General features: G+C 43.3%; 1 protein-coding gene and 1 pseudogene across 2 annotated transcripts; one reads left to right on the top strand and one right to left on the bottom strand.

Annotated features, from left to right (window-relative positions):
* Positions 1–73465: 73465 nt before the first annotated feature.
* Positions 73466–136802, bottom strand: SOCS5 (suppressor of cytokine signaling 5). 2 transcript variants are annotated; one of them, XM_036263230.1, is made up of 3 exons: positions 136680–136802; positions 114905–114985; positions 73466–77570 (listed from the first exon to the last, which is right to left on the bottom strand). In XM_036263230.1, the coding sequence occupies exon 3, from the start codon at positions 77556–77558 to the stop codon at positions 75948–75950; it is 1611 nt and encodes a 536-aa protein (XP_036119123.1). In that variant the 5' UTR covers positions 77559–77570; positions 114905–114985; positions 136680–136802; the 3' UTR covers positions 73466–75947. The 2 variants fall into 2 exon arrangements, with proteins under 2 accessions (XP_036119123.1, XP_036119124.1); XM_036263231.1 differs by lacking the exons at positions 114905–114985; positions 136680–136802 and adding exons at positions 110305–110342; positions 114194–114612.
* Positions 134131–134517, top strand: LOC118630958 (annotated as a pseudogene).
* Positions 136803–144179: the final 7377 nt, after the last annotated feature.

Raw genomic sequence — 144179 nt, 5'->3', positions numbered from 1 at the left:
GACCATTCCAGGAAGGGGCAGCAGAGAAGGGCAGAAGTGAAGCTGGGGTGCCAATCAGACATGGCCAGAGTTTTGTCTGTTCTTAAAGATGACAACCCTCTGGAGTATATGGTTGAGACCTCAAGGCCCACCCCTTGACTGCAGGTACTGCGCTGAGCCATCCCAGGTGGGTGTTGGGTGCGGAGTGTCTGTTGACAGAGATCGTCCAACCTTTACCAACACTGATGCCTTCCAGGCAGCCCAGACCCAGACGATGGGGGTGGGGTCCACGGGGCAGCGTCTCAGAATACGGAGGGAGGGGCTCTCTAGTGCTCATGCTCAGGACTCGGCGAGGAGCTGGGAGGCAGTGCTGCTCCTCGCAAAGGATATCTGCTGGCACACGGACCGCGTGAAGGCGAGCTTGTAATTGCAGCCATAAATCAAGTTAAGAGGAAAAACTGTCAGACTTTTTGGAGTTGTTTTGTACGCAGAGGTGGGAAAATGCAGCTGTGAGGTGATAGCAGGCTGGCTGGATGTTGGCAGAGGTGGGTCACCATGGAGTGGAGGGGTCCCCTGCTCCAGAACACTATTGCTGTGGCCCCCACTTGCATGACGACAGAATAGGCAGTTCCCCAGAGAAGGAGGTGCCTCCATCGTGGGGGCTGTCCTTGGGGACCACTGTGAAAAGCCCAGTTTATCTTTGTACTTTTGTTCTCCTTTGGATTTGAGTTCTGGCTCTGCCACTTAGAGCCGTGTGCGCTTTGGCAAACCACGTTAGGGGAAAACGACTATGTATGCCATGCCTGCTGAATACCAGCTCTTGGGGTTGGCCTCAGCTGGAGGGCAGGTCCTTTCTCACCAAGAAAACCGATTTAAGTCAAGCATCCACTTTCCCCCAGTCAGCCTTGTGCTTCAGCCCAGGCTGGGCCCATTCTTAGCTCCAGAAGGTGGGTCCTGATTAGTTCAAGCCAATCATGGTGACTCCATTCCTCTTACCTGTGATAGGCTTAGGCGTGGACATGTCACCCAGTTGTGGCCAATGAGATGTAAGGAGAAGTTTATCTTCTCATTCTCATAGGAGGAGATCATCTCTTGAACCACTGCAAGCATCTATCTACCAGCCTAAGACTGTCGATAGCACTGAGGATAGCAGAGCAGAAGGGTGGAAAGAACCTGGGTCCTTGGTGATGTCATCAAGCTGCTAAATTAACCATTGCTGGAGCCAGCCTACCTTTGGTCCATGGGCTGACGCTCTAACCGCTGAGCAAGCTGGCCAGGGTACCAGCCTACCTTATGGTTTCCTGTTTTATGGGTGCCTTGCTTCAGTATGTGATATTAATTGGTATTATGAGATATTTTGCATGTAAACTTGTGCTGGACAATATTGGTGAGTTATTAAGCACCTATTGCCTAGTTTTGCCTTGGAACGTTCTGTGCTTCCTGAATGTATACAATATGAGAACTGAAAACTGAATGGGTGCCTTTGGAGATCTCTGGCTTTCTAATAAGAAAAAAAACACACCCAGAAATGAGGAACTGCCCCATCTGGAGCCTTCCAGCTCAGCTCTTTGCCTGAGGGAGGAACTGATTCATACACTGTTGATTCTTTCTGGTGTCAAGAAGAGGAAGATTAAAGGCCTACACCTCCCCTCCCCAAATACTCCCAAGCCAGTAGCTGGGGTCGCTGAGATGCCTGTTCCTTATCCATTTCTGAGATGCTGGGGAGCCAGGCAGTGGTTGGGGAGGAGTCCATTTCTTCGGGTGAGGACTCCCAGCTCGCGTCCCATATTTGACTAATGTGTTTAAACCAAGTAGGCCTCTGCTTAATATCCTGGAGGTCAAGTGCTCAAGTCAAACAACCCCAGGGAGGAGGAGGGAGACCAGAAATGGCTTGTCCCTCTGTTGTGTGGTTAATCCCTCCTGCAGAGCTCTGTAAGGCCCAGGTTGAGCAGATGCTCTGGGGGCAGGGCTGCAGGAGCTCTGAGCACAGGTGAACCCCGATGAGGTAAGACCCATCTGGTCTCTCAGGGACAGCCTCATAGATTGAGGACAGAGGTGGCCTCAGCCGAGGAGGCCAGAGGCTCCTTTGGACTCCATGAGGGTTTCTTCTTGCTCTAGAATAGAACTTGTTCTCTGGGAGGCAGTGAGTACCTTGCCCACTACCTGCAGCGAGGAGGAAACTCAGACCAGCATCTCAGCAACTCTGAATCGACCTCACTTCAAATACTGGCTGCGCCATTACTGTTTGTGCGACTGACTGTGTGCTCATCATGTGACCGCTCTGTGTCCTGCTTTCCTCATTTGCACAAGGGGAGAATCACAGCCGCCCTCCTGTGGAACGATCAGGTGTGACCTAGAGGTGGCCCATGGACGGGAGCTATGATCATGAACTCCAGTTGTCCGGTGAGGCGTCCAGATGGCTTGTCTCCCAGAGGCCTTGTGATCTCGTTGTAACTTCCCCATTTGTAAGACTTGTCTGTACGCCTCGTGTTCCGAGCCCCACTTCTGACTCTTGCACAGCCTCACATTAGCCTCATGAGGTGGGTGGTCCTCTATGGTCGATTTCATTTGATCAATTCCTGTAAGTTGAGGCTTGGGGAGCAGCTGAGTGTGTGTCAGCTTTGTGTAAGGAAGACAGGTATGTTCTCAGAGCCCCTCCGTGTGGTCAGCCTGAGCTCCCCGTGCGGAGAACCTCCTGATCTGGAGAACCAAGGGTTGTGGGGCTGGGCCTGAGCCAGGGAGGGGCTGGCAGGGAGGGCAGGGGGCCAGGCAGTCCTGGGGCACTGACACGAGACTTCGATGTGGAGAGAGAAGTGCTGGCGGGCAGCTGATGGCCTGCCTGTCTCACCCGGTGGGGAGGACATCCATGCTGCTCAGGGACCTAAGGTGAGAACACTGGGCAGAGTTGAAAGTGGCAGTTCCCCACGAACTCTGGGGCAGCATTGAGGGCTGAGGGGCATTAGGGCAGCCCCCCAAGCTTTTGCTCCCCCCTGAACTGTGCCCTGAGTTCGCATGCCTCCTGTTGAGATGGGGTCCAGAGCTGGGGGAATCACCTGTCATACCCAAGAAGAGGGCTGGCATACACAGGAGACCTGGACACCTCTTCTCCAACGGTGCTTAAAATATTTCAAGGGAGCTGCTTGCCCTCATCCCCCACACTTCTACCCCTGCAGCCCCCCCCACACCCCCAGCAGCTGTCCCCCAAGCTAGATTAAGCTGTTTCTTCTGCAATGTCTGCCTCTGGATTGTCTCTTTTTAGTCTAAAAACAACCTAACCATATTGGTAAAGAGAAGTTTGATTTAAAACATCAGCCACAGTCCTGCCAAACATTGTTATTTTCCATGTATTTTTCTAATCTTGGCCCAGCAGTAGCCAGCTTTCAGCACACCGTCCCGTGTCCTACCTGCAACCTGGGCCAGAGGCCTGGTCATCAGCACCCCTCCAGGTGTGCAGGTGCCCTCTGTCTGCCCCTCCAGGTCCACTCCACTTCACCCTGCCCTGGCCCTGCGGGCTGACTGCATGGAACACCACTTACTCACACGCCCTGTGGCTTTGGTGGGTTTGGCCAGTGTGGGGCACCGGCAGAGCTTGTAAAGAGGGAGGACGGTGAAGTTGGAGTATTCATCTATATCCCTTTGCTAGGGCTGCCAGGCTGGGGAGCTTGTACGACAGTTTATTTCTCACAGTTCCAGAGGCTGGACGTCCGAGGTCAAGGCATCAGCAGGTGTGGTTTCTCTCCTTGGCTTGCAGATGTGTTCTCACATGGCCTCCCCTCTCTGTGTGCATGCTCCTGGTGGCTCTCTGTCCCAATCTCCTCTTCTGACGAGGGTACCCACCAGCCTGGATTAGGGCACACCTAATCTTAACTTAGTCACTCTGTAAAGGCCCCATCTCCAAATACAGTCCCAGTCTGAAGTCCTGGGTGTTAGGGCTTCAACATGAATTTCTGGGGGACATAATTTAGCCCATAACATTATTTCCCTCATTCCCTTTCTGTAAGGTCATCGAGGCCTTGCTGTGCCCCTCAGTAGAAGGTCACAACTGTCATCAGGTAGCCACCTGGCCTAGTGGGGTTAATGGTGCTGGGCTGTTCCAGCCCTGGGGTGTCCACACTCACACCCCACCCACATCTTTGTAAATAGTCCCTGTATTCAGCGCTCACATGAGCCGCTTTGAGCATGCCATCTGTTTCCTGCTGGCCCCGCAGGTGTGGCGGCAGACCCCACAGACCCCACAGCGCTCTCAGCAGCTCCGAGGGCTCTCCTGGTGGGGCGGAGCCCTTCCTGTCGACCATCTTTCCTCGGTGTTGGGATTCTCTGTCCTGGTCACTTCTGCGGCAACACAGCAAATGCCTTGAAACGTGGCAAACTCTGAGAGTCTCTGGCCTGGTCCGTTCCTTCACACAGCTGTCAACTGAGTGCCTGAGTGTCCGACTGGGCGGCTCCTCACTTCCCTCCGGCTGGCAGCCCCAACCCTCAGATCCCTGCTATTTCTTCTGTATCATGCAGTCCAGTGGGCCTCGCGCCACACTTTCAGCCCATTCCCTGGGGGCTTCCCATTTCACACCCCAAAAGGCCTCCTGGTCCTGGGCCCAACAGGCTTCTCTGGGAGACTCTGCCACCAACTGTAAGCTCTTTCCATGTGTCATAGACATTCCAAAGAGCTAACGTGCCTTGATTTACCCAACCATTCCCTTGTTGTTGGATATTTATGGATTTATACTTTGTTAGACAACTTTTTAGACCCAATTCCTTCCATCTTCATTTCCCAGGCCTCAGGGATGCGGAAGAGGTCTATGTACAGTGTTCTCATTCACCATTCTGTGCAGAAAGCACTGATTCCCCTGAGCTATTTTTTAAAATACGTTTTTATTGATTTTTTTAGAGAGAGAGAAGAAGGGAGAAAGAGATAGAAACATCGATGTGAGAGAGATGTATCAATCGGCTGCCTCCTGCACACCCCCCACCAGGGGTTGAGCCCTCAACCCAAGCATGTGCCCTGACTGGGACTTGAACCGGGACCTCTCAGTCCATGGGACATCGCTCAGTCCACTGAGCCACATCAGCCGGGCCCGTTGAGCTATTTGGAGCAGATAGGAGTGGGTGGTGCCTGCCCAGGCCCAAGGCTCTCAGGACCATCATTGAGAGGGACTCACTAAGACCTGAATGCCTCCTGTCGACCTTGGACTCATCTGAGAGGGAACCTGCCAGGTCTGTCAAATGTGGAGCCTGTGCTAAAAGGATCACGCAGGAGGAGCTCTGCCATCAAGCATTCTAATAGCTGCCACTTCACAGACCTTCCGTCTAAAATCCTGCGCCTGTGGACAGGCCATGAGAACAGTGCTTTTAATGTTGAACCTAACAAGTGCAGAATTCCCAAAGTCGGGGCCATGGAGCACCAGTCACATGGTCTCCAGAAAGAGTATTGAGTGGTCAACAAAGTGGAAAACACTCTGCTCACCTCTAACGCATTTAGTAAAGTCTTAGAATCAGGCCATAAAGAAACATATTAATTTTTAAAATCTATTATTTTCAAACTGACTAGACTCTTTTTTTTTAATAGTACCAGTTAACATCTTATGAAACTTGAGGTTCATGGAATAGACTTTAGAAAGCATTGCCCAAAGAGCACCAGTCTTTTTATTTTATTTATTTATTTTTGTTAATCCTCACCTGAGGATATCTTTGCATTGATTTCTAGAGAGAGGGGAAGCAAGGGTGGGGGAGAGAGAGAGAGAAACATCGATGTGAGAGAGACACATCAACTGGTTGCCTGCTGTACAACCCTAACTGGGGCCGGGGATCAAACCAGCAACCCAGGTATATTTCCTTGAGCAGAATCAAACCTGAGACCCTTCAGTCCACGAGCGGACACTAACCACTGAGCAACACTGGCCAGAGTGCCCCAAAGTCTTTTCTGAATAAATATAAAAGGGAGAATGATCACAGATGGTCATTGCTCTATAAGCCTTTGATAATCGCTGATACAAACATGAAGGTTAACTAGAGTGACGGGTTGATGAGGTCACCCCATCCTTTGACCAGGCTAACCAGTGGCAGTCCTGGGTACAGAGCAACATAGGAAATAAATATAAACTGGGTCCTGGTCGGTTTGGCTCAGTGGTTAGAGAGTCAGTCCATGGACCAAAAGGTCTCAGGTTTGATTTCCTGTCAAGGGCACATACCTGGGTTGCAGGTTTGATCCCAGCCCCAGTCAGGGTCATGCAGGAGGCAACCAATCGATATGTCTCTCTTGCATCCATGTTTCTCTCTCTCCCCCTCCCTTCCTTCCACTCTATCTGGAAATTAGCAGAAGAATATTCTCAGGTGAGGATTAACAAAATAAAACAAAAAAATATATCTATACAAATTGGGTCAAAGAAGTTTGAGGTAAGGTCTGGAGTGACAGGTTGCATTTTCGCAGCTACAGACACAAAGAAGTCAGGGATATTTGGGGCGCGTTGTGAATCTTTGGCAGAAAGATCAACATAGAAAAAATCCTGGTCTTCCCCTAGACTGGTTCATACTACTTCTTTTCACACTGGATCCTGAGCCGGGGGTGGGGTCTATGTCTCAGATTTCCCACTGAACCAGCAAGCTGACACCGTCATGGTTAGGCAGAGCAGGGACAGCTGGATGGAGTACAGATAGTTGGGCTCAGGCCCACCGTCCTTGTCCTTTTTAGAACAAAGACCTGTGAAGTGGGTGGTGCTAAATATGTGCCATTTTAGTGCCTGTGTTGCCTGGGATGGTTTTCCCTGGTGCCAAACAGGACACCACTGCAGGGTCGCGCGTAACCATCAACTATGACTTTCCTCCCCCCTGTCTCCTAGCCCAGTCCCAGCCTTCCCCAAGGTCAGGCCAGATCCCAGAGAGAGAGACTGGTAGGAGCAATCAAGCTGAGCTGCACGGAGCAGGCCCAGGAGCCACTGACTTCTCAACACACCCTGGTCGGAGCTGCAGCAAGGACGGTGTTGTCTGCCTGCTGGGAGGGGCAGCTGCCCCGGAGAGATGGAGGGAAAGGGGAGGGAGTGGGTGAGATCTGAAGTGGGGGAAGAAAGGTTGTGTGGCTGGTCTGGGCGTCCACTTCTGCATTTCCAGCGAGGTCCAGCTGAGCAAAACACAAAGCTGGTCCTTCTCAGCTTCAGCTTCCCCCTGCAGGGACAGTCGGCCCCGGGGCGGAAGCGCTGCCTGGCAGTGGCTGCTTGGGACAGGCCTTTGAGTCCCCTAGTGGGACTCGTCACCCATGAGACTGACAATGTACGTGAGGGTCCTTGTGAAGCTGTCCACCTGAGTGCAGGGAGTCGCAGGGCTGTGCCGCTGTCCCCGGTTCATGCTTCCCAGTGAGAGACAGCACAGCAGTGTCCCCAAGGAGGACGGCTGCAGAGAAATCAGAGGGGGAAGAAGGTGCTCACAGCCAGCTAGGACCATGCAGAGGGCAGGACCATGTGGCTTATGGAGGGAGCCAGGGCCAGGGGACAATATCCGCAGATCTGGTGGTGTTATTGAAACAACACAATAATAATAATATCAACAACAATGATTAGAACAGCAACAATTATAATGAGAACAGTAACAACAACAAAATAATAGCTCATGCCTTATTCATTCAACTACTACTCACCGAGCCCCTCCTGGGTGCCAGGCACATGCTAGACACCCAGCACGTAAGTCAACAAGATCTTTGTTTTCATGGCATTTACAGTCCAAGGCAGAATCAAATGAGTTTGCAAATGCATCGTCACACCCCATGAGCATGGCAACAGTTTCGGGGAGAGCTTGCCAGGTACTAAGCGTTGTGCTCTTCACGAGTGTTGCCTCATGAAATCCCCACAGCAAATCTATGTGCTAGTGCTTTTATTATCTCATTTCACAGATGAAGAAACGGAGGCTCAGAAAGATGAAATCCCGCACGCCATCAGACATAAAGACAGCGTGCAACTGCACACGAGAGGGAGGGACCCAGACTCATCCACCGCCTCTCTTCAGCTCTTGGGGGGAGGCTCGATTCAGACACAGAGGTGCAGAGGGCAGAGTGTGCCTGTGGAGGTGCGTGGGGAGGCGATGGTATGGGCAGTGCCACGTGCCGAGCGGTCTCATGCAGCATGCCAGGCCCAGGCTCTAAGAATCTGTGCACAAGGTTGGTGGGAGTGATTGTGTTCGGGTGCTTTCTGCCCTGTTGCCCCACCTTGAGGCCAAGGACCTGTTGTTCTCTGTACTTGCAAGAGTGTATGTAGGTCAGCGGACCCCCACTGAGCAGTGGGCTGACAAGGCGGGTTTCCTGTCAGGGGCCTTTGCTTTCCATGGGAGATGCCTGGAGACCTTGTACATCTTGCAGGCCTAGGGACGTTTGGCTGGGAGCTGAAGTCTGGATGTAAGAGTGGGCAGGGCATTTGGGGCAGGAGGGGACAGCTGGCGGGGCGGGTGCATGTGCATCAGGGAGAGGGACCTGGGGGAAGGCTGGGTGGGCTTTAAGTGTGAGCCTGTGGGTTTGTCCTGTGTTGAAGGGAGCTGTTGGTGGTGTGGGTGGGGCTGACCTGCAGGGAGAGCTGGTGCAGGCAGCCTGCAGGCCTTGGACCCCAGGCCTGTGACAGGGTATGAGAGGTGACTTGTGGCGGGGGACATCTGGGCTTGCCCAGGGGCTGTCTGTAGCAGAGTCTGATGGTCTTGTCCTCTGAGAGGCCTGCTAGCTCCCAGAGACTGGCTCACCTGCCCCCATCTGCCCCCTGGTCAGCTCTTTGGGACCACCGATCTTCCCTGCAGGGAAGTGATTTGTTTGTTTTTGACTGAGAAGGGGGAACTCTCAAGTGCTCTGGAGAACCGCATCTGGTTGTATCTGGGACTCCAGGGAGTGGCTAACGACCCTCTGAGAGTCAGGGAGGTATCAGCAACCGGGGAGGAATTACCCACCCGGTGTGAAACGGCCCCAGACCCGCCAACCAGCAGAACCTCCTCGTGGGCCGCACACTGTAGTCACCGGGAAACCTGAACCCGCTCTCCAGGGGCAGGGTTTAGCTGGGCTGGTGTGACCTAGCCATCAGGATTTAAAAAGCTTCTTAGAGGATTCTCGTGTGTGACCGGAGCTGGCGACTGATGCCCAGCAGCTTTCTGCAGCTTTTTAGTCAGCAGTGACCTGGAGTTGCTTAAATCTCCTCCAATCAAAGTATTTCCTGGAGACAAGAGGCAGATTCTTGACATGATTATCACACCGAGTTTCTTGAAACGCCCTGAGGTCCGGAGGAGCGTTCCCAATCTCTGATGTGAGAGGGCCTTGTCCCACCGGTCCCCCTCCCGTCCATCGCACTAGCCTCTCCGCCCCGAGGCAGGATGCGCACCCCAATCTGCTTCCCAAGCCAATTATTTTCTTTTTGACAACTATTAAAGATAAATTTTTAAAAATCATCTAATAAGACATGTATAACTCATTGGAAATTTCAAAGCAATGAGTCATCGCACTTCTGGGCCCCCTCAGATTCTTATGTAAGGTTGAGTCACTTTTTGTGAGATCTACGCATAGCAGAAAAAATTGGAAGGCTCTCAAGATGTGTGTGTGTGTGTGTGTGTGTGTGTGTGTGTGTGTGAGTGTGGCAGGGGAGGTATAGAGGAGGGGGGGAGGGGAGAGAGGTCATTTGCAGCTTTGAGACTGGTGGTAACTGAATTAACTTCAGAGATTCCTATCCACTGTGCTTGCTCTCCATTTCTCCATGCTTCATTTCCATCCGCAGGACTTCCTGCTCCAGAGGGCAGGCAGGAGGACCCTGCCACCCTCTGCTTGGCCTCAGGCACTGCTGTCCCCGTCCCCAGTGCAGGCAGGATGGTGCGGGTGGCACATAACTGCTCTGCTCCCCACCAGGCCTGTTCTGGATCGGGGCATTGTTCCGTAAAGCAGGCCCCAGAGCCCAAGGGGGAGATGGATAAGAGACGTCTGGGCCTAGCTTCCAGGTCTGGATCCTGTTTCTGGTTTTCTCAGGAAAACAGAGGCTGTGGAGCAGGGTCTGGGAGAATGAAGAACTGCAGGCATTTCAAGGGAGCACAGTGAGGGAACCCGTTTGCTGGGGAATGCAATTGCTCTTTGCGAGTTTGACCATAAAATGGACACACAGATATCCAAGCAGATGAGGCAAAGTCATCCTAAAAAGAGAGAATGGGCCCGGCCAGTGTGGCTCAGTGGTTGAGTGTCCACCCATGCACCAAGATGTTGCCAGTTCAATTCCTGGTCAGGGCACATGCCCAGGTTGTGGGCCAAATTCCCACTGGGGGGCATGCAGGAGGTAGCCAATTGATTTTCTCTCTCATCAATGTTTCTATCTCTCTCTCTCCCTCTCCCTTCCTCTCTCTCTGAAGTCAATAAAGAAAGGAAAAGAGAGAGAGAATGGGCCCCCGGCTGGCAAGACCGGTGTTGGTCTAGAGGAAAAAGATGTCTGTGGCTGTGCACAGGCCAGGTCTGCCATGGAGGTGCAGAAGAGAGTCAGGTCCCTGCACACGGCCACACCCAGCTCAGACTGCCCTGAAAGGGAGAGGGAACCTGGCTGTGACCTCCCGGCCATGGTGGGTCTGCTGGGGAGGGGGGTGCTTCACACTGTTGCTGCCTGAGATTTTCAATCATCCACACTTCGTAAAAACTGTCCCTGGTTCTGAGTCCAGGCTCCCCAGGCACTGAGCCCCGGGGAAGGATGGATGCCGGGACAGACGGAAGAGCAGCCAAGTGCTGATCATGTTCCCTGTGGCTGAACAAACCGACCCCCTGGTCTGGTACAGCAGTGCTGTGAGCTGGCCTCACGGACTCCCTCCCCCACCACTGAGAGGCAGAGGAAAGAGATCAGGAGAGACCCCGCAGGTGGTGAAGCCATCAGTAACCGCCAGCCCCTGGAACCCACAGACATCCCTAGAGGAGTCCCCAGCATCGCCACAGGCCTCGGCCCTCTCCCTCCTCGAACTGTGCTGTCCGGTAAGGTGGCCACCAGCCACCTAGAAGTGTGGCTGGTCTGACGTGATATGTGCTGTAAGGGTCAGATGCATATGGGATTTCCAAGACTTAGTATGAAAAAGAGAATGGATAATTTTCTATATTGATTATATGTTAAAATGACAATATTTTAGATATTAAAATCAATCTCATGTTGTTTCTTTTTACCTTGGGTCCTTCCCCAAAAACCACCAAAATGAAAAAAAAAGGGCCCTGGCCTGTTTGGCTCAGTGGTTGGAGTGTCGGCCTGCAGACCAGAGAGTCCCGGGTTCGGTTCCCACTAGGGGCACATACCAAAAATAAAATAAAATAAATAGAAAAAGAAAACGAAAAGGGACAAGGTCAACAGAACAGACAGTAGCAACAGACTCTTGAGAGCCAAAAATCAGATGGGTGAGTGGTCACGGAACTTACCGCTCAGATAAAGTTGAATCTGACTTTGTACTGGGTTGAATGGTGTCCCCCTAAAATTCATGCCAACATGGAACTTCAGAATGTGGCCTTGTTTGGAAATAAGTCTTTGCAGATACAATTGGTTAAGTTAAAATGAGACTTACCAGAGTAAGATGGGTCCTAAATCCAGTGACCAGTAGCTTTGTAAGAAGGCCGTGCGAAGCCGCAGGACGCAGAAAGAAGGCAGTGGCAGAGGACAGACTGGAGGGCGGGCCAAGGACTGTGGGCAGCCAACAGAAGCTGGAACAGGCAGGGGGGTTGTTCCCTGGAGCCTTGGGAGGGAGACAGCCCTGCTGACACCTTGATTTTGGACTTCTACCTCCAGAACTGTGAGTGGATACATTTCTATTACCTGAAGCCACCGGGTTGTGGTCATTTGTTATGGCAGCCCTAGGAAACCCATGCACTTAGCGTGGAAAAAAGATTGTAAACTATCTCACCAGTAATTTTTATGTTAATTAAAGTCTGCAATAATAATAGTCACTTGGGTTACTATAAACATATTGGGTTTAATAAAACATGTCGGTGAAGTAGATTTCACGTTTCTTTTTTAAAGGCGGTTATTAGAAAATATTAAATTGCATACACAACTCTCACTGATGGCTGGCATGCTGCTTCCATTGCACAACACCGTCCTGGCGTGAACAAAACACTGCTCAAGACGCTGGGTTTCTTCGTCTGGAGAAGAGAAGGCGGTGAAACTTTTGAGCCAGAAGCCACAAATGTAGGAGAGGTTTTTCGCAAAGCCCAGCAGACAGGACATGTCAACATGTCAGCAAGAGGTTAGGCCTGAAGGAGACCGGAAGGTTCTGGATGGAATGGCAAGAGAGGTCAGGAAATGTCTTCCCTTCCCTTCAGAATGGGAACTCTGTGCTGCTCCCGGCAGGGGCCGGAGCCAGGCGCCCAGGGCCAGGGGCTAGGGGTGAGCTCCTCCTCTGAGGACGGTCACCTCTCCAGGGAGAGCAGAAGCAGATGGTCAAGGTGTGCTGGATCCCAGAAGCCAGAGCCCCCCATTTCTCACACTTTCCAAGGCAGTGACCGATAGCCAAGGGTCTGGAATCCTGCTGGGATGCCCAGGCTGGCTGCAGGCCGGATGGGAGTGGGGTCTTGGGCTTACCCGAACAGCTCACTAGCTCCAGAGGATGAGGGTGGGGGAACGGAAGGTGGGGAGAAAGAAGCCACCTGGCTCAGCCAGACCGAACTCATGTTTTCCTTGGCCGGGGCTGGGATTCCTCGCAAGGCTCCGGCCCGCAGATAGAAGCAGAGCGGAGCGCGGCCAGATGCCGTATGTCACTGTCCAGGCGAAGGGGAGCCGGAGAGCATCCCTGGAATGTGAGCATGCGATCCCGGTGGGAGCTGTTTGGTTGTCTGTGGAGGTGGGAGTTCAAGGAGGTAAGGATTCAGTGAGGGTCCGACTAGAACCCCGAACAGCTCCCACTTTCCAGGGGTCTTGGTTTGCAGGGAAGAAGGCTGGCTGCTCTGGTTACTTTTCAGGTCCCAAGGAAGCCCAGAGGTGACCTTGAAATGACTCTCTGAAGCCTCTGTCAGAAGAGCCTCTCATCCTCTGCACACTGCAGCACCATTATTATTACTGTTGTTGTTATTGTTGGATGACTTTCCTAAAAACACTGCAGACGTATAAGAGCTCAGATCATCCAGATTCCCCCAAGCAGGCCACCTGCACCTAACCAAGCCTCTCTGCGTTTGCTTCCAAGGACCCCAGGTTGTCCTCTCTGCCTCTGAATCTCATCCCTGAGGAAACTGTCCCAGCCGAAATACCAGCTCACTCCAGGAAGAGTAGTACAGCAAGTGATTCTTTTTTTTTATCATCCTCACCCGAGGATAGAGCGGATAGAGCGGGAGGGAGAGAGAGGAAGAGAGAGAGAGAGAAACATCGATGTGAAAGGGACACATCGAGTGGTCGCCACCCATACAACCAACCAGAGCCGGGGACAAACTGCAACCGAGGTACGTGCCCTTAGCGGGAACCGAACCCGGGTCCCTCCGGACCGCAGGCCGACGCTCTAACCGCTGAGCCAAACCGGCCAGGGCCAGCAAGTGATTCTTTACACAGGTATGTGCCGAGTGCCACAGGCCGCGTGCCAGGCCTGGTCGGGGCACTGGGACCCAGAGCGAACAATGCCTCACTGAGCCCAGTCACTGGACTGGCTCTCCCGTCCCCCTTTCTTCAAAGCCTGCAGGGGTTCTGGGCATGGTCAGGGGAGCACAGGTTCTGACCAGTGAATAACTAACCGGTCCAGCCAAGGCTCATGCTCTAGTGGTGTCTGACCAAACTTGGTGCAGTGTCAAAGGTGAGGGCCAGCATCCCCGCCGGTCATATCCAGCCTCCAGAGGGATCTGGGTGCCTCTGCCTCTCTCAACAGGAAGCCTGCTCTCCTCCCCGGGCCCATCTCCAGCTCCTAGGCCTCTCTCGTCTGCTTCTTATCTCTATCTCCAGTGTTTAGAAAATGTCATCTTGAGTGGCCAGGGCTGTGAGCGGCTATGGGAACAAGGAGAGGTTTGCTATGCGTGAGGGGGGTCCCCCAGGGCCTGAAGTCAGTGCTCAGAGTCTGTCAGAGCTGGAGAGGCACCCAGAGACCAGCCACCACTGCCAGAGGCCCACTCCCGGGCCCACCAGCTCACCTCTGCCTCACCTGCTGGAGCTGAGATTTGTAGTTTTGATAGAGGGGGAGAGAATGAGGTGTTTTCCTTTTCCCCCAACTTCCCCCACCAGCACTTTTTAAAACAGGAAACTGAGGGTCACCCACTCTGATTTTTTGATCAGAGCTAGAGCAGGAGACTGCCTGTCTGCTTAGAGAGGTGACCTCCCACCACTGCAGCTCAGGGGACACTCCTGCAGGACCCGGGGCAGCCAGGCCTGGGCAGCCCTGGCTCAGGCGCTTGCTGTTTTCTGGGACAGTGAAGTTTTAAGGATTGAGTATCCTGGGGTGACAGGGACTCCAGTTGCTTTCCTTCAGATTCTAGAAGGACCCAAATCGCTATCTCTTCTAGTCTCTTGGTCATTTTCCAGTTCCCACGAGGAACCAAAAAGAATAAAAGAATTAACTCAAGCAATGGGGATGCGAATAGACTGTGGGTGGGGGTGCATTGAGACTGGAGGCCCCCGGCTGCTGATGGAGCCCCCCTCAGTTATTCACAGACCAGCCCCTCCTCGTGGGCTTCGGTGCATACCTAGTGGAGACGGAAGTTTTCTCCATATGGTTCCAGCCTCATAATTGTTCCAATTAGACCTGGAAAAACATCTTTTCCTTTCTTCATCTCTTTGAAAAGGGACCATTTGGGCCTTTTGAAAGCAGAAAAAAGAAAATATGACCTTTTGAGAATAATGTATCCCCATTCCACCCCCCTACCTTAGTTACAAAAATGCCCCGCCCAGGCTTTGACTGGAGAAGAGGGGAGACCGGATAAAACACCCCAGTGTTTTAAAGGCATTTTCCCCAAGGACCCAACTGCTTGCAAAGCCTCTGAGGAAACCTTGGCCAATCTCCTGGCCCAGCTGCTGGCCTCGGAACCAGGCTGCTGGGCCCGTCCAGGAAGCCCATAAATCCGAGTCGGCAAAAAGCTGCGCTCTGGAGCTTACCCCTGCGCTCTGAGGCCTGGCTACAGGCCCTGGGCCATCCTCAGTCCGTCTCGAAGTCGGTCTGCTGCAGACCTCATTTTCTAAGGAGCTGTGTTCCCTCAGGGGCGTCTGAAATCAGTCCATTGTTCCCTGCCCACCTGCTGGGCCACAGCTCTTCCTCACCTGACAGCTGGTATTTAATTGGTGGCTGCTGTCCTCCATAGGGTTTTGAACCACATCACCAGTAGATGTTAGTCAAGTTCCAGCAACATGTTAACTCCTTTGCCCCCCAAGGCAGAGAGTGGTGCTTCTTCTAAGATCTATTTAACCTCCAAGAAGCCCCTCAAAGGGTAGATGCACATATTTCAGGCCAAAAGTTCAAATGTCCTGCCCTGTGTGAGGCCAGAACCAAACCCAGCTTGCAGATGGGAGCTCCTGGGAGGGCTGGGCTCCTCAGGGTTGCTTCAGCTCCGGGAGAAGGAAAAGAAACCGTCATCTCCGGGGTGGAAGAACTGGGGTGCATTGGTCTCGAAGCCTCGAGGATGTGAGATGTCACTGTTAGAGAGGCACAAGCGAGCAGCCAGGGTGGAATCTGGGACCCACCAGGGCCACGCAGCAGGTGTGGGGCAGGTGGAGTCAGACAGCTCAGGAAATACATCTTCAGACCCTGGGCGGGGCAGTGGGCAGGAGAATCCTAGACACAGTCCAGGCTGCCCTGTGCAGCGCAGCAGCTTCACGAGTGGGGCTGTCAGCCCGACTGGCTGCCCTGAGCCTGTGTTGTCGCCCACCCTGGCTCCTCAAGGGCTACCTGGCTTTTGACCAGTCCCTTCATCTCTGTGCCTCTGTTTTCCTCTCTGTGGCAGGGGTGGGGTGCTGAAGGAGAGGATGAAAATACAAAGGGTGTTAAGGATGCTTAGATCAAGGAAGGAGCCAGCTCAGGAGGGTGACGGCCATGGGGACCACCGGCCAAGTCTTGCCTGCTGAGTTCCATCGTGGGCCCGGGAGACAGCAGTGTTTACAACGGCAAATAATCCTGAGGTGGCTTAGAACCGTGGTGCCCAACAGTGAGGCAGCCCTGGCCCCCGGCAGGCCCGGAGCCTGTCCTCTGTTGGCTGGGGCATTCTGTCCCCTGGGCAGGGGAGCTCTTGGTGGGCTGATGTCGCTCGCCTGAGAGATCCTGGCCGGCCCCTCCCTCCCACCCCACTCCCTGCTCGTGTGTTTGGGATTAACATGTATCCCTTGAATCTTTTCATTTTTCTACTGAGATGGAAACTTGGCCAGCAACCAGGCCTGGACGTGCTCGCGGTGTGGCTGGGCCCCGGCCAAGCCCACGGTAATTGTAATCACATGTGAGGCGCTCGCTGGCTCGCGGGGCACTGGGGTGGGGGAGGCATGGCTGCCAGAGGCGAGGCTGCTGGGCCGGCGTCTGGGCTGTGGGTGAGCGTGCAGACGGCGTGACCTTGAGCTCCTGCCCTCACTTCTCTGGACCTCAGAGTCCTTGTTGATAAATGAAGTCTTATTTTTAAATGACTGGCTTATAGGACCTCTGACGGCCCTGCCTCTACTCTGGAACTCGTGACGCCATGAGATAGGGACCAGCTTCCATGTGCCCCTTTGGTCTTCCCAACCTTGGCCTGGCCTTACATATTTACAGAGAGGGACCACGGCCAGGGTGTGGCAGGAGGGCCCAGGAAGGCCTGCCTCTGTCCTCCCTTATCTCCCTAGAAGCTTTCTCACAGGTCGCAGCACGGAGCGGCTCTCTGAGCCAGGGGGGCTGACACTGTCGTCATCCCACGAAGGTAAGCCCAGGGGCAGCTGGGGGCCTCAGATACCAGGTGGGATTGAGGTTGCTTAGAGAAGGGTCTGGAAGGAGAGACGAGAGTATTCAGGGCAATCCTCACTAGCTACCGGGTACAAGGGCAACCCTGATTCCCAGCCCTCGTTAGCCCAGGGGCGGGGCTGCCCCTCTGCTTGATTTATCTGCGCGGGAGTGTGACATCACTCTGAGCACGGGGGGCAGCCCGAGGAGCTCTTTTCCCGGGGGCTTGCTGGGACTTACTTCTGTTCACACTGGAGTCGCAGAAAGCCTGCGGAGACGCCGCGGTTGAAGAGCTGTGGACGGTGGCGACCGGGCTGAGGGCACTGCCCAGAGCAGAGCCCACCGTCTAAAGCAAGCCCTCGGAGCGCGGCCGACGGGGAGAGCGTCTCCGACTTCGCACGGCCCTGGGTTTCTCTCCCCTCTCGCCCCTTTGACGTGCACACGGTCTCCCCGCTCCTCTTCCTTCGCCCGTCTCTCTTATGTCCTCCGGCTGCTTTCCTCCTTCCCTCTCGTTCTTCCGCCCCCCTCTCTAGCAGGGGAAGCAGAATGTCACGGTGGAAAGAGAACGGCTTGGGGGAGGCAGCTTGGGTCAGAGAAACCCCAGTGTGCAGGGTTTTAACACAGGGGATCGGAGGCTCTCAGAACTGTCAGGAGGGCTGGATGGAGGCCGGTCAGGCAAGCCACCCTCAGACCACAACGTCGGGAGGTGCCGGAAGCGCAGAGAAGAGGCTGGGGCCAGCCCCTTCATGAAGATGGAAGGCCCAGCCCTCCCAAAGCTGACGCCGCAGCAAAGGGGTGAAGGCAAGGAATCAGCCCTGAGAGGCGTCCACAGCCGCAAAGAAAAGACGATCTGCACCTCACCCACCTTCCAACGTCACCCCCAGACACTGCGCTCCCAGGGCAGCCCAGATATCCTCAGAAGAGCACCCCGGGAGAAACAAGCTTGACCACTGCGCCTTCATCAAGCCCCCCGCCCCCCTCCGGGTCAGCCATGGAGAAGACAGACGACAACAGCACGCTTGTGTTCGCCGGGCATGTCAGGCCAACAAGCACCAGATCAAACGGGCGACGTAGCAGCTCCGTGACATGGACACGGCCAAGGTCAACACCCGCATCGGGCTTGCCGGAGAGAAGAAGGCAGATGTTTGACTGGCTCCCAACTACCATGCTTTGGATGTTGCCGACAAAACTGGGCTCATCTAGACTGAGTCCAGCTGGCTAATTCTAAATACAAACATGTTCCACCGTTTTTTAAAAAAAGAGGCTCAGTTCATCCATCCTCTAGTGCCACCAAAGTGGGCACCTTAAAATGCTCACCTGAAGGCTGTGGTGAGGTTCACCCCACCCCCACCAGCAACTCAGAGAGGGCTTCTCTTGTCTTTGGCCTCCTAAATCTCGTGACTCTGTTTCCAGAATATGACCAAAAACCACCCTGGCGTGGAATGCGGGAGCCGAAGGTCCCCAGGGCTCCCTGGGGGCAGAGGAGCGAGCGGGTTCGGGGGGGTGCTGCAGTCCTGGCCAGCCCAGAGGACAGCACGGCCTCCGGGGTGCCCTTTCCCGTGGGCTCAGCTGAGCAGCCACCCCATTCCCTTGGCTGCACTTGTCAGGAATAAGCACTTCATACCGCTGCGTCTGGGTAAGCAGGGAGAGGACCCAGGAATCGAGGAGGAGGAGAGGCATGTTACATGCGTACAGACCCGAATGAAGGCAGTTAAAAAAACAGTCGTCTTTGCCAAGGGCACGCTGTGCCATCCTGGACACATGGAAGGAGGAGGGTTTAGTCCTGGCTGGTCTGGCTCGGCGGTTAGAGCGCTGGCCCATGGACCAATGAGTGGCAGGTTCGATTCCGGTCAAAGGCATGTACCTGGTGGGGGTTGTGTGGGAGGCAACCAGTTGATGTGTCTCTCTCACATCGATGTTTCTTTCTCTCTCCCACTCTCTCTCTCTCTCCCTCCACCCCACTGTATTTGAAGAAAAATATCCTCCGGTGAGGATTAAAAACAAAAGAAAGAGGAGGGTTTGGATGTTGGGAGCGAAGAGCTGAGGGGGGCCTGGGGCAGCCACTCCTCTGGCCCCACTCTGCTTCTTCACCCATGAAGCGAAGGACAAAACACCAAGGTCCTTTCAGCCCCAACCTCCATCTCTGACTGGTGCGAACAGAAGTGTAGTGTGCCTGGCATCAAGGGTGCGACTCTTCCCATCTCCCCTTGCTTCCGTTGATCCTCCCCTCAGCCTGTAACAGGATGCTCAGCTCTGCGCCCTTCAGAGCCAAACGGCCAAACCAAACACTCCCCGTGACCTCTTTTAGACTACGTACCCATCCTGCTCCTTCCTTCTACCCTGAGCTCTCTCGACGCCTCGTGTGTGCTGATGCTGAGGAGTAAGGAGCAGGCCACCGGGACACGAGTCCTCTCAGACTGCAGGTCTCAGGCCCAAGAAGGAAGGAGCAGAAGGGTCCACCCCTGGCAGGGCTGCAGGGTCTGTGCTTATGTGGCTGGTGTGGCTGCACAGCCTTCTCAGGGAAACCCCTCGCCCGGGCTGCTGCCCAGGAGGCTCTATGCTGAGCAATGTGCTTGTATGCGTTTCCTAGGGCTGCTGTGACAAATGGCCACAAACCTGGGGGCTTACGATGACGTAAATTTCTTCTCTCGTAGTTCTGGAGGCCAGAGCTCTGAAATTAAGGTGTTATCAGGGCCAACTCCCCCCACCCGCTCTAGGGAAGACTCCTTCCTTGCGTCTCCTAGCTTCTGGTGGCTCCAGGTGCTCCTCGGCTTCTGTCTGCGTCGCTCCAGTCTCCGCCTCCACCCTCCCACGGCCTCCCCTCTGGTCTGTCTGCTCCTCTGTGTCTCTACAACACTTGTTACTGGACCTTGGGCCCACCCGAACAAACCAGGATGATTTCACCTCAAGACCCCTAATCACGTCTGCAAGGACGTGATTCCAAAATAAGGTCTTATTCACTGGCTCTGAGGATTAGGACATGGACGTAGCTTTGGGGGGACCACCACTAACCCAAGACAGTGTTCCCCCTACCCTGCATCTCCCCAGGTAACTGAATGAGATGGAGGGTCTCAGCCTTAAGATCGCCCGCTGCTGGATGAGTGAGTGAGGACGCCTGAGGCATCCACCCCTCATCAAAATACCAGAGGACTACAGCTGCGTGACTGACCCCCGGCAAGACCAGCAACAGGCCACCAACAGAGCCTGGCCAAGTTGCTGAGCTACAAAATCATGAGCCAAGAAAACAATGTTGTTTTAAGCCACTAAGTTTTGGGTGGTTTATACAGAGTGGCAGATACCTGATATAGTCCCCACTGGGCAAGCCTCCAGCACCCCTAAGAATAGAGTCAGGTCCAGGAGGCAGGCTCCTGGTGGCTCTCAAGAGTGTCTGAAAGGAGCTGTGATGTCCCATGAGCCACCCTCTCCTTTGCCTTTTTAGCAATGAAACTTTTTAGTAACAGCAGAAGTCTACCCAATGAGAGACTATATGTTCCAGTGTTCATTGCAGTTAAGTGTGAAGTGGTTTTTCCAGTGGAATGGAACGAAAGGGTGTGTGCAACTTCTGTGTTACTTCTTTCAAAAGAGCTCGCTTGTCCTACCTCCTCTGTTTCCCCCTTCCTGCAGGCTGGAATGCAGAGAGGGGGCCACCAAGGGTTGACAACAGCATCTAGGGCAGGTGGGGGCGGGAAGATGGTGAGGCTGGAGGTCACATCCTGAGGGGTTGGTCCGTGGGGCGTCCCCAGCTGGCTGTACCTGAACTAGAAGACTGGCCGCTGTATGGAGGATGGAAAGGGGACACGGTCAGAGGCAGGGAGGCCAGTGAGGAGGCTGTCGGAGCCATCCAAGCAACACTGATGGTGGCCTGCGGAGTAAGGTGGCGAGAGGAACAAGACAAGCACGTTCAACAAACATTTAGGAGGAAAAATGGAGCGGATTTTGGATGAGTTTGTTGTAGGGGATCTGGGAGAGGGGTGACTCATGGGGTTGCTGATGCCATTCACTGGGACAGGGACAAAGGCCGAGAAGTGGCGTGAGGAGGGCAACGCTGGAAGAAGCCAGTGCACGCATGATGGGAGGGCTGCAAACAGTCCCACCCATTCTGGAAGGAACCTGCGAAGTCAAGAAAATGATGACAGGAGGATTCTGGGAAAATGGCAGTGATATCAGTGACAGTAGCATACACTGTCGTTTTGTTTTTATACCTTTATTGGGCTACACAATTCACATACCATACAATTCACCCATTTAAGGTGTACAATTAAATAGTTTTTAGTATGCTCACAGAATTCTGCCACAATCACCACAATTTTAGAACATTTTTGTCACCCTCCCCCCCAAAAGAAACACTTCACCCATTTTCCTCCACTCCACCCACCCCCAGCCCAGGCCACTACTATGAGAGTTTCTAGCTCTGTAGATTTGCCTAATCAATATTTGGTCCTTTGTGGCTGGCTACTTGAATGTAGCATACTATTTTCAAGGTTCATCCATGTTGTAACATGTATCGGTACTTCATTCCTTTTTATTGATAAATACTAGTTCATTTTATGGGTGTACCACATTTTGTTTATCCATTCACCACTTGATGGGCATTGGGCTTGTTTTCAGGTTTGGGCTGTGTTGAATACTGCACCTATAAACTTCACGTACAAGTTTTTGTGGGGACATGTGTTTCCATTTCTCTTGAGTACATACCGAAGTGGTAATTGCTGGGTTGTATGGGAACTGTATGTTTAACTTTGAGGAACTTCCAAACTGTTCTAAAGTGACTACACCATTTTACATTCCCTCCAGCTATGTAAGAGGACTGAAGATTCCATACACTTGCTAACACTTATTTATCCATCTTTTTTGTTGTACCCATTCTAGGGAGTATGAAGTGGTGTCTCATGAGGTTTTGTGGTTTAGATTTGCATTTCCCTAATGCTTTGTATATGATATTGAGCATCTTTGCACATGCTCATTGTCCATCTGCCTATCTTCTTGGGAGAAATGTCTGTGTTGATCCTTTGCCCATTTTTATATGGAGTTATTGATGTTTTTATTTTTGAATTGTAAGAGTTCTTTATATATTCTGGATACGAGTCTCTCATCAAATACAGTCAGCCCTCGTTTATCACAGTTAATCAGTTCCAGACTCCACCGTGATAAATGAGTTTCCGCCAAGTAGGATTCTTTACTTCTATACAGTAAGCCCTCGCCACTTCGCGCTTCAACTTTTGCGGCTTCACTCTAGCGTGGGTTTTTCAAATACAGTACAGTCTACGAAAAAACCGCGGCAGAGTGAAGCCGTGAAAGTCGAAGTGCGAAGTGGCGAGGGACGACTGTATATGATTTGCGAATATTTCCTTCCATTCTGTAGGTTATCTTCACTTTCTTGATGGTGTCGCTTGCAGTACAATTTAAAAAGTTTGGCATATTAAAAAAACAGCTTTATTGAGGTATAATTCATTGGTATAAAATTCACCCCATTTTAAATATGCAGTTCAATCAATGATTTTTTAGTAAGTTTGCAGAGTACATCATCATTACCCTCATCTGTCTTTCTCATATTTGTGTGCATGTATTTTTTCACATAGCTGCATTCATACCACAAGTTATATAGTACTCATACTATATATTATACACCCTGCTTTTTAAACTTAATATTTTGTTATGGGCATTTTTATTTGTCATAGGTCTTTATGAATGAACTTCTTAGCTGCACTGTAATTCATTGAGTGGATAGGGCAAACTTCAGTTTACCATTTCTTTGCTTTTGGACATTTTCAATTTTCAGCTTTTTGCTTGTTTTTTAATGCTGCAAGGAGCATCTTTGTGCACCAAACTCTCTTTACATTTTTGAATCTTTGGCACAAATCCCCAGTAGTAAGATTACTCTGTCAAAGAGAATCAATATTTTTCTAGTTCTCAGGATCTTATCGCCAAATTATTTTCCTCAAGAATTGCAAGGTGAAATTGTTATCCTACCTGCATGAACACCGGCAGTCAATTGAAACCTTTTTTTTTCTATTAACTTTGAATTTCCTTGGTGATTAGTTGGTTGGACATTTTTGTGAAAATTCGTTTACTAGTTATAATTTGTTTTATGTAAATTACTTCTTTCTTATGTAAAATACCCCTTGCCTACGTGTGTGTGTGTGTGTGTGTGTGTGTGTGTGTATGGCTTTTTGTTTTTCAACTGTCAGTTTGCATGAGCTCTTAATGTAATATCCTCTCCTCAAAACTTCTTAGGGAGGAGGCAGAATATAAATAAATAAAAACAGATAATAATCCTTTATCTTCCCTTATTTGCTATGAATATTTCTCCCCACTTGCCCCTTTTCAGTCATTTTTTAATGCAGAAAATTTTGTATTAAATTTTCTTTTTTGTAGTCAAACCTGCTAATCTTTCCTTTGTGATTTCATTGATGATTTCCAAGTTTAATAAAAGACATTCTTCCTCTAGAGGTTTGATGAATGTTTAAGTCTCTCTTCTAGTTTTTTTAGGTTTTTAAAAAGTATGTAACTCTTTAATCTCTGTAAAATTTCTCTGAAAATACTCCCTGTGGTCTGAGGAAGGGGATGATTTCAAAGCATACGTTTCGCCCTGGCCAGTTTGGCTCAGCGATTAGAGCGTCGGCCTGCGGACCAGAGAGGCCCGGGTTCAGTTCCCGCTAAGGGCACGTACCTCGGTTGCAGTTTGTCCCCGGCCCCGGTTGGGGTCGTGTGGGTGGCAACCCCTTGATGTATCTCTCTCACATCCATGTTCCTCTCTCTCTCTTCCTCCCTCTCTCCCTGAAGATGAATGCAAAAATGTCCTCAGGTGAGGATAAAAATAAATAAATAAAAATTTTAAAAGAGCATATGTTTCTCAAATCCAGCATGTCCTTCCCTGGTTTTCCTGGTTGTGTTGGAACCTGGGTTCCCAGCCCGACCACCTCCTGCAGCCCAACTGTCCAAGCGAGGGAGGGAGGGGATAGCGCGGACTCAGAACTCGCCCCTCCAGCCAAACCCACCTCCGAGGGGGCAGCACAAGGTGGCGAAAGAAAGTAACTTGGAACCTGAGCTTGCCCTCTGGCTGTGTGGACTCTCAGCCTCCCAGTCTCACTCTGCAAAATGAGACAAGATATCCTGGACTGAACGGGCTTCTGTGAGGACGCCAGCAGATGAAGTACAGAAAGTTCTAGAATACAGCCTGGCCCACCATGGATCTCTCAGGGCCCTGCCTTTGCATTGACTTGGCTCTGGGGTCTCACCTCCTGCCCAAAGGTGCCCCTGAGCCGTCCTCACCATGGAGCGTGGACAGACTACCAGCACAGTCAAGAGGTTACCTTCCCGAGTGAGAAAATGGAGCCCTAGGTTACGCGGCAGAGTGGCCGACACTCTTGACTGCTCTGATACACGGCGTCCTCCAGCATCACTTGGCCTCACTGCACCTCAGCTCCTCTGCTTCCGCAGATGTGAAATGGAGCTGAGTGTCCTTACCCCGCCCTGCTGCTGAGGGGTTATTTGATGATCAAATGAAAGGCTCTCAAAAAGGCCACGGAAAAATCCAGAGGCAAAGTAGAGTCCCCAAGGGCCACTCTGTCCACTCCTCCCTCCCTTGGACACAGATGAAGCCTTGTTTAGCTTTGTGAGGCCCTGCTCCCCAGGAAAACCACTCGAAGCTTCTGTGAAGGCCCCTTGTGCCCATGGCTCACCAGGCAGGACGCCCAGGTCTTGGCGGAGGCCCCAGGAAGCAGAGTCTGGAGGTGAGCCGCACGCAGGCCCAGCTGTGCTCAGCTTGGAGCAGCTTCTGAAGACTCAGAGGGCCAGTGTGAGGAGAAATCTTGCGGGTCACCCAGGCCACCCCCATTTCACAGTGGTGCAAGTTCAGGTTCAGAAAGGGGAGACGGTTAGTGGCAGTGGCAGAACCTGGGCCGGGGATCCTGGCTCCCAAGTCCAGCGCACTTTCCCCTTGGCCTCTGCTGCTGCAGTGGCCTCCCAGGGAAGGGCTCCTGACCCTTCTGGAAAACTCTTTGCAATCTGATGACATTAGAGCAGCAGTTCACGACCCCTTTGGGGGTTGAACGACCCTTTCATAGGGGTCGTCTAAGACCATCGGAAACGCATATTTCCGATGGCGATTCATAACAGTAGCAAAATTACAGTTATGAAGTAGCAACAAAACTAATTTTATGGTTGGGGGTCACCACAACATGAGGAACTGTATTAAAGGGTCATGGCATTAGGAAGGTTGAGAACCACTGCTTTAGAGCAATTCTGCTTGGTGTTAGAGCATCACAGCGCTTTCACGAGCATGGCAAAGCCCTAAGAACAAGATGCCCCCAGCCCGAGCGAATTTCCTGGGAATAGAAAGGAATTTCCTGGAAGGAAAAGAGGTGTTTGAGCAGGAGCTTCTGGGAGAACGTGGGGCAGTGGCTGGAGGCAGGCAAAGCTGGTACCGAAATTTGGCACCATCACCCCACCCCGGCAGTTGGCACTTAAAAATAAATTAAAGTTGCTTTCTCTTTTAGCACTTCTTAGGTTTCAGAGGCGAGCAGTGGTTCTCAAATCTGGCTGCGCACTCCAATCCTCTGGGATGTTTTTAAAATCCCAATGCCCAGACCAAACCCCCAACCAATTATATGGAGGTCTCTGGGCATATGACCTGGGCATCAGCGGTTCTTAAAGGGCCCCAGGTGATTGTAGTGAGCAGGCAAGGCTGAGAACCACCACTGCCTGCATTGCTTTGCCAACTGGTTTGTGAGTCTGAAATACACAAGCACATGGGCAGATGTGGGGTCCTGTTCACCACGAAGCCTTCTTCACAGGGAGAGCCTAGGGAGAGAGTTCACTCCTCTTCCCCCATCCCCGACTCCGACCCAATTCTACTTCCTGTCAAGGCCTGCCAGGGCCTACCCTCTCCAAATCAGGAGTACTGATTTCCTCCAAACCCCTGTGAAGTCATACAGGGCCACTGACTTGACTAGGGTCACAGGACCAGCCTGTGAATCTTCCCTGTGGCTGTTACATGACACGGGTCATTATTTCTGTTTTTAATAATGTGCATATGCTCTACCCAACTACATGGTAAGCTCTCTGAGGGCAGGAACCCCCATGCTTGGACTTGTCCAGGAACTGGATGAATTTATTGGATCCACTTGGGTCACTCTCAACACATGTAATTCTGACAAGGATTTTGGGAAGTTGGGGTGACACTATTATTTTTTTTATCTCCGATTTTTTTTTTTTAAATTATGTGAGGGTTTATTTATTGATTTATTTTTGGTGGTACGTGCCCCTAGCGGGAACCGAACCTGGGACTCTCGGGTCCTCAGGCTGACGCTCAATCGCTGAGCCAAATTGGCCAGGGCGGTTATCTCCATTTTTGATGTGGAAAATGAAGCTCAGCAAGATACATTGTTTTTATAAGGTTATAGATCAAAGAAGTGGCAATCCACCAGGTCTGTGGGCTTCCCTCCCTACCGCACGGGTTCTGCTAACAGTAGGGATGTCCCCGGAACAGGCAGGACCTGGCGGGGCCTAAGCCGGAAGCCTGGGCTCTCCTGGAGCCTGACAGGCCTGTCAGGAAGCCATCTGTACAGGGCTATTTGGTCTCTTAAGAGGATAGCTAGTAGCTCCAAAGTCACTGGAGGAAAATGCAACTTTTCTAGAGAAACATATTAAAACTTGTTTTATAAATCTAACAGCTCTTCTCCTGGTGGAGGGTCAGGTTTTTGGAGATTAATGAGAGAGTTTGGGGAAAGGGTTATTTATTGAATTCCATACTCCTCCTCTTTCAAGGAAGAGGAGTGGAAGGTGCCTGCCATTCACATGAGGCACCTGAGGGGCTTTGTCGGAGCTTCTCGGGGAGTTGAGTGTAGGATCCCTGCACAAAGGGCCGGCAGACGGTGCTGGACTCCCACTTGACAGGTCCAAAGGGCTGGTGATGGTTGGCCAGCTGCTCAGCGGGTGAGCCAAAGAGGCTGTGTGTTGAGATCAGCCTGAATTTCCTGAGTCTTCTGGGAGAAAGATGCATGGATGTAGCCCATGGAATAGAACAGAGAGGATTCACTGTGGGTTGAATTGTGTTCCTACCCCCCCAAAAAGATAAATTTGAGTCTTAAACCCAGTACCTGTGAATGTGACCTTAGTTAGAATCAGGGTCGTTACAGATGTGTTCAAGTCAAGACAAAGTCATATTGGATTAGGATGGGCCCTATATCTAATGGCTGGAGTCCACATAAAAAGAATGAGACTTGGAGACACAGATATACAAGAACTAAGAGGGAAAGGCCATGTGCTGATGGAGGCAGAGATCACAGTGACACCCTCACATGCTGATGATGCCAAGGACTGCCGGTGACCAACAGAAGCTGGGGAGAGGTGAGGAAGGATTCTTCCCAAGAGCCTTCAGAGGGAGCTGCTGATACCTGATCCCAGACTTCTAGCCTCCAGAACTGTGCGAGAATAAATTCTGTTGTAAGCCACACTGTTTGTGGGAATTTGCTATGCAGCCCTAGTTCACTAATGCAGGGTCCATGCAGTATCCTGTGACATGCTGTTCAGTGGCAGTCCAGAGGGCTGACGGAACCTCAGCAGACGGGAACTGGAGAGGCCCACCAGATTCCCTGAGGCCTTCGAAGGAGGAAAGTGACCTTCAATGCATGCACCCAGGCCAAGAGAATTGTAGGTAAGACTCCCAGTGATGGAATATCCCTAAAGAAACCCACGAAAATGCCCTCATGAGAAAAAGTCACTTTGAACCATGTGCAGAACCAAAAAAGCATGAAACCAGCGCATACTAGTATCAGTGAATTGAGGGTAATCCTGTTTCCTTCTCCTCTCCATGCTCTTTCTCCACCCCACCCCCAGTGGAGTCAGAAACAACAGCCAAAGAGATAGAGGAAGTAAAGGAGAAAGAGGAAGCCAATTGCCTTCTCCCAGGTGGCTGGCAGGTAGGTGGGGGAGAGAGAGGGGCTGTAATTAATTACTTTATATTTATTTATTTTTAAAATATGTTTTTATTGATTTTTAGATAGAGAGGAAGGGAGAGGGAGAGAGAGATAGAAACATCGATGAGAGAGAAACATTGATTGGCTGCCCCCTGCACGCCCCCTACCGGAGATTGAACCCACAACCCGTGCATGTGCCCTGACTGGGAATCAAACAGGCAACCTCTCCATGCAGGGGATGATGCTCAACCCACCGAACCACATCCACTGAGCGAGGGTCTGTAATTTTGAATTAAGCTCATGGGCTATTTCATGGGACTGGTTATTCTAAGTACCTTAATTAAAACAGTGTTTTATCAGGCTGAGTTATCTAAAAGTGAATGGAAAGGTCACAAGCAGAAAAAGTCCCACTGAATAAAGGCAAAAATAAAGTTGCTTTATAATTTCCCCCATGAGTCGTGTCTGCTCGGTGGACCTGTGCCATCTGAAGCAGGAGTGGAGAGGAGGCAGCCCGCTATCAGCAAAGCAGTGGTTCCCAGGGAGCCCATGTAGCACACAGATGCTCCTAGGACCAAGACTGACTGGGAGAGTGGGGGGAGGTGGCCCTGGACTGTCCCGAGTGCTGATTTCCCCTCCTCCACCCAAGGAGCACAGTGGGTCAGTGTCCTCTGCTAGCCAGGGACTGTCCTGGGACCTCTGAACCAACTAAGGTCAAGTCAGTGAGGTTCCCAGGCTCCTGGGCGGGGGGCCAGCCCTTAGGCAGGCCCAGCCCTGGGGTGAGTCCCTGTGACAGAAACCAGAGGTTACAGAAGCGGAGGGTGAGGGTGTAGAGCGCAGGGTGTGGTAGGCCTTGGTGCGGGTCAGGCCTAGAGGTCTGGCCAGGCTGCTTCTTCCCACAGAAGGGCCAACCAGGATGAAACAGTGTCTTAGTCAGCTCGGGCTGCTATGACAAAATACAGTAGACTGGTTGGCTTAAACAACAGATACTTATTTCTCACTGTTCTGGAGGCTGGAAAGTTTAGATCTAGGTGCTGGTCAATTGTATTCCTGGTGAGGGTTCTCTTCCTGACTCACAGCTGAATTCTTGCTGTGTTCTCACGTGGCAGGAAAAAAGAGCTCAGGTCTCTTTGTCTTTTTATAAGGACACTAATGCCATTGTGGGGCCCCGCCCTCATGACACCTCATCTAAACCTAACTACCTCCCAAAGGCCCCACCTCCAAATACAGTGGCACTGGAGGTTGGGTGTTAATATATGAATTTTGGGGGACCACATTCAGTCCATAATAAACACCCAATTCCCTTTGGAAACATGGCCTGGGCCCTGTGGGATCCTGCTCTGTCCCCATGCATGACGTGTTCTGGAGGATGTCCTCAGATCTGGCGGGGCCCAAGCCTGGAGGCTGCGGCAGGGAGGTGGGCAGGCCCTGAAGTCACATCGCAAGGCCACCAGGGCTTCATTACCCTGATGAAAACCAAATGGTTCTTTCTTTTCCTTTTCTTATTCTCTTCATGAGATTGCTGCCACGTGGGGTACAAAGCCCACTGTGATGAGTGGAGAGAGGAGAGGAAGAAGAGTCAGAGAAATGGTCGGCGAGAGACAGAGTGGGAGAGAGAGCAGAGATGGGGACAGACAGGGACACGAGGAGAAAGCAGAGATAAAAACCAGAAGACAAAGTGACCAAGATCCAGAGAAAGATCATGCGGAGATGGGGTCGGTGAGAAGATGCCAAGTACATTCTAAGTAAGGTGTGTGGGTGGGGACAAGGAGGAAGGACAAAGGGGGAGGCAGACAGAGCACATGAGGCCTCAGTTATTCTCAGGGGATCCCTTCCCCACCCCAAATCAACCCAGGAGAGCTGGAAATGGCAGGAACCAGAGGAACTAAACCCTCCAGCACTGCGCAGCTCAGGGTCACCTCCTGTCTCGCCTGGCTGCCCTCTCTCCTCTGGTCCAAACCCTCACCTACTAATGACATCAGGGCCTGGAGGGGAAGGGTTTAGGACCCGAGGTCCTAGCTGATGGGTGGCTGGTCTAATGGGTTCAGTATGGCCAGGCCTAGAGACAGGGGTGGGATGGTGACCCCTGGAAGCTCCTCGTAGCTCCAGGGTCAACGGGACAGCAGTGGGGAGTCACCCAACACTACGTGTCCTTTCACAGAAACTGTTGTTGGGCGGGACTGGAAATCAAAACCAGGGGCTGAAGGGGAGAGATGAAGACAAAGAAAACCACACACTGAGAACATCAACTCCGAGCTGCCTCCCTCGGAGAGTGTGGTCTTCCTGAACCAGATGGTGGTGAATCACGTCCAACCTCAACGCAGGGCCATCCACGGCCAGACCTTCCCTGAGGAAATCCCATCTGACCTTGGCAGTGGGCAAGGAGAGAGCTTTCCTAGGACCCACGGTCTTCTCTTGGCATCCACTGGGGAGACTCAAATGGTAGGAGTTTGGTTCAGGCAAGCGACCAGCTGGGAACAGCTTATGTGTGTGGAGGGGAGGGCTGGCTGTCGGGGACCACAGTCTGGGGCAGGAAACCCACCTCGAGGGCCAGAGGGTGTGGCAGGAGGGGAGCAGCAGCCCCCTCTCAGGACCCTCCTCCCTCCTTCTGCTCTGGGCTTCCCCAGCCCATCACATCCTCAGAAAGGCCGTGTCCAGAGCGGGGTCCTTGGCAGCGGCTCTGAGTTGTCATGAAGAACAATGTAGAAACTGCTGTCAGCCTCTCCTCAGAAAGGATGCCCTAGGAGACTGAAGATGACAGTGCTGTTCTTCGTAAATGAAGATGGCAGTAAGAGAGGAGGAGCTGCATTTGAAATCGGCCGGTCATCCCTCTCAGTGCACAGAAAGGGGTAGCAACTTTCCCAAGGCCACACAGCCAGCCTCCTTCCACCGCCTCCCAATGTCCTACGTCTAACTCCCCTGTATCTTTCCAGTCTTTCATCTCAGTGGGGGTCACAACAGCCCTGAGATGTAGGTAGGATTATTCCCATTTGCCTTTGGGGAAACTGAGGCCCTGTGGGTGACTTGCTCAAGGTCACAGGACTCCTCGGAGGTGGTGCTGGGGTAGGAACTGAGAGGGACTGGACGCCCAGCTCAGGGCTCTTCCCACCTCTGCTGTGACGAGGAGGCTCATTTTCTGCAGCGGGGGTGGCCTGCGCCCGCGGACTCTCCGGCTTCCCTCCCCACCCTGCTGCCCTGAGCCAGCCCTTCCTGTTTCAGGGAGAAGGTGACCCCCTCTGAGTGGAGCTGCCACTCTGCATGCCGACTGCATGGTCCATCTCGTCTAAGGGGTTCGTTTCTTTGGGGGAGCGTGGTCTTCTAGGTGATACTCTTTCATGGCTCCCCTTTCCTCACCCTCTGCCTCCAGCCTCTTCATTCCTCGGCGTGGGGGTGTGCCAGCCACCGTCCTCCGGGCAGGCGGCGCCGGTGGGCACAGCGCAGGGACACGTGGTCTGATGTGAGATGAGAATATTTTGAATCTAATTATCCTTCAGAGGCTGGAACATGTGGTCTCCAGAAGCACGAGGACACTGGATCCCTGAGGAGGGGGAGGGGGAGTGAGGAGAAAGTGTTGAAAGGGTGGGCAAAGTGGGTGGGGCTGGGGCAGGACCCGCCTAGCATGTCCTGACTCCGCAGGGCGGGCCTGGGAAGGGCACTGCCACCCACAAGGTGGGCAATCCCTCCCGGCCCCAGAGCCCCTGCCCTCGGAGACCCTGCTCCCAGCACATTTCCTGTGGCATCAGCAACACATTTCTATTCCCGCCCAGTCTCCCTGGCACAGTCCTCTCCACCCACCAGCGTGAGCCTGTGTGCCAAGCGCTTCGCCTCTGTCAGGAGATTCTGTGTGAGGGGAGTGCGGTCACATCCTCCTCGTCCCCCACGGCCCAGGCAGGGGGCGCGGGCAGACAGGACAGCAGGCCCTGAACTCATCAACCAGTTGCAGACGTGCCCCTCAGGACCTGGGCCAGTGTGCATGCAGGCCATACCCTGAGTGCGGCCAGCTGGGCCGGGCTCCTGGCACAGAGAGCGACCCCCAACCCTGCCTGACTTCAGAAGGAGGGGCCAGTAAGCAGAGAGAGAGAGACAGAGAGAGAGGGAGAGAGAGGGAGGGAGGGAGAGAGAGGGAGAGAGAGGGAGGGAGAGGGAGAGAGAGGGAGAGAAAGGGAGGGAGAGGGAGAGAGAGGGAGGGAGGGAGAGGGAGGGAGAGAGAGGGGGACAGGCTTTATAGTTTGCACAGAAGAGACACATGGAAACACCGTCAGTCTGGGGTGTGGGAGGTGGAAGGGGCTCCCAGACTGGCTGGAGAGCCTAAATGAAACTCAGTGGCCTGCAGGATGATGCTTCTGTGCCTTTGACCGTCTTCTCACGAAGCTATCTGATTGGCCAGCTAGCCGCCATTCTCGCATAGAGTCACCGTACTGGGCAATCTTTCTGGGAAGCCATCAGAAGGGACCAGCCTCTCTCCCTCCAGTTGGGTCCTAATCCCTGGTCTCATCTGCTGGAGCAGGTGGACAAGGTACCAGTCATAACAGCTTGTGTGGAAATGACTCTTTGGGGCCACTTTCCTTTAAGGGGCTCTGGGAGAGGCAGGTACCCAGAGCAGGCTGAGGGACCCCCAGTCCCCAGGGCATCGAGGCCGGGTTCCTTCCTTTACTCAGGGAACATTTACTGAGTGCCCCTGTCTGTGCCTGGCTGGGGGTACAGAGCCCTGACTTTCATGGAGCATCAAGGCCCGGGGCAGCACCGGAGTCCACCATGCAGCCCAGCGAGACGCACCCGTGAGCAGGGGAAGCCGGTGTTCTGGGCACTCACGGTGTCACACTCAGTAGTGGGGATCAGGGAGCTCCTCAGAAAACTAGGGAACCTAAGATGAGGACTGATGATGTTAGCTAAGTGAACAGGGGATAAGAAAGAGCTTCCAGGGACATCGTGGGGGGCGGGTGCTCCAGGCGAGAGTAATGAGAGTACTTTCCAGAAATGAGGCCCAGAGCAGGCGGTGGACAGAGGGCCACAGAGAAGCAGGAGCCAGGCACCAAGGGCCTTGCCGGCCGTGTCCAACGCCTGTCTGCAGTCTTCAGCCAGACTTTCTCTGGCCTCCACTCCCGCAGGAAACCCGGTGGGAAATAGTTACTTCCTGCCCTCAGAGAGGAGGAAACAAAACCCCAGCAGTGTCTGCCTCTCCCCAGACTGTCAAGTTGACTCATGCTGGGTCAGGGTGGGACTTTCTCTTAAAAACAGTGTGTATTGCTTTTCGGTGTATCAAGGTAATCCTTGCTCTGTGTAGAAAACGATGGAAAGGAAATAAAATCACATATAATCCCTTCACATGGAGGTCATCGACGTCAACATTTTGTTTTTCCCTCCAATATATGTTTTGTTACACAGCTGACATGAAACGATACATACAATGTTAGCGTCAGTGTGCTCCCATGTCATTAAAACGTCGTCCCTTTGAAAGGCGGCATCCGTGGGCTGGCGGGCTCCCCAGGGCCTGCTGGCACCAGGCCTGTGCAGCGGTGAGGGCAGGAGTGCCCCCCGCCAGGGGGTCGGGAGGATCGCCTGGGGACCCCGGGACCGCCCAGGGCTCAGCAGCAGACGTGGGGCTGGAGAATCTGCATTTTTAAAAGCCCCCAGGAAGCCCTGAAGCCATTCAGGCCCGGCGCTGGGGGAGGGGCTGCGTAGCACCTGCACCCCTCCTTCTAGGAACTCAGAGTTGAGATGTCTCATCTTAAATCTGACAAAGTAATATCTACCTTGCAGAATGGTCGGGAAAGACAGATCTTGCTTATGGATTTCGGTCTGGCATATTCTAGGAGCTCAAAAAAATAGTAACTGCTCCCCTGGCCAATGTGGCTCGGTTGGTTGGAGGGTCGTCCTGTGCATGAAAAGGTAGGTGGCAGGTTCGATTCCTGGTCAGGGCACATACCCAGGTTTCCAGTTCAGTCCCCAGGCGGAGTGTGTATGGGGGGCCACTGAGTGGATACTTCTCTCTTGCATGGATGTTTCTCTCTCCCCTCCTCTCTCCAAAATAAACAAACAAAAAACCTGCTGTAGTTCAGTTCCTTTGCATTATTTCCCACTAGACAGGCACCATTCCCACACCTCTCCCGGGAGGGGGGGGGGGTGCTGCCTCAGCAGGCAACTCTCCTTGGCATCCAATGCAGAATGTATTGTCCTTCCTTTCAGGATCACATCTATCGTGTGACAGTCCTTAAAAAAGTCAGAACACACCTCCGTGAGAAAACATGTATGATCAGGACTGTCCCAGCAACACGGGGGCACGTAGCCACAGACGTCCAAGGAAGACCTGGGGGTTCTAAACACATGGTGAGGGGCGATCAGGACCCCTCTTCCCACTCGGGCAGGGAGGCCAGACGGCAGGGCGAGGCCGCTGGCCTCCACTGTCTGCTAGCAACCGTTCGCCACCGGTGCGGAGGAGACAAGCCCAGAAGTCATAAATGAACACACATTTCTAGAGCCATTTGATGTTGCCACAGTATCCAACTGTATGATCATTTTTTTCTAGTAATTCATTTTTGTTGTCTTTTACAAAAGCATCGGTCGGTGCCTGGTGGGATATTTTAAAATCGGTCCTTCCCAGAGAGGTTCAGAGGCACTGGTCTAGAGACTGAGGTATGGTGTTATAGTCTTCACCCAGCTTCAGAGGGTCTTGAAGGAGGGGTCCTTTCTCCTCCCCTTAAACCCCCAGGAAGGCAGAACCCACCCCGATGTTGATAAGCTGCAGCCAGAGGAAGGCAGCTCAGCTCCTAGTCCCGGGTTGTACCCCAACTATGAGGCAGGGCCCAGACTCCCCAGGAAGACCCCAGAGGGAGTCTGGGGCTCCCAATTTCCCCAGGAGATGGGGGCACGAGACCCTCAGGGTGGACTGACATGGGGACGGCCATTCCCAAGGCCCCACCGGAAGGAAATTCCCCAGAAAGCCTCTGCCCTTCTGAACCACCGGCCGGCCAGGAAGCCTTCCCTCCTGCCCCAGGCCGCTGGAGCTGCTGTCCGAGCGTGCGGTCAAGTGAAGGCCCAGCCCCCGCTGTGTCCTGAGGCTGTGAGCTGCTCTGGGGCACAGCAAATGAGGATATTTTTGGTAAGCACTTACTCTGATTAACTTATTTAATTTTCGTGATGACCTCATGAGATAGGTCCTATTTTTACCTTCACTGCACAAGAGAATCTCAAAGAGGTTAAGGGACAGGCTTAAAATCACACAGCTGGTGGCGGGGCTGGTGGTCCCCTCAAGCCTTCCCGACGGCAGGCCCCGAGCTCTCCACCACAGTTCGGTGTCGAGGTGGACCTGCCCTCAAGGGGACTGCAGTCTAGTTGGGTCTGTGGGACCTTTGGAGAATCCTAGAAGAGTCCAACAGTCCTGGCTGCGGGACCAGGAACGTCCAGGAGGGAGGATCCCGGGCGGAGGCCGGGGGTGCAGGGAGGAGGCAGCTCTCCAGGCCCTGCTCCTTGGCCCTTCTGGGCTCCCCTGGGAGCACACTCACACCCTAGTCCCTGCCCCCTCTCCCCAGACATGATCTCACTCCTCCTCACCCCAAGGCCCCAGAGAAGAGTCTATTGTTTCCTCCCACACTCGAAGATTGAGAGACTCCCAAGACCCTTTCCCGAAGTCAGGGCAGCTCGGGCTCCCCAGCGACAGGGGTGGGTGGCTGTCATTCCCGCACCTCAGCCGCTGGCTCGGCACCCACCTCCCAGTTTATCCCATAACCTCAGCCTCCAAAGTGCGTCTCCTGTGCCTTTTCCTCCTTGGAGAAGAATACTCACTAGGAGTCCTAGAGGGAAGACCCCGCTGCGGGTCCTCCGTTCTCCCCTTTCCCCACTCCCGCCTCTCATACTCTCGGCCCTGCGGAGGGGCGGTGCGGGCCGGGCGCCTGGCACCGGGAGCTCCATGCAGTCTCCAGCTGCCTGAGTGTCTCAGGGCCAGTCATTTCGACTGTCAGCCTCCTCATCCTAGGATATGTGGGTGGCTCGAGGATCAAATGGAAAACGGCTGTGGGAGCCCTTCGCCTGTTCTCAGCGGCTCTGTCGAATTTCGTTCCCTCCTGCTCTTGGCTTAGTCGAGTCTTGCCCAGCCGAAGCCCACTGCTTCCGTGATGACCTACTTGACGACACCAGTATGGCCTGAGTCCTCAGCCTGGAGGGGTCACCATCCGCATCTGGTGACCAGTTTGCCGTGTGTTCCCGCAGCCTGGGGAGCCCTGGGTGCTCCGGACATCGCTCCCGGGACCCTGTGTGGCAACCGCCCTGCTGCCTCCACAGCCCCAGGCCCCGCAGCAGCTCCAGCTGGATCTACTCAGAACCCCCACGTGCTAGGCCCCCTCCTTTTCTAAGGGATGGCCGGCTTGGAGGGCTCTCTTAACAACACAGGGACAGCCCTGGCCGGTTTGGCTCAGCGGTTAGAGCGTCAGCCTGCGGTCCAGAGAGACCCGGGTTCGCTTCCCGCTAAGGGCATGTACCCCGGTTGCAGTTTGTCCTCGGCCCTAGTTGGGTTGTGCGGGTGGCAGCCACTCGATGTGTCTCTTTCATGTCGATGTTTCTCTCTCTCCCTCTCACTCTAACTGAACAAAACAAAACAAAACAAAACAAAAAAACAACAACACAGGGACATGGTTTGGGGAGAGACTTTTGTTATTCCCACCATACTGGTGAGGACAGTGGGCTGAGGAAGCCCAAGAGAGCTGGGCACCATCACAGCACTGGGCAGTCGATGGCAGAATCAGGATTCAAACCCAAGTTCTGATGCTTTTAACCGTCCTCAGGTGGCCACGTCTGCTCAGCGCCCGAAGAAAGCCAAAACAGCACCCAAGGTGTGTTTATTTGGGCTCATGTGACCTCCTAAGGGGGCTCTGCCTTTTCTGCTTCCCCCTGCTCCCCCCACCTGGCATCCCTGACCGCTCCCCCTCCTCCCACCCAGAAGACATTCGGCTCCTGGCAGAGATGCCTCGACCCAGGGCGGGGCACTAGTCAGGCTGTAGATACCCAGTGGGTCTGGATCCCGGACGCAGCAGGCGGGGCCCTTGGTAGGACAAACAGTCCTGGTTCCCAAGGGCCCGGGAGGCCAGGATAGGGTTTTAAATAGCCAGTGACAGGCCAATTGTGAGGCGTGGTTTAAATTAGTTGTCAGTGCTTGATTGAATCAGGTTTAATTGTTAGTTGGTGCTGAAATGATGAATGAGGTAGGGCTTTAAATAGAAACCATAAGTGTTCCAACCTCCCCTGGGCAGGAGCTGCAAGTGCAGATCGGGTCTCCTATTCAAAGGGTTCCCTGGAGGGGGTGTCAGCGCGGGTGGACTGAGCTGGGCTGGCTGGGCTGCTTCACCTGTTCCCTGGCGGTTTATTATTTCAGGAGAGTGATCCAAGGAGAGCCTGAAGGGTGCTCAGGAAGGTGAGGGCTCGGTCACTCAAGCGACCCATCAGTCACTTTCCCTCTGCCCTTTGACTCAGCTGGCGTTTTCCCATCTGTGCCTTTGAGCTGTGCCCAGACAATTTTCCCAGAGTGGACCGAGGAAGGGGGGGCGCGACAGAGCGGGAAAGAAAATTCATTGTGCTGGGGAGCTAGAGGTCCTGCATTGGGCCTCACTCTGGCCCTCAGTAACTGTGTGGCCTTGGGAAGTCCTATGAGCTCTCTGAGCCTCCGTTTCCACATCCGTAAACTAAGCTGAAGCTTGTCTACCTACCTCCTTCAGCACGTTGTTGAGGGAGCAAGAGGGCTCCTGTGGAGAAGGAGCTCGGAGGGCCGTCATCCATGCCATTGCTGCTGGCGGGCCAGTGTGTCCCCTGGCTGGCCCTGGGCAAGCTGGGTGTGGGGTGTGCAGGTGGGGAGAGGGAACCCCAGTATGACATCTAGAGCCCAGGGGCTCTCCCCACCCACAGGCTACTGCCCTCGCGGCGGTGCTTTGGCACCCTCCTTGGTGTTGCTGGAAATTTCTGGTTCTCTGGGCCAGGGCAGGAGTTCCTATTCGTCCCTCTCACTGGGGCCTGCTTGGTAGGCTCAGCCGGCTGTACCTTTCACCTCTGTCTTCCCCTAACTCACACCCAGAGCCAAGCGGGCGGTCAGAAGGGAGGGCCAGGGAGTCCCACGGAACCAGTCTCCTTGAGAGGCCACCCGCACCTATATCCACACCAGTTCTGGGCCGGGACCAGGGGCGGTCAAGGGTCATCAGAGTCATCTTCCCATGTCTGAAGGACAGGTGTGGACAGAGTAGAGATTTACATGTCCTCGTTTTGCCTGGAGTTAGATTTAGGACAGCTGGGACCTGTCGGGGAGTGACTGGGAGGCAGGTTCAGCTCAATCTTGACACACCTTTCAGGTGAGGCTTTCTCAGGGTACACCAGAGGAGCCAGACAAAGCCGGGGGGCCTTCTACTGGGAGTGGTGCAGAGGGGCGCCTTCTGGGCTGGACAGACATCGCTGGTGTCAGAGCTGGAGACTACGTCCTGGTTCCACCGCCGACCTATTGCTCCGTGACCTTGAGCCAATGCTTCACCACCCCGAGTCACAGGCTCTGCCTTTGTGAAAACGGGAAAATAAGGTCTTTCTGAAATAAGGGTGGTGTGAGGATTCCCAAATATGAACCAACAGATGCAAAAGCACTTCTTGCTTGGCCCAGGGTTGGCATTCGATGAGTGCTGGTTGATTGGTAATCTAAGCCAGGTGTGGGCTTGGACCAGGGGCGGTGACAATCCCCTGCAACGCAGTCTCTGACTGCAATCAGCACACTGGCCACAGGTGGCCGAACACCCAGGTGCAGACGCCGCCAGGAGACGTGCCCACAGGTTGGGAGGGGATCTGCTAAGAGCAGGTGGCTCACTGAACCACGTGTCCTCAGCCTGACTTCTTTGGGAGGGGGAGTATGGAGGGGCGGGCAGATCGTACGCTTTGTCTGAAGTGGAAAGAGCTCTTATCGCATTTCCTTCTCCCAGCTACATGGGATGGAGATGGCTGTGGCATGGCCGTGCTGGGGGAATAATGGGAACTGACAGGCCTGGGCCACATTCTCCAGGTCCTCTTCCCACAGAGGCGTCCAGAGGGGGAAAATCAGGCCCTCTCTGCGGTGCCAAAATAAACTTACATTGTTTTCAGCAACACAGAGTTCTCGGGTGAGGCCAGCTTTTGCCAAACCCTATAAGGAAGGAAGGCCGGGGAGGAAAGAAAGGTCTGGAGTGGGAGGTGCACCCCCCCCCCAAGCTTTCTCCTGACTTCCAGAAAACTCCATGTAGAAAACCCCTAAAGCAAATCCCTGAGGGCACTGTGGAAATCTGGGCTTTTAGGGAAATAAGAAGGGACTGGAACTCCCATTTGTTGGGTGTCTATGTGGTTGGGACTTTGTTTATAAGGAGAGTTGTGTAAGTGGGCTGGGGCTGCACACAGGCCTGGGTTCAAATCCTGACCCTGTCATTTGTGAACTCTGCGGTCTGGGCAAACAGAGAATATCTCTGAGCTCCCACGCCCTCATTGTTTCAGGTACAATGGAGCTTATTGAAGGTTAGCTCGGGTAATGTAATTAAGTGCTTGGCACATAAAATGCACTCAACACATGTGAGTTGTTATTACTATTAAATAGCTGCTATTAGCATTAATAGTAACATCTTTCATGACAATGCTGAGAAGTAGGTATTGTTCTGTAATTATTGCAGGTGTGGAAACTGAGGCTCAGGAGGGCTCGAGGCAATCTTTCAGAGCCTGATGGTTCATGAGTGGCAGGCCCAGGATTCACACTCAGGTCCTACTGGCTCCAAGGCCCACACTTGTAGCACATGCATCTGAGATGGAATCCCAGTTGGGTTTCCCGATACAGATGCCAACTTGCTCCGAAGCTGGGGAGCTTGCCGGGCATCATTTTCATGGTCCAATTGTTCCCTAGGCTTCATCAGCTCGGCCACTGTCCAGCTGGGCCTGGCTGACCACCAATGCCCAGGGTTCCTCTTGCCAGGCCCTGGGCTCCTCTGTCCCTGGAGCGTCCAGCTGGAGTGTGTGTCTGCACAACTGGACCCCAGGCTCTACACAGCTGGCCTCTCACTCCTGCGCGGACAGCTCACTGAAGCTGAGCCAAAGCAGCCTGGGGTTTAAATTCAGGCTCTGTCACTTGCTAGCTGGGTGACTTTGGGCTTGTTACTCGCTCTCTCTGAAACTCCGTATTCTCATCTCCAACACTGGAGTAATAATAGCTAGCTTTCTGTGTCCTTGTGAAAATTACATGAGTTAATGAACATGACAGTAAGTGTCTGGAAGGTGTTACCCTGCCCCCCATCCCTGTCTAGAGACAAGTGCTCCTTGGGACCAAGGGGCCCCAGGCCAGGACCTATTTTTCATCCTTAGATATGGACTCTCTGCATGTCATCCTTAATGAAAAATGAGTAACTCATGTGTTCATTTCATTAAGTGCTGCCCCCACAAAAGTGTGGGCTTATGCAATTCTCCAAAGACTGTCAACTGGAAGATATCTCGGAATTCCTCATAAATCAAAGGTTTCATTTTGCTGCCAAGACAGTCAGCTTTCTCTGCCTTGAGTCAGGCGGAGAGTGGTGCTGGGCTGGGCCTGGAGTCAGGAGACCTGCCTGCTGGTCTGAACTCTGCCAGTTATCAAGGCAAGCAAGGAGCAAACTGCTTCTCGTTTCTGGGGCCTTGGTTTCTCTCTGAAAGACGGGTGGTGTGTGTGTGGGGGGAGGTGCAGGCAGTGCTACTGGATATCTATCTCCTCCTGTTCTAAAATTCAGGAACTCCATCTTTCCTTCTCTCGGATTCTCTCTATGCTCCCAGGCTCAACTGCTCCAGACCCTTCCCACCCTCCCCTCCCTCTTTTCTTGTAATCTCTCTCTCTCCTGTCAATCAGACCAGATCAGCCCGGGATAGAGACCGCGGAGAAAAACATCTATGCATTCCTGGCAGACAACGATCTTCTAATGCCCCTTATTACAAAAGCCGCCCTTCTTCGGGGTGAAGAGAAGGGCAGCCAAAATCTGTGTTTCTATTACGGGGTCCAGAAAGGAAGGGTATTTGCTCACGGAGCTAAGGATGAATACATTTAGAAATAACAAATGGTCCCGTTTCTGGCTGTGGGCTTCGTGGTCGCCTGGTGGTGCAGGTCTGAGGCCACACAGAGAGGTCTGTGACTGCGGGGTGGAGGGGGGCGCATGGGGTGAAGGGTCCTGAGAGAATCCAGTCCTCTAAAAACCACAGTCACAGCTGGTCTCCTGGGGAGGGGAGGGGTGGGGAGGGGAGGGGAGGGGAGGGGAGGGGAGGGGAGGGGAGGGGAGGATAACCAAACGTTTGGGTTTCTTTACCGCTGAGCACATCTGACTGACAGGAGGAGATATAAATAGGGGACTGGAAAGATTGCCAAGTGCAGGGGTTGGAAGAGGGGAAGGAGCTAGAGAGGAACAAGGACAGAGAGGGAGGCAGGCAGAGGGGACGGAGAGAAGAAAAGAGAGGGAGAGGAGGAGAGGAGGGAAGAGAGAGAGAGAAGCAGGCAAAGGAAGGAAAAAAGGAAACAGGGTGAGGAAAGACAGTGTGTCCCCAAACCGTGTCATCTGAGTGCCCACCCTCCATGACTGAGGGGTGGGGCGGTCACATCAGGAAGCAACCTGAACTTGGGGTGACTTTCTGACATTGCCTTCCTGGTCATCACTGTGTCCCAACAAACGTGGGTTCTGAACCTCCTCGTCGCACAACCCTGGGAGCACTATTTACCTAAAACACAAAGTGAACAAGTGCCCTGGAGCTGTGCAAGGAGGTAGCAGGCCCTGAGTGGCTGGCAAAGCCAGAAGTAAGTCCTGGTAGCATAATTAGATGGAGACATAGCTGAATATTCAAAACATAGCATGTATTGTTCCATTCATTAAAATCATTAAATATGCTTAAAAAATCTCTTCACCAGCTCTGAAAATAAAAGCACCTATTAACTAAAGACCTGCAGCCATTATGGTTACTATCCATCCGTCTGTCCTTCATTCATACATCTGGAGTCTGTCCTTTCTGGTGACTTGTAGTTGAGTACCCCCAGTGTGCCAGGCTCCTGCTTGGCTGGGTCAGCCACGGTAACGTCTCAGGCCTTGCCTCAGCGGGCCCACCCTCTATAGGGGAAACACACAAAAATAATTTATCATGTCATTATAAGTGGAATAATAAAAGTGTTATTCATTGTTATATGGGGAAAACTAAACAAGACAGTCGGCCGTGGCAGGCACTGCTCCGGGGCATCTGCCAGGTGGCCTCCCTGGCTTTCAGCAGGAGGCGCCCTGCTCTCTCAGCCACTCAGCCGTAGAGACAACTTGTCTGGCCAGACTGACCTGAGTTCAGAATTGGCATCTATATTTTTCTTCCTTCCTTTTTAAAAGAAAATTATTTTTAAAATGCATAAAACTGATTCCTATTTAAAAAGAACGATAGCCCTGGCCGGTTTGGCTTAGCGGTTGGAGCATCGGCCTGCGGTACAGAGAGACCCGGGTTCGGTTCCCGCTAAGGGCACGTACCTCAGTTGCAGTTTGGCCCTGGCCCTGGTCGGTCGTGTGGGTGGCAGCCACTCAATGTGTCCCTTCACATCGATGTTTCTCTCTCTCTCTGTTCCTCTCTCTCCCTCCCACTCTACCTGAACAAAAAAAATGGGAAAATATCCTCGGGTGAGGATAAAAGAATAAAAAATAAAAAAAATAAAAAGAACTATAAAGCAAATATCTTTGTAACCATTAATGAGGTCAAGAAATAGATAAGAGCATAGCTCTTTTTTCTGGCATCATTAAAAAAAATTCTATTTTTCCCCACTGCTTTGAAATCATACATGTAACAAGTATCTGCCTACATGTGGATCTGTTCATGGTCTTTCTATTCTGTTTTATTTACCCATTTCTCTGTGCCTGTGCCTGTGTCAGACTTTCTTAATTACTATGGCTTTATAAAAGTCATGATACCTGATAGGATAATTCCTTCACCTTGTTTTTCTTCGTACTTTCATATAAAATTACCAAATTCTACATACAAAACTTTGTTGGGATTTCAATTGGGATGCATTGAATCTCTATACAAATTTGGGGAAAATGACCTCTTTAAAATGCTGAATCTTCATCCATGAATATAGTATACCTATATATTTCTTAGAGCATCCTTTAATGACTCTCAATAAAGTTTAATAATTTTTTTAAAGTCTAACATAAATTTTGTTAGACTCATTCATAAATACTTCATTTTGGTTGCAAATGTAAATAGTCACTTTTAAAATATTACATTTTCAGAATGCTTATTGTTCATGTATTAAAATAAACTCATTTTTTGTACATTAATCTTTTAAAAAAAATTTTTTTGTTAATCCTCACCCAAAGATATCTTTTTCCATTTATTTTTAGAGAGAGTGGAAGGAATGGAGGGAGGGGAAGAGAGAGAGAGAGAGAAACAGATGTGAGAGATACATTGATTGGTTGCTTCCTGCACACACACCAACCAGGGCTGTGGATCAAACGTGCAACCCAGGTATGTGCCTTTGACTGGGAATCAAACCTGATGCTCTAACCACTTGCCAGGGCTTGTACTTTAATCTTATACCAAGCAATCTTGCCAAACTTTCTTGCCAGGTCTAATAATATTTAATATTACCTGTACATTTTAAAAGTTTTGTTTCTTTTTTCTCAATATTAACCCTTACATGTTTTTCTTTATTTATTGAAATGGGTAGGACTTCCAGTACAATGTTTTTTTTTTTTTAATTAATTTTTTTAGAGAGATGGAGAGAGATAGAAATATCTATGAGAGAGAATATCAATAGGCTGCCTCCTGTTTGCCCCCCACTGGGTATTTGGCCCACAACCTGGGCATGTGTCCTGACTAGGAATCAAATCAGTGACCTCTTGGTGCATGGATCGATGGTCAACTACTGAGCCACATGGGCTGGGCCAGTACAATGTTGATAGAAGTAGTAATAGTGACCATTCTTGTCTTGTTCTCTATCTCAAAGGCAGTGGTTGGACAAGGTAATCTCTTGCAATGTAAAGATCTTTGTTTTATTAATTAATTTATTTTTGTTACAGATATTTCTTTCCCCCCCCCCAGACACCCTCCTCCCTATCTAAAGATCTTGATTTTTCTCATAATCATATTCTTACTCGAAGCTTTCTAGTTTTTCTCCTGGTCCAGAGAGAGTCATACTTTGTATTAAAACCTGTGAGAGTTGCATACCTCTGGCCTAAATCTAGAAGATCTTAAGTCTGATCTCTTATTCTCCAACAATTCATACTTGTTGAGGCATTTCCTCTGAAATGCAGTTCCTCCCCAAACTTCCAAACCATTTCTGATTCATATTTTTTTAAAAAATCTTCCCCCGAGGATATTTTTTCACTTATCTTCAGATAGAGTGGGGGAGGGGCATCGATATGAGAGAGAGACACTGATTGGCTGCCTCCTGCACGACCCCAACCAGGGCCAGGCACCAAACCACAACCAAGGTACGTGCCCTGGACCGGAATCAAACCCGCCACTCTGGCCCGTGGGCTAGTGCTCTAACCTTTGGGCCAAACCAGCCAGGGCTCTAGTTCACATTTTGAATCACAACTAATCTTCAGAGAAACTGTGATGGTTGAGAGGTTGGCTGGGTCCATCTTCCTTCTTTGAAATTCTCCCTGCCCTTCTTTAGGGTGGGAGAGATGGAAAGTGTCTTTGCTCCCTCATCTAAACTCTGCCTTGAAGAACTGAGGTGTGCTGTGCTGTGCTATTTTCTCTGGGTGTCTAAGAACATCAGGAACAGCACAACTGACCAGTCCCCTTTCACCAAAGAAATGCCTGATGTTCTAATCAACCGTTGTTGAGGACTGATATAACAAACAGCTGTTGGAAGAAGGTTTGCCAAATAAGTATTGATGATAGTGTTCGCCACGTTGGTCAGCGTTCCTGGTATAAGGACCCACAGAACACATTTCTTTTGGAATTTAATAACAGCATGGAGTGCCCTTATGTAGGCAGGTGAGGGACGAAAGTCCAGGGAAACATGCAGGCCATGGCATGGACAGTGCAGGCAGGGTAGGCAGGGGAGCCCAGGATAGCATCTGCGCAGGTGCTGAGAGAGCCAGCAGAATGACAGGGGACAGGCCTGGCAACAGGACCAAGTGTCTACCCGGTCCTGGCGTAGCACCCCAGAAAGCAAGACGGGGCCCGCCCTCCAGGCCCCTGGTTCAACCCCTGGCAGAGAGGAGCAGCGAGGATCCAGGTCGTGCCACAGAAATCCAAGAACCTGCTCCTGGGCTGCCAGGGGGTCTGGTCGAAATCATTCACCGCGTTGGGTTCCACAGGCGGGAAAGCAGTTTTCCAAAGGTGGAGACTCACCTGGACCATACAAGTTACCTAGAAAGACTGAATCAGATTGGAAGTTTACCAAATTAGACAAAATTCTGGTCCCCCCCCCCCCTCCTGATCCCTAGTGGAACTGATAAGAAAAAGTAGATCAGTTATAAAGTAAATAGGAAAATTGCGTTTTTTCCACATTCACTTTATAAAGGGAGTGCATGTGCCCTACTACACGTTTATTGACACCGAGAATTACTGATCTCATCATAGTCTCCTTTTGGTGTCAGAACCGACGCGTGTGACTGTACTCAGTGACGGCGAATGTTCTTGCCCAGGCGTGGAGGCGGCTCTGTGCAGTCGGGCAGAGGGAGTCTGTGGCCCGGGCCTTGCGTCCTCCGGGGTGCCAGGCACTTTGACATTCGTGAGCCCCTTTCTCCGTTACAAAACAGTAAACATTGTATTTTATGATTATGTTGGTAGAGAGAAGAATGTATTGATATTATATGTTAAAACATTTTCTCCAACCTAAATGCCCTTGTTCATTCTTTTGATTTTACAAGGAACTGTAAAACATCTTCCTGGCCTCCTGCAAGTCCTGTGAATCCGGGCCTCGTGCCCGCAGTGCCTAACGGAGGAGCACTTGTCCCGGGCACGCCTCGTTGCTCTCGTCTTTCTCATCTGTAAAATGGGGCCATCGGATCAAATGACGGAATGCACTCAAGAACCTGGCGCACGGTGATAATAAATGCCGGCTGCTTTTCTTCAGTTCCACGGGCTTGATTTTCTATTTCTGTGATCTTGCTGCCTATGTGGTTTTCATTGTGAGTCACCTTCAAAATCTCTTTGGGAGTAGGTGGGTATAACTTATAAATACAAATTCCTTTTTACTTCCTCAGCCCTTAACACAATGCCTTGCTTTATATTCTCAATCTTTGTTTATTGATGGTGCCAGTAAACAGCTCCCTCCCTTCCCAGTTCCCACCCACAACCCTGTCCCACCCTGGGCCTGACAGACTCTAGAAAAATCCTTCCTTCCTTCCTTTTCCCTCTACCATCTGCCTCAAAATTCTTCTTTCCTTAGTGGCCTGTGCTCCGTGGGCTGTTAGAGTGAGGAAGTCACCCACGGAATGTCAGACACTGAACTGGGTGATTTCCCCACAGCCTTGTTCCATCAATGAGGAGACTACAAGGAATTTGTTCCATAAATCATGGGACGAGGATTTGCACCCGGGCCTGTCTGGCCGTGACGTGCTGCGGTGTGTTAGGTCTCCATGATGAGTCGTGTACAGAGGGCTACTTGAGAGGTGACCCAGAGGAATGCCTTTCCGGTGTCAAGGGAGATGTTGTTAGATGCTTCGGGGAAATTTCTGGGCACTCAAATCAATCCCTGTGGGAAAACATCAAGTCTCTCTAAGTGTGTCTTCAGCTTTGTCATTGGCACCTGGGCCTTGCCGTTCACCAAGGGGTTTGTGCTGAAACCCCTTCCTAAATGCTAGGGGGAGTGACACCGGAAGTTAGAGGGGAACAGGAAGGAGCCACAACGAGCAAGTTGGGGATTTGAAATGACGTGTCCATTAAGAGGGTAGAAACGGAACACATTTCCTTGGTTAGCTAGGCATTTGAGTGCTCATCATCTGCCAGGCATGGGAACTTGAAGAGGGCACGAGAGCGTCAAAGAGTTAGCGCGGGTAAGCTGCTGCGAACGGCACAGCCTAAACGCGAGCTCGAACAGAACCCACTGCACCGCACGACGGAGCGCCTACTGTCTGCGTGCTGGGGAGGTGCAGCGAAATGAAACATCTTCCTTCTGATTCGAGAGAAGACAGAGCAAAAATTGCCCTGTGGTGGGATAAAATCTGAACTTGAACAACAGACGCATGTGCAAGTCTATTTATGTCCTATTATTCAAGCTCCTCCCTCCTTCACCTCCAGCCCCACTGCCTTGATCTGTCACTTTCAGGGATACGAGCATGAAAATGAATGAACCGGATTCAGTGACACGTCAGGTTTGGAAGGAAGAAGTGAAAGAATGAGATAAAGGAATAAATTAAAAAGAGACCAGATATTAGAAGTTAATACACGAATCTCCTGGAGAAGAGATTGGGGTCAGACAGAGACCTGGCATGTGCCAGTTGGAACAATCCTGTCCTTAATGATAAAAGTTCATGTTATTGAGTGTTTTCCAGTGCCGGTCACTGTTCTGAGCCTGTTACACGTGTTAGCACATCGAAGCCTCCAATACCTTGCGAGTTGTCGTCTACCACACTCCCGGCATTACTGGTGAGAAGCCAGGGGCTCAGAGAGCACCGAGAGGCAGCACCTCTGTGGCTCCTGCTCGAGTGCCTGTGACACGGTGGGACAGGTGAGGTCAGAGCGGGCTGTGTGGTACCGTTACGGCCGAGTGGGGTTCAGAGCAGGAAGTGTGGACTGCCAGGGCTGTTCCTGGCTCACCTTTCTTAGTGCTGTGGCCTTGGACAAATTTCCCCCTTTTTTGTGTCTCAGGCTCTTTATGAGGATTGCTGCAGCCGATGGCAACCTCGCTGCCTCACAGAGCAGTTGCAGGGATTCAACACCGTCTGCCTGGAGACAGCACAGTGGTCTGGCCCAGCAAGTGCTTGCCGAATGGCAGGCTTTCCTGAGCGAGGAATTTGCTTCCTGGGAGAGCGCCCACCATCCCACCATGGGCTTCACGGACCCCTGTGGACCAGTGATGACTCAGCACCAGTGTCCAGCCTTCAGCCCTCACACATACAGGGCCTGGAGGCCTGAGGAGGAGGCCAGCACGCAACACAGAGGGAGCCACAGAGAGGCAGAAGGCCGATGAGAAGGGGCCCCACCCATGGAGCCTGGCCCCAGACTGATGGCCAGGTTGGGAAATGATGGCTCTGCCAGGCCCATGGGAACAGCACAAACAGGCGGCCTGTGATTGGCCACAGGGATGCTGGAGGACATGGACTGGTTTCTACCTCCAAAGGGGGGCGAAAGACTCTCCCTACACAAACCAGTTAGTGGACCAGGCAGGATCTTCCCAAGGGCCTGGCAGTCCTGGGCATCAGAGAGCAGGTGCGGGTGGGGTAGCAGGAAGAAGGCCAAGGGGTGGAGTAGGCAGCTTAGGGAGAAGGGATGCAACTCGGCCACCCCAAGGTCTTTCCTCCCCACCTCCCATCAGATCTCCATGCTTTTGACCAGGTTTGTATTATTGTTTCTCTCCTTTCCTTCCTTTAGGGAGGCACAGCCAAGGCCAAGGTCCTCCTTTCCAGAGCTGCTGAGGTGACTGTGCAGGTTGAACGTGCAGGGCTCATTCTGCAGTATGCCAACAAACGTGCCAGTGAAAGAGAAGACCTTCGGAGCCATGGTCGTGCAAAGGAGTCTGTCCCCCCTGTCGCAGAGAGAGGCACGCCAACTCTGTTAGATTCTTTATTCCCGCCCCTCCCCATTCATTTTTAACCACAGATTTTCACAGTTTGCATTATTTATTTAAATCTGTTATATAAAAAGACATGTGTATTGCTAAGTAAGAAGATGGCAACTTTTGCCCATTGAAGTCTGTTCTTTCCATTCTTCATAGCTGGCTGCGGCCCCATGGGAGACCCTGTGTGCATTCCTGGGTGTCCCTTGACCAGTTGGGAGGAGGGGGTTGCAAAGTCAGAATCCCAGCCTTGGGGCTTCATTGTTGACTCTCCTTGTCACTTACTGTGAAACTTAATGTGACATGTCTTTAAGATGAACTGGGACCCCCGTTTCTTGATCTCTACTACGGAGGATGTTGAGTCCTACTTTAACCGAGGGACAGTGTGTATGTTTAAACCCAATGCTCTTCAAGTCATGCTTTGTGGCCAGACAATTGATTCAGGTCTTCAGAACCTGCTGTGTGCTAGGGGCTGTGCCAGGCACCAGCGATACCTCGGGGCCGAGGGACAAAGTCCCCACCCCCATGGAACTGACACCTTAGTGGAGAGAGACAGATAAGAAACATCAAGGACAAGTTGTGCTAAGGGCTGTGAAACGAACAGATAGAGAACCATGACAGAGAAAGGAGAAGGTTGGGAGGACCTGCTGGTGAGGAGGGCCCCTGGGGAGTGATGGGGAAGCTGGGATCTAGAGGATTCAAGGCATTAACCACACTCCACACAGAGGGAAAGTACGTGCAGAGACGAGGAGAGTTTTACATGCTGAGCAGGACTCTAATCTGGCCCTGGTTCTTCTCGTCCCCCTCCTGCAAGACCGGGTCCCCTCCTGGCCTTCTGTCTTTGGAGCGTCTCAAGAATGGAAAGGACCAGACCCTGTGATTCTGCCCGTCCCCAGCAGAGCTCCCTGGAGGGCCTGGTGTTCCTGCTCACTGGGTAGTTCCAGGCGTTGCCTGTGCCCGCACCTGGCCAGAAAGCCAGAGGAGTGCCAAAGCCTCTTCCCCATCACACACTGGCATCCACCCCCCCACCCCCACCCCACAGCGCAGAGCTCAGCAGCCCTGCTACCATCTGCGGTGTCTCTGATCACCTCCGCGGCAGCCTGTTTGCCTGCTTTTTCTGCCATAGCCACAAGGCACCATTCACTGCTCCGTCCACACCCTCAGCCCTCAGCCTGTTATCGGGAATGGCTACTGCCTATCTGCCTTCCTTCCTGCTGATATCTGACATCTTCAAAGTCTCAAGTGCCACTTCCTTCCACACCCCAGACACTTTCCGCCCTCTCCCTCTGCTCCTGGCACTTCGCAGCAACACTTATCCCACTGTTAGCATTGGAGTCTCTCTTTCCAGTTTCCCAGGGACAGGCTCTGAAGGGCTTTCATATTTGCATAGTGAGTACCTGACGCAGAGCAGATGATCAATAAAGGTTTGTTGAATGAATCCCTCATGAGCCCCTTAGAGAAATAATCTCCTTTATTCAGCATTTATCCAAACGGTCCCATTTTATGCTCACAACACTGTAAGAGCAGGTGATGACTCACCGCACAGGGAGGGCAGTGGAGAAAGGTTATGTGCCTCACTCTGGGTCACGCGCAGACTGGAGGCAGGGCTGGGACACAGCCCTGATGCCCTCCTAGCCCGGTGCTCTCACCAGCCTCAGAGTACTCACAGCCTGGAGCGCAGAAGCCCGATTTCTCAGTAACAAATGCGAAGGCATAAATTGAGTGCACACACCTTTTATGACACAAACTTTTAAAAAGTGCCTCTTAAGATATGAGGTAATAGAGCCTTTTCACCATTCACTCAGGGAGCATGTATACTGAGCTGTGTACTCCCAGAGACACCAGAGAATTAATTACAAGTCCCTCTTTTGTATCATTCACAGTTGTGCAGGGGATAGAACCCAGAATACAAAATAAATGAGGAGCCGGAGTCAGCATGAGCAGCATATGGTCAGGTGAGTGCACATACCCTAACTGGTGCAGAAAGGTCCTCGGGAAGGCTCCAGAAGTCATTCCCAAGGGGGAGGCGGAGAGGAGAGAGGAAGTGTGGGAACCAAAGCAGGGACAGAAAGGCCCAGTGGCATGGAGGCAGCGGGGACTGTCTGCAGGGAGGAGCTTCATGGGGGCACCCGTGGGAGTGTTGCTTTGGGGGACCAGAGAGAACCTCTAGAGGATCTTCCTGGATGTCTTCTCCACAAGTAAAGTATTTCTGCTCCTTAGTTGCCAGAACCAGTGTTGAGGAAAATAAACTCAGTCTCAGCACAGGAGGAGTGCCTCATTCCAGGGGATTCTAAGAGGGTCGGATCTGTCTTTTCAGCTCAGCTTGGCTCAGCTCAGCTCAGCTCAACTCATTTCAACTCAGCTCAGCTGAATTCATGTCAGTTCAGCTCAGCTGAGAGCCAGACATCAGGGCTGTTGGGCACTAGGTAGGGTCTACTTCTTTTCACTGTGTCATTGGACAGGGTACTTCATTTCAACAGCTCTTTAACCTTAAGGACCTGTGCGTCGCAGTGGAGCAGATCACATTCAGATCATCTCTGGCTGAGCCCGCAGGCTAGTCACAATGTCCTTGAGCTGTTCGTGGCCTGCAGACGCTATCAAGTAAAAGGTCATATCGCTCTCATGAGTCAACACAGGATGAAAACATCTATTGTATTCCAACAGATTTTCTGGGAAAAGGTTCCCCATCTCTTTTCTTAACTTCTCTCAATGTTTGACATTTCTTGTTCAGCTTTAACCTGAATCGAATCGCCCAGTATAATACAAGCCAGTTCTTTTGGTCTGGTTCTCAGAGACAGCCCATCGAGCAAGGGACTCCAGACTCTGTACCATTATTCCAGGGGTGGCAGGGGGTGGAGAGACAGAAGAGGAGAAATTCCTGCAGTCATTTTGTTTTTGTTGTTAATCCTCACCTGCGGATATTTTTTCCATTGATTTTTGGAGATAGTGGAAGGGAGGGAGGGAGAAGGAGAGAGAGAGAGAGAAACATCGATGTGAGAGAGACACATCAATGGGTTGCCTCCTGCATGCGCACAACCAAGGCTGGGGATTGAACCTGCAACCCAGATATGTGCCCTTGACTGAGAGTTGAACTCGTGACCATTCAGTGCGCAGGCCAATGCTCTAACCACTGAGCTTCCACGCTGGCCAGGGACCTATGACCATTTTATTTTAATTTATCTTTGTTGTTGAAAGTATTACAAAGGTCCCTCCCCCCCCCTGTTTTTTTGTTTGTTTGTTTGTTTTTTGCCTACAGCCACTTTTAAACTGACAAGCAGAATTGTGGTAGTTGCAGCAACAACCATGACAGCTCCTGTTTAGTGAGCACCCCTCTATCTGAGGCAGCTTTTATGAACTTCACAAACATCTCATTTGATCATCACGTATAGCCTCATTATCTAGTCTACCAATGAGGAAACTGGAGCTCAGAGGCGAAGTCACTTGCCAGATGTCATAGCAGTCAAGGGCAAAGCTCACATCTAAGCAGTCTTAGGATTTCAACCTTATAATATTTATCCATTCAAAAAACATTTGTGGAGGATCTACTGCATGTGAGGCACTGTTTGCGGCATTGAGAACATGGACGAATCCAAACGCATAGACAAATATCCCTCTCTCACTCATTCCCCAGACACTCGCAGAATCAAAGCTGCAGTGGAGAGGCAAGCTGTTACGCACAGATGAGTAAGAGAGGCCGAAAGACGCCGAGTGGCATGCTCTTGGTCGCTCAGAAAATCTAAAGGCCAAACCAGATGTCCTGACTCTTGGCTCTTCCTCCCTTCGTTGGAAGTGAACCTTTACTAGGCAGTCAAAAGAACCTTTTATTTTCAGGATTCCCTAGTCAAGGAGCTCTCCTCACTGCTTTGGAGGGTTTTCCTAGCTGAAGACCACCAGGCTCAAGTCGTGAGGACCCTGACACATCAGCCTTTGGGGAGCCTACTGCTGACAGAGGCTAGTTCCTTGTTCTAGACCTTCATCTTTTGGAAGTATATGAATGAACAGCATTGCTGTATTTTTCTAATGCTGGCATTTATGACCCCCCCCCCCCCAATCCACCGGGGGTTACCATGTTCTGAAATGTGAACATGGCAAGCAGGATGGATACATTTTTAGATCAGTAAGTACAACCAGATGTGTGGATGGGGCTGAAGAAACACAAAAAGCTTTTGTGAGGGATGCAGAGCCGCTAGATGCAGCCTGTTTCTCTCCTCTCTGGGGAAATGAGTTCACGACTGGCAAAATCCTCAGGTCTAGGTGTTGTCTGAACAGGAGTCCAGCTCCATGTACCCCCTGCCTGGCTGAGGGCCTGGTCCTGCATTCACTCACCCAGCTCTCAAGGACAGCAGACACTAGCCAGGCCCTTGGCACAGTTCTCTCTCATCTCACTCCAACATCACACCCATGGAACTGATGAGGAAACAGGTTGAGTTTGGCTAAGTAACTTGGCCAGAGTCACACGGGTAGGCAGTGAGCAGGGTTGAGATTCAGAACAGGATGACTGGGCTCTGAAGTCCATTATCCTTCAGAGCGCCCCATCCTTTCTCTAGCCCAGTCTCTCTCACTCCCCCACCCCCAGGAGCTCACTGACCAGGCAAGGAGACCGATGGGGCTTCATTCCAGATAACAGACAATGAGAAACACCTCCTGGGAGTGTTGGAGCAGGCAATGACAAGGCTATAGAAGGAAGAAGTAGTATTCACCTTAAGGAATTCAAAACCAAAGATGAGGCAAGTCACCTATGCACTCATAAACCGTGAATGACACACAACCCATGCCTGATCGGGGGGAGCGAGTGGTGAGTCCTTTAAGAGTTTCCAAGTGTGACCTGAAGGAACCTGGAAGACATTCAGGGTGGAGGCCTTGAAGCTGGATCTTGAGGAGGAGATGAATTTCGAGAGGTGGAAGGGTGTGAGAAACATAAGAGGCTGAGAGTATGTAAAAAGAGGGAAACGGAAGAGGTGGGTTGGGGAGATGAGAAATAATATTTGTTAAGCACCTGTTGTGTATCATGAATGGTGCTGGGAGCTTGCATATTTCATTTATTTAAATCAATTCTATTTAGTTTTCATTTACACATAAGAAAATGTACACATTTTAAGTGCACATCATAGCCTCAGGGACCTGTGTGACAAATATCAAGCAGTCTAGTGTTTGTGAAATTGGACTTCCAGAAAGAGAGATGAGAGGAAGAAACAGAAAAAAAAATGTTTAAAGAAATTATGACCATTTTTTTTTTTTCCAAATTGGATGAGAACTATAAATCTATAGATCCAAATGTCTTAGGCGATGCCACAATATAAGCAGGTTTTGAAAAACAGTGATAAAGCAACATCTTTAAAGCATCCAGAGAAAAAAAAAAGGCACATTTTATATAAAGGAACAAAGATAAAACTTACCACAGACTTATTATTAGAAACAATGCAATCCAGAAGGCAGTGGAATACATCTTAAAGTATTGAAAGAAAAAAAAAAAAGTCAACCCAGAATTCCAAATCTAGCAAAATGAAGGTGAAATGACTTTTACAGACAAAAGATGAGAGCGTTTGTTGCCAGTCAGCCTGAACTTAAAAAACATTCAAGCTCTTCGGGCAGTGGGAAATGATGCCGGATGGAAACTTGGATTGACACAAAGGGCTAGAGAGATCAGGATATGGTAAATCTGTGGGTAAAAGTAAAAGCTCTTTGTTTATCATTTAAAAATTTAAAAAACAATAATTTCATGCAAAAGAATGTATTGTGGTGTTATAACATGCAGCTGTAAAATGTATAACAACAGCACCACGCAGGAGGGGAATGAAAGTCTACTCTTAGGAGGTTTCTCTCTCTCTCTCTCGCTCTCCACACACACACACACACACACACACACACACACACACACATATCTACACACACACACACACACACATATCTACACACACACACACACACACACACACACATATCTACACACACACACACACACACACACATATATATATATTTTTTTTTTCCTTTATTGATTTTAGAGAGGGAGGAAGGGAGAGGGAGAGAGAAATAGAAACATCGACAAGAGAGAACATCAGTTGGCCTCCTCCTGCATGCCCCACACTGGGGACCTAGCCCACAACCTGGGCATGTGCCCTAACCAGGAATCAAACCGGTGACCTCTTGGCTCATGGGTTGATGCTCAACCACTGAGCCAAGCAGGAGGTTTTTATATTATATGCGAAGTAGTATAATATGACATGAAGATGGACTGTGATACATCAATTATGTATATTTTAAACCCCAGACCAACTACTAAAAAAATAAAACAAGGTGATATAATTAACAAATCAATAGTAGAGATAAAATAGAGTACTAAAAAATACACAATTCATGCAAAAAAAGGAAAAAGGAATGGAAAAGAAACAAAGAACAGATGGGACAAATAGAAAATAAGTAGCAAGATGGTAGATATAAACCTGATTATATCAATAATTATATTAAATGTAAATGGCTTAAACACCTTCCCTTGATGAGTAGGTGTGTTTCAGTAACAGAGGTCCCCCCCTTCCCTCTTGAGGGGTTCAGGGAAGGGGGTGTGTAGTGAAGGATCGATGTGGAAAGAATGGTGACTTCTAGAACAAGGGCCTTGGCTCAGTTGGCTCTCATAAGAGCTGGGACTGAGACAGGAAAGCCATTCAAAGGTAAAGCCACACTCCCCACCTTTCCAGGAACCACGGCCTCTAGTTGTTGCTATTGTCTAAGTGTCTGCTCCATTCTCCTATCTCTACTTCCGGTCCTTGGTGTCCTCTGCCCACATGTGACCATCGTGGTGATCACCTACACCTTCCCCTTGCTGGACCATAACCTTCTGCTTTGGCTTCCATTTCCAAACGTCAACAGGCTCTCGGTTACCCACACTTACGTCCCGAAGGAAGACCTTTGTGACCCAGATTATCTTTTTCACCAGGTCACAGCTCAGTAGCCTTGGGAGAAGTATCCTTAGGTCAAAGGCCCACCTGGTCCAGTTAGTTGTACCTGAGATAGGAGGAGGGACAAGTTCTCATGGGAGTGGGTACGGCAGGGTAAAACAAGTTTGGCCTCCCATCTGACATCTTTGTCCTTAATGGAAACAGAGGCGACAAAGCCATTCTTTTGAGGATTTGGTAATGGTTTTCTCACAATACTTTCCAAGAGGAGACAAAGGTCATCTATAAGGTCCAGGATAATTCTGTGACAAATGGAATGTTTGAGAATTCACTGAGAAAAAGTTTGTGTGGCAACAGTTAGACTTAGTGAAGGTTTGAAAAGGAGCTAAGAGAACATTAGTTCATCATTGCCCTTTTGGAGAACTTTTATAATGGACTCTCTTATTGAAGGTCCTCCTTATTGTCTGGTTCCAGAAGAGGAGTTTCCTAATTTGCTTTGTTAAATCCTCACTTTCCTGGAAGGAAACTGAGGGGGTTAGAGTGAAATGCTGGTAGAGACAGGCTGTAATTTCCTGAAGGTGCTGGACATGTCAAACAGGCAGGGTTCCAGTAGAAGGCGTTGATCAACACGTGCCCCCGGGGCCCCCCACCAAGCGGGAGATCTAAGCCACCTCCGGGATTCTGAGCGCTCCTGTGCAGCAGGCAGGCCTCGCCGCACGTGGATCTGTGGTCAGTGGAGAGGTGGAGGGCCCTGACTTCCAGCTCCACAGCCAACCCTGCCAGGAAGGGTTGGAGCTGCTCCCTGGCCTGGGACCACCCCTGGGAAGCAACAGGCTAAAAGCTCTGAGCCAGGGCATGAACATTGCTGGAAGGGTCACAGGATTCTGCCAGAGCCAAAGCTGACATGGTCACAGAGCAGCCCACCTCACCCGAGGTCCCCAGAGCAGGAAGCCCAGCCCTGCTCACACAGCTTCTGAGAGACCACACTTTATTATTATTGCTCTCCTCGTATTAACACAAGGAATAACAAGCACTTTCGACATCTCAAATCACATATTTGGAAGCCACACTAGGTTATAAAAATACAAAACCTACAAAGAGTTGGCCACTTGTCTGGGCTTTAGATGTTCAGATGGACTTGAGACCTGTCGCACTTGATCCTGAGCTCCACCCCATGTCACCGGGTTGCCCTGCCTCAGCAAGGCCAGACAGACGCTGGCCAAGTTCCAATGTTCTATCTAAATGTCATCCTCTCTAGAACTGCTTGCAAGAAGTAGGACTTGGAAATGTGCTTGGTAAGCGAGCGTTCTGTCCGAAAGGCCAGCTGCAGTGGGCTGAGAGGGCACGCGCCGTGGAACCAGGGTGAGCAGGACAGGCCCGGCCTCACACGTCTGCATCCAAGAAATGTTTTTTGTCCCCAGGGGTCAGCCCTGCCCACTACTGCTGGGGTGCTGACTAGCCCCAGATGGGGGCTCAGTGGGAGGGTCATCATACACCAGGCTCTGGGAGGCCCCGCCCACTCCTGTAGGGTGCTGCCACTTACACCTGGGGATGATTCCCAGAAGCATGGAGAGGGAGCGAGGGAAAGGGGGAAGGGAGGAGAGCCACTGAGGGTCACGCCAGTGAGCTCTGGGCAACTGAGAGACCGTGATGCTAAGGACCCACCGAGCGTCAGTACAGAACATACCTGAGAGTCACCACATTGAGGCTGGAGCAAAGAGGAAGCTGGGATATTTCAACCCACTCTGTCCCTTGTAGTTTTAGGGGTGCCTCTGCTAGCCATTAACTCCCCCAAACTTTTAGTCCGACCTGCCAGAGGACAGAACATGCTCCTGGGGCCAGAGAAGGCTCTCAGGTGGATTCTCAGGGGACTGGGGTGGGAAGTCACCTGCATGCCTCTACAGGAACAGTCCTCTGAGCCTGCAGGTGACCTCCAGTGGGCTGAGGGTATGTACATGGGACGCAGACCATGCCACATTGACCAAGGGCCCTAGGCTCTGTCTACAGGTGCTGATGTCATCCATGGTGACCTAGGAAGCTGGCTGCAGCCAGAGCTAACCCTGAGCAGCTGTCTTCACCTCGAAGCTCATTTTCCTCTTCAGGCGAAATGCGGGTACACATACTTGCTCCTACAGGAATGCTGTCAGCCCTGAAGGAGAAAGTGGATGTGACTACAGGAATGGGCTCTAGAAACATAAATGGTCGTGGAGAATAAGCAAGCCCAGCACCCGAAGTAAACAGCAGGGTGTCTGCCACCCTTCCAGGCCGCACTGTCCCCAGCTCTGAATGTCACTTCCCAAACCAGAAAGCGATATTCTGAAATGGCACTGCTGTGTGGTTTTTGAGATAAATGATGCATGCCAAATTTTACATTATTCAGCTCATTGACCACATGCTGCATGAAGTTACTGTTATACTCTCGACCAACCCTGTGGAAGTTTCAACATTACTAAGAACTGCGTGGCTCTCCAGGTGCGTTCCTGCTGCTTAGCTACTTGCCTACATCTCCCTTGCCTGATTCCAAACGTTCTCCGGCTCCCACTCTCTTCTCTTTTCCCCCTTTCCTACCACACATCCTGCATCCCCCCAACGAAAAGTGAAGGGCTTTCTTCTTTCTCCTCTTGTACTGCACACCAAGTGAGACATTCAAGTAAGCAAACAGAACAAGATAAAGCAGTCCTTTTAGTAGGGTTGGGAGGGGAGCAGGGAGGCCATTGGTTCACCTTTCAACAGGCAAGCTTCCTGAGGCTGGGTACGATCCAGCCCGTGACAGTGCTGGCGATGTGGAGATGGACAAGATGCTGTTCTCACTCAGGCATCACAACCAAGTGATGTGTCCAGTGTGAAAAACAAGTCCCGCCCCAGACCCAGTTATGATGGAGGTGTGGACAGAGTATTCAGAATCCGGAGGAGGCGGGAGGTGTCAGAAAAGAACAGAGAGGGGATAGCAGGGCCTGGGGTTGAGAGTGCTTGGCCAGGCCTATGGGGGAGGGTGGACAGAAGGAAGGACGGGCAGTCTAAGGAGAAAGGACAGTAGGCACAAAGGCAGCCATCTGAGAGAGGGGTGAGGTGGTCATGGCGAGAATTCCAGAGCGGCTAGAGCACAGCGCCCGGGTGGGGCGTGGCTGCAGGGAGGTTGGGAAGGTGGTCAGTGGTCAGACCACTGAGGCCCTTGTGTGGGATCAGTCTAAGGGGTCTGGGTTGCATCTGTGGCCCTGAGGAGGCCACGGAGCAGTGATCTGTAGAAGTGGTGTTCGGGAGCTGTGGTGAGAGGGACAGGCCTGAGTAACCAGGGCCAGGCGAGGCCAGGGGAGGTGGGGAGAACACTGGAGATGGCCCCTGCTCGCCTTCCAGCCAAGGGCAGAGATGGCCCCCAGCCGGGGTTTCAAGCAAGGAGTGCTTGTTTCCATGATGAATTTTAGGTATGTCACATTTGCTTGATTTATTTAAAAAGCCCTGCCTAAAATGAAATGCAAAAGTCACCATTGAATCTACTTCTCAGGACCCCAAATAACTATGTGACAACACAGCATAGACTTGGTACCTGGGAAGTTAGAATACAAAGGGATCTTAGGGATCCTCTAGTCCAACTCCTTGTTTGATGGCAGGTCTTCAGAAAAGGCTTGGACCTGCCCGGGTTTCCCGCAAACAGGCCGGTGCAGCCAGACCGTGCTCCTCTGCGTCGCCCCCCGGGGCTGAGGGCCGAGTACCCGGAGGGTGCAACGCTACGAGTTACACCCGGTACTGCTGAGAAAGCGGCTTTTGACTGTCCAGATGTAGTTTTGAAATTACAAATTTTCCATTCTTACCAAGAACTTATAATTATGATTAACATCACTGAGGACAAAACAATGATGCTGGGAGCAGGGATCTGAGCTGAGTATCAGCATTGGCAGCCCGGTTCCAAGTAAGCAGCATCCTACTTCCTGTCAGCTGTTGAAGACCTGCTACCAGTATTCCCCGTGGTGTCGAGGTGTCGTATGTAAGTTGTAGCAAATGCCCACAGTGATCAGTAACTTAGTTGATTGTATCTGTTTGTCTCACACTACAGTTCCGAATACATGATATGTATTTAGGATCTTAATGTCTCAAAAATGGGCAAAATTTACATTGGGATTAGTGGAAAAAATACGTTATTTTGCCATTATAAAATATTTCTGGCAAAAAAAATTTCATTAGAGGAACATAATAACTATATTTAGAATAAATAAGCTGACAGGTTGAAAATGCAGCTTGCTGATAATTGGCAGAGTGTGCTATTGAATAGAGGAAAGTAATTAATAAATATTATATGTATACATAAACATATAAACATATAGATACATATTATGCATGTATGCATTTATATATATAATATATATGTATGTATTCAGCTCTGGATGAGAGAATATGGTCACAGGTTAGATTTTCCGGAATCAGATACTAAGGCAGAATTTGGGGTACAAGATATTCTTAGGGGTCAACACCCGTGAAGAGAAGAGGGAGAAAGTTGGGTGGGACAGAAGAGAGCCTGAATTGCAGTGGGCCTGGGTCAGCCCAGCAGGGACCTCTGCAGTTTGAAATGGCTGTCCTTTGCATCCCTGCCTCTCTGTTCTTGGTTGCAAACTGCCTGGGGAAGGGCATGACCTTGAGCAAGGCAGTTCTTTGGAGTGAGGTGGCTTTTTGCAGCTGAGGTCAAAACTGAAGGAGCTGACAGCTGGCTGACTGACTACTGCCCATGTTTCCCACAGACAGGGAGCAGGGATGGGGATCTGGGCAGTGCATCTCCACGTCCACCACAAACGATGGTGCCCTGGTCCTCTTGGTCATTTTATTCCGACAACCTCTTCGGCTGACTATATTCACCCTGGAACTTCCCTCCAGGTCCTTCTGCTGCCTCCTCCATTTCTCTTGGTTACCTTTTATCCCCCTTGAACAAGCTAAAGGCAATTTGAGGCCAGGAGAGTGAAGAGAAAAGTTTGTGAAGGACACCAGTGCCCCTTCCCAGAGACACAACTTGTCAGATTACAGATTTCACTGCAAACATGCCGACTAAGTCAGCATCTCATCTATAGAGTTGCACTTGTGCCTTAAAAATGCATAGGTCGCCCTGGCCGGTTTGGTTCAGCGGTTAGAGCATCGGCCCTCAAACCAAAGAGTCACAGGTTTGATTCCAGTCAAGGTCACTTACCTGGGTTGTGGTTGGTCCCTGGCCCTGGTTCTGCGGGAGGCAACGAGTCGATGTCGATGTTTCTCTCTTCCTCCATCCCTCCCCAAAATGTGCAGATCTGGAGATGTGGCTGGATTTGCTGTTTTGTCCATATTAGCCCTGAGGAGTCACTAAAGATATTTTATTTTATGTATGCTTGGAAACAAATATATACTGAAATAGTCAAAGTTGTTGAATCTCAGGGTTTATCTTACACAACTGTGTCAAAATTTACACTGATGGTGCAAAAGCAATGGTGGGTGAAAATGTGCCTTCATCTCAACCTAGGCCCACTCTGTAGTAGGATCTATTGAATCCTTTCCCACCATGCGCTGGCAAAACAAAAAAAAGCCAGCTTTAGCTAAGAATGTCCTTAGTGAAACAACACAAATGAATAGTTTTATTAAATTTCAATTCCTTGAGTACATGTCTTTTAGTATTGTGTGACAAAGTTGGGAGCACACCAAAGCTTTCTGCTGTATCCTGAAGTAAATGGTCATTGCCAAGAAAAGCACTTGAGGGATTGTTTTGAGTTTCAAGCTGAACTAGCCACTTTTCTATGGAACACCATTTTTTTTTTTTTTTAATTCTCACCCGAGGACATTTTTCCATTTTTTATTCAGATAAAGTGGGAAGGAGAGAGAGGAAGAGAGAGAGAGAGAGAGAGAGAAACATCGACATGAAAGGGACATATCGAGTGGCTGCCTCCCACACGAAGCAACCAGGGCTGGGGACAAACTGCAACCGAAGTACGTGCCCTTAGCGGGAACTGAACTCGGGTCTCTCTGGACCGCAGGCCGACGCTGTAACCACTGAGCCAAACTGGCCAGGGCTGGAACACCATTTTTATTTGACTGACAAAGTCTGGTTATTCAGACTTGAGTATGTGGCAGTAAAGCTTGAGCTCTCAAGCAAAAATTAGAATTTTGGAATACCTTTATACAATATTATGAGTTGGCCAATATTTAAAGATGAGATCAGGGTGCTATTACCAAATGTGATTTTTTCAATATTGTATATTGAAATGAGTAAACATTTAGAAGAACTGCATAACTTGCTGAACTAATATTTTCCAAACAACCAATGCATGATGCTACAAAATCCACTCACAGTGCAAGATGAACCACTGATTTTAATGTAATGATTTTTAAAGTTCATCGATTGAGTTTCAGATTCTACTTTGCAACGAGCCTTTAAGAAACTACCATTTTGCTCTAATATCATTGAAGAGTATCCACAATTATTTGAAAAGTTTACTGAAATACTTCTCTACTTTTATAACTACATATCTATGTGAGGCCAGATTTTCTTCATATTCTTTAATCAAAGCTACATATTGTCACAGGTGAATCCAGAGGCAGATAAGAACATCCAGATGTCTTCTATTATGCCAGATATTAAAGAGACTTTCAGAAATTAAAACAATGCTGCTCTTCTCACTAAATTTTGTTTCCTAAGATATAGCATTTTCAAAATATGTTATTTATGTTAATGTATAATGGGCTTATCATTATTTTCTAAAAAAATATACATTTGAGTTTAATTTCTAATATGGTAAATATTGATAAATAAGGTAATAAATAAAAGTTTTGGGGAGGTCATCAATAATTTTATAGGCTGTAATAGAGTCTTGAGACCAAAAACTCTGTGTCCTAAACTGATGAAAACCTAGGATATGTTGGGAATTAGACTCAAGTGGCCTAAGGTAACTGATTCCAGAAAGAGACAAGAGAATGTAGGCACAGATAAAAGTCCACACACCTGCCATGCTTGAATGTCTGGTGGGACTAGAGCACAGCTTTTGTAGGGTTGGGCCATGTCCTTTCTTGGAGGAGTCATTTATTAGACACAGAGATTTCCTGGTATAAGAATATTCTTTTTCCAAGATGTGGGGTTGGGACATCCAGATGGTTATTGTTATTTTTAACCACTTAACATATTTAACAACAAAATCAAATTCAATATACTTTAGGTCACTCAATTTTGTTCTTCATTCAGTAACAGAATAAAATAATCATAGGATCAAGTAAGTCTTTAAACCTAAAAGAACTACAATCACCCAAAGAACAGATCAGTAGTAAACTAGAATCAGGATTACGCTCTCCTCAAACTTTTTCTGGTTTATGTAAAAACAAACAAACAACAACAACAAAAAACCAAAACACACAAACGAAAAACATGGTATTAGCTTTCTTGAACTTAAAGAAGAATCAAATAGCCCAGCTGGTGTGGCTCAGTGGTTGAGCACTGACCCATGCACCAAGAGGTTGCTAGTTGGATTCCCGGTCAGGGCACATGCCCAGGTTGTGGGTCTAATCCCCAGTGGGGGGCGTGCAGGAGGCGGCCAATCAGTGTTCTCTCTCATAGATGTTTCTATCTCTCTCTTTCCCTCTCCTTCTCCCTTCCTCTCTCTCTCTCTCTCTCTCTCTCTCTCTCTCTCTCTCTCTCTCTCTCATCAATAAAGAAAGAAAAAGAAGAATCACATAATTTAAAGTGGAATCGAGCTTCAGTTCCAAGGCTATGGCCAGAATAGTTTGTTTTGGAATTCCCTCCTTTCACCTTGACCTTCCTTGGCACACGGCCAGACTCGGGAGAAACAGGGCCTCTGCACTGAATAGCACACACACTGTCACTTAAACCGAATGAAAGCCCCACTCTGGTATCCATTGGCATAGATGACTACATTCAGGAGCGACAGCTATGTGGCCCTTTACCTACGTCCCACGGTCTGTTGTCTCTTTTTTCAGGAAAAACTTTATGTTAATTAGGTAGAAGCGATTTCCTCCTTTTTCTGGTGCACTACAGGTCTTCTGAGCCTCACCTCCCAACAAATGGTTCGCACTCGACCTTCAAAGCAAGACTGACATCTTCTAAGCCTCCAGCAGTTCCGGAATCATTTTTTGGTTTCAAGTTTAAGGTATATAATAGCAGCATGATGCAATAATGCTCAAAATGGTTGAGCCTCGATTTCAAAATTAACAAAGTGAGAAACTTCTAACTATAAGGCAGTCAGCTAATTGAGTCACAAGGTTAGAATAAAACACGATTTCTTTTTATTAAAGTTTTTGACATAAGGCAAGGAAAAACTAGCAATGCTCTCTTCTTAGATTCTTTCAAATCGAAGAGATTTGGGTTTTAGGCCAAAAGACCACGTTTTATGCTTTTAAAATATATACTCAATAGATATTTAATTACTTTATTTTTGATAATCAATTCATTCTTTCAACCAATGTTTACTGAGTGCCTGCCGTGAGCTAAGCACTGGGCTGGACACTCGTCATACAGCTGGGAACTACGTGGGTCCCTACCCCCAGGAGGCCCACAGTAACAACTTACCAATGATTTTGTGTATAAAATGGTGAGTGGCAAACAAATATGATGAAAAGGGATACAGGGTTGTTGTTTTTTCCCAGAAATCTCAGTCCATGAAAGGAACCTCATTGGTTTTCAAAGTCTCAGCCAGTAATTGATAACAATGTGCATTTCCCACAGATTGACACAGCTGCAATAATTTGTATTAGTGTACAAGACAGCTATAAACAGGTCTTGTGGCTTTCTGTATCCATGCCGTGTGTGTGTGTGTGTGTGTGTGTGTGTGTGTTAGCGTGCGCGCCAGTTCTATGGTCATGGTGAAGGTTATAAAATAGAAAAGTTCATTTACAGAAAAATAATTAAACTTCAATAACACTTTCCTATGTGGATTGCCACATTTCTACCAGGATGTAAAAAAACACGAACTAAATTTATAATACTATACTTCTATTCATTCCAGAGTTAAATTCTTTCACTTTATGGAAAAAACTAGAACATTTTATGAGCCTTGAAATAAAAATTTGAATAGAGTTATGGTTGGCTTTATCCTGCTTCCAAGTAATTTTCTGAGAAAGTTTTATAGATTTATTCCTCATGAAGATTTAGAGATAGTGTCTCCACATTTTGACTATGTCCTTCAATAAAACTCCATCTTAAACCCATAGTACAGAGAAGTACTGGCTGAATTGACATTTTAGTCCAGTCTTCAGCAGAAAAAAGAAACACAAATGTGATCAGCAGCTCTAGGTGTCAGTTCTGTGTTTCTACTAATGGAATGACATGCATGATGGATGTAAGGATAAAGAAAACCATAACAGCACGTACTGAGCACTTACTATGTGCCAGGCACTGTGCTACTCACTTCTCAAGGATTAGTCAATATGGCATTTGCACACCAGTGAGGTAGGTCAACGAGGTAGATGAGAAGAGTTAAGAAACTTACCGGGTAGCCCTGGCCGGTTTGGCTCAGCGGTTAGAGCGTCGGCCTGCGGTACAGAGAGACCCGGGTTCGGTTCCCGCTAAGGGCACGTACCTCGGTTGCAGTTTGTCCCCGGCCCTGGTCGGTTGTGCGGGTGGCAACCACTCGATGTGTCCCTTCACATCGATGTTTCTCTCTCTCTCTCTTCCTCTCTCTCCCTCCTGCTCTATCTGAACAAAAAATGCAAAAATGTCCTCGGGTGAGGATTAAAAAAAAAAAAAAAGAAAAGAAATTTACCGGGTAGTAGGCAGCTGAGCTGCGGCACAACCCAGACAGTCTGATATTAGCTATGCAGCTATGAAATCTGAGTTTATCAGAAGGAAAATGTTACTTAAAGAACAACTTTCTAAGCTTAAAAATTATTTTAAGTAAATCTCTGTCTTATATCAACTCATATACACAAATGACAAAATGTTCATTTTTCCAAATGCCACAGAGCTCTGAAAATGATGGGTGCTACATCTGCCATTTCTTATCTGAGATGATTTTCAAAATATGGCTCTGTGAGATAGGTCGATATTTTCTTTTTGACATGAAGAAAAAAGGTCAAGAGATGCTGTGATTTCACCAAGATGACCTGAGTAGGAGACACATCGTCTAGCCTGAACTCCAGTCTGCTACTTCCCCCACATCCAACTCCCCAAACATTCATAAAATCTCATCCAGTGTTTCTTCAAGGTCATTGTTTTCCACTAAAAAAATTACTTTCAGCCCTGGCTGGTTTGGCTCAGCGGTTAGAGCATCAGCCTGCGGTCCAGAGAGACCCAGGTTCGGTTCCCACTAGGGGCGCGTACCTCGGTTGCAGTTTGTCTCCAGCCCTGGTTGGTTGTGCAGGTGGCAACCACTCGATGTGTCCCTTTCACGTCGATGTTTCTCTCTCTCTTCCTCCCACTCTATCTGAACAAAAAATAGAAAAATGTCCTCGGGTGAGGATTAAAAAAAAAAAAAATGACTTTCAGTACCATACAACTTCAGACTTGTAGTTTCGCAGATGTAGTTGCCTCTAATGATATGAGACTATTATTGCCCTAGTGTTTCCTAAGGCATTTATTTGTCCTGTGAATTATCCATGGGTTTCTCCATTCACCACAGGAAGGCCACCATATTAGTTATGTCTTAGTCTTTTTTTTTTTTAAGCTACTTGGATGGATAACTTTGTGCCCATACCACCAGAGAGAACACAGTTTCCATTTCATCCATTCAAACATGATCACGAGTCCTCCTGGGTCTCTTCCCTCATTTAACAAGAATTGAAGGAACAGTAATCCTACCCTCATCCACTAGAAGTTCAGTGCAGCGCAGTGAACTCAGACTGTAGGCACGATCCATTTGAAAACACAATATCATACTTTGAGGATCTCTCCATTTCAAATGCACACTCTTCCGTGGCTTTACTGAAAGTTCTAAATAGCTTTAAGGTGCTAGTATAAAAACAACTACTATGATTGTCTATCTAGCTATCTAATCTAGTCCATCTATCTATCCTTTTATCTTCTTTGTATTGGAACTCACTAGAAGCTACTCGAAGAACTTTGAAAAATATATGCATGCTTAAAAAAATACCAACATGTAAAGAAGGAGGATGAATTGAACCCTAAGTATGAAAACAAAATTGGGGAAACAAATGAAGTGGGGAGGGGAAGTAGAGATGGGTTCATTTGATTTCATCACTCCAGGGCCGTGCATTCTGGATATTCAGGCAAAAAAGCCAATTTCTATTTTTTGTAGGAAGTCTATCTGAAACAACTTTCAAACATCTCACATATGGCATATTACCAATTGTCTGCTTTTGATAAAAGATTTAGCTCTGTATTCTTTCAAATACAGGTATTTTCAAAAGTTCACATTATTCCACTCTGCTTTTATGAGAGACCTACATTATTACCTGTTTTTTTGCTAACTGAAATAAATCCAAAGATTTTCACTTTTGCAATAAAAGACAAAAAATAAGGAGCATTCAGCGTTTATTTTGCAGTGAGCCATCCTGGAGGCCACGCCCACCCTGAGCAGCGAGATGGTGCCCCCAGCTCCTTCCAGGAACGACCTTGGACACCTCAGCATCAAGCTGCCATAGGATTTGATCTGTGTCTGTGAGCATCTGTGCTTCATCTTGATTTATTTTGTGCATCCGTTAGCAAGACGTGTGTTAAGATAATTGCTTCTTTGCTTTCTACCATTTTGGTTTATGAAAGGTTTCATAGGAATGCTGTACTTCTCGATCGTGGGGGGACCTGTATCTAGGTGTATTTTTAACATCTACAACAGTGTATTTCATTTAAAGTGCAAGTTTTTTAAAGAGGAACTACTTTAATTACCTGTTTTTGCTACACAGCTATGGTATGTTTAAAGATGCTGATCCAAATTAGTTGACAAAGAGATCTAATCTTACCACTAGGGAAAGTACTTTGATTTAAACACAAATACAGTTTGTTATATTTGAGGTAAGTAGATGATGGATAAAGAAACTGTCAATGGCATGTTAATGATGGGAAAACTCAGCTACACAATTCCTATTACATTTCTACCTCTTCTGAAAAAGGCGGGACAAGTGCTGGCAAGAAGGAATCAATGGTCCAAATGGGCGAAGAGAGTCTAGAAAAAAGATAGCTGCTATAAATATGCTCAAATATCCTGACCTAGATTAGTCTAGGTTTTCTTAGATTGGTCTCTAGTTTTCCAGAGAACTAGGAGTTTGCAGTGAAGGTCTCTGAAGGCTGAGTCTTCAGAGGTGTGGAGGAAAAGGGAAGGCATGCTGGAAGACTAGAATCCTACCCTTAAGAAAGGGAAGGCAGGGTGTTTCACAAACTGCGGACCAATGAACTTGGCATAATCTTGGGCAACACTCTGGGATGGATCACTAAAGGTAGAGCTTGTGAGAATTTAGCAAAGAAAGTGGTAATCTCCAGGAACTACCATGGCTCACCAACAATTCATGTTAAATCAACCTTATCTTTTTGCATAGGACAAAACAAGTAAGTCAACAGGAGATTATGAAAATAGGTAGAGCAATCTAATTTTTGGAAGAACATGCAATAAAGTTGTCATATTTTTGTCAATAAAATGGAGAAATAAATACAAGTAAGTGGATTATTAATTCATTAATTTATAACAAATATTAAATATCTACTGTGTTAAGCACCCTACTAGGCACTGAGGATAAAATAGCAAACAAAGTAGACATAATCTCTGTTTTAAGTTACGAGGGAGAGTCAAAACCATAAACCCAAATAAATATTTGCAAGTTTTTGTAATAAAACCTATGAAAAAAACCATAGGGGGCAAAGATAGAGAATAATAAGGGAAAGTCTCCTTTAAATGCCATGACCAGGGCTCTCTGAGATGAGATTTAGGTTTAGGGATAAAGAATAAGAAGACTCTATCTTGCTATGTGAAAGAGTGGGAAGATGAGAATTTCGGGAGGGAGCAACATGTGCAGACGTCCCGGGGTGGGAACGACCTTGAAGTGTTGGGGCCCTTAGAGAAGGCCAGGGGACAGGAGAGCAGTGAGTGAGGGCGGAGGGGTGCTAGGTCAAGTTGGAGAAACGGGCGGAGGCATGCCCCAGACGCAGAATGTGAATCAGGGAGACTCTAGAGTCCTGCTCTTTTCAACACTTTTATCAATGGTTTAGAATCTATTTTTATCAGTTATTTATGATCTATTGACATCTGGAGACAGTAAAAAGGGAATAGTGTCCAAAGAAATATAAATTTGGCTGACGAAAATTAGGATCTGACAAGGCTGGGGTAAGCACTTAGGTTCTGGCCTCAGGTCTGTTTGAATTCTACCTCCGACATTCACTTTTGCTGTGACCTTGGACAAGTTACTTACCCCCTCTCAGTCAGGTATCAAAGACAAGTAGAAGATTAGACACAGGCAGCTGAGGTAATCCTTCCACATTACATAATGACCCATCTGCTACATCAGAATTTTTTGGTTTGTTTGCTGGGCCAGGAAAACATTATTTTAGGTATGTTTCCCAGCCCCTGATAGAACTGGTTATAGATCAAATGTAGGTCTTACATTTACTTTATTCATATCATCAGTAAACTGTACTGCATCTCAGATTATCTGCTCAAAGGATGAGAAATTGAGCATAGCCAAATTTTAGAAATTAACTTTAGCATTCTAATCCTATTATTAGGAAAGAAATGGCTAAATATTAAGACACTAATTTAAAGATCAATTTACAAATTTTTATCACTCACAATGTTGGAACTACTATAGAAAAATATTTTTCTATTCCTGTAATGTTATTAATATTCAATCTATCTTCATTACACCCTAGGGCATCTAAAATATTCATAAAGTTAGTTGACAAAGTTTTAAACTATTCCAGTTTGATTTTTTAAAAAAATCTTAAAGAGTTTAAGAAAAAAGGACTATAAATTTAAAATAATTGACCCTAAAAAGTAGAAGCATGGAAAAAGTAAATTAAATGAATAATTGTATGTATTTCAAGACAGATGAGAAAATATTAAATAATTCACTGTTGTGGTAGATATACATTAAGTTAAAAAATACCCTAAAATATTAGGTTTCTATTTAGAGGGATGCTTAGTAAATGCCTAGAGAAAGAATAGTATCAGGCAGTAATACTACACAAAGCAGTTTCACTTACTAAATTTAAGAAATGAGAAAAACCACAGCAGGTCCTCAAATAACATTGTTTCTTATAACGCTGATGAGATGCTGTAAGACCGTAACTTGTTTGTATCAGTTAGCCTGGAGTCAAACTGGTTTCCTTATAAATGACAACTTATTGCACACCAATGACATTAGGTTTTGGGGGATACAATTTAATAACCCTCTCTTAAATCTTATTTTGCCTTATTTTCTCAGCATTTTTGTTTGTCAAGTAAACCTCTTGACATTTATATTTTATGTAATCTTCCTGCTTTCTCTATATAGGGATAGCTAGGAGTGATATTGTCCTTATTTGATGAAACAGTGTTTTGTATTATAAACAGGATACATATTTTATTAAATGGGAGATATTAGTTTGGCTTTCTTATGAGTTGCTTAAATTTGGAGAAACTATGACATATTTAACAAAAAACCTCCTAGGCAAACTGCTGGCTTTTCCTTTCCCTAAACTGTGCTATTTTTCTTTTGCAACTTCTCTCAGATCTACTTTTCAGTTGCATTCCAGTGCTATTAATCTGATCTAGGCAAATTCCACAGGGCTTCCTGCCTCCAATCTCTGCCGGTCATAATCCATTTTGCAGCTTTTGGCATAATTTCTAATTCTAGCTTGCTTAAGAACCTAGACTCCAGTCTCGCCTAGTTCAAACGTTAAAAGTAATGGAAATCCTGCCTCTTCAGTTTCTACTTACCTCTGTCTTTCCCCACCTTGCTCTCCATCATCTTCTGCTAAGTCAAATTCCTAGATATTCTTGTGATGAGACAAATCCAAGACATCAAATCACCCCGCCTCCACCTCAGTCACGTTTGTTTTTCCTTATCAAGCACGCAACCAGTTTTTGCTTAGTAACTTTTTGCTTGATCTATTCCATATATTCATATTACTATACATTTACTCACTAGTTTACTAATTCTGTGAGGTGAGGGTTCTCATCTTTTACTGAAACTTTATTTCAAGAAGCCTTTGCGATCTCAGTTACTCTAACCACTGAGTGACCTGCCTAGAAGTCTGAAGTGACCCGAGGAACTGAGGTCCATGCTGGATCAGGGGAAGGGTCGAATTTGGGGCACGTCTGAGGCTACTCTCTAAAAGTGAACTGAGTCCTAGGCCTCTTCCCATCTCTGTAAGTTATTATCTATCTATGTTTTATAAACCTTGATCTTTTAACTGTTAGAGTGCATGGGAAGTAGTGGAAGGGATTAAGTGTTAATAGCAGATACTGCTGGAAGAGTACACGATGGGAGTCGGGAAGGGGCGGATTGGGGTTGATGATGGTAGAGAAAGTGATAATAGGGACTGGTGGTTTTTTGTTTTTGGTACTGATTCTTTATACTTTTCAGTAATTTCTAAATAGTCTATAATGAACTTGCATTTCTTATATAAAAATGTGTACTAAAAAATACACAAGTAAACTTGACATGAAAGGCATGATAACCAAATTTGACAGAAAGTTTTAAAATTGAGTGCAAGGTTATGATTCCAGTATTCTAAAACTTTTTGAAAGGCATCTCCTATTAAAAGTAGTTGGCTTAAAAAACAAACAAAAGACCCTAATGATGCAGAATCTTGAAATGACAAAAGGTAAATGTTGTCATACTTATTCCCCCAAAGAAACACTTTTACTCCATTCAAAACCCCTAGCTGTTGCCATCCTGTCCTATGGTTTAAATACTATCCATAGTAACCCCCCATATTTTACTTTTCCCCCTTAACTTTACATTCATACATCCCACTGCCTACTCAGTGTCTCCATTGGGATAATGAGTAGAAATATCAAACTTAACAGATTCAAGGCAGGATTCAATTGACACCCTCAAATTTGCTCCTCGGTTGGTTTTCTGAAATCCTAGCTAATGGCATCACCATCCTCGCTCAGGTCAAAAATTGGTGTCCTATTTCTTCTTCACGTCTACTCCATTACCAAATCCTCTCAGCTTGACCACCAAGAGACATCCTGAATCTGACGTCTCCCTATGACTACTCCCAGTCCTGGCTCCCACCTTCTCACCTACTCAGAAAGTCCCACTTCAATAAACATGACTCTGAAGTGAAAGTAGCCATGAGAATCATGCTACCATCACTGGTTTCATAGTCTGGAGCAAGGTCCAAGTGCAGCTGCCCCGCAGCCTGTTTCTGGTAAGGTGTCCTTGTGGAAGGTGAATTCAGAGTCGATTGTGGCAAAGTGGCCCCTTGTCCTCACTTGATCAGTTCAAGAGCTGTGCAATAACTTCCAAGTACCTGTGTGTGTGTGAGCTACTGGGTAGTCAAGCCTGGTAAGGCTGTTAGAATGAGCATGTAATTCTTTTAAATGTTGATATAAAGATGTGTATAGAAAACAGACAAAAAGTGTCTCCCTCATTTTGCCCCACTATAGCTTGTTCTCCATCTACCAGAGGAATATAAAGCAGACCATGCCACTTCCCTACTTAAAATCCTCCAATGGTTGATTTACCAACATATTCAGAATAGATAGAAATTCCTTACTATGGACTCACAGTCCTCAGTGGTTAGGCCCTTGCCAATCTCTGTAACTTTAGAACCTATCATCCCCTTATTGGACTCCAGACTTGGTGGCATTTTGTTTCTCGGCATATAAGCTCATTCTTACATTGAGACTTTGTTTTATTGTTCCTTTCATCAAATGCTCTTTTCCTTGATCTTGGTCATTCTCACCACTCAAGGTCACTATTCCCCAGTGACCCTATAACTTTGTCTTACAGCCCAAATGTAGACCCATCACCTAAAATGGTGACTGGTACATGGGTCTTCAGTGGATATTTGTTGAATGAATGGCTGAAGAGAGTCTAAATATTCAATCAAGCTTCCCAAGCACCAAAACAGTTGTTCCAACTGATCCACATTTTGCAATGGCAAGCAACCCCTTCTATCTACCCCCAAAGCCCACCAACCACCTCCCATAAAAATCTCACCCCAAACCTCCTTAGGCCATACCATTTAGAAAGTCTATGTTCTGTATCAGCTGTTGCAAAAAATATGAAAAAACCTGAGCCTCATTGAGAATGTAGTTTTTGTAGATCCAAGGAGTCTTGTCCCCTTTGGAAACTCCTCTCACCTGAGTCAGCCCTTTGTGTGCTGGAGGAGAGTAAGCGAGCGAACTGTGTAATATGCCTTGTTCACACACTCCCAGGGGTGAATACAGTCTTTGCATCTTTCCTTGGAGAGTCCTGACTCACTCATAGCCTCTTTTCCTCGACCAAAAAGCAACTTTATAGCTGTCTTTGCTGCCAAAATAAGTGATCTAAGACCAATCTCAACTAAACTTACCAAACTACTCTTTAGTACCAGGGAGCAAAGAAAGCCTGGGATAAAAATGAATAGCAACCAGATCAAAATGTAAAATAAAAAAAGTTCATAAACTGAATTTTGTCAAATGAAGCTCAGAAGTATTAATTTTTATGCTTCAAGTCATTATAAATCTTTCATAAACCTTCTAAAAGAACTTAAAGAAACAGATCAGTTGTGGGGTATAATTACTTGGGCTACATTTTTGTCTGAGAAATATCAATTATGACTGTTAATAACTGTATTTAAATCAAACTGTTTCTTCAATTTTTTTTTTTTTTTACTGTTTAGCCAGAAAAGAAAATACTGATAAATGCATTCTCTTTGTAAGGTGACTGTATTACAAACAAGACTAACAGTAGCAAGACTAAACTTTAGGTGCAGATAATCAAATTTGAATGGTACAAGGATAATGTATATATGAAATAAGGCCTATGAATGATTTTAAATTAGAAGGCAATATTATTATCTAAAGTAATAGTAACATCATAACGCATGTATGTCTGTGTACATATATGCATACACAGAGAGAACATACGAGTAAGTGAATGAGTGAGAATAAAAATGCCTAAGAATCAGAGTAATCTGTCTTTGGGTTAATGACTTCACGATGAAGATGTGTCCAAACTAAAGAATTTCCTGGTTTGCATTAAAATACACTTCAAAAAGACCATAAAAACACAAATTTAGTTGATGGACTACAATGGGATTCAGAAAAAGACACAGTGAATATAGACTTAGGTGCAATTTCATGCTGGTGATTTTTCTTTTTTAAAATGTAAGCCACTAATTTTTCAAGAAAAAATTTTAAACCAAAAGTTGCATATTAATATTACACACAAACTGAAACATGTGACTTTAGCACAGTGTGTACATGCTTACATAAACTTAAATATTTACACATTTAAAACAATTTCCATTTAACATATAAAGTTCTGAAATACATAAAAGCATTAATACTTTCTATAAAACTACAATTAGAACACCAATTTGCTACAAGCATATAAAAACATCAAGTGCTTTCTTGGAGTTTCAAGTTACCTCTTTAAAACAAGACCTTGCATATATAGTCCATCTCTAAAAAGCAGTATTAATTTTTTATTTCCAAGAGGTTTATTTTCCAGGTACATGATAAGCTCAAGAAAACAAACCCAACAATTACGCAATGTAATTATGTCATAACAACTTAATTGCACATAATGCTTTAAAGTAGGTTTGGATGATGTTCTCAAACACTTTGGTATATGTTCTTCAGGGACTTCTATTAGAAACAACAGGAATTATGAGTCCCTTCAATCCCCATTTTGCTTTAAAATGGACAAATCTTTGGTTAAAGTTTTACATTTTGGGCATTTGTTAATTAAAATGGTCCTCAAACTAGAAAGTGGTGCTGATATATTAGTTCACAAGACTTCATTTAATCTGTTTCTGGTGCAGTAGGAGACTAGAGATACTCATTTACTACGACATGTCATTGATAGTTTCCATTTTTCACTTATAAACAGAGAAATCAGTAGGTTTAGTCAACATTTCTCTGTTCGTTTTTTGTTATAATCTAAACTGTACAGTAATTTGCAGTAACTATATATACTGTTCCACAGCACATGTGATTATGATTGGAAAGGTGTACAGCATTAAATTTAGAGTTAGCTTACTCAGAATAAGTCAGTATTAGACTGTACAGTGATTCTGCATTGACTATAGTAGGTTGCCAGGTACAGCTTATTCAAAAACCCCAAACCATTCCATTTACAAGAGAAATTGTTGCAAATGTACAAAACAGCAGATATACAAGGAGAACACCAAACATACTTTATTAGCACAAAAATGCAGCCATAACAAGGCACAGCAAGCAGAAACATACATTAGCAGTCAAAGGGTTAGTGTTGCATACAAATATAGCTTTTCTTTCTGGTAGCCTTGGCAATAGCCATCAGCATGTAAAATAACTTTCTGTAGCAGCAGGTAATGAAACTAAGGAGTACTCACCAGTGGTACAGAGCACATTAACAAAAAGACACAAGAATGGTTTTGACTACTTTAGTGCAAAATGTCTAGGACAGAACTGTACATTCAGTTCAATACTAAGAAGCAAACACTAGAACTTGGTATTACTTCCAAAATAGCTCACTCAAGTAGTATTGCATACTATACTAAGTGACAAAAAGGTGCTAAGTAAAGTTATTTACAGATACAATGGTTGTACAGTACCTTTTAAATCTGCAATTTAGGTTTCAGATTTTTCCATTAAAAATGAACTACACTGAAATTCTATAAATTGTATTTAAGCAATTTAGCTGTGAGCGTTAACAACAAAGAGATAAATACTGCCATCCAAATTATTAGTTTAACAATAATCTCAACATCAGTAACCATTGTAGTTATTATTTCTGACTTGTTTGGGCATCTTCTAGTCTCATTTTCTTCATGGTTCACAAACTCATCATGGGCACAAGAAAAGATCCAACCTTAATAAATCAACTAGACCGCACATGTCAACTTTAAACATCACACACTAATTGCAGCAGCTATTCCCAATGTGTTTTAAGTTAAAGCACTCATTTAAAAAAAATTAATACCTAAGGCCTTTAAATAAAATTCTACCAACTTTGTAAGTCTGAAATTTTAAGAACTACTATTAGAAAAACTGGTTTACGTAACAGTACCTTTTGCAGAAGGAAAAAAGAAACTGACTATAAACTTATCAACACTTAAGTGAACTGCACTATGCCCTTGTGGCCAGAAAATTGCATTTATTTTTTTTCTAAAAGGAAGGCAGTCTTTATTTTTTTTTGGACTTCCAAAGTTTGATTTATAATAACTATAAACATTACTACTTTTGGAAGGTTATAGAAAAATTCTTAGAAAAAAATAATTTCAAACATTAGTCACACTGTTGATATACTCATCCAATATTAACAATTTGTTCTTCAGTAAGAAATAAAATTCTTCATAGCAAATGCCCCAGAATTGCCTCACTCAATTACTACAGCCATTGGAAAACAAACTAAAATGGCAAACTATGTTTGTAGCCTTACTGAACACCTGCAGCTCCATCCTGTCGTCTCAATAGGCACCACGTTTTTCTGAGTACGGAACGGCAGATCACACCTGACAGATACTAACACTGCGCGTGCACACTGCACTGAAACCTAACACTGATACGTGTGCTTGCTATAGGAGCACTGCCGGATGCACGTGAAAGCAGATCTAGGATAGGGAGTCTACTTTGCCTTGACTGGTTCTCGTTCTAACCAGCGAACTCTAACTTTTTGTTTATAATGATACTCTTTTAAAAAATCCTGTAACATCGATGGTAAAGGCAGCCCATCAATGCCGTCGTACGTAGTGCATCTGCAGATCACTGCGCGGCAGATATATTGCAAGCTAAAAGGGAAAGTCCTATTTAGTGAGATAGTAAGCAACGGTTCAAAAAACATGCAAGAACTGGGATCTTTATAATGTTCCAAAAGTCCTGTTACAGTGGAGGAGTGAAATACACATGGGTCGTGAGCATCAAAACTAAAGTTGTGATTCCACTGTTCAATTCGGGCGTGCAGGGATCGGTTGTAGCGGCGGAAGCTCACAGAGAAGAGGTAGTCCTCCTGCGCAGAGTCCCTGAGCAAAAATGTGCCTTCAGGTTTCCCTTCAAGAAGGGCTTCTGCTTCGTAACGGTCCATCACCCCCCAGTAACAGGGATTCCCTGTAATCTGAAGTAAATCGGGCACCAGGCAGTGTATGTAGTCAATCTGTGTATGGACTTTCCAAGCTCCCTGTCTGCTAACGTGGGCATGGCTGTCTCCAGAAACCTGACGTTGCTTCTGCCTACGTGACTGCAAACACAGTGTGGTTGTGTCCTCTTCTGAGTCACAATTAGCCTGTGGAATTGCAGAACTGTCCCCACTTATTTCAGTCATTCCAGGAGCTAACTTTGGTCCCAGTTTATATAACGGATTAACCTGTGCAGTGGCTTCAAACGTATGTATTTGTGCATTGGGAGGGGGGTCAACCCCTTCTTCAATACTAAGCCGCCGTCTCTCTCTAAGCCTATCTTCTTCATCTTCTGTAGAAACCAAGGATGGATCAAATGTATCAAAAAATGTTGAATGTGGGCTCACGGGGGCTGTATGCTGTTTAATCAAATGCCATTTTTGGGCTAAATCTGAGCCAGCAGGAAAAGGGCATTTCTCAAGCATTAATTCAGAAAGGTGTATTTTTCTTTTATTAGAAAAGAGAGGCTTTGACTGCTTGTTGTAAGTCCTCATGGGAAAACACAAGCCCACGGTATCCTGCAACCTCTGTCTGAGAGAGCGACTGCCTACAGCCCTGCTGGAGACGCTGTCCATGTCGTGTACGGAGCTGACGCCGTAACGCCTCTCTCTCCTCTGAAGTCCGGGTCGAGTTCTACCAAACTTCTTATCAGTCTCCAATGAACTCTGAGTCTTTGTAGAACAGGAATGTTTCTTCTTCCCACCCCACGGAGCATGTCGAGAGTAGGAATCTCTTCTTGCAAGTCTTGTTCCTGAGGCAACACATGAATCATTATCCTTTTCAATGCTTATTTCAACAATCTGAGGAATTTCGGTGGCACAGTTTGGGTTTCTCCTTGAAGAGTTCTTTGAAGGGCTTAATCCCAATTGTAAGGCAACGTTTTCTCTTAAGGGACTGCTTTGTTGCTGAGGAGCTGAGTCTCCTATACTGATGCTTCTCTCTTTGACAGACAAACATCTGTTGGAGTTCATGTCCACATTTTCACTACGGCTTCCTCCTTCATGACTGAAGAGATTCTGACACTTGTATTTGAAGTTATTCCACATTTTCCCCACTTTATCCATTGATTATAAGATCTAAAAACAAAACAGGAAAAGGAGAAAAATAAGTTAAAGTAGTGTGTGAAAACAGAAAAGGCAGAACCCACTCATTCTCTTTGGAAATTTCAGCAATACTGACTAAGAATTCACCTTACATTACTCAAGTGACAGGGCAAACATCCTATCAGGCAGCTGTGAGGTCACCGGGCCTTCGTAGCACTGCATCCCTGTTCAAGCTCGTCCTCACTCCCCACCTCCTTTCAGAGAGCATACTCAGAACTCAGGGGAAAGGAAATAAACACTCTCAAACTCTGGTTTCTTTTTCCTAAGTATCAATCTAATTTTTTTATGACACTGTCTCCTCACTTAGAATAATTTAGGCACTTGCCTCAAATATTAAAAGGGAAAATATATTCTGTATTGTTGAAACATATATGTATTCAATTTCTCAAAAGTTAAAAGCAGGACCACATTTGTGTAACACATTAAAATTAGTTCAAAACCTTTAAGTAACAATCTTTCCCATTTCACTTACCGACTGCTACTCCACTCATCCAGCAATCTAAAGCTTACAGGTCAGTCACTTGTAAAAATTCCGGATCTTCCCTCCCCATCTTACCATCTATCAAATTTTACCCACGTTTTTGAAGAAGGAGTTTTAGTAGAAAATAAAATAAGAGGAAAGAAACAGAATATAATATTTAGGTTTAAATGAAAAGGTGTCTTTATTTATTTTTTAATCCTCACCCAAGGATATTTTTCCATTGATTTTCAGATAGAGTGGGAGGGAGAGAGGGAGGGTAGGGGAGAGGGAGGGAGGGAGGGAGGGAGGGAGAGAGAGAGAGAGGGAGGAGAGAGAGGGAGGAGAGAGACACATCGACTGGTTGCCTCCTGCACGACCACGACCTCAACCAGGGCTGGGGATCGAACTACAACTGAGGTATATGCCCTTGACCAGAATCGAACCTGTGATTCTTTGGTCCACGGGCTGATAGTCCAATTGCTAAGCCAAACTAGCCAGGGATGAAAAGGTATCTTTAAACTTCTCATTCTTAACCCTGGAAAAGCTTAGAAGAAATAGAGCAATAGAAAAAAAGTATAATACTATAATAACAACAAAATAAAAACAAAAAACCATGCAATTTGGCATCTTTATTCTTGCTCCTTTAAAAAAAATCTAAAGCAGTGTTTGGCACTTTACAAATAAATTATTTGAAGAGTATAATACTGACATGCATACAGTCTCATTCAGTAACCTAAAATTCAACGTTAGAAGAAATAGAAATACCTGAACTCGTTGATAAAATTCTAGGTTGGAAATAATTTACTTTCAGAATTTTGAGAGCATTACTCTACTGTTCTAGTAGCTTCTACTGTGGCTGTCAAAAAGTGCAATATCATACCAATTCCCAATCTTCTTATGTGACCTGTTTTTGTTTTATGAAAAACTATAGCTTCTCTTTATCCTCAGAGTGGGCCTTTTTTTAATATTCACTGTGCTGGGCCCTTTCGAAGTCCTTCCCACTGCCCCGTCCCTCTCTCCTGAAAGTCTTTTATTAGATACTAGACCTCTTAAATTCATCTTTTGATTATCATGTATTACCTTTTCAATATTGTATTTCCTTTTCTACTGCCTGGTAGATTTCTTTGGCATCACTTTCCAACACTTTTTGTTCAGTTACAATTTTTTCTATCACTGTTTTAATTTCTAAGATCATTTTCTTGTTCTCTGAATGTTCTTTTTAATAGCATTCTATTCTAACTTCTTGGGTGTAGTATTGCATTTTGCTAAGGATACAAAAAATTTTAATGTTTTATTCCCTTTTTTTTAACATTTAAAATATTTTAATCTGACCACCTCCACAAGTGACACACTCAATGAGCAGATTCAGTGGGTACCAGAGCCCTGATGAAGTAAGTCTTGCTCTGTGTGTTGGGCTCCTACACTACTGATCCTCCAAGGGAGTCAGAGGCCAGTGGTCAGTGGGCATAGCCACTCCCTGAAGCTGATCAGCCTGAGTAAACCCCCCCCCCCACCCCATTGATGGGCCAACAGCAACCATGACTCAATTACAACAGAAGGGTGACTAGTCCACACTAGGAGTGTACCTTGAGGGCCCAGCTGGATTGATCAGGGAGGTTGTGCTACTGGACCCTACAAGACACCTACAACAATAGGCCACCCTACAAAGCCTAGGAGACATAGTAACTCTACCTAATGCATAGAAACAAACACAGGAAAGCAGCCAAAATGAGGAGACAAAGAAACATGCCCCAAATGAAAGAACAGAACAAAATTCCAGAAAAAGAACAAAACAAAATGGAGATAAGCAATCAATCAGATGCAGAGTTTGAAACACTGGTTATAAGGATGCTCATGGAACTTAATGAGACCTTCAAGGAACTTAGTGAGACCTTCAAGGGACTTAAGGAGACCTCCAAGGAACTTAGTGAGAACATCAATAACATGCAAAAGGACCAGTCAGAAATGAAGGATGCAATAACTGAAATAAAGAATAATTTACAGGGAATCAACAGTAGAGTAGGTGAAGCAAAAAAGCAAACCATCAAATTGGAATATAAGAAAGCAAAAACACCCAATCAGAACAGCAAAAAGAAAAAAGAATTTTAAAAAAAATGAGAACAGTGTAAGGAGTCTCTGGGACCACTTCAAGTGTACCAACATTTGCATCATGGGGGTGCCAGAAGGAAAAGAGAGAGAGCAAGAAATTGAAAACCTATTTGAAAAAATAATGATAGAAAACTTTCCTAACTTGGTGAAGAAAACAGACATACACGCCCAGAAAGCACAGAGAGTCCCAAACAAGATGAACCCAAAGAGGTCCACACCAAGACACATCATCATCAAAATATAAAAGGTTAAAGACAAAGAGAGAATCTTAAGGGCCATAAAAGAAAAGCAGTTAGTTACCTACAAAGGAGCTCCCATAAGACTGTCAGCCGATTTCTCAAAAGAAACACTACAGGCCAGAAGAGAATGGCATGAGGTAATCAAGGTCATGAAAAACAAGGATCTGAATCCAAGAATACTCTATCCAGCAAGGCTATCATCCAAAATAGAAGGTCAAATAAAGAGCTTCCCAGACAAAAAAAGGCTAATGAAATACATTAGCACCAAACCAGTATTATATGAAATGTTTCATGAAGGGTCTTCTTGAAGGAGAATAAAAATATGAACAATAAAATGGCAATAAATACATATCTATCAACAACTGAATCTACAAACAAAATGAGCAAGCAAAACAGAAACAGACTCATACATACAGAGAACTTTTGGTTACTTGCCAAATGGGAGGGTGTTGGGGGGATGGGTGATGACAATGAAGGAATTAAGAAGTACAAGTTGGTTGTTAGACTGACGAATCTCAAAGGGAAGGGGGGAGGGAGGGCAGGAAGAGATAAACCAAAGAACTTCTATGCATATATGCATAACTAAGGGGCACCGACAATAGTGTGGGGAAGGCAGGAGGGGGATGAGATGGGGGGCGGTCAATGGGGGAGAATAGGAGGGACATCTGTAATAAATTCAACAATAAAATTAAATAAAATATTTTAATCTGTTTCTTCTCAGTATGTTTTCTCCCAAGTCTCTGTTTTTTATTTTAGAGACCTTCCACAAGTGTTTGATAAGCCCTGGCTATCCATCAGCACTGACATGCTAACCATTAGCTCTGTTTGCTAAGGGGGTGGGTGTTTGTCAACTGATTGGGTTTACTACAAAGGTGACAAGGCAATAAGTGGGGTTTTTAAAAAATTTTTTATTAGGAAATCCCCCGAAGTCAGTATCTGCAAGTCCGTCTGCTAGTTAGCTCATCCCAGAGAGAAATGTTCCAATCTTCTCTCTGGGGCATACGGGGCGGGTGTGTGTGTGTGTGTGTGTGTGTGTGTGTGTGTGTGTGTAAAAAATAGGTTAACAACAACAACAATAATACAATAATTAATAAATAATAATACAAGAATAAACTGGTTCGTGTACTCACAACCGTAAACCTACTTTTGCCCACCCCTGTATATACCTGACTGCCATGTTCTGAGAACAGGGCAAGAGAATAGTGGTCTTAACCTCAATATTCAAACTTTCGCTTAAGTCCCTGTTTTTTTCAAAAAGTGTCCTTATTTACCAAAGATGTCCTAACTTCAGCTATATACGAACCTCTTAGATTAAATTTCTCCCAGCTCGACCCTCTAGTTTCATCCAAGGTAAAGGAACACTAGTCTCCTGGATGCTCAGGGTGAAGGAGAACATGTACGAGTCTGATACACATACTTTCAACCATTCCTGTTTCCAGCTCCATGCTTTAACCTTACCTCTGAGGTAGCTGGTTCCTCTAACTGCTGAGCCAGCAGTGTAAATTGGTTTGCTTCTTTTCAACATACTCATTTGCAGGCACTTAGATCACTTTTCTCAGTTGTTAATTTCTAGTGACCTGCTTTTACCAAAAACTCAACCAATCAGGCCTACTTCTGTCTTCTCTCATTTGCTTTCTACTTGTGAGTTTATGCCTTATGCCTCTTTTATTCCTTTTGTTTTAGTGAGATTCCAGGAGGGAGTAAAGATAAAATGCCAATGTTCAACCTGACATATTTCACTGGAAAGTTCCCCTTTCACTATTAAAGAGATAAATGGTACCACAAAGAAGACCCTCCCACCCAGATCAGTGATTCTTTCCAAATGAAGAACAGCAAATTTTTGTGGGATGAGGGTGCATAATATAATCACCTGGAAACCACATGATACACACAGGTACCCTCCCAAGAGATTCTGACTTAATAGGTCTGGAGTTGGGCATGAACCCTGCTATTTTTTATAAGCTCTGGGTGATATTTCAATGGTAGCTCCAAAAGAGACAAGTAAAAGGACACTGCTCTGTAGTGGGGTGTAAATACTACTAAATAAACAATGTGCCACAATCTCATCTCTATTTCTCATCTTTTTATTTTTTGCCACATGTACAAGAGGCCCACAGAATCTCAGGAGAGACCGTCTAGAGCAGTGACTCTTAAACTATATGTAATGAAGAGCCAGTTTCTGTTTAATTTCGTAGACTAATTCTTTTATAAGATATAATAAGAATAAATTACTAGAAATACGAAATGTAAAAAAAGACATGAAATGCAAATATATTAGATTGAACAGACATAAAAATAATTGTCAAATCACTATAAAATATTTTAAATGCTTGCTTTTAATTTCTATACCCAACTTATCACAGACTGGTAATGAAATGTAGACTGGCATCAATTCATGGCCCACACTTTGAGTAGCTCTGCTCTACAGCTGTGCTGTCCAATACATGCAGTTACTGAGCCACTGAAATTTTGCTAGTGCCACCTACTGAAATGATAATAGAGCGGATATAATTGGTTCAATATATCATTAAAATTAATCACATCTGCTTCTTTTTATTTTTTCAATATGGTTACTAAAACATTTAAAATTACATATATGGTTCAAATTATATTTCTTTTGTACAGTACTGATCTAGAGCAGGGGTTGGTAAGCAAACAACATAGCCTGAGGACAAAACATGGTCTGTAGCCTATTTCTGTATGGACCATAACTAAGAATTGTTTTTACATTTTTAAAGGGATAACAAACAAACAAACCCACAAAGAACATGGACAGAAACCACATGTAGCCTGCAAAGCCTAAAATATTTTCCATCTGGTCTTTTACAAAAAAAATGTTTGCTGACCCTGGTCTACAGTAGTAAGATTACAAACCATACCATGGTAGACATTAAAACAGCAATATTCAAGAAGTCCAGTGTCTCTCTTCTCCATGTTTACAACATAAATTTTGTAGCTATCTAAAAATATTTCTTTGACAAGCAAATTATACCAAAAAAATGACTCTGTTTTAGAAAGCAACTAAACTTGCCCTGGCCGGTTTGGCTCAGCGGTTAGAGCATCAGCCTGTGTGGTCCAGAGAGACCCGGATTCGGTTCCCGCTAAGAGCATGTACCACAGTTGCAGTTTGTCCCCTGCCCTGGTTAGGTTGTGGGTGGCAGCCACTAGATGTGTCCCTTTCACGTTGATATTTCTCTCTCTCTCTCTCCTTCCTACTCTATCTGAACAAAAAAATGGAAAAATGTCCTTGGGTGAGGATAAAAAAAAAATAGCAACCAAACTTAAAACCACTTATTTCCTTACATAGTTGTTTATAAGTTGAATAAACAAGTGGGACATGCAGAAAATAACTGTACTTGCCAGGTTACAAAAGGCAGTTTCTAATCATTAAACTCTGGTTCAGCTTCATAAATAGAGCACGAAATGTAGTGATTTCTCTATTTCTAATCTGAATTCTGTTGATAGATTGCATGACAAAATAGTCTAATCTGAAGAAAGACTATTATGCTTCCACAATCCTTGGGGACTGAAAGTGGAATTTTTCTTGATGTGGGAAATGCTATGTGGGCGGCTGTAATACTGGGAATGAAATAATTCTGATAATGATTCATAGAAGAGTCTATGTAAGAATCAGGAAGGCATTTCAACTATCTTTTTTTAATGTTTTGCCTTGATATTCTCAGAAGTTATTTTTTAAAATTTATTTATTGATGAGAGAGAGAGAGAAAGAGAGAGAGAGAGAGAGATGGAAAGAGAGAGAGAAAGAAGAGAGAAACATGGATTTACAGCTCCACTTATTTATGCATTCGTTGGTTATTTCTTATATGTGCCCTGTCCAGGGATTGAACCCGCAATCTTGGCAAATCGGGACAATGCTCTAACAAACTGAGCATTTCAACTATCTTAATATTTACAATGTCAGTTTTGAGGTTCTTTTGTTTGTTTTGTTCTTAAATTTTAGGAAATACGTTTAGCTGAAACTCTCTGGAGACCTAAATGACAACTCAATTACTTTATAAAGTTACACATAGCTAAAAAGTGTTAAATTTCAACTATATCAATTCTAGAATAAAAGTTTCTCATCCATTACAATCTTTCACATTCCCATACCTGCATAGCTATCCTTAAAACCATCCAAAACAAATTTCTAAAAACCCATTCCTTCCTCCAAGGGTAATCTTAATTTAAAATTGTTTTACAATGCCATTATAAGCTAAGTAGCTTTTGTTGGAAAAATGATATTTAACAGGATAAGCTATAAACCAGAATTATGGAAAATTAGAGGTCAAATTCCATTACTAAAAAAATTTACATACATAAAAATATTAAAGACTACAGTCAATGGCCCTCTTAATGCCAAGTTGTATCTATTACAAAGTTTCCACAAAACAAAATAATTGAAATAGTTTCCAGGAGTTCATTTCAATGGGACTTAATCCACACTTTATTAGAAATAAATTAATTCAGCAAGTTTCAAGACTACATGGCATGCCATAGTGGTTAAAGAGGAAGAATATGACTCAACTCAAATTCCTCTACTGTTTAGTCTATCTAGACTACTTAGTCATGATAATGCCTTTCTAACAGAAAGTCCTTCAGTTTCAGTAACAAAAATTGGGACACATGGACTGAGGAAAGTATCTGTGAGCCAAATTCTGTTTACAAGAGGCAGTTTAGAAGATTCAACTTTTGATTGATATTTTGGTGGTATTTCACTAATTTTTAGAAAAAGGTAATATAATATTAAATATTACTGACCCAGAAATCCAGGGATGCATGGCTGTCACAGCTATAGTCCCTTTAAAACTGAGAACTATTTGGGTTTTTAAAAAATACATTTATTTTTTAAATTGTTCTTTACACATTTTACTGTCATAACCCAACTGGATGCCTATTTATCTTTTATACTGCTATTCAATATTATGTTCAACCAAATGCAATTACTGTTTTGTGGGTACTAATAATAATTCAACTCATTATAATTCATATAATTCAACCTCAGAGTTTTACTATTGGAATATATATAACACTTATATGGTAGACCAACGATTTTCAACTGGTGTGTCAGGGCATGCCGGTGTGCCCCAAGAATTTTTAAAACATGCAATACCTGAATATTTAGTCAGGGGCACTGACCTCTTTCCTCTTAGACTGTCAAATAAAAAAATGACAACAACCAACACAATAGCCATCCAGTGTGAATCAAAATTATACCTATTTTTTTGTCAGATTGGCAAAAAAATATATTTTTTGGTGTGCTGCAGAATTTTAGTAATTAGTTCATGTGTGCCATGAGATGAAAAAGGTTGAAAATCACTGCAGTAGACCATGTATATATACATGTCTACTCAAAAAATGTGGAGCCCACTGGCTCAGTACACCCAGATACTTCTGTTCCCACTGGTTGTTACTTTTACTGAGTTAGTTATACTAGCTTCCAAATCTGTTCATGCTGCTTATACTTATTATTGTAATTATGTGATTTAATTAGGTGTTTATTAACCTAATGAATTGTAGGAGACTGGGGAAGACTGAGCTGAATGACTGAAATACTTAATAAAAGTGAGATATTTATGGTGTTGAACTAAGTACAGGCATAAAATAGCAAAACAATTAGACAAAAATTTTGTAAAGGATTATAAGGATTCTAAACTCAGAATGCATTAGAAGAATCTAAATTCTTGTTCTATTTAAAATACTCACACTGGGCCCTGGCCGGTTTGGCTCAGCGGTTAGAGCGTCGGCCTGCGGTACAGAGAGACCCGGGTTCGGTTCCTGCTAAGGGCACGTACCTCGGTTGCAGTTTGTCCCCGGCCCTGGTTGGTCGTGCGGGTGGCAGCCACTTGATGTGTCCCTTTCACGTTGATGTTTCTCTCTCTTTCTCTTCCTCTCTCTCCCTCCCACTCTACTTGAACAAAAAAAAAAAAAGGAAAAATGTCCTCGGGTGAGGATAAAAAAATAAATAAATAAAATACTTACACTGGAAATCTTACATTAAGAGTATGGTTTCTGCAAGATAAACCATACGAAACTGCAATAAGTGAACCTACTCACAATAAAAGACTGTGGCCTCTGAATAAAAAGACTAACAAATAAATATGCAGTCTTATTCTTAGAGTAAAATATTTAAGGTGTGTATCCTTTTTATGATTTGCTTGATTAGACTTTGCAGACTGCTGGTTCTGATTGAATCAGATAAAAGGTCTTCCTCAATAACCATTTAATTAAAGTTTATAGTGGTGCCAGGAGGGAGTAGTACAAAGTCCTAATGGTAACAGGGAAGCATGATCTAGTTTAAGGGGCAGTAAGCAAGAACAAGACTTCTCTCTGAAAAATTTGTCCAGAAGGATGAGTAAGAATGAATTAGGACAGTGCTATAGGCAGAGAGAACAGCATTTGTAAAGATCCTGAAGCAGGAATGAGCGTGGCATGAATAATGGCTGATGTTGACACAGACCAGTGAGTGCCAAGATGAGGTTGAAGAGGTAGGCCTTGTAACCCATGAGAGAACAAGAAAGGATGTGGACACTGCACTGGAGACTACAGCAGAGATCCAAGTAAAAGCTGGACAAGGGTGGGGACAGTAAGGATGGATTTGAAATGTTTAGAAATCAAATCTACAAAATTAATGATTGATTGGTAATGGGTAATGAAGAAGAAGGAGGTATCAAAAACGAGTGCCATGTTTCTGACTTGGGAAAATAGGTGGATATAAATGCTATTTCAGAGATAAGAAATATAATAGGATAGAGCAGTTTTGGCAAATAGGTGGTTGGAGAGAGTTAATAAATTTAGAAAATGCTGCCGTTGAGACTGTCATTGAGACATCTAAGTAAAGCCTCATTAGTCCCTCAGTGTATATTCATATAATGGGTTACTATACAGGAGGGATGATAAACTACAGTTATTTGTATCTATACACTAAATCGCAAAAACATAATGCGTAGAGAAGTAAATCATACAGATGATATATACATAATGAATTCATTTACCTTTTAAACTGGTAAATCTCAAAATATATTTTTTAGGTATACATACATACATATATAATAAAAATATAAAAAGCAAGAAAATGGTTACCTATTTGAGGGAGGGATATAGAATTAGGAATAGACATTCAGGAAGCTTCTACAACACTGGTAATTTTCGATTTCTTATGGTAATGGGGACACGGTTTTTACTCATGAACTATTCTTTGGATTGCACTTACATTTTATGTACTCGTTTCTGTACATGATACAATGCATAATAAAAATTTAAAAATTATACAGGTCACATTTTTATCACTATGGGAATCAACCAAGTATTACATTAAAAAAGCAACCAGGTGCTGGAAAAATTGGACAGCTACATGCAGAAAAATGAAACTAGACCATCAACTTACACCCTACACAAGAATAAACTCAAAATGGATAAAAGACTTAAATGTGACTCATGAATCCATAAAAATCCTACAAGAAAATGTAGGCAACAAAATTTCAGATATCATACGCAGCACAATTTTCACTGATACATCACCTAAGGCAACAGAAACAAAGGAGAAAATGAACACATGGGACTACATCAAATTCAAAAGCTTCTGCACAGAGAAAGATACAATCATCAAAACAGAAAGGCTACCCACTGTATGGGAGAGCATAACTGCCAATGATATATCAGATAAAGGGTTAGTTTCCAATATATATAGAGTGCTCATACAACTCCACAAAAGGAAGACAAAGAACCCAATTAAAAAATGGGCAGAGGAACTAAATAGACACCTCTCCAAACAGGACATACAAATGGCTAAGAGACATGTGAAGAAATCCTCATCATCACTAATCATCAGAGAGATGCAAATTAAAACAACAATGAAGTATCACCTCACACCTGTCAGAATGGCTGTCATCAACAAATCATCAAACAAGTGTTGGCGAGGGTGTGGAGAAAAGGGGACTCTAGTACACTGCTGGTGGGAATGCAGACTGGTGCAGCCACTATGATGTTACCTCAAAAAATTAAAAATTGAACTGCCATTTGACCCAGTGATCCCACTTCTAGGAATATACCCTAAGAAGCCTGAAACACCAATCAGAAAGAATATATGTACCCCCATGTTTGTAGCAGCAGTATTTACAATAGCTAAGATCTGGAAACAGCCCAAGTGTCCTTTAGTAGATGAATGGATAAAAAAGCAGTGGTACATATACACAATGGAGTACTATGCAGCTGTAAGAAAGAAAGATCTCTTATCCTTTGACACTACATGGAGGGACCTGGAAAGTATCATCCTAAGTAAAACAAGCCAAACAGAGAAAGACAAGCATCTTATGATCTCACTTATTTGTGGAATATAATGAACGTAACAGTCTGAGGAATGGGGTAGTCCCAGAGACATGGAAGTGGGGTACAGACTGACAATCCCCAGAAGAGGGGGGGGGTAAACCACAGAACTTAAATGCAAGTATGCATGAATAATGGACATGGACAACAAAGCTGGGGACAGGGCAGGGAGGGGGGGATGGGGGGAGTCTGTAGGGGAAAAAGGAGAGACATCTGTAACAAAAATTAAAAAAAAAAAAAAAAAAAGCCACCAGGAACATAAAAAGTTTAGGTAAAAAAGGAATTCAAAACTGAAAATTACAGACTATTTAGAAAATAGTATATTAATATTTTACAATTTTTCTCCTACAGGGCAATATGGCAATATTTATCAAAACGCTCTTACTCTTTAACTTGGCACTTATTCTAGACTAGATGGTTACTCTAAAAAAGGCAAAGTTTTAAAAACACAAACCAACAACCACAAAAACAAAACACTAAACTAAACTGGTTTCTCTAATGTAGTACAGAAAAGGGCCATATATTAAGTAAATATCATAGGCTTTGTGGGCCATACATTCTCAGTGAAAACTACTGAACTCTGCCATTGTAGCCTGAATGCAACCATAGATAATATGTAAATGAATAAGCATAACTGTTTGGCAATAAAACTTTAGTTATGGTCAGTGAAATTCAAATTTTATATAATTTCCACTTGTCACAAAATATTCTTCTAATTTTTTTCAACCATTAAAAAATGGAATTCCATTCTTAGCTCAGGGGCTGTACAAAAAAGCAATAGCAGGCTAGATTTAGCCCTATGGGCCAGTTTGCCAACCTCTGATAAAGTACATCATAAAACTTTTGATATTACATTTACTAAAACTAATGCTCATTCTAGGAAACAATTTGGGGAAACAATACCCAAAGAAGTAAAACACTACATAAACATACCAAACAAAAGTTTAACCCTCACCTGAAATCCCACTACCCAGAGTTAACCACTGTTACTATTACTATTTTGGTGGGTATCTTTCCATACGTTCTCTTTTATGCAAAAAAGCTGTATGTAATCTTTTATAATTAAAATAAACTTCATCTTTATGACTATATCCCTTCTCATTTCTTGAATAGTGTTTCTTCTTTTTTCTTTTCTTTTCTTTTTTCTTTTCTTTTCTTCTCTTTCCTTTTCTTTTCTTTTCTTTGTTTTCCTTTTTTTTAGTTAGCTATGTCAGAGATGGCATCAGACTAGTAGAAGAGAAAAATCCCTGATAGCTATATCTTAAAAAAAATTTTTTTTTCTTCATTGAGTTTTGAGAAAGGAAAGGAGAGGGCGATAGAAACATCAATGAGAGAGAAAACTGATTGGCTGCCTCCTGCATGCCCCTCATTGGGGATCTGGCCCACAACCTGGGCATGTGCCCTGACTAGAAACCAGTGATCTCTTGGTGCATGGATCAATGCTCAATCACTGAGCCACACCGGCCAGGCAACAGTTATATCTTTTAAATTGATAAATAAATCCAACAGTATTTGAAGTAAACAATAAAAGAGGCAAATCTTGGAAAGCTGAAAAAAGAGAATAACAATGACAATGATGGCTGTGATGACAATTTACACTGCTGAATGCTAACCATGTGTCAGGCACTGCACAAGCATTATATACTTCTTCCAAAAGCCCTATGAGTAAAAATCATCTCAATTTTATAGATGTAGAAATTGATACAACTGAAATATTAATAATAACTGGACTCAAGTTTCTTTCATTATTCAGATTTCCTACCTCTTCTTGAATCAGTTTTGGAACTGTATATTAACAACTCTAACTCCAACTCCAAGTAGGATCTTTAATAAGCTCTTTAAAACCTCAAGTAATATCTCATTTCTATATATTTTCAACTACTGCAGAGCAAAAAACTGATGAAATTGAAATTAAAATGTGAAAAGGTAGCACATGGACACTCAAAAGAACATTACTGGCTTGTTCCATTTTATTTAAATGTATGAAACAATACTCTGACCAAGAGTCCAGAGTTAAAAGCTATATTCACAGCCTACTATGCATATTTTGGTGTCCATACACTATGCCTATCTATTATGAAAGTCACCCTTTGTGTAGACTTGCATACCACTCAGAAATGTTCTGATATTATTATTACTAATGGATCTATATGACTAAGTTCTATTTATTTGCTCGAATACTACTTTTAACCACATGGTCAGTTAAGAATGTATGTGAAGCCATATGCCTAATTCAAGGAATGAAGTTCAAGAAGTTCTTATACTCCCTTCTGCATATTAAGAAAAATATAATAGTCCATTTTTAAAAAGAGGACATAAAATCAAATTAAGAGTCATGTGTTATATAGATCCTGCATTAATATCTCCCCAAAATAACAATTTAAGGGCAGTTTCTTTTTCTAATAAAAACAAGTATCTAAAATGTGCGTTTCTGTTTCTTAAATTTTACTCACACAGTTGTAACTTACAGTGTCATGTAGGGAGGTGCTCCAAGCCTCAAAAATCCCATCCTTAAACCCAAATCACTGTGGAGACATCGCCTGTGCTCTGCTGAGGGCATAAGCACCTCAAGATAGTCCTAGTCCATGGAGGGGTGTGAAGGGGGTGAAGAGGGAGGCTGAATTCCAGCTTTACCACTTAAGAATAATACTGCAAACTTGAATGTATTCCTTCACATTTCTTCTTCTTCTTTTTTTTTTTATCCTCATCTGAGGACATTTTTCGATATTTTGTTCAGATAGAGTGGGAGGGAGGGAGAGAGAAAGAGAAGGATCGACGTGAAAGAGACACATCGAGTGGCTGCCACCCACACACCCAACCAGGGTCGGGGACAAACTGCAACTGAGGTACGTGCCCTTAGCAGGAACCGAACCCAGGTCTCTCTGGACCGCAGGCCGATGCTCTAACCGCTGAGCCAAACCAGCCAGGGCAAGACAGTGGCTTTAAAACTGTTATCAGTACTATCTAGCATAAAGCTCTAGCTTTTCTTTTCTTTAAAAATAACTCTCCCTTTCATTTCTTGTGGGTCATGCCCAAATTGTCCATATCGTCCTATGTACAGTATCTGCCAGTCTGCAAGTTCTATTAATCATTTGAAGTTCTATGTTATTTCCTAGGAAACACTATGAGGATTTCAATGTTCCTTAGCATTTGAAGCTACAGCTCATCTACAACCTAAACTAAGCATAACTAATCTGTATAGTACTGGGAAAGGTCCAGGAACATAGTCTGGTTTTTTTGTATGTGTGTGTGTTTTTTTTGCTTCAAAATTCCATTTTAGTCTATAAAAATATGGCCACAATTTAAATTTTACCATATAGATATTGCATACTAGTAAAACAGAAAACCCTAATAAGTTATGCTTCATTTTCTGTGGAGAAAGCATCTTATGTAATATACTAATAAATATACCATTCATTAAAAAATGTTTCTTATCTAGCCAGTTCTGTTGGCAGACTGAATGGAACACAAGGAACATGTGCTTTAGCTCCCAAGGGCTCTAAAATCAAATTCAAGCACTCACTACCTGTGTGAAATCTAAGTCTCAGCCTTTCCATCTAAAAATAAGAAAAATTACCCCTCTTTTACAAGGGGTTTTAAAAGGATAACATGACATTAGGTAATAACAGCTGAGCTTATAACAGGGGCTCAAAATGGTAGCTTCTGTTATATAACCAGTCCAAGGCAGGAGAAGCTACATGTTTGTGCTAGTAGCAAAAAGCAAAGCTGTTTCATATCTAGGGAGAGATTGTGGGTGAGTTAGTTATGCTTGCATCCCCCACCTCAAGGGAGGCTACTTCAGTTAAGCAAATCAAGCAGCTTTACTAAGCACTGCAACTTCACACGATCAGTACTGCAGGCACTGCCTCTGTGACCATGCTTCCTACAGCACAGTGCATCAAACCCTCCCACAAATCTCCCTTAACAAACCAACAAAGCAAAATAATTCTCAGTTGAGGAATTTAGTGGGTCAAGACACTACACTGGCTAGCCTTCATCTAGAAAAGAATCTCTATTTTGGGGAAATGCTTAACAATGAGCTCATTGTGATCCTGCTAATAATTTATAAAGAATATTCAGTTACTCATGGTAAGTGAGCAATTATAATCTGGACCATTTCCTCCTCTAGGAAAGATAACCATTTTATAACCTCAGCAGTTTTGTATCACAAGAAATACAAAGACTCTATGGACTAAAATAAAATATATTTTTTAATAATAATTTGTAATAATACTTTCCTTTAACTTTTTATTTAAAACTACTTAGAATACATTTATCATCCTTTTACAAACTAAAGAATACTAATCTCTTCTATGCCAAATTTTAGGTCTAAAAAAAACTAAGGGTCTTTAAATAATTTGGCAACTTATAGTGAATGCAAGAAAGAAGGAAATAAAGAAACTATGGTCAGCCCTGCTGGTTTGACTCAGCTGTTAGAATGTAGGCCTGAGGACTGAAGGGTCATGGCTTTGATTCCCAATCAAGAGCATGTACCTGGGTTGTAGGTTTGATCCCCGACTCTGGCTGGGCTCATGAGGGAGGCAACCAACTAATATGTCTCTCTCACATCAATGTTTTGCTCTCTCTCTCTCTCCCTCCCTCCCTTCCACTCTATCTAAAAATCAATGGAAAAACATCCTTAGGTGAGGATTAACAACAACAAAAAGAAAACGTAATCAGGACAACATCCCTTTTTTTTTATTTAGGTTTTCCACCAGCATAAAAGAAAATTAAACATTTCAAAATTAGTCTATTCTTTAGAAAGATATTTGAGAGGGGTACTGGAAGAAGTAAAGGCAAATAAGTATAACCTTTTAACCATTTAAGAAAAGTAATGCCAAGAGAAGCATTTTAACCAAAATTACAGACTAGAAACTCCAAGTAATACACTCCAGTTTTGTGTTATATGTTACCATATAATATATAATTTTATTTTTTAAATTTAAGAAATGAATAACCTTTAGCTTGTTAACATAACTGAAATAAAATCTCACCTATCAAAAGCTGAGAAACAAGCTACAAAGGTGATAAAATTTATTCATTTTAACATTTACTGATACCACACGTAGAGGACATTATAATAAAGTTCAAGTTCTCAGATGATAACACTTAAAGCCCTTGCTCTACACATATTTACTCTCAACTGATCCACAGCTGAAGCAAACTTTATTCTCTGGACACCAAGTGCATTGCAGTTTAGAAACTGCAAATTAGAAAAGCGGGGGCGGGGGGGGGGCGCCAGAGAGAAAGGAGAAAAGGAGTGCTAAGACGAGTACACTAACCAAAACGAGACCAAAAACCCTTAGAAAGCATAATGGCCTGGGGGCACAGACTACTAGATATACTATGAGATATAAAAAAGGAAACAAAAATATATAAAACAGATTTAAAAGATAAAAGACCATATGAACAAGTTCATGACTATAAATATAAAAATACTTTTAAAAAAAAGGCTAGACTTTTAGAAAAATATAAATTTCGAAAACTGACTCAAGAAGAAATTTAAAAATTAATAACCCATAACTTTTAAAGACTTTGAATCAGTAAGTTAAAATAGTTTTACAAGATGCCCGGCTGTTGTGGCTCAGTGGTTGAGCGTTGTCCCATGCACCAAGAGGTTGTCAGTTCAATTCCCAGTCAGGGTACATGCCTGGGTTGTGGGCCTGATCCCCAGTGGGAGACATGCAGGAGGAGGCCAATCAATGTTCTCTTTCATCAATGTCTCTATCTCTCTCCCTCTCCCTTCTTCTCTCTCTAAAATCAATAAAGAAAAATTATTTAAAAAAAAAGTATTTTTACAAGAAAAGCACCAATCCAGACAGAAGTCAATTTGTCTAAGGACTATGATTTCTTATCACTGGTGCAAAAAAGGTTAGGGTCAAAAGTAGTGACAGCCAGGGCAGTAAGGCAAGAAAAAGAAATGTATACTAACTGGAAAGGAAGAAATAAACTCTCCATTGTCAGATGACATGATTGTCCACATAGAAAACTCTAAGGAATCGTAATAAAAAATAAAAAGGAAAGAAAATCCTAGAACTAATTACTAAGTTCATCAGAGTCACAGGATAAGATTAATACAAAAATCAAATCATATCTATGTAGAATCAAACATGTGGAAACTGAAATGAAAAGAGACGAAACAGCCTGGCCGGTGTGGCTCAGTGGATCGAGCGTCGTACCATGGACTGAGAGGTCTCAGTTCGATTCCGGGTCAGGGCACATACTGGGATTGCAGGCTTGATCCCCAGTAGTAGGCGTGCAGGAGGCAGCCAATCAATGTTTCTCTCTCACATTGATGTTTCTAGCTTTCTCTCCCTTCTTCTCTAAAAAAAAAAAAAATCAATAAAAGAACATATTAAAAAACAAAACAGAGCCCTGGCCAGTTTGGCTCAGCAGTTGGAGCGTCGGCCTGCGGTCCAGAGAGACCCGGGTTCGGTTCCCGCTAAGGGCACGTACCTCAGTTGCAGTTTGTCCCCGGCCCTGGTTGGGTCTTTTGGGTGGCAGCCACTCAATCTGTCCCTTTCACATTGATGTTTCTTTCTCTCTCTCTCCTTCCCACTCTATCTGAACAAAAAATGGGAAAATGTTCTCGGGTGAGGATAAAAAATAAATAAAATAAATAAAAATAAAAAACAAAACAGAGATGAAACGAAGAACATGTTCTTAAAGGGCAAAGAAACAGATAGGATGTTTCTTTAAAATAATTCCTTTAGCAAAAGTCGTAACTTCTGTATGCTCCAGAAGGATAAGATTCAGGTGGGGGTATGAACTGTAAGAAAGTGGTCCGCAGTCCACTCCACAGCCACGTCAGGTCTACCCTTCCTCTCTGTCTTCACTGCCCCTCTCCCAGGTTCAGTCTTCATCATCAAGTGCATATACAATGAGCTGTAACATCTGCCTTTTTCAAAAGTCCACCTTCCTCCACTCTCCTTCCCTTCTAGAACATCTTCCATAATACTGATCCCAGGATTTTGAGCATCTAAGAGAGTCAAGAAATTGAGCCTGTCTACTTTCATTTTAAGAACTTGGCACAAAAGGAGCAACAAAACAACAGTTCTCAGTATTATAATTTATGAATATAAAGACAATATAACATAGCTGAAATCATGTCATCTGGAGAAAAAAGGTGACCAAAAGGTTGTTTTCATGCATATAAAGAGTCTTTCTCTAAAAAGGAGAACTCTGACTGGTCACTCTTCAATCCTTCTGAAGACAAAACAAAAAACTCTTAGAAAAATTAATATTTTAAATAGTTAAAAATGTAAACACACAACCATAAGAAATTTGTGAGGAATCTTTCATGGGAGATGTTAAAGAGGATAAGCAACCCACTGTCTTTAGCCAATCCAGGTAGTCCTTCCTCTACAAGCAACTGAATTAACTAACCTCAAAGACTGGTGAGTTTAAAAAATATTAGAATTAAAAAAAAATAAGCATAGCATTTTACAAATAGATTCAAGTTTTTTAAAGGTCTAGCAGTAGCACAGCAGTTACAATTCTGATTCCTAACCATACTACTGTCCAATTAAACTAAAGTATAATTGTAAGGTCCAACACACTGATCTAAATACTATTATATTCTAAACTCTGTAGCTATTCATGTTTCAGTCAGGTGCTAACTTAAGTTCAATCTAAATATTTCACATTTAGTGCCAGCTGCAAAAATACTAATAAAAGCAATACTGTTCTGTCAACACAAACATTCGCCTTGCTGTCTCCCTCTAAAAAAACCTTCCTACACAGTTTAAGGTACAGTTATTTCCATAAACACAGCTCTAAAATGAGGGTTCTTTTAAAGATAAAGAAAAGTAAGTTTAAATAGTTTCAAAGATGAACTGAACAGTTTAAAGTACAGTTAATTCTCAATATTATTTGATAATGAAGGCAGAAGTGCTTCATGAAAACTCAAAATAATCTCAGACATTCTGTCGGATTTGCTATTTACTTAAACAGTTCATATTACAATTGTTTGAAATATAGCAGGTAAAAATAGTCTGTGATTGCTTGCAGGTAATTCTAGAAACCCACTTATCTGAGATAATTATCCACCTTGTCAAATAACAATAGGCTCACTCCAGTTTTCACAACAAAATGTCAACCTTTCCAGTTAAACATTTGGATCTAATGTGATGAGACTTCCACACTGCTATTTCTAACTAGAAATCATAAACATAAAAATAAAAATCTGATTAAAAAAAAATCTCGATTATCATGTTGAAAGCTAGTTTAAGGAATAATTGCTAACCATCCACATTGACTCCCTACGCTGTATCTCTTACCAAATTACTTCACAGGAATGATATATATGTGGTGTGTATTATTATGACTCCCTACAAATATACTTTACCAGATTTACATCTTAATACTATGCCCTTAACTTTAAGTTTATAAAATAAATGGCCTTGTAGTATTCTTTGTTCCATAAAAATTGTATCAAAAACATCATTCCTCACATAAAGATCCACATAAAAAAATTCCTATTTGACATTACTGCCAAGATTTATCTTAAAAAACTGATATACTTCCTTTAAGCAGACAATGAGAAACAACTCATTGTGCTCCTTTTTTTTTTTTTTTTTTTTTGCTATTATCAACAGGAAATCCAAAGGGAAGGCCTTAGTTCATAAATTTCTGATAGACTGGGAGATACCCTCTCACTCCCCTTGTATAATTCTATATCAATTATCATTATACTAAATGTTTACTATTAATCATCTTTTATTTTTCTTCTCTTTGGAAGTAGATGGAAATAAAAATAAATTCATAGTCAGATTTTCTGAAACTTGAAAACTCTATACTTCTGGGTTTAAAATCAAGTAACCTCAAACGTTTCTACAGAGAAATGGGTGAGAATTTCAATGGACTGTATATCAGATAAATTCACCATAAAAAAGTAATTAGTATACACTGGCCACTGCGGCTCAGTTGGGTGGGTTTCCTCTGTGCACCATAAGCTTGCCAGTTCAATTTCCAGTCAGGGCACACGCCTGGGTTTCAGGGGCTCAATCCCCACGGCGGGGGGTGTGTAGGAGGCAGCTGATGAATGTTTTATTCTCTCATCGATGTTTCTCTCTCTCTCTCCCTCTCTAAAAATCAATAAAAAAATCTTAAAAAAAAAAAGTCCTTAGATATAAGAAATCATATGACCCCTCAAAGAAGAGAAGGGAAAGCCTATTTAAGCAAAATGCTGAAGGAAGAAACCAAAAGGAAATAAAAATATGTATATAACATAAAAATTTTTAACTTTTGCATGTCAAAAAAATATATCATAAACAAAATTAAAGGGCAACTGATAAACTGGATAAAACATGTTCAATAGCCCTGGTGGGTTCTGCTCAGTGGTTAGAGTATTGGCCCACAGACCAAAGGGTCGCAGGTTTGATTCTGGTCAAGGGCACATACCTCAGTTGTGGTTCAATCCCCAGCCTGGTTGGGGTTGTGTGGGAGACAACCAATCAATGTGTCTCTCTCACATCAATGTCTCTGTCTCTCTCTCTCTCTCTGTCTGCCTCTCTGTCTGTCTCTCTCTCTCCATCCCTCTCCCTCTGTCTGAAAATAAATGGAAAAATGGCTTCGGGTGAGGATTTAAAAAAAAGAAAAGTTCAATATATGACAAAGTATTAATATATTTATAAGAAAAAGATAAAATGCAACACAAAAAAAACCCAAAAAGGGATGTGCCCAGAAAAGTCACAAAATCAGATATATACTTTAGCCAATTAATATATGAAAAGAGGTCATTCCTTTATGAAAGCTATCCATATTAAAATGTGATGAAAGATTTTTCCCTTACCAACTTGGCAACGTTTGTTTTTTTCTTTTACATTCTAAAGGTAATACCTAAGTACAGGTACTGGGAAACTAGCATTTATGTGAGAACATAAATCCATGTGGCATTTCAAGAAGGAAATTTTATATTATGTATCAAAGCTCTAAAAAGATGTACACCTTGCCCAGCTGGTGTGGCTAAGTGGTTGAGCATCAACTCATGCACTAAGAGGTCCCTAGTTCGATTCCTGGTCAGGGCACATGCCCAAGTTGTGGGCCTGATCCCTAGTGGGGGGCATGCAGGAGACAGCCAATCGCTGTTTCTATCTCTCTCTCCAAAATCAATAAAGAAAAAAAATTTTTTTAAAGATGTACACCTTTTGACCCAAGATTTCACAATTAGAAATTTATTCCAAAAAAATAGTCAGATAATGACACAAAGATTAATATACGAGAGCTATCCATTACATCATTAGGTATACTAGCAAAAAATTGGCAATAACTATATTGTTCAGTTAATAGAGGATTGGTTAAATAAATTATGGTACTTTCATATGCTGGAATAAAAGAAAGACATTAAAAACCATGTTTCTGAAAGCATTTAATTTTCTGCAAATGTTCATGATATTAAATGAATATAGTTTAAAACAGTATGTGTAACTGACCTCAACACACATACACATACAAACATATACTTTAATAAAAAGATTATGGGTAGGAAATAACACTGGTTATCTTGGGTGGTTTTTTTATTATGGCAATTTCATTTTTTTCTTTTCTGTATTTTCCAAAAGATTACATTCAAATGTATTAATTTCCTAGTTGGAAAAAAAATTGCTATTTAAAAAAGAAGATCTTAAAAAAGACCAATCTATTTTCATATTATAAACCCAAAATTATGTGTAAAACGCAGAAGAAATAAATAATGAAGTTATTTAAAACCTTTTAAAGAAAAGGGGGAAGAAGAGTGAGGAAGGAAAAGACACACAAAGAAACGGAGGATCAGAGGGGCAGATGAATACAATCAATGAAGAGAGGAATAACAAATACAGAGCTCTCCGCTAAAGCCAGCCTGATTTTCTCAAACAGTACTGGGGATGAGTAGTAAGTAACACTGGACTGAGAAGTAAGAATCCTTTCCAAAAGAGCACCAATAGTAAGAAATGTGTATTCTCTTTTGCATATGGAGATACTATTTATAGGGTAACCAACAGAAATAGATTTTGTGATGCCATATAACATTAACACTTCTAGTACAGCAGAGCTTAGATTAGTGTCCAAAATGTAATAAAAAGGAAGGGAAAAAGCAGTGGTAAGAATGGTGGGTATTCCACTGTTATAAACATGTTTTTTACTTGTTAATCAAAAAGTAGCACTCTGATATGAATTCAACTCATATATCAGTCTCTTATGAATTCAACTCTTTCCTCATGTTATGTATCAGTCTCTTCTTATTGCTGGATTAAGACACACAGGTTGGCAAATGTAGGGGTGTGTGGTAGGGGAGAAGTACTGGTTATAAGTATGAATTCAATAAGAAATAAGAATTCTCACTGAAATCAAAGAACAAAATTGGTAACACAGGTGGGCTGAAACCAAGAGCCTGGTCAGGCCCACAGTTGCCCTAAAGGACCAAGCAGCAGGAATCTGTGGGTCCTCATTCTAGGGCTCCTGCCGTTACTGTGACTCAGCAACTTGGTGTCTGATTTGCCTCCAGTCATCAGCTGGTCTCATGGCTCCTACACTCTTCTTTTTCTCCCTCACCGTTGCCACTTTGTCATACTTTGGGCTAATTCTCAGTTCTCAAAGGTCCCTCCTATCTCTTTTTCTTAACTTTTCAAATTCTGCTTCCTTCCACTGCTTAACTGCCAAATCTGTTTCTTTTTGTGAGTTCTGTGATCCACATTATCATGTGTATCCTTACAGTAACCACTACTCTTTACTTGTCAATCCTGAATATATCCAAACAGAAAATGAAAAGCAAGAGGTATATTTTTTAACCAGCTAGTGAGATCTGTGAGAACCTGACTGGTTCAACTGTTCCCATTTGGACAAAACGTTTTGTGCTAGTGCACCTGACTGGCCAGTGGCCGATCCATGACTGGCATCTTTGATGTGGGTACCCTATAGCCAAGTCAGGGAAGGCCATTCATAATGTGGAGCACAGCTGCCTTGCTTTACTCCCTCAGCAAATGTTCCCCTTAGATATGACTATGGAAAAGCCAGAGCTGAAATTACCCTGTGACAATTTATAATAATATAGAGATGTTTAATATTTTAGTCCTACTCTAGCAGCTCATAAATCATGTTCCCTGGAATTCTGGTCATCTATAAGATATTAAGAGGTATTCTACAAATAAAAGTTTCAGTTTAAATAAGTGAATGCCTTAGCTCTCTGAAAAGGATATCCTCCTCAGCATTATTTCTCAAACTTACTTGACAATGGCAACCTTATTAAAACTTCACAGGATACTAATGCTCTGTAGATCAGTTTGGAAACTTCTGTCCTACTGTGCTTCAAGTTTCCACACAATCCAGAATGTACTATAATGTTAATTTCAAGAAAAGAGGGACTTTGTTTTGTGCCATGCTTGGTACATATTAAATGCTCAATATAGAGTAGAGGAAGCGGAGGACCGGATCAGTGAATTAGAAGACAGGGTAGAAAAAAATCAACCGATCAGAAAACCAAAAGGAAAAAACAAGTGAAAAACAGGAAGACAGCTTAAGAGAACTGTGGGACAACTGGAAACGTTAATAATATTCGCATCATAGGAGTCCCCGAAGAAGAAGAAAATGAGCAAGGGTTAAAGAATATATTTGAAGAAATAGTGACAGAAAACTTCCCTAATTTGGTGAAGGAAGAAGGCATTCAAGTTCAAGAAGCACAGAGAGCCGCAAGTAAGAAGAACCCAAACAGGCCCACACCAAGACACTTAATAATCAAAATGCCAAAAATTAAAGACAAAGAGAGAATCCTAAAAGCAGCAAGAGAGAAGCAACAGGTTACCTACAAAGGAACCCCCATAAGGCTCTCAGCTGACTTCTCAATATATGAATTAGAAGCTCAATATATGAATGTTTGTGAAACTAAGTCATTAACATGGAGGCTGAAGAAAAAATGGTAAAGAGAAGAGAAAAAATCAAGAGTACTACCATTTCTGGTGATGACAAACTAAAATTTTTCAGACCAACCTCCTTGCTGAAAACTACTGAAAATCCTTAGATTAAAAAACAAAACAAAAAACAACACACCACCTTAAAATATAAAGCTGACAAGATGATGGGACATCTTAGAACACAGAGAGGAATAAGAACCCCCTAAAGACACTGAGCCTGAGGGCACTTGCAGATAGAAGATAGAGTTCAGCAAATTAAGTCTTTGGTTTCAGTGGCTTTACAGGATTAGGGGCACAAATGTCAAAGTACAGATTCCTCAAAAGGTGGAGGAGAGTCCAAGGGGACTCTTTCACACACTAAACTGGGATCCCAAGGGGCTATAATTTCAGGTAAAGGTAAACAATAACTACACCCAAACCCTAATCCTACCTGCAGGACACTGCAGGGAAGGTTGTTGTCACTGAGGGAAGTGAGAAAACAACGAATGATGGGTAGGACATCGAGGACATAGATCCCTAAGAAATCTGACCAGCCTAGTTAGGGTTTGCAGTCTGGGTTTGCGTGGACTCCTAATCCAGGGAACTTCAAACTGAAATTCTTTAAAAATATTCCTGGGTTAGTGATACCTTCCTTCATTTATCTTAAAAGAAGGAAAGATAAACCCTAGCTGAAGGAAGACATCATCATTCGAGGCCTCAAAGAATACCCACAAATAATTTTAAGGACAACAAGCAGGAGGCACAGTCACGTATCATCACTCAGAAGACATGAGTGAAAACAACAGTCCACAGAGATAAAAGTATCAGTAGTCAATATTCTTTCCAAAAAGAAAATCTTGGGCCCAGATGGCTTCACTGGTGAATTCTATCATTATTTAAGGGAAAACAAAAATGCCAATCTTACACAAGCTCTTTCAGAGATCAGAAGAGAGAAACATTTTCCAACTTATTTTATTAGGTAATATAACCTGATATCAAAGCCTAACAAGGAAACTATGAGAAAAAAGAATACAGGCCAATCTCAGTCATGAATATGGATACCAGTTTTTTTAAACAAATTATTAGCAAGCTGAATCTAACATTCTATAAACAATGGTCAAGTTAGACATAGCTTAGAAATATGAGATTGCATTAACTTTAGAAAATCAATTAGTATAATTTATCACACTGACAGTTACAGAATAAAAAAATACAGTATCTCATGACATGTAGAAAAAGCATTTCATAAAATTCAACATCCATTTGTGTAGAAAATTTTTAGCAAATTAAAAGCGAAAAATAAACATTTCCTAACTTGACAAAGAGCATTTCCAAAAAATGACAGCTAACTTCATCCTTGATGAAATGCTGAGACTAGAGTTAAGACAAGATGCTTACTATCATCACTTCTACTCTACAATGTGATAGAAGTTCTGGTCAGCAGAATAAAGCAAGTTAAGAAATAAAGGGCATCGATTAACTTTATCTCTATGGATTTCAAAGAAATAAAGTTATTATTCCTGGATAAAATAACTGTGCATTTCAAAAACCCAAAATGACCTAGAAAAAATTATTAGAATTAATAAGAATTTGGAAAGTTGGCAGATACAAATCAGTATATAAAATATCTATTGTGGTGCTATATGTCAGCAACAAAGAGAAAATGAAATGTGAAAAATATATACCATTTGCAATAATAATGATGCTGTTAAATACCTAGGAAAAATCTAAGAAAAGATCTGCAAATCTCTACTGGAATATTGAAAAAAAGTATGATCAATAAGGGGAAAGAATAATAAATTATATTACAATAAAATTAGGAACTACTCTACTCATCAAAAACACAGGGTAGGAAACAAAATTCTCAACACAAAAAATTGATTAAGAGACTAAAAGACTAATATCCAGAAAATACAAAGAACTCCTACAAATTAGTAAGAAAAGACCAGAAAACCAAATAAAAAAATAGGTAAAAGACTTTAATAGGCAGTTCACAAAAAGAAATCCAAATATAAAAAGGGGCTCATCCTTAATTAAACTAAAAGAGACAACATTCTCTTGCCCAAAATATTTAAATTTGTCAATACCAGGTAATGGTGAGAATGTGAAACAACAGGAATGCTCATATTTTGTTGGGTGAGAATAAATTCGCACAAGCACTTTAGAAAACAGTTTGGTATTATCCAGTGAATTGGGAGATATAAATTTACTATGATCCAGAAATTCCACTCCTAAGTATAGACCTTGAGATACTGGTACTCATGCATACCAAGAAAAATATACAATGGTCATAGCTGAGTTTTCAATACTATGAAACAGAGCAGAATACACATATTATACAGTATTCATATGGTAGTGTACAATGCATTAGAGAAATGAAAATGTTATACGCACACCACATAATGAATAGCACAAGAATAAGTCAGACACAAAAGACTAAATATTGACATATGTCTGTATAAAAGAGGCAAAAGTAAACCACATCTTTAGGGATGTACATATAAGTGGGAAACTTTAGAGAGAAGGAAAATGTAAGAATATGGTTACTTCTGGGGAATGGATAGGGTAGACATGTGGGGTTTGACTGGGAAGAGCACATAGCATGCTTGTGGTGTACTAGCAACATTCTATTTCTTAACCTGGGTGGTGAATATGCTTTGTAACTACCCATTAAACTGTAACTGTAACTTTATATTTTACTCACTGTTCCATACATGTTAGATTTCATAAAAAAAAAAAAAAAGGGAAATAAAGAGCAAAAGTATACACAAGAGAGAGAACAAAGAAAGCAGAAAGCAGTACTTATTGCAGGTACTAGCAAAGTGCTATTTAACAATCACTTCAGGTATCTTTAGAGAAACTCAGGTAATAGTCCATCTCTATACTAGACTTATTTCTTTCCTTGTATTACCTTTATCATTACTATAACATATTCTATCTTAAGACATAATCTAATTATAAGAGAAACACTCCTTTGCCAAGTTTTTTTCTACTTGACTCCACGTGGTTGCTATTTACACAAAGACCCATTCGAAGAGAGAAAGCCATAAACATTTGGCACAGCAGATCTAACTAAATGTTCCACTAAAAATGACCCATAAAACATTAAACTACATAGTGGTAGATTTACTTCAAATATTATGAAGTTAAACTACATATTAAGAAGTTAATTTAATAACTTGACATTATTTAAGAACATAATTGTCCTTCATATGACATTTTTCTGCCACAGTTTCTATTCAAAGATGTTTCTTATGAAAGAATCTAAGTTTTTGTCCATTCTGTATCTTACTAGACATGTAAGGCAATTTGGATTCCACTTTCTTACTTAGTAGTATGGGAGAACTTCAGTTTCCTGGATGTAATTAATGGATTTCATATATTTAATCTAGTCCCTTCAGTTGAAATGAAGCTAATGGGGAAATTTTATTTGATTTTTATAAGAGTTTTTACATATATCTAGACGCTATGAGAATATATATTTTTGTCTTTGTAGTTATAATCAGATATTTTCTAGAACCACTTGTTACCTCCTCAAGTGTAGCTGGATGTGCATGGGAAGCACATTTGTAGTCCACATATTTCACCCACTTTTCAGTCCACTAATAGCCTAAAAAAATCGGTCTCAATTTGGTTATTCCTCATTGCCCCTCAAATTCACGATATCTAAAATTAACTTAAGATTTCTCTTAAACTGGGATATCAGTACCATGCTTCTATGGAATTTCTTAGAAAATTTTTATTTTACTCTTCTCCCCTTAACACCTCCCTCCTTTTCTTCCTTCCTAGTTCTAACCTTCTTTTAACTCTGGACTACATGAGAGTTGCCTGAACACACCAGGCTTACATTTGCATGCTTTTTCATAATGCTGCTGTTCCTGGTACCCGGAATGCCCTCCCCCTAATTATACTATACCTAGTAAAATCTACACTCATTCGTCAAGTCTGTTTAACTGCCACCTCTTCTGTCAAGTTCTCCAAGACTCACACCTCTAGGCCAATGGCAGAGCTCCTTCTCCAGTGGTGTGTTGGTAAACTAGCTCTCAAAAGAGGGGTACATAGTCAGTTCTGCTGTAACATATGTTTTGAAAACTCAGATTTGTTTCAATATGATTGTTACATTAGGGAACCACAAGAGCACAACATAATCCAATTTGCTTATGTGCCATTAAACACTATCAGTGGTTCTCAACATGTGGGTTGTGACCCCTTTGGGGGTCAAACGACCCTTTCACAGGGGTTTCCTAAGACATAACAGTAGCAAAATTACAGTTATGAAGTAGCAACAAAAATAATTTTATGGGTGGGGGGTCACCACAACATGAGGAACTGTATTAAAGGGTCATGGCATTAGGAAGGTTGAGAACCACTGCACTAGATGAACGTAGATAACTGTCCCCAGTAGCACTGAGCCCTGGGCATAGACATAAATACCACACATACACCTCAAACATCTCCCAGCTGCCTCAGTTTACCACCAGCATCGGGAGCCACAGCTACCCCTCAGATTTCAGACACCCTCCTTCCACCACCTCACAGTAAATCACAAGGGGCAAACTTTCCCATGCCCACTTCCACAAGCACATTTCGAGTCTTTTTCAAGGCAAAACACCTTATTTATTATAACATTTGTTTTTTCTTAATCATGTTAACATGTAAACTGTGCTACTGTTTTTATAGGTTTCTGCCTTTAAAAAAAAAAATGTGTTTCTGAGTAAATTTTTGAGAGTTGTGTCCAATCCCATTTTTCCCTAAGCTTGGTGATTTTTAGGAATGCACATGTCCCATTACAGCAGAACTGATTGTATGTATGTAGCATCTGCTGATTTCTATGGTGTACATACCACCACAGAAGATTTCAAATACTAATAGTTGGCTCTCTGGTCTGGCCTCACTCCCATACCACCATGCACACAGCACTCTGCACATTATTTTTATCATAGCAATCATCTGTTGGGCCAACAACAGTTTTCCTATTTATTTCAATAGACAGTAAGCTCCTTGAGGGCAAGGCCCTTTCCACCTTAATACTGACACTCCCTAAATAGTCCTCAGCAGTTAGTATGTATCTTACTAATGCAGACACCAAAGGGTAACAGACTTAAAATCTAATATAATAACTATAAAAACCTATTTTTACAATGGAGAATTAATATCTGTTCTGCCCCAACACCCAGCCATCATTTCAGTAAGAGAGATGGAGTTTGAAGCGTTTCTAACTTGAGTTTATCAGAAGAACAATGCTTCATAATTAACCTACATATAACTACTAATCTACTCTACTAATCTACATATACCTCAAAATAATATATGTGAATTACAGACTAATTAAAAACAAAACATAGACATAGACAAAGACAATAGTGTGGGGAAGGCAGAAGGGGGTCAATGGGGGGAAAAAGAGGGACATCTATAATACTTTCAACAATAAAGATTTAAAAAAACAGATTCTGGAGATGTGTGCTAAAAATTTTTTTCTGATTATTAAATTTATATAAACATGTCTTACAAAGGTATGCAAATTAATCTTTTGTGAAAAAAAGTTTACAAAATAGGGCCTACTTCCAAATATGGGCTCTTTTATCTCAACCAATCTTAACTTAAGCCAATATCAAAAGTTACCCTGAAATTTAGGGCAAATAGCAGTAATATCCTGAAATTTAAAAATCAGCATATTATGTAACATAATAATTATTATGTAAAATAATAATTTTAGTTATTGGCCAAAAACCATATCTAAGTTGATTTCTTTACATTTGTAAATATATACATATATACACATATTTAAAATTTTAATTCATAGTATTTATATTAAATTACTGTTACATTAAATAGAGAAAAACAATTTTAAAGCTGTATGTTAGCAACTTCATTAAAAAATGTGTTTTTACTCAGCCTACTCCCAGATGTCTCAAACAACGATGAGAAGTTACTTCAGCTTCTTATATTCAAATTTTCCTAAAAAACTAAATCATACCTAGTGCTTGTGAAGTCCTATAGCAAGAGAAGTGACATTCAAATTTAGCATGTATCCGAATAACAAAAGCTTATCAAAACAAATTACTGGGCCCCACTCCCAGAATTCTGATTTAGTAGGTCTGAGGTAGACCCAGAGATTTTGCATTTCTCACAAGTTCTCATGTGATTCTGATGATGGTGGTCCTGGTATCACACCCTGGGGTCAGAAATACCTGTGTTCATATTCCAGCCTGTCCTGTAATATCTATGTTGTCTGGACATAGTTTACAGTTTTACCCCTCGGTGTCCTCGTGTCTAAAAAGGAGACAGTTGTTGGAGAATTAAGTAAATAATACATTTAAAGTGAGGACTCAAATGATAACTACATATGTTTGTTGAATAAATGAATGCCAGACTTAAAAGTATACACAGGGTTACCAGTGCCTGCTAAGAGAGAGTAAAAAACTCTACCCTGTCTCTCCTACTGAATGCAGATATAAAATCTAAACAGAATATACAGAGCAGCTATTTAAAGACTGTAAAGTAAATGGCAGCAGGCAGATTGGGGAAGAAGACCAGAATTCAAGGGGTGGTTTTACTTTTTTTCCCTCTTGTATCCTACCACCGGGACTGGGGGAACCTGGAAGTGGGCATTAGTGTAGACAGTATTCCAGGAGAAGTCTTCTACTTCAGGTTAGAGCAGGGAAAGGGATCTGGGGACAGTTAACAGTAGGGAGCCCACCAGTACCTAAAAGTGTGAGGGAGGGAAATCGTCCACTCCAATCCCAGAAACTTTGGTTTCAAGAGAATAAAGCAAAACCCTCCCTCAAAAGCCGCACCCCGCTGTGCTCCCACCACTTGTCTCTGGATATGGGCAGAGACACCAAGATTTCTGGCTGGAGGACTGAAAAGAGGAGCCCCCAGGGAAGTGGAAAGTAAAGGGGAAACTGTTGAGTAGGAACTCAGAAGAGTGGCTCCATAAGGTTGATTGTGAACTTTTAGGCTCATTCCTGAGCTGAACATGGCATGAATCTTATCCTAAACAGCAAACCAAAAACTTTGAGAATTAAACAAAGAGACAGTCAATGAGCGGTGCACATACTGGACAGATCCAAAATTGCAAAGCACCACAGGCTTTGAAAACCAAACTGACAATGAAATCACAACACAGAAAGCTGGCTACAACTTGCAGGCTAAACCCAACGGGGTTAACTGCCTGCTAAAACACAAAAATAAACATTCCCCATAGAACTTAAGTAAGACCCAGGGTTCTCAGCATACTCACAGTGCAAATCAAAATTACTCAGCGTATAAATAACCAGGGAAATCTCAACTTGTAGGAGACCATAAACAGACATCAGCATTGAGATGACACAATGTTGGAATTACCTGATGAAGACCTTAAAGATGAAGACTGACTGATAAAAATTATCTAGTCTGAACAACAAAGAGAACAAAAAATGAAAAGAGCCTCAAGAACCCTAACACTGGTGTTACTGACATCCTAAAAGGAAAGAGGAAGAGTGCAGAGCAGAAACATATTTAAGGAAATAATGGCTTTTAAACTTTCCAAACTTGGTAAAAGACACAACATATATACAGATTTGAAAGACTCAGAGAACCAAAAACAGAATAAACCCCTAAGAAACCGATGCCCGAACACATCATAGTCAAACTGATATAAACTAAAGACAAAGAAAAAATTGGAAAGTAGCCAGAAAAAAAAAAAAAAAAAAAAAGTAATACACTGCTTATAGGGAAATAGCCATTTAAATGAATCTAAATTTCTCACCAGAAACCATGAAGTACAGAAGGAAATGGCATATTTTTAAAGGACTTAATGAAAAGAACTGACAACACAGAATTTCTATTATTCTGTAGAAATGAAGGCAAAATAAAGACACTCTCAGGTGAAGGTAAAATTAAGAGAAGTCATTGCCAGCAGATCTAGTCTCAAAGAATTACTAAATGGCAGAAGGAAAATGATGCCACAAGAAAAAAAATGGAACACCAGTAATGAAGAAAGAACAAAGAAATGATAACCAACTGGGTAAATAAAATAAATTATTTTTCTCTTCTTGAATTCTATAAAATATTAGGCAGTTAAAAGCAAAAATTATAACGTTGTCTGATGGGGTTTTCTATGTATGTAGATATAATATATAAGATAATAAAACAAAAAGGAAGAGGTAAAGAGACATATATAGTGTTAAACTTTCTACATCACACTTAGGTGGAAAAATATTTATCTAAGTACACTATGAAAATTTAAATATGCATATTATAATCCCTGGGCAACCATACACACAGACACTAGAATGAGATATAGAAAAACAATATACAATAGATACATTTAAATGAAATACTAAAAACTGTTCAAATAACCCAAAATAAGGCAGGAAGGGGAAAAAGAACAAAAAACCATAAAGAACAAAAAGCAAATAATAAAACAGTGGCACTAAATCCAAACACAAAAGTAATTATATTAAATGTAAAACACCTATACATACCAACTAGAAGCATAAGGAATATAGTCAATAATATTGTAAAAACTACGTATGGTGTCAGATGGATACCAGACTTATTGGGGGATCACTTCATAAGTTATATAAATGTCTAATTACCATGCTGTATGCCTGAAATTAATATAATATTGTATGTCATAATAGTATATGACATATATAATGTTGATATTCATAATAATATTATATATCAATTACAACTGAAAAATTTTTTAAATTATAAAAGTTTACCTGAATGAATTAACAAAGAGGATCCAATTATACACCACCTGGAAGAAATTTCCAAAATTCCAAAAATGATGATATAGGTAGGTTAGAAGAGAATGAAAAAAGATATATCATGGAAATACTACTAATCAAAAGAAAGCTGAAGTGGTTATATTAATATCAAATAAACTTCAAAGCAATAAAATTACCAGGCATAAAAAGGGTATTATATAATAATAAAAGGTTCAATTCACTTTCCTTTTTTTTTTTTTTTTTTTTAATCCTCACCCGAGGAGATTTTTCCTTTTTTTTTCAGATAGAGTGGGAGGGAGGGAGAGAGAGAGAAACATCGACATGAAAGGGACACATCGAGTGGTTGCCACCCTCATGACCCAATCAGGGCCAGGGACAAACTGCAACCGAGGTACATGCCCTTAGCGGGAACCAAACCCAGGTCTCTCTGGACCGCAGGCCGATGCTCTAACCAGTGACCCAAACCAGCCAGGGCCATTTCACTTTCTTTCAAGTATATAGACCATACGACAGAAGTCATAAAACTAATCTTAACAAATTTAAAAGAACTGAATTAACACAAAATATATTCTCTGACCATATGAACTTAAACTAGAAATGAATAACAGAAAAATAACAAGAGATCTCTTAAATTCTTGGAAATTAAAGGATGCACTTATAGCCCTGGCCGGTTTGGCTCAGCGGTTAGAGCGTTGGCCTGCGGTCCTGAGAGACCCGGGATCGGTTCCCGCTAAGGGCGCGTACCTCGGTTGCAGTTTGTCCCCGGCCCTGGTTGGTTGTGTGGGTAGCAGCCACTCAATGTGTTCCTTTCACATCGATGTTTCTCTCTCTCTCTCGGTTCCTCTGTCTCCCTCCCACTCTACCTGAACAAAAATGGAAAAATGTCCTCGGGTGAGGATAAAAAAATAAAATAAAAAAATAAAGGATGCACTTATAAATAATACACAGGCCAAGGAAATCTCAAGGGAAATTAGAAAATCTTTTTAATTGAAATAAAAATGCATCAAAATTCATTAAGCAATACTCCAAAGAAAATCTACAGCATTAAATGCTTATATTAGCAACCAAGAATATTCTTAAACTAATAATCTAAATGTCCACCTTAAGAAGTTAAGGGGGAAAAAAGAGCAAAATAAACTCAAATCAAGTAGAAGAAAAGGCACCCCTTATAGCTAACACCATAAGGATGAAAGACTGAACAGTTTTCTCCCGATTGAGAAAAGTCAGTGATATCAACTGTCACCACTTCTGTTTAACATTGTACTGAAAGTCCTTATCAGTGTGAGAAGGGGAAAGAAAAAATACAGATTAGAAAGAAAGAAAAAACAAAAGGCCTTATTTGCAGACAATATGATTGTCTACTAGAAATATAAAACATCTACACAAAATCTCCTAGAACTAATAAGTAAAATTATAAGGATATAAGGTCAGTACACAAAAATCAATCATATTTCTATATACTAGCAAGTAATAATTAAAAACTAAAATTTAAAAATACCATTACAATAGTTCCAAAAAACTGAAATACTGAGGTATAAGAGTAACAAAACATGTATAAGAGCTGTATGCTGAAAACTACACCATTATTAAAAAAAATCAAAGACCAAAATAAATGAAAAGACATATCACATTAATCATATATCAATATATTAAAGGTATCAATTCTTCCCATTTGATTTATAGATTAACAAAATTCTAACCAAACCACTGACCCCCAGGATATTTTTTTTGTAGATATAGACAAACTTACTCTAAAATCAAAAGCAAAGAAACTAAAATAGCCAAACAATTCTGAACAAGAATAAATCTGAAAGAATCATATTAAGTACTTTTAAAAATTACTCTGAAGCTATAGTAATTAATACAGTATGGTTCTGGGGAAGGGACACATAAACCAATAGAAAAGAGTTGAGAAACAGATTCACACAAATATGGTCAACTGATTTTTGACAAAAATGCAAAGGCAATTTAGTGGAAAAAATCTTTTTCAAAAATGGCGTTGTAACAACTAGACATCCATAGGCAAAAATATATAAACCTCAACTCAAACCTCACACCTTACACAAAAATTAACTCAAAATGTATCATAGATCCAAATATAAAATACAAAACTATAAAGCTTTTAGAACCTATAAAATTGTTATGGCATGGAGTTAGGCAAAGAATTTTTAGAAATGACACTAAAAGCATGACCCATTAAAGGAAAAAAGTTAGAAACTGGACTTCAAATGAAAAACTTCTGTTTTGTAAAAGACACTGTCAAGAGAATGAAAAGCAAGCTGCAGACCGGGAGAAAATATTTCCAAATGACATATCTGACAGAGAATTTGTATCCAGGATACATAAAGAACTCTAAAAACTCAACAGTAATTAAGCATAGGCCCCAATTAAAAAATGGGCTAAAGACTTGAACAAAGAATTTACCAAAGGTGGAAGGCAACTGACTACATGAAAAGATGTTCAATATTTTTAGCCACCTGGGAAATCTAAATTAAGGGTATAATGATATTAGAAGAGCTAAAAAAATTTTTAAAAAGTGGTAACACCACATGCTGGAGAAGATGCAGAAACATGAATAAACCTGGAGGACATTGGGCTAAGTGAAATAAGCAAGACATGAAAGACAAGTACTATATGATCTCACTTACATGCAGAATCTATAAAAATAAATTCACAGAAGCAGAGAGTAGGATGGTGGTTGGGAGGGAATGGAAGGGAATAGAAAGATACTGGTCAAAGGGTACAAACTTTCACTTATATGATGAATAATTTCTGGGATGCTAATAATATATGGCATTAACTATAGTTAATGTTACTATATATCTGAAATTTGCTAAGAGCAGATCTTGAATGTTGTCACCAAAAAAAGAGGGGTGTAACTATGTGAGGTGATGGCTATGTAAATAAGCTGGATTGTGGTAATCATTTTACAGTGTGTATATGTATCAAATATTTGTCAATTATATCTCAATAAAGCTGGGGGGTAGAAAATGCTGATCGGGACCAAGTACTAAGACTGGTTATAATTGCACCACTCTTCAAACTATCCTAAGAAGGTATAAAATATTCCTTTTTTAAAAAAATCTCCCAAAATAAACCAGTCCACTAAAACACACAAAGGATTATAATTCAAGACAGTATTCTCTATAATTATATATATTTTTGGATGGCTGCCATAAAAGTTAGATCTTAGACTAAAAAGAAAGATCTTAGATCTTTGTTAAGAAACAAAACATAACCAGTTGACCAAAGCCATTTATTTAAATAAGTAATTGACTTCACCACCCCTAACTGTCCTAGTTTTTAAAGCATTAAATGTAAGTTAGCACTCAATTCCTTTTAAATGACAAAAGCACTTTTATAACTTTTCAGTCTTTAATTATCTTCTGAGGATATGAGCTTTAAGTAGCAAATCCAGCTCTTTCTAGAGCTTAAAGTATGTTAACATATAAAGTTTGGGACAATTAAAAAATTGACAACAAATATCTATCTACTGCTAAGCAAGTTAATTATTGAGTGGTTAAATATTCCAAGCCCTAAGAGTCAAACAAAAGAGATCAAAATGGTGTAGGTCCTCAAGGACTTAGCTGAGGGGACAATACAGACCATAAGACAGACACTAGAACTGTAAATAAGAAAGTATTAAGTAGGACAATTAGAGAATAACATCTTAACAGAATCAAAACATTCTTTATCAAATTTCCCATATAAGTCAAATAGTAATTCAGAAGGGAAAATAATTTCATCTGATATAGAGAGACACTGGGATACAGTGAAAAGAGGTGTGTACTGGAGTCTAGAGACCTGTCTCAGTTCTGCCATTAAAAACTCTTGGGTAAGTCCCAACTGCTCCATAGTGCATAGGCAGTAGACATGGTACCTGACACAAAAAGGACATTTGTTCATTCAACGCTGATTCGGATTTCGCTAAGCAAGGAAGAAGGGGCAGGCAGGGGCTCCTTCTAGAAGGGACTCACTCAGGATGTCTGCAACTCAGGACTATGGCAAGCTTGCTGTTTGAATTCAATACCGCCTTCTCACAACCCTGTGAAAGAAAGAACACTGACACCCAAAAGAAGGAGCTGGCCACTGTCCTTGCCTCCTCCAGAGCACAAACTCTTATATCAAGAGCCTCACTGTCCTGGGCCAGCTGCACTGGCACCTCACAGTCCCAGGGACCCCCTGTGATGCATCAGCTGTCTGGCTTAGTTTCAGTCTGGTTCTCTGAGTATTGGTAAGCTTATCTGAAGGAAAGGGAATCGGATCAGGTCCTTTACAACATCACAATCTATTAATATAAAAATTAGAAATATTAACCATAGAACACAAACCTTACTAAGTTGTCAAGTATGAGTAAAAGAGCTTATTAAATTTTTTATCTAGACTTTACTTGTTTGTTCTACAAGAAATATCAAACTGTTTTAGAAATACATACTACTGAATTCTTTAACAGAACAATTCTTACCTTAGTCTCAAAATATTAACATGACTAGATCTCACGGTAAAACATAATCTATGCAAAAATTCATCACTAGACTGAGTTAATTTTTATGACTCAGAACAATATTCTTGTAAATCAAGTAGTTAGTACCTCTAGAACACCAAGTGCAGTAGAGTCCCCAGCAATGTCTGTAGGCAGCAAGAAAAGGTCGAATGCCCTTAACTTCCAGACCTAAAATCCAGAAGTAGAAGAAAACAAATCATCTTAACAGTTACTGAATGGCAACTATGTGCTAGAAGTTGTCCTAGTCACTTTACATGGATTACCTTATTTGGTTCTTTAAACAATCTTATGAGGTGACTGGTTATTATTACAGTTGTAATGATGAGAAAAGTGAGGCTTGGGAGGTTAAGAAATTTGCCCACAGCCCGGCAGGTGTGGCTCAGTGGACTGAGCATCATCCCATGGACTGAGAGGTCCTGGTTCGATTCCTGGTCAGGGCACATGCCCGGGTTGCGGGCTCAATTCCCCGTAGGGGGCATGCAGGAGGCAGCTGACTGATGTTTCTCTTTCACATCAATGTTTCTCTCTTCGTCTCTCTAAAAAAAATCAATAAAAACATATTTTAAAAAAAGACATTTGCCCACAGCTACTTCACAAGCCTAGAAATAAGGTAATCAAAGAATGCACCACTGTCTTAAGCTTTCATGAAAACACTGATTGGTGGACCCAATTGTTCACATCCCTCTGGTAAATGTAGTCCTATAATGAACATGTGGATTATTACGTTTTCATGGCTTGATATTATGTCTTTTTTTTTATCCTCACCCGAGGATATTTTTCCATTTTTTGTACAGATAGAGTGGGAGGGAGAGAGAGAGAGAGAAACATCAACATGAGGGGACACATCGTGTGGCTGCCACCCGCACAACCAACCAGGGCCGGGGACAAACTGCAACCGAAGTACGTGCCCTTAGCGGGAACCGAACCCGGGTCTCTCCGGACCGCAGGCCGACGCTCTAACCGCTGAGCCAAACTGGCCAGGGCTGATATTATGTCTTAATGTAAATTAAGAAATTAGCTTTGTTTTCCATATGAGACGTCAGTAAATAGGCTTAGCATGAAACCAGCTCCCCTGATCAAACTGAGTTTCTAGATCTACAATTGCTGAGGAACAGACACCAAACTATTCAAGTTAAGGTCATTCTTTGAGTTCTGCTATAAATGGTGCCTCCCTGGAGAAGATGTCTATTTTGTTCATTAACCACAACATTCCTTTGTCTCTTCTTTTGAATATTAACTTTCTCCACTGGACTTCTAACATGTTCTATATATAGCAAAAAAATGTGAAGTTAAGTCAATAGAGTGAGTTCATGAAGAGCACCAGGTCCATATGCTTAAGATGCCCTGGGTAGAGACAGCAAATACAATATTTTATTAAGAAAACTAAAAACTATAACTTCCATTCTTTCTTTAACATAAGGACATCTACATTTACAAGAAGGTGGGCAATAACAGTGGCTGAGAAAGGAAGACAAAAACATCTTAAAAAGAAACTGCTCTGGGAAAAAAGAAAAAAGGAAAGAAAGCAATATTAAATAATCTTCAAGTGTACAAAGAAGTACTTGATAGAAACTGATACTTTCAAACTATGAAACATGGGACACTGCTTTAGCTTGGAAAAACTTTAGAATATATAATATACATATAGTGTAAGAATAAATGCTCCTTTCACTAAATTTATACAGATAAAGCTCAAGTTAAAGTATCTGCAAAAATGGACAAGAGGCATGGTTAAGATACGAAAACCTAAAATCATTTAAATCCTTCTTCCCTTATCCTCCCAATCATTATTTTTTTCAGAATTTAAAAAATTAAAGTAGTTTTGTTTTTTTGATGACTATGAGCATACTACATGCATACTGTAGAAAATGTGAAAAATATTAAACTGAATACAGAGTGGGACAAAAGTAGGTTTACAGTTGTGAGTATGTGAAACAGAGTTTATTCTTGTATTATTAGTTATTTATTATTGTATTATTTTCCATATAAACTGTAAACCTATTTTGCCCTATCCTGTATTAAATGACTGAAAAATCTAACTACTCAAAGTTAGCATATTTTATTAAATTATCATATCATTTTAATAAATGTTTACCTTTTTAAGAAACTAAAAGTATCATTCAACTTTTTTCTTTTTTCTTTTTTTTTTTTTTATCCTAACCTGGGGATATTTTTCCATTTTTTGTACAGATAGAGTGGGATGGAGAGAGAGGAAGGGAGAGAGAGTGAGAAACATCGACGTGAAGGGACACATCGAGTGGCTGCCACCTGCACGACCAACCAGGGCTGGGGACAAACTGCAACCGAAGTACGTGCCCTTAGCGGGAACCGAACCCGGGTCTCTCCGGACCGCAGACCAACGCTCTAACCGCTGAGCCAAACTGGCCAGGGCTCATTCAACTTTTTTCATTTATTACTTGTACACATTTTCTTATACATATACTCTTAAATATCCTAAAGCTCATGATTTTTACCACCTGCCAATTTTTTAAATTATCATTAGTATACTAAACAAAAAAATGAAAGAACATGATTTTTATGGTTTTATAGATTTGGTTATTTTATTTTATTTTATTTTTTTATCCTCACCCGAGGACATTTTTCCATTTTTTGTTCAGGTAGAGTGGGAGGGAGAGAGAGGAAGAGAGAGAGAGAAACATCGATGTGAAAGGAACACATCGAGTGGCTGCCACCCGCACAACCAACCAGGGCCGGGGACAAACTGCAACGGAGGTCCGCGCCCTTAGCGGGAACTGAACCCGGGTCTCTCAGGACCGCAGGCCGACGCTCTAACCGCTGAACCAAACCGGCCAGGGCTAGATTTGGTTATTGTGGCTGTAGTATAACTTAATCATTTAAGAGGCTTCCAATATTTTTAACATTACAAACAGCATTTTTATGAATAAGTAACAGATGCATATATACATTTGTGAACATCTCTTATTTCCTTCCAATAAATTACAAAAAATAGAATTTTGGACAAAGGGTTCATTATGAACATTCTTTTTTTTTTTATCCTCACCTGAGGACATTTTTTGATATTTTGTTCAGATAGAGTGGGAGGGAGAGAGAGAGAGAGACAGAAACATCGACGTGAAAGGGACACATCGAGTGGTCGCCACCCACACAACCCAACCAGGGCCGGGGACAAATTGCAACCGAGGTACGCGCCCGTAGCGGGAACTAAACCCTGGTCTCTCCAGACCACAGGCTGACGCTCTAACCGCTGAGCCAAACCGGCCAGGGCTCATTATGAACATTCTTAAGGATTCTGAATATTGCCAAATTGCCACTGTAGTGGACTGAATGTGTGTGTTCCCCTACAATTCATATGTTGAAATCTAATCCCCAATGTGAAGGTTTTTGAAAGTGGGGCAAGACTGGAACCCTCACAAAAGAGATTAGTGCCCTTAGAAGAGGCCAGAGAGCTAGTAGCTAGCTCTCTTTCTACTATGTGAGGATACAAGAAGTCTGTAGTCTACAATTCTGAAAGGGGTCCTCACCAGAATTCGGCCATACTGGCATCATGATCTCAGACTTCTAGCCTCTAGAACTGTGAGAAATACATTCTGTTGTCTATAAGCCACCTGTTGTGTATAATACCATAAATTTATGGTAATTTGTTATAGTAGCCTGAGCTAAGACAGTCATTTAGAAAGTTGTACCAATTTATGCTCCTACCAATAGCAAATATTTTCCAACACTTGATTCTTTTTCACATGACAGACCTATTGAAGCATGCCATCAATCTAATGATTCTAACTTCTTAAGCTTTTTCCATAATCTTATTTCATAAGCTTAGAGGAAAATCTTTTAGAAAGTAATAGCTCTTGCAGTAAATAAATATTTATCTGTGGTTGAGCAATGTTTCCACTGTTGCTTTTGTTTAACAAATTTACCTCTGTTAATTAAAAATAGTAATGAGTTGTATAAATCCATTTTAAGGATAAAGTTCTTCTGTCTGTGTATTTGTAATAAGAGATGTTGGAAATGATGAAGATAACCATGGTAAACTGAGTTATTTTTCTTTCTTTTTTCCATATTTTCTTCTTTGAATTTCTGTGTATGGCTTGAAAATTAAAATATGAACTAGCATTATATTTAATTAAGCCATACTCTAAGAAGTATGATACCTCCAAAATTTTAGTTTTCAAAAGAAAAATTAAAATACAATTCTATACTTCCATTTTCAGTTATGGAGTAATTGGGACTAGGTTAGACCTCCTGCTGTAAATGACCATAAAACTGGGCAATATATATAAAATATTATTTTCAGATGTAGGACAATAGGCAGCGTAGGACTCTGATTCCTGAGACAAGGAAAACAAAGACTCATGAATGCCCTGGCTTTCCACTTGTGCTGCAGGATAGAGAAACCTCAAAAGAGCACAGACCTCACTGAGTTGAGAAAACAGAGCTCAAAGTTTGAGGCTACTGAAGTACCTGTAATTAAAGGGGCAGAATACAAGAAAGAAGGGAACTGTGGAGAGAAAAAGTTTCAGAAGTCTGTAGAGACATCTACTAATTATTTGCGTAGAGATTAAGCTGCATGTGCACAAGGCAAGACTCCATGAAGCCTCCAAGACTCCATCAAAGAATACATGCTGGGGAAAGAACACCTACAGAATGCGAACTGAACAATGAACTATCTGAGCTTGCAAAGGTCTGAGAGACATTCAAATTCCTGGCAACTAGAGTGGAGAGATCTCATTAAATATAACATGCACTGAACAGAGATCCCAGAAAGACGATGCCTCTGTATGAGGGCTAAGCTAGTCCTAGAATAAAATTGCTGAAAACAAAAAATGAAGACAGGGAGGAAAAAAAGATCTCTTAAGCAGCCAGAGGAGGAAAAAAGGCATATTTCATCAAGTAAGCAATGGTAATAATGACCTCTCTTCTCACCCTGACCAGGTGGCTCAGCTGGTTGGAGAGCTGTCGAGCTGTCGGTACTCCCGAAGGTTGTGGGTCTCCCTCTCTGTCTTTGTCTCTGTCTCTCTCTCCCTCTCCCCCTTTCTGCCTCTCTAGAATCAATGAAAACATATCCTTGGGTGAGGATTAAAAAAAAATAAAACTTTAAACAAAACAAACAAAAAAGAATGACCACTATTCTCATCAGAAACAATTTAAGCTAGAAGATACTGAAATGCTTTTAAAGTGCCACATGGGGGCGGGGGGCAGGGTGGAGCTGTCGATGCAAAATTCAATATTCCTCATAAATATCCTTTAAAGATGAAGGCAAAAGGGAGTAACAATGTTCAGATTTGTCCTTCTAACATAAACAAGTAGAAAACTAGACAAATTGTTTTCAGGCAGTGTGGAAACATGATCCCTGAAAGAAGGAAAACAAATGCGGTGAGCCCCCAAATTGTCCCAATTTTGTTTGTAACTACAACACAGGGAGGGGGAACCCAAACAGAACCAATGGTCTCACGGAATTGAGGTGACAGGGATTAGAGTTTTGGAGTCAGTCTGAGAAAGCTAGAATTTTCAGGGCACATTACTACAAAGGACGAAACTAAATGGAAATGCTCCAAAAATCTGCAAATGGGGTCTCCTTGAGTTTCTGGCTAAATACCAACCTGTGTGTGTGGTGTGTAAATCTGTGAGGCTAGACAGAGAAAAACTTCCAAGAAAATAACAAATACTGGAGAGATGGGGGATCTCTAAGCCAAACAACTCCCACAGTTCATACAGTGCCAGAATCATTCAGTTTCTACCAGCCAGGGTAAATAAATGGGGCAATCAAGGAAGACACAAAAAGGGGTACAACTCAATAGTGGTATAAAACTAGCCCCTAAACTGAAAGCTTTTCTAGAACTGCCCCCCTAAAACAAACAAACAAACAAAAAACCCTGAAAACAAAACTCCAAAGATCAAGCTGATCCACAAATAAACTAACTGCCTGCCAGAACAAAACTTAATATTCAAGGAAGAAAAAATAAAAATCAAGAACTCAACATAACAACTCCATAAAAAATTACCAGACATAAGAAAACATAAGTGGTAACCTATAATCAAGATCCAGAACTGGCAAGGATAAAGAGAATTTTAACACAAGGACTTGTATTAAATAGCTATTAGAAAAGAATTTAAAGGCTTAAAGGAAAAGATGAACATAATGAAAATAAGAGAAAAATCTCAACAGAGAAGTGGAGATTATTTTTTTTAAACACCAGTGGTAATTTTAGAACTGAAAAAAGAATGTCTAATATAAAAAAAACTAATTGGGTAGGCATAATAGCATATTGCATAAAAGAAATATTTAAAAATCAGTGTACTCGCCCTGGCCGGTTTGGCTCAGCGGTTAGAGCATTGGCCTGCAGTCCAGAAAGACCCGCTAAGGGTTCGGTTCCCGCTAAGGGCACGTACCTCGGTTGCAGTTTGTCCCCGGCCCTGGTTGGTCGTGCGGGTGGCAGTCACTCGATGTGTTCCTTTCACATCAATGTTTCTCTCTCTCTCTCTCTCTCCCGCTCTCTCCCTCCCACTCCATCTGAACAAAAAATGGGAAAAAATGTCCTCGGGTGAGGATTAAAAAAAAAAAAATCAGTGTACTTGAAGACAGGCAACAGAAACCTTTTTAAATAAGGAAAAGAAAAATAGATCAAAAGAAAACTGGACAGAACTTCAGTGATCTGTGAGTTGATAGTAAGTGGTCAAATATATGTAAGATTAGAGTCTGAGAAGAAAAGAAATACTTGGAAATTAAAAAATTTGAAGAAAGATAACTAAAAATTTTACAAATATGATTAAAATAATACACAGATCTAAGGTGCTCAATAAACCCCAAGGATAGACAGACACAAAACCACACCAAGAGGCATCATAATAAAGTTGCTGAAAACCAGTGATAAAAAAAAGCTTAAAAGCAGTCAAAAGTAAAAAACAGTACATACAGAGAAACAAATATAAGAATCATGATAGAGTTCTGGTCAAACACTACGCAAGTAAGATAGTGGAGTAACATCTTTAAAGTGCTGAAACGGGCCCTGGCCAGTTTGGCTCAGCAGTTAGAGTGTCAGCCTACAGACTAGAGAGTCCCAGGTTCGATTCCCATTAAGGGCACGTACCTCGGTTGCGGTTCGTCCCTGGCCCTGGTTGGGGTCGTGGGGGTGGCAGCCACTCTATTTGTCTCTCTCACATCAATGTTTCTCTTTCTCTCTCTCTCTCTCTCTCTCTCCCCCCCCCCGCTCTATCAGAAGATAAATGCAATAAAAATGCAATAAGTAAATAAAGTGCTGAAAGGTGGAATTCCTGAATTCTCTATGTAGTAACAATAACTTTCAAAATAGAAGACAAAATGAGAGAGAGAGAATGTTTCACTGTAAGAAAATAAAAGGAAATTTTCGAAGCAAAAGATATATGATACCACACACAAACTTGGATTTACACAAAGAAATGAAGATCTAAAAAATGGTTAATAGAAAGATAAGTATTAAAAATATTTTTCATTTTTAATTTTTCTAAAAGGAAACTGCCTAAGAAAAGCAAAAAAGAACAGAAACAGAATTAAAGCAGCACATATAAAGTCAAAATGTATGACAAAGCACAAAATATGGGAGGAACTGGGAGTATACTATTATGTAAGATTCTTGCATTACATATGAAGTGATACAACTTCATTTGAGGGTAGACTGTTTTAATTAATTATAAGAGCCACTACTACAAACTTTAAAGAGATATATTTCATAAACCAATAGAAAAAATAAAAATAGAATCATAAAAAATAACCCTTCCATCCCCAAAAGTATGTTTTTTACTCAATAAAAAAGTTGTATCAAATAAAAAAAAAATCCCAAAGCAGATAGGAAACAATGGAAAAAGAACAAATGGTAAGATGGTACATTTTAATTCAACTATATCAATAATTACATTAAATGTATAATATACAGATGATATATTATAGAACTGTACACCTGAAACCTATATAATTTTATTAACCAATGTCACCCCAATAAATTCAATAAAAATAATGTAAATGGTCTAACCTAGCAGTTGGAAAACTTATTCTGAAAAGAGCCAGAAAATCTTTTAGACTTTGAGGATCATATGGTTTCTGTCCCACAGACTTAATCTTGCCACTGTAGCTTAGAAAGTAGCTATAGGCAATATGTAAATGTATGGGCACAACTGTGTTCCAATAAAACTTTATTTAGGTGGTTGGTAGAGTTCTGCCAGCCATAGTTTGTCAACTCAGTCTAATCACACCAAATTAAAAGAAATATTGTCAGACTGTATAAAAAGCAAGACCCAACTCCATGTTCTCTACAAAAAGCTCACTTTATTTTATTTATTTATTTTTTAATCCTCACCTGAGGACATTTTTACATTTATTTTCTGATAGAGCGGGAGGGAGAGAGGGAGGAAGAGAGAGAGAGAGAGAAACAATGATGTGAGAGAGACACATCAACTGGTTGCTACCCACACGACCCCAACTGGGGCGCCAGGGACAAACTGCAACCAAGGTACGTGCCTTTAGAGGGAACCAAACCCGGGCCTCTCTGGTCTGCGGACTGACGCTCTAATCCCTGAGCCAAACCGGCCAAGGCAAGAAACCCACTTTAAATATAATGATATAAATAAGTTAAAAGTAAAAGGATGGAAAAAGATATACCATACAAATATTAATCAAAAGGAATTTTAGTATCAGAAACAGAGATTTCAGAACCAAGGAAGTTACCAGGGATAATAAGGAACATTTCATAATACAGAGCGAGTAAATCCATCAACAGGATTTAACACTATTTTCTTTTTTTTATCATCCTTACCCGAGGACCTTTTTCCACTTTTTGTTCAGGTAGAGTGGGAGGGAGAGAGAGGAACAGAGAAAGAGAGAAATATCGATGTGAAAGGGACACATCAAGTGGTTGCCACCCACACAACCAACCAGGGCCGGGGAAAAACTGCAACCGAGGTACATGCCCTTAGCAGGAACTGAACCCAGGTCTCTCTGGACCGCAGGCCGATGCTCTCACCGCTGAGCCAAACCGGCCAGGGCGGATTTAACACTATTAAATGTGGGTGCACCTAACAATGCTGTAACAGTGCTCGAAATATAAAACAAAATCTGATCTAACTGAAAGGAGAAACACACAAATCCAAAATTGTAGGTAAAAACTTCAACTCTTCTCTCTCAGTAATTGAAATATGGACTGAGAGGTCCCAGTAGGATTCCTGATCAGGGCACATGCCCCATTGTGGGCTCAATCCCAAGTGGGGGGGCATGCAGGAAGCAGCTGATCCATGTTTCTCTTTCACACTGATGTTTCTCTCTCTCTCTCCCTTCCTCTCTCTCTAAAAAAATCAATAAAATATATTTTAAAAAGGCCCGGCCAGTGTGGCTCACTGGCTGAGTGTCAACCCATGCACCAGGAGGTCACTGGTTCAATTCCTGGTCAGGACACGTGCCCAGGTTGTCGGCCAAATCCCCAGTGTGGGGGATGCAAGAGGCAGCCAATTGATGTTCTCTCTCATCAATGTTTCCATCTCTCTCTCCCTCTCCCTTCCTTTCTCTCTAAAACCAATAAAGAAAAAAAATTGTTTTTAAATAATAAAGAAAATATATGAAGACCACCTAACTTAACTGACATTCACAGAACACTCCACCCAGCAACAGGAGAATATACATTCTTCTCAAGTACATACTGAACATTCACCAAGATATACTATATGTTTGCCATAAAACAATCAGAAAGTTTAAATGGATTGAAAATACAGGGTGGGGCAAAAGTAGGTTTACAGTTGTTCATATGGAAAATAACACAATGAATAAATAGTAACATAAGAAGAATTATGTCTTTTACTCACAAATGTAAATCTACTTTTGCCCCACCCCGTATTAAGAATATGTTCCCTGACCACACAGCATTAAATGAAAACACAGTAACAAAAGGATACCTGGAAAACCCCAAATATTTGAAAATTATTTGACAACATTCTTCCGAACAATCCATGAGTCAGAAAAAAAAACTACAAGAGAAATTAAAAAATATTTTGAATGAAATGAAAATGTATAGCTTTAAATGTTGATATTTAAAATAATAAATTTTAAAAATCAATGTTCTAAGCTTTCACCTTAAAAAAAACTAGAAAATGTACAGCAAATTAAATCCAAAATAAGGAGGAAGGAAAGAATTAATGAAAGAATTCAAATCATTAAACAGAAAACAGATAAACCCCAGAAAAAAAAATCAACAGAACCAAAAGTTGATTATTTTAAAGAACTGATAAAATTGATAATCCCTAGCTAGACTAATCAAGGTGGAAAACGAGAAAAATGAATCCAATATTAGGAATGAAAGAGGGAGCATCAATACAGATCCTACCAACATTAAAAGGAAATAAGGTTTCATGAAATGTATAATTTCTTTTCAAACTGATAAATTTGACAAATTAGATAAAATGGACAGATTCTTCAAAAGACACAAATTACCAAAATAGGCATAAAAAGAAATAGATCTGAAGAGTCTTATAAATGGTCTTTTAAAAACTGAATCCTTAATTAAAAACCTTTCCACAAAGAAAACTGCAGGCCCAGGTGGCTTCATTGGTAACTTCTATCAAACATTAAAGGAAGAACATCAATTGTACCTAAACTCTTCCATAAAAGAAAGAACAAAGGAACATTGCTGGTAGAAATATAAAATTGTAAGTCCACCTTGGAATTTCTTCTGTCAGTTCCCCAAAATGTTAAATATACACATATTCTATAACCCAGCAATTCCACTTCTAGATATCCATCCACAATAAACGTGTGTCACAAAAAGCCTTTATAAGAATGTTCATAGCAGCTTTAGTCATAACAGTTGAAAACTGGAAAAAACAACAACAACTAAAGAACCCCTTTCCATAATAATAATAAACAAATTATAGTATATCCACACAATTGAATACTGGTCAGCAACCAAAAGGAAGTAACTATAACATGTAACATGGATGAAGCTGTATTTTAAACAAGAGCTTCATATAATTTTTATGCCCAGGAAAGTTTGAGAACCATGGTTATGGAAGTACATAAGAAAACAAAGAGAGAAAATATAAAGGATTTAGGTAATTTATAAATTAATCCGTGAACACCATAAACTATATGTAACAGTTGTCATCTTCCCTAACTGCTTAATTGCCATTTAAATCATGTTACAATACTCCTCTGTTCATATTTAATTTTCTACTTGTGTGCTTCAGGGAGTTCAAATTTCAAATTTTAGTTTTCAATCCTCTACCCCAATTTCTCATTAATCCCATCTCGAATGGTACATTTTAGATAACAAATCCTGTTCACCAGTTCCCTTGCTTTTTCTTCCTTAATATTCCACTTTCTTTGTGCTATTTTTCCTACCTCTTTAATGGTGTTCTTACTTTTTGCTGCACAAACTTGTCTTTCTGCCCCCTTTAAAACCGAACCAAAAACTCATCTTTTCCACTAAGTGCTAAACCACCTCAGATTCTTTCCAAATTCTCTCAGTACTTGAAGATCTTACTCTTAATATATGTATTTATTTTACTGAATTTGGACATCTATTATAATGACTCACTAACTCCATCCCCTGGCTTAGAGAGTAAAACCTTTGGGTTCAATGAATTTAAAAGATTCCAGTCCTCTTCAAGGTTCATTCTCTTGTGCTGTTTTTACTCTTCTCTCTGGCTTTCCATTTACCAGAGGCTTAAATTCTATAGGGCTTGGAGTGGTAGGAGAGAAAGAGAGGCAAAGAGATGGTTGTTTATGACTGCTCTGGACTAGATTTTACAGAAGATGAAAAAAGCCTTTTGGGCTTTAGTATCTGTTCAGACTACCTCACCGGCCCAAGGAACCAAACAAGATTCCAAGAAGAGACTTCAGGTGAGGAATAAGGAAATGTGTTTGTCTATGAATTCCCTGTGCTATACTGTATGGCCAGACAGGATGCAGTAGTTTCAAAGACACTAAAATATTTCTGGCTTTCTGGCAGAAAATACTTCTATGTAGTCTTTTTTTAAAATATGTTTTTATTAATATTTTTAGAGAGAGACAGAAACATTGATATGAGAGAAACATCGATCGGCTGCCTCCTGCACTCTCTCCACTGGGGATCAAGCCTGAAAGGTGGGCATATGCCCTGACCGGGAATCCAATTGGGACCTCTCAGTCCAAGGGACAATCCTCTGAGCCACATTGGCAGGGCTCTCTATTTATAAGGCTAGGGGGTGGAAGTTTGACTGGAGGTGGGCAAAAGGTAAATATTAAAAAATGTCTACACTCTCAAACTAAGTGCCAGTACTTTTGTTTTGCGTACATTACTTAGGAATTACTCATATAATTTCACAACTTTCAACTATAAACTATGCCTTCCAAATCATATCTATAAACCTGACCAGGCTCCTGAGCTAGATCAATATTTCCAACTGACATCTTGGTCATGTTTTTACTTATGTAAAAAGCATAATTAGTTATCTGAAAGCAAACTCAGTATTCCCCCTCGCAAACTTGCACATATTATTCTACTGCCAAATCAGGAACCTCAGACTCATTCTCAACTTTATTATCTCCAAATACTAACCAAGTATGGAACACTTAAACTCCTAAATATCTCTGAAATCAGTGCTCTTGTTTCTATCCCACTACAAATCCCTTAATTCAGACCATCATTATCTCTATCTTGAACTAGGGCAGAGCCATAAATGACATCCTTGACTGTGATCTACCTACCAGAGGCCAGAGAGACCGCCGTATATACACTCATCCTGCCACATATACTTGATGAATAAATATCTTCAATCTCTGTTCCTCCAGACTATTCTCTTTATACTACTATGACTAGTTTTCTAAAACACCGAACTATTTGTGTCAATTTTCCACCTATAAAACAAAATAAAAATCCAAACTCCTAGTATGGAATATGAAACTATCCACAATCTGTTTCCATGTTACCTTGGTTCCAGTCTGACTTCCTAATTTTTTTCTGCACTCATTTCAGCAAATCAAACGTCACCCTTTTCCTTAAACACACTATGTCCTTTCTTTTTAATAATCTAGAATAAATAGTAACTCAGTCCTGCTTATTTTTATGAGCACCCTTATACTATTTAAAGCCATTACATCTGTAATGACTAAAGAAACAATTAGATAATATAGCCAACTCTCAGATTACTTATTAACATGGTCAGTATACACTACCTGCTGAGCTTCTTCCTTACAGTAAATTAATGTTAAAACTCTTCAGTTACAGACTTATTGCCCTCCTTTTGATTCACAAGCACAAACAGAACTGTAATTCAATTTTCTTCACATATCCATTTCCTTTATTTCACCTTGAACACCTCTTTTCCCCACTTCTGTATCTCCTCTTGCACTTTTCTCCTCCTGCTAAGTTTTCAAAACCTCTTTGTCTGCCTTTCAAAAGAACATCAGTATTCTTCTACCACTTTTAATAGTATAGCACATAAAAATTTACAAAGCACTTTCACATACTCAGTTGGTTCTTATAACATCATTTTTGGGGATTTTAAAATCAACAGATATAAAATATGTGTGTGTATAATATATATAGCAGATGCTGCCCTTATATATAAAATATAAGACACTTTTCTTATATTTTAACTCAAATTTGAGAAAATTGCAGTTCAAAAAGTTCAGTGACTCATCTAACATACTGCTTTATTCCCTCTGCCTAGAACTCCATAACCCCTCTTCATCTGCTTCTCTCTTAAGACACAGCTTCTGCTTTCTCCTCCTTCCAGAGCAAGGTTATGCCTGTTTCAATGCTATCAGAATATTTTCACACCACTAGAAGAATCCAGGTATCTGAACTCCTACTCTGGTGTTTTTGCCTACCAAACAATATTTTCCTCATTAACTAATATTACATTTATTAATGCTCATTAATTAGCCAACATTTTATAAAGTCAAAAGGAGAAACATTTTATGGGTAGCCATCACTGATTTACCAACCTCAAGGATAAAACTGTACACCAAAATATTCCTAGCATTCCTTAAAAATCAAGAATTTAAGGAATGTCTCTAAATCCTCTGAAAATATCTAGATACTGTCTCTTATGGTAATGACATCCAAAGCTGCCACAGCAAAGAAGTAAAACTGCACTTCATGAACCCTAAATTAAACTATTACATGTTTTAAGCGATGCCTTTTAATATCTTGGGAAACGTTTAGGATTAACAATCAAAAGACCAGGGCCACAGTCCCAACTCCAACACATATTTGGCTGACTTGAGAAAGTCACTTAATCTCCCTGAGTCAAATTTCCACTTTGATAATGCCACCTACCTTTCACAATTATTAAGAAAATTAAATGAAAGAATGACTGCAAATCACTTAGCCTAGAATACAGCAGTCAAAAAATGGTAAACCCTTTTATAATTATTTTTATATACAACACCATTTTTGTTTTAAGAACCATGCCCAACAACCCTTAACATGTTCCTAGACTTTGTGGCCCAGCAGCAACTACAACAAATGCCTTCAAGGAAGTTACTTTCATGACTTCTGGATCCCCTTCCTGGGTCATAACTCAGGTCCTAGAAATATAATTTGGAATATCTCCTCCTAAATGCATTATCTTGTTTCTGCCACATGAAAAATCATCAAAAGATGTTCCTGTAGCTTCTCCTTGTTGGCAAGACTTTTAACTACCTGGAACGGCACACAGAGTCAGCTGCAAATCTGGCAACTTCTATTGCCAGTATGTTTTTTAATCACTTGTTTAAAAATGTTAAATGAAATTGGTCCCGGCACTGATCACCTGAAGGTTAATGAGGTTGGACTGGTGTCTCATGTTAATCATCAAAGTCAAAGATTAAATAAATAAGTAAATCAGCTCCCCTTTGGCCACAGACATATTTGGCATATCTGATTGACTTTTTTTTTTTTTTTTTAGAGAGAGAGAGAGGGAGAAGGAGAGAGAGAAACATCAATGTGAGATGTTTGCTTTGCACATGGGCCCCGACCTGGAATTGAACTGGCGACTTTTTTTTCAGTGCATGGAATGACCCTCAACCAACTTAGTCACACCAGCCAGGGCTAGAGATATAATTTTAACCCTTAAGAAATTACTTGGTCTTCTCCCAATAGATTATACTTAATGTTTAGTAAATTTACCCTTTAGCTTTAGAAAATACTTCAGCAGTTTTCCTGATAAAAAGACATGCTAGTCTGACTGGTGTGGCTCAGTGGTTGAGCATTAACCCATGCACCAAGAGGTTGTTGGTTCGATTCCCATTCAGGGCACGTGCCCAAGTTGTGGGCTCGATCTTCAGTATGGGGTATGCAGGAGGCAGCTGATTGATGTTGATGCTTCTCTCTCTCATCGATGTTTCTATCTCTCTCTCCCCCTCTTCCTTCCTCTTTAAAAAAAAAATCAATAAAAAACATTTTTAAAAAGACATTCTAATCTAGGGGACCCAAGATCTATGCCAGGGCTAAACTCCTACAAAATCCTGGTTTTCCTCAACATTTTCCTCTATCCAACCTCCATATATGTAGGCTTAAAATTCAACTCCCAAATCATTTCCATTCTATCTTTCATGTTCCATTTTTAATACATATAGTATTTAAATAAGCTTCTATCCTTTTATCAATCCTTTGAAATACAACATATCATATACTTGATTACCACCTGTAACTGAAGAATCTTTCTGAGAATAAAAAGACTAGATAGCCCTGGCCAGTTTTGCTCAGCGGTTAGAGCGTTGGCCTATGGACTGGAGAGGCCTGGTTCGGTTCCCACTAAGGGCATGTACTTTGGTTGTAGTTTGTCCCCAGCCCTGGTTGGGGTCGTGTGGGTGGCAACCATTCAATGTGTCTCTCTCACATCCATGTTTCTCTCTCTTTCTTCCTCCTTCTCTCCCTCCCACTCTGTCTGAAGATACATGCAAAAATGGCCTTGGGTGAGGATTAAAAAAAAAAAAAGACTAGATATTATTCCTGTAATAGTAGTCTTCAAATTGAAGACAATTGCAGAGCAGATAAGCCCATTTCAAAAATAATTTTTTCACCCTGGTCAGTGTGGCTCAGTGCATCAGCCCATGCATCAAAGGGTCATGGGTTCGATTCCCAGCAAGGGGCATGTACCTGGTTGCAGGTTCAAACCCCAGCACCATTTGGGGCATGTATAAGAGGCAACCAATTGATATGAGAGAGACACATCAATATTTCTTCCCACTCCCAGGAAGATCAATGGAAAAAATATTCTCGAATGAGGATTAACAAATAATAATAATAATAATAATAATAATAATAATAATAATAATAATTTTTTGAAATTATCTTCATCACTGCTTCCTCTTATTAATTTTGATAAAAGATTACTATGTGATATCTTATCAAAGTAAAGGTAAATTGAATTTTGGTGTTAAACAGCATATAGAGTGCTTATGAACTATTAAGAGAACCCATGGAAATATATTCTCAATATCCTGTATTTGGAAATGGTGTAACTACAGTCTCTCTAAGTCATTCCTTAGAATTTGTAACCTACATGTAGAATAAAGCTACTTGCAACTAATTCTCAGCTAAAGCATTCAGATGTAAATTTACCTAACATTAACATGAATCAACAGTTCAGCCAATTACCCTTCAATATTACTTCTGCCCTCATCAGATTCAAAAGCTTCTTTCCCCCCTTAAAAGAAAGATAATCAGATAAGCTAAATGAAGAATTTTTAGGTTGGGCAAAGCAAATAATTCATATTTGCCCTCTGTCATTCTCTAACATCTACATTGAAGCTAAGAAAGTAATTTGCATGGTTCATATCTACCCAGTCCACATGTCCATGGATTTTAATTATAAGTACCAAGCAATTCACAACGCCATAATTATTTTTAAATACACAAAGAAAATTCCAACTTAATAAAAAATTGAGCAATAGTATTTTATTATAACAAAGTATTTCTGATGTCTTTTGAAACCATATTTAACTAAATATTTTTATTCATATAATTAGATTATGCACTAGACCTCAACAAAAGATCTGTGTAATAAATTCTATAAAATTTCTAAAAGTATGTCATGAGTCCAAAAATATACAATAAATTGCAATAATTTCATAATCTTTATTAATCAAAAGAAGATTAGGAATTGGTCACTCTCATACATTAAAACTTTGTAAAAATAAAACAACCCTGGAAACTTTGATGGTTTCGTGTAACTCTTTTAGCCCTGCTAGCATTACTTCAGATTAAAGGGATGACCCATGTATTTAACATTTGATATACCACTAACAGAATGCCTGCCTAATATCTAAAACAATATAGCAAGAATCTACTACTGCCATAATGAATAGGCCTTTGAGTTATAAGTTGTTTCTGATTTTAATCACTCACTTGTAAAATAAACTCAATTTAATGAACTCTTAAAAATAAGAGCAATTTTAAAAAAGATCATGTGAAATATACTTAAAAATAACTGAAATTAATGTTTAAAAAGAGGCATAAAAATAAGCAATTTAAAATGAACAAAATGTTACAAAATTGGAGTTGCACACATTTTATCACTAAAACCTAATAGTTTAATGAATGAAGTCATCAAAATCTTCAGTTACTAAAAAGCAAGGTTCAGTGATCTTCTCATGGTTCCACTGGTAGAAAGGGGTTTAATAACAGACCTTACAGATTCTTGGTTTCCTTATCTAAGCGTACCCAGTAGGCCTCTAGAACTCAGTAGAGTATCTGCAAATCGATTTTTAACATTTTGGTTCTAGAATAATGAAACTGCAAGGAGGGTCTCCGATAACATTTGGAAAAACAGACACCTAACTTGATATGCACATCTAATCAAAGGTCCAAGGTAAACAGAGGAAGGAGAAAAAAAAAAAAAATGAGAGCATCATTTGCACTACTGCCCTTAAGGCAGACTATTATTTTGTCATGTATCTATCTAGAAAATTCTGTTTTTGTGGCCTTATAGTGACTTCATTAACAGCAAGGAAACAATTGGTCATACAAGAGCCTATACCTAATGAACCATAAAGAATAATGTCTAATATTTGTTGTACCCTTACCATGTGCTAAAGAAGCACTTTTTATCCTCGCCAATACCCTATGAGGTAGGTACTTTTATTACCCTCATTTTACAGTTGAGGAAACCTAGGTGCACAATAATTAAATAACTTGCCAGAGATCATGTTATTAAGTGGATAAAATACAAATCCAGTTTTTCTCCAATACAGCTATGACAGAAATTATGTTTTCATAATTATCATGTAATTCTACTACTGCTCTTTTTTTAAAGGTTCTAGAATCCATTTTAATATAAAACCCTCACACTTATTGAAAATAATATTTTAAATATATAATTCACTTTGAAAATGAGCTTTTTGAAATCTGAAAATCTTTCTAGCAATTTTTAGCATAAAAATTATAGAACACTAGCCTACCTAAAAAGTTTATCTAGTATTTTAAACTTGATGACAATGTGTCCCTTTCTAATGAGAGAAATATCCGCACTTCCACTAACAACGCAGTATATTGTTTTAAAATTTTCAGCAAAAGCCCATCTAGTTTTACATCATTTCATGTATAAATGGAGTCAACTCTGAGAATGTGGAACAACTAGAACTCTTATACACAGCCAGTAGGAGGGTAATATGGTACAAACATTTTGGAAAACAGTTTGGCAGTTTCTTAAAGAACAATAACAACTACAACCACAACAAAAAAATCACACCTTGTATATGACCCAATCATTCTACTCTTAGCTATTACCTAGGAGAAATAAGAGCATTTATCCATACAATGATTTTCACATGAATGCTTACAGAAGCTTTATTTTTTTAATAACAAAAGAATAAAAACAACCCAAATGTCTTCAATAGAAGAATGAATAAGCAAATTGTGGAGTGGCTATATAATGGACTATACTCAGCAAATAAAAGGTAGTGAACTATAGATACAGACAATAACATAGACAAATCCCAAAGTAATTACGCTGAGCAAATTAAGCCAGATAAAATCAAGTACACATTATATGAATTTATTTATATAAAATTCTACAAATGCCAAGTACTCCATAGTGACAGAAAGCAGATCAGTGGGTTGGCTGGGAATGGGGGAAAGGCAGAAAAGGATTACAGAGACAGGATATTTTAGGAGGCAATGAATATGTTTATCATCTTGATTGTGATATGGTTTCGTAATTGTACATTTTAACATGTGAAGTTTATTGTTTGTTAATTATACCTCAATAAAGCTGTTAATACTGAAAACAAATAGTAGTCAACTCAAACTTTCCCATCCCTAGAAGGGAACATCACAAATAATCTAAAAACCATTTATAGTTGGCACTAGTTTAGTTTAAACACTGTGTTTTTCCGTGCTGCCGTAATGAGGCGCATGAACATACTGGCTGATGCACTCAAGAGCATCAACAATGCCAAAAAGAGAGGCAAACTCCAGGTTCTTATTAGGCCATGCTCCAAAGCAATCGTCCAGTTTCTAACTGTGATGATGAAGCATGGTTACATTGTTGAATTGGAGATCATTGATGATCACAAAGCTGGGAAAATTATTGTAAATCACATGAGCAGGTTAAACAAGCGTGGAGAGATCAGCCCCAGATTTGATGTGCATCTCAAAGATCTAGCAAAATTGAACAACCTGCTCCCGTCTGTCAGTTTGGTTTCACTGTGCTGCCAACCTCAGCGGGCATCATGGACCATGAATAAAAGACAAAAACACACAGGGAGAAAAATTCTGGGGTTCTTTTTCTAGGGATATAATACATACATGCAAATAAAATGCCTCAATGGAAAAAAAGAAGGAAATAAACACTGTGAATGTGATACAACAGAAAAACCCTGGACTACACTCCAGAGACCTGTCCACCAATTTTGTCCCCTCCACTGCTCTGGGCCTTGGTTTCCTGAACTGTAAAATAATCATCTCCATGGTCTACTCTTCCAGATCTAAAAGAAATGTGACTCATACACATTCATCTTTTTTCCAAGCTTCCAATTCTCATTATGTAGTTATTACTTCATTATGGTCCCTTAGTTCTACAAATGGAGAAAACAGCTCATTCTAAACACAGGTGATTGGGGATAGCCTTTCCGACCAGTACTTTACTACAGATGAGTCTCAAGGTGAAAAATGTAGAAGCTATTATAATGTTAAAAGGTGTTAGGTTTCAATATTTTAAGCTACTGTTTTATGTGCCAGTACATTCTCTCTAAGGACGAACAGTAAAATTCAAGGACAACAGAGAAAAAAAAAATGTCCATTAATTATTCAAGAACTAAGATGCCAACTTAAAATATTAACTTTTTTGCAGATTTTCTCTGACCAATGAATTGCATTAAAAGGCAAATCTGATCTATAAAATTTTCTCACATACCTTTATGTACACCCTAAAAAAAGCTTTCATTTTGTAAATTATGAGAAAATTAGTACCTAATAAGTGATCAAGGAAACATTTAAAAGATTAAAGACCTAGCTGTGCAATTCTTAGCTGCTGCTTCTCAGTGACATGAAGAACCTCTATTGGCTGCCAGAGAGGTGGATTCTGTGGACTGCCACTCACTGTCTAACCCTGGGATGCATTCTATGTTTCTAACCCATTCTCAAGAATGTTATACAAATACAAGATTCTTCAAATTAAACTAAGCATCTGACATTAAGATTCTCAACTGTTAGTAAACTCAACCTGATTTTAGTATTGGCTTCTAGACTTCTAATTTACCAACATCTTTCTAGTTCAACCCTTAAAAGTTAAAATATCTTAAAACTTCTATAGAATCTGTGGTTCAATTTTGCATGACCTTGTAAAGAAACCAAAGCAAGGAAAAGAAAGCATGCGAATTACTTATTAATTTTGTAGAACAAAAGTCAGTAGCAAACTATAACAGTACAGTCCAATCTAAATGTTAAATTGGGATGAATTAAGCCACCGCTATGGATGAAGAGATCTGAAGAAAGGATCTTCAGCGCCTGGAGAAGATGCTACAAAAGACTTTAAGGATGCAGCTTTGAGAATTTCCAGCAAAACCGATAACTTGTAAAACACCATCAAACGCATACCTACATTAAAAAATAAAGGATAACTGACAAGATCCAGCTGCAAGCCACCTTTTGGTGGTAATGCCAAAAGAAAATGTCAAAATCATCTCGTGACTCCAATCATCCAGTTTTCAAAGTTAAGACCCAAGCCAAAATGTATACCTAAATTGTTTCTTAGCATCTTTCTTTAAATGCAACGCCCTCTCCGGAAAGTCACTTCGCTTCAGCTACTTGAACGCCCAAATCCCAGTACTCAAGAATCTTAGGACCCCAAGCAGTTGCAGAGAGGTCTTCCAGCACCTGCCTGCGCGTCCCTTTCTACCTGGGGTTATATACCCCGAAGCTGCTCCAATCACTTACCCCATCCAAGCGCCCCAGTTCCTCTACTCATCTCCCAGTGGACCTCTTCTCTTCGACCTTGAGGACCCCCCCACCGCGATCGGAGCCTTAGAGCCCCAAGTGAGTTGGCGGGTGCCCCCTTCCCTGCAGCGCCCTGCATTGCCCCACAATCTCCGCTGGCCTCCTCCCCATCTACCTCCACCTGGATCACGAACGCCCTCCTACTAGACCGGGGCGACCCCCTTTCCCTTGGACACCCCGTTCCTCCAATCAGAAAACAATTCCACAGAAATGCATCGAGAGCCTACTAAGCGCAAGCTCCCACTACGCGCGGCTTGGTCTGCACCGGGCTCTCCGTCCCACGCCCGCGGTCTCCTTCCCGGCCAGACGGACGACGCTGCCTCCGCCCGAGGTGTGGAAGCGCCGGCCGGAGGCGGACTGCGCCAGGCGCGGGTACCCGGGACCGTAGAGGCTGGGCGGCACGGGAGCCGGGGAGCGATGCCGGCCGGGCGCGGGCCGCGGGCCGCGGGGACACTCACCGGTCGGGGCGCTCGGGGCGGCCACATCCAGGGGCACCTGCGGCCAGGCAGGATGGGCCCAGACGGTGCAGTCACCGAGAGGGCGAGTGCGCCCGCCCGCCGGTCCCGTCTCCTCCGAATGCCTGAGCAGCCCAGTCTCGCTTCCTCCGGACGGAGCTCGGGGACCCCAGCTCCGCCGGATGCCCCCGCCAGGCCCCCACCCCCTCGCCGGGCCGCCTCCCCCTCTACACCCGTTTCCCCTCCCCCCTCCCCCCAACCCCCACCGGAATGGAAAATACCTCCCGGGGCGGGGGGCGGGGGGGCACGCCTCTCTGAAGGGCAGCCTACCGTGACCAATAGCAGGCGGGGCTCCGAGGGGGCGGGATTCCTAGCGGCCAATCCGGAGGCATGTAGGTGAAGGCCGAAAGAGGGAGGCAGGGAGCAAGAGCGGGGCTGCCCGGGAGTCAGGGAGGTCTGGCCGCTCGGGTGCGCGCTGTGCGCGGCTGCCATTTTTGAGTCGGGCAGCAGCGACGGCGGCCGGTCCGGCCCGAGGGGAAAGGGAAGAGCCAGTCAGCTGGTAGAGGAGTGGTCACGTGAACTGGAGGGGCGGGGTAAAGCGGGCTGCGGCTCGAGGGGAGGGGTCGGCGGCGGCGAGTCACGGGGGCTGAGGGTGGTCACGTGGTCAGAGTGGGGGCATGGGTGGGCTTGGGGCGGAAGGTCAATTTGAGGTGGGAGAAGGAAGAAAGCCTTGCCCTGGTGTCAACTCCGTTAAGGAAAAGGAAAGGAAAAATGATGAATGGATAGTGGGAACGCCCGGTCAGAAAATGTGAATGAGCCTCCCTGGCTTCTTCCAGCATGGAGCCTCCTCATTACTACAGCACAAGATCTGCGGAAATGGGCACTTCATTTAATTCAAGCACTGCCAACCCTGCTCCCAGCTGTCGCACACAGGCCTCACACATCGGACGCAGGGGTATTGTCTCCTTTTTGCCTGCACTTTATATGGAAGGGCACCCGCTCTAGAAATGGCTGGGTGGGTAGCAGCTCGTAGTTGAGGTCTGGTGACGCTGCGAGGACTTTCCCTCTGGCCGTTTGGAAACCTGTCGTCCGTCCTTCACTAACTCACCGGCCACTTCTGTGTTAGGCATACCCACCATCGTGTTCCAACATCTCCAAACGTGAAGCAAGCAACTACAAAAAAACACTTGCCCATGAGACCCTATCTAGTTCTTGTGCTTATTTCAATTAATGCTTCAAGTACGGGCTAAATTACACTTCCTACCAGTCCACTGAAAGTGCTCCCCTTGAAACTACCTGTGACGCCCTGGCCGGTTTGGCTCAGCAGTTAGAGCGTCGCCCCTGGACCAAAGAGTCCTGGGTTCGGTTCCGCCAAGGTCACGTCCCTTGGTTGTGGTTTGTCCCCACCCTGGTTGGGGTCGTGCTGTCGGCAACCAGTCGATGTGTCTCTCCCACATTGATGTTTCTCTCTCTCTCTCTCTCCCTCCCCCCCACTCCGTCTGAAGATAAATGTAAAAAACAAAAGCAAAAAACTACCAGTGACATACATGTAGCCAAGGGTCACTTTTTAGTTATTTGATCTCTGTTGCAGTAGATTCTATGGGCTGTATCCCTCTTGAAGCTTTTTTTTTTATCACCCCAGTGCACCCTTCACCCCATTTGCCTTGAAACCATAAACCCTCAGATTGTCTTTCTTTTCATTTAAACTGAATCTGTTTTGTGTTGGCTCTTTAAGAGAGTCCAGGATGGGATCCCTAACCCTCTCCTCAGTTGTATATAGTCTTCCTGTTGCACAGTGGGTGATCTAACCATTTGGATGGCTTGGTATACCTTTAATGTCATCACGATCTGCATATAGAAGTGCTTCTGGACAGCTCCACTTGAGCTTAGTCGTTGGAACTGAAATACTTTCAGAAGTCCACAAAATCTGTTCTTTCTCTCTTCCTTGTCTTCTTTTGTAACATCACCATCCATTCACTTAAACTAGGAATCAGGAACCTGGGAGTAATCCTCCATGCCACTCCCTTACAGTGTAACACCTCCCTATTCCTTCTAATTTTGTCCTGTTGATTAGATTTACTAAATGCATTTTCCCCTCCATTTCTACAGCCACTGCTTCACCGTGGGCCATTTATTCATTAAGCCAATATTTACTAAGCACTTTACTATGTGCCAGGCATTATTTGAGATGCTTAGGCTATAGTGATGAATAAAACTGATACGGTTCCTGAATGGGGTGAGACATATGCAGAAGTGTATCAGTAAAGTTTCACATAAACAAGATAGTTCAGGGAGTGTTAAATGCTATGAAGACAACCCCCCCCCCCCACAACACCAATACAGACAGGGACACCTGCAAGGACCTCCTGAAATTGTTGCCCAGCTCTTCACCTCAGCCTTTCCCCCACCCCCAAACACTCATCCTTTCTCCTTATTCTCAAAGAGAATGAGGCCCAGATCCTTTCACCTGGAGTCTTGATTTCATTCCCTTTCATTTGTCAGAGTTTTCATCTATCTTTATGATACAGTTGCCTGAATGCAAATCCCCCAACTAGAAGATAAGCTACTTTGAGGGCAGGGATTATACCTTACCTCATACACCTTTGTGTCTCCTCAGAACCTTGGCCCAGAATAGGTGCCTGACATCTGAATCACGCTGCCACAAAAGCATCCCTGGCTTAAATCAGGATGGGGAGTCGGCGAACTCACCTATTAGGGTGTAGTGACAGTGATGCCTCATGGCAGAGGACAGGGTAATAATGAATTAGATCATCTGTGTTGGTCCCTTCCAGGCCTGGGATTCCATGATGCAGTGCCCCATGTGTGGCAGTAGTTGCTTCATAAACGCTATTTATTTTACAGTGCCAAGTACATGTGGGCAATTTAAAAGTACTCTTTGTTTCCAACCCAGAGTACTTTGGGTGGATTGCCAGGATAGGCTCTGCAGGAGAAGGTTGCAGTTGCCACTTCACTTTGTGTTTCCAGGCCCTTGGGTATTGCACTCCAACAGGGAAGGAGATGTTGCCAGTTCCAGCATAGTCATTGTAATTAAACCCAAGTTCTGGCAAAGGGCAGTACATAATTATGAAGTATTATTATGGTTTTTATCATTATTAGACACCCAGCTGCCCAGCCCAGGAAGCCACAGTAGTAAAACACTGAGAAGCCAAGCTCCTTTCCCAGCTGGCATGAATCAATACCAGGTGTATTGGCACACAGGCCTGCAGCCCCACTCATCAAGATGAGTCCCTGTCCCCTCTATTTAGCAAGATAAAATTTTAAATAAATAGAAAGAGAAAATGTAAAAGAAGACCTTTGCCACCACATCTGAATTGAGTTCTTTTCTTTTCCCATTTCCTCAGAATGATCTCATCTATGTATGTATTGTATAAATCCTTTCAACTTTATCCTTGACCTGCCAGCTTCCTAAACATCATTTCCTAATGTCTCCTGCGGATGTATTAGTTAGGGTGAGAGTGCAGAGCGCAGGTAAGAGTGCTTTTACTTTTCAAAAAACTTATGCTACAGACTAAATAATTCAAAAAGTATAGTCAGGCTTGACATCTTCCTTTCATTAAGTGCCTACTCAGTGCCATACTCAGCATTTCACTTATGCCATCTGACTTAATCCCCACCACCCTGCAAGGTAAGTTGTATTATTCTCATTTCCTTCAAGGTCTCAAAGACTTAGTAAATGACAGAACTGAGATGTGAACACAAAGATACAAATTTGGTAATTGTATACTCATGGCAGATGTGTCCGCACTGGTGGATGAATATAGGTATCAGACTTCACCTTCTTCTATGGAATTAAAAATTGTGGGTTTTTTTGTGCAAAGTAGATTTTAAGCTGAGCACTGAAAGGACAATTCAGAAGTGATGCTGAGGAAATGGTGCCATACAAGGAGGCCAAATTGGCCTTAAGCCTAAAATCAGTCAATAAGGAAAGATTTCTTGTTCAGCAATGAGTCATATTTTTCAAGTACCTGTCTTGTTTCAGCTCTTCCAAAAACAGAAGTCAACCCAGGTGGTACAAGATGGCTGAGGATGAAGGAGGGTGGTTTGGGGAGGGAATCGGGTTTTTAATGGAGAAGTCCCACATGGCCCATAAACTGGCACATCAAGCCCTGGCTTCTGGAACAACTGAAACCATGGCAGCTTTCAGTGCTGCCAGTCAGTGATTTTTAACGGATATGTGTAGAACAATTTCCCATTCTCTTCTTTTTTCTGAAATCAACTGATGAACAATTTAAAAAACAATTTATTTATCACTATGTTGTATAAAGCAGTTTACTTCTATTTTTAGGGTGTTTTTTTTGTTTTTTTTTTGTGTGTGTTTTTTTTTTAGGGATTTAAGATAAAATACACCCATTTTAGTATATAGTTTGATCTATTTTGAGTCATGTATACCTTTATAACCACGATAATAATTATGAAATAGAACATTTCATCAAGCCAAAAAGTTCCCTGTGCCTCTTTTGCAATAGGAATTTTTATACAACTTGTAATTTGATGACTCCAAAAACTAGATCTCTAGCTTCAACATAGCTTTTCAAGTCTAGGCCTATAATTTTAGCTACCTGTTTAACATAGACATTACAAACAGGCACCTCAAACCAAAATGAGTAAAAGATAAATCTTAGCTACACAAAAATCTCCATCTCCCTCCTCAAATCATTTTTTGTTTGTGTTTTGTATTCTTTAAGTTGGTTGAGATAATCATCATCTACCAAGTCATATAAGCTAAAAATGTTTAAAAATAATCTTTACTCTTCCTTTCTTCCACCTCCCCGAAAGTGATTCTAATTCACACATTTTGTAACCTGTCCTTTCCATTTCCACTATCCTCCCTCAGACACTTAAATTTGCTTGCACGATCACAAAAAAAAATGCCTAACTTGTTTCTTCATGCTCCAATTCATCCAGCAATCTGCCATTCTAATTTTCTTTTGAAAACCCAGATTTGACTGTTTCAATCCCCTGCATTCAGGGACTACCCAACTGTATACAAAATGGCACTGAAAATCTTTCACAGAATGTGGCCCCAACCTCTCCTTCTGGACTGCTTAGCTCCCCACCACATGGAGCATGTTATACATTTTCATCTTCCTCTCCTTTTTACCACATTTCTGTCTGAAATGGGCCTCCTTCTCTTCATGGAAACTCCTACTCACCTTTCACAGCTCCATTTATATGACTTTTCCTCAGTGAATCCTTCCCAGACCTCTCCCAACAAAAAGTCTCTTTGTTATACTTGACCTCCCACAGCATGTTATATATACATTTATCACACTGAATAGACATGGTGGTGAAATAGAACAGCAGAGATAGTCAAAATATCTGGGTCTGACTTAAAAATCTCATTCGTTGTTTGCTATGCCATTCAAAGCAAGTCACATAATCTCTCTGGGCCTCAGCTATTTAATCTATAAATTGTAATAACAAGTATAATAATAATCTACCTCATAGGACTCTTGTGGTGATCAAATGAAGTAATTATAAATGTGAACATGATTTGCATTATGTAGATATTAGATATTATAATTACAAAGTTATATTTTAAAATAGATTTTAAGTTCCTTGAATGCAACACCAACATCTGGTCATCTTTATATCCCTCTACCTAACATAGTGCCTAGGCCTGCCTGTCACCTAGATTGGTTTATGGCATAAGTTACCATTTTTTTGTAGAATCATATCTCACAATTAACTCATTTAGCCTACTATCTATAATTTTTCTTCAAAAGCCAGTCATGACATCCTCATTTCTTTTTATAATTCTTTATTGCCTTAATAATTAAATACACTAAAAATTTTATAAGGAAATGAAATAAATTCTATCTACAATTAACTTATTCAACAAAACTCCTTAGAGGTTTGTTCTAGGCACTGGTCATACAAGAGACATCATAGAACTTACATTATAGTGGGGACAATAAGCTCAAACCAACAAATACGGATGTTAGTTTATATAGTTAAAGGTGCTACAAGTAGAACAATGTTGAGTGTGGGGCAGATGTAACTGGAGCGGTCAGAGTAGCTTGCTTGATGAAGTGGAATGTGAGCATCGATGATGAGGAGGCAACTAGACAGAAGGAAGGGCAGGGGGAAGAGCACAGACAGAGGCTCTGAGACAGGAGCAGGCAAACGACATGCAAGGAACTGAAAGAAGACCTGTGTGGTATGGAGGGAGGGAGGGGCAAGGTAGAAGGTGAAGTCAAAGAAACATACAGGGGCCAGATCAGAACATGTAGGGTTTGGAAGTTCAGGGAAAAGAGTTTGAACCTTATTCTAATTGTAATAAAAATCACTGAAGGGTTTTAAGCAGGAGTGCAATGTGATTTGATTTTTTTTTTTTTAAGATTGTCCTAACTGCCTATGGAAAATACATTCTGGGGGCAGTGGGAGAGAGGAGCAGAAGGCAAACTAATTGTCTCGGTCCATACTAGAGATGTTGGTGGTCTGGATTAGGGTGGTAGTGCTAACGATGGTTTGGTGGGGTGTCGGGCAGAGAGAACTGACAGGTCTAGGTGATAGACTGAATGACAATGAATGAAGTAAAGACATTAAAGGTGTCTTAGGACTATGGTCTAAGCAACTAAGTGGATGAAGTTTCAGTTTACTGAGTTTACACTGCCTATAGATAGGAGTGCTGTGCTTGGCTCTGATAATGCAAAGCTCAACGAATAAGACACAGCCCTTGTCCTCAAAAAAACTCAGTCTGGTGGGGAAGACTGCCTCCTACCCCGGTGATTTCTATGGGATGTTTTAAGCACAATGACAGAGCTATGTGTAGGTTACAATGAAAGCATCAAGAAGGAGCCCTTAGCCCTGGCCATTTTGGCTCAGCGGTTAGAGCATCGGCCTGCAGTCCAGAGAGACCCGGGTTCGGTTCCCGCTAAGGGCATGTACCTCGGTTGCAGTTTGTCCCCTGCCCTGGTTGGTCGTGCGGGTGGCAGCCACTCGATGTGTCCCTTTCACGTCGATGTTTCTCTCTCTCTCTCTCTTCCTCTCTCTCCCTCCCACTCTATCTGTGCAAAAAATGGAAAAATGTGCTCGGGTGAGGATAAAAAAAAAAAAAAAAAAGAAGGAGCCCTTACTCCAGTCCAGCTAAGTGAACCAGGAGTCCTCTTCTCTCGGGAAGATAACTAGGGAACCTCTTTAACATTTGTGAATATGTGCAGTAATCTACATTCTAGGTAAAGCTTTAACGTAAGTCTTTATAGATAAAGTATAATAGTTGTCAGCAGTATCTTCCAGGTTTGTTATTTCTTTTCTAAGAGAACTGGAAAGAAGGATATGGAAAAGAGCCAGGAAGCTAATGATACTGGATAGAGAGGAGGTGTGTCGCTAACAAGAATGGGAGTCAGTATGGTCTGGGCTTCTGTTGCAGGCCACTGCTCACACCCTCCCAACAGTATGCCTTCCTTTGAGGATGAGTTCAGGCTTTGTTTGTTTGTTTTAACTGCAACTGTAACTTTAATAAAATTACCATAGGATTCC

The sequence above is a fragment of the Molossus molossus genome, unplaced genomic scaffold, assembly GCF_014108415.1.
Source record: "Molossus molossus isolate mMolMol1 unplaced genomic scaffold, mMolMol1.p scaffold_m16_p_15, whole genome shotgun sequence".
NCBI lineage: Eukaryota > Metazoa > Chordata > Mammalia > Chiroptera > Molossidae > Molossus > Molossus molossus.
Note: the sequence above shows the minus strand (reverse complement) of the source record. Positions and strands in the feature narration are given on the sequence as shown.

What these genes read in the sequence shown, in the direction of transcription:
- SOCS5 (XM_036263230.1), bottom strand. Translation starts at nt 77,558, where the DNA reads ATGGATAAAGTGGGGAAAATGTGGAATAACTTCAAATACAAGTGTCAG.